The sequence below is a fragment of the Prionailurus bengalensis genome, chromosome X (genome assembly GCF_016509475.1).
Source record: "Prionailurus bengalensis isolate Pbe53 chromosome X, Fcat_Pben_1.1_paternal_pri, whole genome shotgun sequence".
Classification (NCBI taxonomy): Eukaryota; Metazoa; Chordata; class Mammalia; order Carnivora; family Felidae; genus Prionailurus; species Prionailurus bengalensis.
In genome coordinates, this window is record NC_057361.1 from 42804194 (window position 1) to 42942480 (window position 138287).

General features: G+C 48.9%; 10 protein-coding genes across 31 annotated transcripts in view; 3 read left to right on the forward strand and 7 right to left on the reverse strand.

Annotated features, from left to right (window-relative positions):
- Nucleotides 1–1976, forward strand: part of HDAC6 (histone deacetylase 6) — a 23226-nt gene extending 21250 nt beyond the window's left edge. For all 5 annotated transcript variants that reach the window (XM_043569699.1, XM_043569703.1, XM_043569700.1 and 2 more), the window contains exons 24-29: nucleotides 1–120; nucleotides 229–674; nucleotides 758–865; nucleotides 1000–1146; nucleotides 1244–1372; nucleotides 1579–1976. The exon at nucleotides 1–120 is cut by the window's left edge and continues 55 nt beyond it. In XM_043569699.1, the coding sequence (XP_043425634.1) occupies nucleotides 1–120; nucleotides 229–674; nucleotides 758–865; nucleotides 1000–1146; nucleotides 1244–1372; nucleotides 1579–1647 (1019 nt within the window). In that variant the 3' untranslated portion in view covers nucleotides 1648–1976. The remainder of the gene's footprint in view (nucleotides 121–228; nucleotides 675–757; nucleotides 866–999; nucleotides 1147–1243; nucleotides 1373–1578) is intronic.
- Nucleotides 1977–5520: 3544 nt separating this feature from the next.
- Nucleotides 5521–6789, forward strand: ERAS (ES cell expressed Ras). The gene has a single exon (XM_043569706.1). It carries the CDS (start codon nucleotides 5847–5849, stop codon nucleotides 6546–6548), a length of 702 nt encoding a protein of 233 aa, XP_043425641.1. The 5' UTR covers nucleotides 5521–5846; the 3' UTR covers nucleotides 6549–6789.
- An 898-nt stretch (nucleotides 6790–7687) lies between these two features.
- On the reverse strand, nucleotides 7688–12884 carry PCSK1N (proprotein convertase subtilisin/kexin type 1 inhibitor). Its single transcript, XM_043569704.1, has 3 exons — nucleotides 12683–12884; nucleotides 8500–8966; nucleotides 7688–8053 (listed from the first exon to the last, which is right to left on the reverse strand). The coding sequence occupies exons 1-3, from the start codon at nucleotides 12794–12796 to the stop codon at nucleotides 7858–7860; spliced, it is 777 nt and encodes a 258-aa protein (XP_043425639.1). The 5' UTR covers nucleotides 12797–12884; the 3' UTR covers nucleotides 7688–7857.
- A 15000-nt stretch (nucleotides 12885–27884) lies between these two features.
- Nucleotides 27885–32011, reverse strand: TIMM17B (translocase of inner mitochondrial membrane 17B). Of its 2 annotated transcripts, XM_043569726.1 has the most exons (6): nucleotides 31900–32011; nucleotides 30938–31037; nucleotides 29479–29542; nucleotides 28554–28682; nucleotides 28357–28467; nucleotides 27885–28260 (listed from the first exon to the last, which is right to left on the reverse strand). In XM_043569726.1, exons 1-6 carry the CDS (start codon nucleotides 31923–31925, stop codon nucleotides 28172–28174), a joined length of 519 nt encoding a protein of 172 aa, XP_043425661.1. In that variant the 5' UTR covers nucleotides 31926–32011; the 3' UTR covers nucleotides 27885–28171. The 2 variants fall into 2 exon arrangements, with proteins under 2 accessions (XP_043425661.1, XP_043425662.1); XM_043569727.1 differs by lacking the exon at nucleotides 29479–29542.
- A 100-nt stretch (nucleotides 32012–32111) lies between these two features.
- On the forward strand, nucleotides 32112–36133 carry PQBP1 (polyglutamine binding protein 1). Of its 2 annotated transcripts, none has more exons than XM_043569723.1 (7): nucleotides 32112–32258; nucleotides 32687–32771; nucleotides 34494–34605; nucleotides 34865–34977; nucleotides 35158–35442; nucleotides 35672–35735; nucleotides 35917–36133. In XM_043569723.1, exons 2-7 carry the CDS (start codon nucleotides 32705–32707, stop codon nucleotides 36071–36073), a joined length of 798 nt encoding a protein of 265 aa, XP_043425658.1. In that variant the 5' UTR covers nucleotides 32112–32258; nucleotides 32687–32704; the 3' UTR covers nucleotides 36074–36133. The 2 variants fall into 2 exon arrangements, with proteins under 2 accessions (XP_043425658.1, XP_043425659.1); XM_043569724.1 differs by having other exon boundaries at nucleotides 32126–32484.
- Nucleotides 36134–36191: 58 nt separating this feature from the next.
- On the reverse strand, nucleotides 36192–45208 carry SLC35A2 (solute carrier family 35 member A2). Of its 2 annotated transcripts, none has more exons than XM_043569722.1 (5): nucleotides 44665–45208; nucleotides 42926–43108; nucleotides 39421–39572; nucleotides 37818–37970; nucleotides 36192–36494 (listed from the first exon to the last, which is right to left on the reverse strand). In XM_043569722.1, the coding sequence occupies exons 1-5, from the start codon at nucleotides 44753–44755 to the stop codon at nucleotides 36399–36401; spliced, it is 675 nt and encodes a 224-aa protein (XP_043425657.1). In that variant the 5' UTR covers nucleotides 44756–45208; the 3' UTR covers nucleotides 36192–36398. The 2 variants fall into 2 exon arrangements, with proteins under 2 accessions (XP_043425657.1, XP_043425656.1); XM_043569721.1 differs by having other exon boundaries at nucleotides 37818–38560; nucleotides 44665–45198.
- A 1209-nt stretch (nucleotides 45209–46417) lies between these two features.
- Nucleotides 46418–51506, reverse strand: PIM2 (Pim-2 proto-oncogene, serine/threonine kinase). The gene is made up of 6 exons (XM_043569725.1): nucleotides 51245–51506; nucleotides 51000–51109; nucleotides 50218–50268; nucleotides 48378–48750; nucleotides 47706–47882; nucleotides 46418–47607 (listed from the first exon to the last, which is right to left on the reverse strand). Exons 1-6 carry the CDS (start codon nucleotides 51303–51305, stop codon nucleotides 47444–47446), a joined length of 936 nt encoding a protein of 311 aa, XP_043425660.1. The 5' UTR covers nucleotides 51306–51506; the 3' UTR covers nucleotides 46418–47443.
- A 2947-nt stretch (nucleotides 51507–54453) lies between these two features.
- On the reverse strand, nucleotides 54454–85287 carry OTUD5 (OTU deubiquitinase 5). Of its 13 annotated transcripts, none has more exons than XM_043569719.1 (9): nucleotides 81577–85287; nucleotides 70779–70869; nucleotides 63205–63269; nucleotides 62961–63117; nucleotides 62714–62862; nucleotides 57776–57961; nucleotides 56086–56287; nucleotides 55883–55996; nucleotides 54454–55577 (listed from the first exon to the last, which is right to left on the reverse strand). In XM_043569719.1, the coding sequence occupies exons 1-9, from the start codon at nucleotides 82168–82170 to the stop codon at nucleotides 55456–55458; spliced, it is 1680 nt and encodes a 559-aa protein (XP_043425654.1). In that variant the 5' UTR covers nucleotides 82171–85287; the 3' UTR covers nucleotides 54454–55455. The 13 variants fall into 13 exon arrangements, with proteins under 13 accessions (XP_043425654.1, XP_043425653.1, XP_043425649.1 ...); XM_043569718.1 differs by having other exon boundaries at nucleotides 54454–55580; XM_043569714.1 differs by having other exon boundaries at nucleotides 57758–57961.
- Nucleotides 85288–86056: 769 nt separating this feature from the next.
- KCND1 (potassium voltage-gated channel subfamily D member 1) lies at nucleotides 86057–94326 on the reverse strand. Its single transcript, XM_043570115.1, has 6 exons — nucleotides 91568–94326; nucleotides 89462–89624; nucleotides 89276–89359; nucleotides 89086–89184; nucleotides 88563–88813; nucleotides 86057–87476 (listed from the first exon to the last, which is right to left on the reverse strand). The coding sequence occupies exons 1-6, from the start codon at nucleotides 92686–92688 to the stop codon at nucleotides 87251–87253; spliced, it is 1944 nt and encodes a 647-aa protein (XP_043426050.1). The 5' UTR covers nucleotides 92689–94326; the 3' UTR covers nucleotides 86057–87250.
- Nucleotides 94327–96174: 1848 nt separating this feature from the next.
- GRIPAP1 (GRIP1 associated protein 1) lies at nucleotides 96175–118587 on the reverse strand. 3 transcript variants are annotated; one of them, XM_043571462.1, is made up of 26 exons: nucleotides 118483–118587; nucleotides 116352–116418; nucleotides 116149–116210; nucleotides 114361–114387; nucleotides 113461–113568; nucleotides 110484–110634; nucleotides 109322–109506; nucleotides 109079–109126; nucleotides 108359–108390; nucleotides 108207–108254; nucleotides 107976–108075; nucleotides 106372–106449; nucleotides 106077–106169; nucleotides 105224–105358; nucleotides 104315–104410; nucleotides 103845–104057; nucleotides 103596–103709; nucleotides 102493–102570; nucleotides 102293–102388; nucleotides 102112–102168; nucleotides 101927–102026; nucleotides 100028–100158; nucleotides 98534–98656; nucleotides 98310–98403; nucleotides 97409–97563; nucleotides 96175–96722 (listed from the first exon to the last, which is right to left on the reverse strand). In XM_043571462.1, the coding sequence occupies exons 1-26, from the start codon at nucleotides 118522–118524 to the stop codon at nucleotides 96630–96632; spliced, it is 2526 nt and encodes an 841-aa protein (XP_043427397.1). In that variant the 5' UTR covers nucleotides 118525–118587; the 3' UTR covers nucleotides 96175–96629. The 3 variants fall into 3 exon arrangements, with proteins under 3 accessions (XP_043427397.1, XP_043427398.1, XP_043427400.1); XM_043571463.1 differs by lacking the exon at nucleotides 109079–109126; XM_043571465.1 differs by lacking the exon at nucleotides 97409–97563.
- Between the last annotated feature and the right edge of the window lie 19700 nt (nucleotides 118588–138287).

Genomic DNA, 138287 nt, shown 5'->3' on the forward strand with positions numbered 1-138287 from the left:
TCCTTGGGGACCCACCACCACTGCTGACCTTGTCGCGGCCTCCACTATCAGGGGCCCTGGCCTCAATCACCGAGACCATCCAAGTCCATCGCAGATACTGGCGCAGCTTACGGGTCATGAGTGAGTAGGCGTGGGGAACTGGGGCAACGGGGGCTCAGGGGAGGTCAGGGATCAGAGGTAGGATAGGGATAGCACCCACACTCAAGGATCTCCCTCCCATGGTTCCAGAGGTGGAAGACAAGGAGGAACCCTCCCTTTCTAAGTCAGTCACCAACCCTGGGTCAGCTAAGAGGATGACCACACCAGAAGGGAACATTCTGGATGCAGGCACAGAGAAGGCTGTCTCAGCATCATCTGTGGAAGAGTCCACTCTAGGCCAACCTAAGTCAGAGACTGCTATGGTGGAGCTCAGTCAGGACCAGTCCTTGGAGGCTCCCACACAGAAAGCCATGCTGGACCAGACCACCTCACAGGCAGCCACAGTGGAGGCCACAGCAGGCCAGACCACCTCAGAGGAGGCTGTTGGGGGAGCTGAGATGATCCAAACCCCTCCAGCTTTATGTACTGACAACCAGACTCCCACAGCCTCACCTGAGCAAGGTGCCACATCCCAAATATCCCCCAGTGAGCTGATTGAGAATCTCAGGACCTTGGAACTAAACTGCAAGGCTCAGGTAAGACCCACCACACCCAGGTAGGGGGAAGAAGGGGCAAGAATCTGGCCTCTCAGATGCATCTCTTTCCTCTGTACATCCAGGAGGCACCAGAATCTCAGATCCCAGAAGAGGATAAGCTACTGGGAGAGGCAGCTGGAGGTCAGGACATGCTGATTCAGAGCTTTGGGGTCCATGCTAACACTGACCAGGTGAGCTCAGGGACCAGGGAGGAGACTGTGACTTCCTTCTCTTGCCCATTTGCACCTCCAGATAGGAGCATGTGGTGCAGGAACATGTAGTAGGGAGATGGAGTCCCTAGCTTACTCAGTTGCACCCATTCCAGGCCATCTTTTATGCCGTGACACCGCTGCCCTGGTGTCCCCATTTGGTGGCAGTATGTCCCACACCTGAATCAGGCCTGGACGTGACCCAACCTTGTCAGGACTGTGGAACACTCCAGGAGAACTGGGTGTGTCTGTCTTGCTATCAGGTAGGCAGCAGAGGAGGAAGGGGATGGAGTGGAGGTTGGCCCAGGAGCAAACTGAAGGTGAGTGCTGATCCCTGCCCCATACTCTCCCCAACCCCAGGTCTACTGTGGTCGTTATGTCAGTGCCCATATGCTGCAACACCACGAAGGGTCAGGACACCCGCTGGTCCTCAGCTACGCCGATCTGTCTACCTGGTGTTACAGCTGTGAGGCCTATGTCCACCACCAGGTGGGTCCTGGGCAGACCCTCTAACGCATGCGCACACATACACCCTCACACACATACCCTCTGCGATTGGGTAAGGGGAGAATGGAGACCCTTCTGCGTGTGAGATAGCCCAGAAGGGTGGTTGAAGGCTGGTGCAGGGGCAGCTCCTGGCTGAGGTAGAGGAGGGGTCCTCACTCTCTCTTACCTACCCTCTCTTGCCTCCTCAGGCTCTCCTAGAAGTGAAGAACATCGCCCACCAGAACAAGTTTGGGGAGGACATGCCCCACTCACACTGAATCCCAGGATGTGCTCCTCTTCTCTACCTTCTGAGGCCCTGGATGAAGGGCAGCCTCACTCCATCCCATCCTGAAGACTCTTTTCAACTCCCCAAGGGTGCTGATTTAAGCGTAAATACTTGTAAGATGATTGTGATGATCAATTGTAAATCTCCGTCTGCCCACTGCCTGCTTGAGGGACTCTATCTACTCTGCCCTGGAAGGAAAGGAGGGTAGCTCAGTGGTCCCAAGAGGGGCTGATAACACTAAGCTGATGCTTTGTTGAGAGGGGGATCAATTGGCAGATACAGCAGAGTTGCATATGTAATAAAGTACAAGCTGTTACAAAACCTGGAGAGAGCCTTTTAACCTTGAGTGGGTACAGAACCCCACACCCCTGGCCAACGGGTCTGATGAGTAACGAAGCAATGAGGGCATGGGTCTCTGGTCAACCCCCTGCCCATCCAGTATCCAAAGAACTAACTGGAAATAGGGCAGGTGGCTTGGCTAGTTGTACTATAGATTAAATGGTGGAATCCCTAGGAAAATATGTGCCTGCATCAGAAATAGCCTCACAGCCAGTCACAGCTACACCCTGGGCTGAGTGAGCAAGAAAACTATCAGGAAATGTCCTCACCAGGCCTCTCTCCCCATCTCTCTTTTTGTCCTGATTTGGGGGTGGGGAGTCTAGGTTTAACATACTTAGACTTGGTGGTCATGGGTAACTTCCTGGGGGGAAGGAGTTCCTACCATTGACCAGGGATGAGGAATTGGAGGATAGTTTGGACGTTTTATTTCTCCCATATAATGAGAATTGCTTTGGCAACTCAGAACAGAGTCTGGGCTGAAGTTTCTTAGACTTTTCTTCGTGGCCACCTTATGACTCCAAGATAACCACGACTAAAGAAGAAGGGGAAGGGGGCTGAGCCCCCAGCTCCGCCATCCCCCTTTAAAAAGCATTCTGGATGCCCTACCCCAACAAACCTCAGCATACATCTGATTGGTCAGAATGGTGTCACATGACTGCCATAGCTGCAAGGGAGTCTGGGAAATGCTTTGACAGCTGTCCACTTCAAATCGGATTCCTAAGGCCCTGACAGAATAATCCCTCCCCTGCAACACCTTCCCTTCAGAAATGGGCACAAGGGCACAACGCTCTCCCCCAAGTTACTTTGAAAAAGCCTGCTTGAGGCAGCCCAGGGTCGATGGCCTCAACGAGGCCCTCAATACATATCCCCAAGTCTGGCTGCTCAGGTGAAAACTCTGACACCCTCTGCACACTGAAAACTTGAGGTCACAACCCAGATGTGGACAAGGTAAGGGAGAGGTGCAGCAGGAGGCAGGGGTACACGAGGAGGTCCCGCAGCTCTCTAGCAGCGCACTCCCAAGACCGCTGCCTTTGCGCACGGTAAGCTGGGGCTGGATGCCTCCTCCCGCACTCAGCCCCCCACCCCAGGCGGGGGCGTGTCCACGAAGGCCCCCCCCCCAGGACTACTACGCATGCTTCTCCCTCTCCCCTCCAGCTCCCACCCCCACCCTCCCACTCCCCGCCCCCTCGCCAGGGTGGGGGGTGGGGGGGTGGGTTTGGAGCATCTCATCTGTCAGGCCTGTGAGAGCTGGGACGGCTTGCTTCCGAGCGCATCCCGAGTGCAACCATCTTTCTCAGGACTTGAGGTGAGTCGGACCACCAAGCCTCTAGCCCCGGCCCAGGGCAGGGAGGCCCTTTCCCGGTGGGTTGTGAGGGCGCAACAGAGGTGGGCTTTGAGGGGGAACCTTCCCCTATCGCCTCCCATTCTCAGGGGTCAGGAGCCACCTCCAGCCCCTCACTCAGCCGCCTTTGTGGAGACAGTCCTGGGTGCCAGTGTCCGCGCCGGGCGGGAAGTGGGCTGCTGTCCCGAGAGGCGGGAGTGGGGTGACTCCAGGAACTGGACGAGTGGGACTGGCCACAGTTAGGGGACAGTTTAGGGTAAAACTTGCGGGTCCCCCACCCACACCTCCCCAGCTTAGTCCAGGGGAGGGTGACCTGGCGCAGGTGTTGGCTTGTAGGGGCTCAAGTTCAGGTGCCCCCCGCCCCTCGACGCACACCCCTGGCAACTGGGCGAATCCACACACCATGGGCCAGCCGGCTCCGAGTGGGGCCACAGCGTCTCAAAGGCCCTATGGTGACACTCGTAGGTCTCGGCCCACCGCAAGTGACTTGGTATCACCCAGGGAGCGCGAGACCCCTCTGTGGTTGATCTCCCGTGGGCCCTGTGATCTCGGGCCGGTCACCGCCACCGCCAAATCGCTTGTCCCGGCATCGCTGTTCCTGCACTGACAAAGCAGCCATGGTGGTGATGGCCCAGCATCTCCAGGGTGGCGGGAAGAGTCGAGTGGGCCGTCATGCGGGTCCCCTGGCACCTGCTGAGCTCCCAGGAACTAATGCTGCTGCCTCTTATCGCTCCTGGTGCCCTTTGCCAACGGGGCAGAGCCCGTCTCATAGGTCCCTGGCCTCAGGCGAGAACACCCTCAGATTCCCAGCTGCCCGGACCCCAATCCTGATAGTTATCCTTGAACCACCGCCCCCCCTCCCGCCTTTTACTCAAGAGCAAATCCTCTCCATGAGTTCCACCGTCGGCACATACCAGAATCCGATCCGATCTCTCCCCTCAGTCTATCTTTGCTGCTACATTTCTCCCTTTCTGTCCCCCAAGCCTTCGGGTACCGCAGAGCTCCATCCTCAGTTTACCTTTTTATCATGCCCCCCCCTCCCCCCCGCTCTTCTTTATGAGCCAGCGTATCTACCGAGAACCCCACGGGTGGATCCCCATCTGGGATCTGCCCCGCCCCCCAACCCTGACCTCCAGAGCTCAAACTCAACAGAACCCCCCACTGATACCTCTAACCCACCCTCTGTCCCCAAACTGCCATCATCCCTGGGTTTCCAGAAAGACCCGAGATAGCAGCCATTATGATGCATTTCCTGAGGCCACACACTGAACCAAGACCAGAATGTGTATTGAATAAATTTAATCGCAATTTGCTATTAATAGCTAACACTAATTGAGCGCCTGCTGTGTGCCCATCCTCTCCTTAACTGCATGATAATTTACTTGCTTATCTTGTTGATCGGCTCCTTCTCACTTCCAGAATCTAATCCTCCCAAGGGCAGGGATTTTAGTCTATTTTGTTCGCTGCCACTTCCCCACCCCCACACCTCCCACCTTCCTTCCCCACACCCATCACAATGCCTGGCACGCCAGGAAAACTCTGGAAATAATGCACGAAAATTAAATAATAATAAGAATGCCTAACATTAACCAATCCCCTTCTGCATGTTTATCACCTATTGTTGAGATATATTTTGCTGATTCCCCTTTGTTGTCTGTTTTCCTGACTAGAATGACAAGTTCCTGGCAGCCAGGGTTTGGTAACAATTTTCCCAGTTGTTTGTCCTTGCCACACAGTAGGTTCTCAATAGCTGTATGCTGAATAGGTAATAAAGGCTAAATTCTAATGTTAATGGATAGCTGACCTCATAATTTGCTGATTTACTTGGTTTATTGTCTCCACCTTTTAGAATACAAACTCCCTGGGGGCAGGAATGTTGCTCAGCATATAATATGCGATGGGGCACTATGTGGGGCTTGGGGATCAATCAACAGTGATACAAAACCAAATAAAAACTGACCAAAATCCCTGCTCTCCTCCGGAACAGGGAGGGACTGCTAATGGGCAGGAGATTTCTTTTCCGGGTGATGGAAATATTTTAAAAGTAGATTATGGTGATGGTGGGGGCGCATGCGACTCCGGACCTCGAGGTTGTAGGTTCGAGTCGCGCGTTGGGTGTAGAGATTACTTAAAGGGTAAAAAAAAAAAAAAAAAAATTATGGTGATGGTTGCAGAACAGTTGAATATACTAAAAAACAGTGAATTGTGCACTTTAACTGGATTGGCTTTATGGTCTATCAGTTAAAAGTAAATAAAACTTTTTAAAATCACTGCCTTCACATAGAGGGAATGAGACAGAAAGAAATTAAGCAACATAAATAATGTATATAGTATATTAGAGGGTGATTCGCACACACCTAGGCCCTTAGGGAAAGTGATGCGATGCCACCCAACTGTCCCCTTGCCCCCAAATGGTCTTGCCTAACCTACCCCCGCCCCCATTGTCTTTTCTTCTCTTTCCCTCGTAGGGTCTGGTGTTCACATCCCTTCCCTGAGCTGCCCACGGGGTAATGGCACTGCCAAGAAAGCCTAACATGTTTGATCTGGGCCTGGGCACGTGGAGCCTTAGCTCCCAGGAGGAGAGCCAGAGGGCGCAGGGACCCCCCAAGGGTGTCAGCAAGCAGCTGCCTGAGTACAAGGCGGTAGTGGTGGGCGCGAGTGGCGTGGGCAAGAGTGCGCTCACCATCCAGCTGAACCACCAGTGCTTCGTGGAAGACCACGACCCCACGATCCAGGATTCCTACTGGAAGGAGGTGGCCCTGGGCCACGGGGGCTGCATTCTGAATGTCCTGGACACGGCAGGGCAGGCCACCCATAGGGCCCTGCGTGACCAGTGTGTGGCGATCGGAGATGGTGTTCTGGGGGTCTTCGCCCTGGATGACCCCTCGTCTTTAGCCCAGCTGCAGCAGATGCGGGCCACCTGGGGCCCTCACCACACCCAGCCCCTGGTCCTTGTGGGCAACAAGTGTGACCTTGTGACCACCACCGGAGACGCTCGTGCGGCCGCTGCAGCCCTTGCGAAGAGCTGGGGAGCCCCCTTCGTGGAGACCTCAGCCAAGACGCGGCAAGGTGTAGAAGAGGCCTTCACCCTGCTCATCCATGAGATCCAAAAGGTCCGGGAGGCCATGGCAAAAGAGGCCGTGGCAGGGCCAGGTGGGGAGAAGGGCCGGCACGAGAAGGCCATGTGCCGCTGCGGCTGCTCCGTGGCCTAAAGATCTTGGTCAAGAAAAGTGGCCCTCCCCCAGGCCAGGGTAGTGGTTCCTAGACATGCAGCCTCGGAAGCAGCTAGCTATGTGGGGACACTGTTGGTGTACTGGGGATAGATGAATCCCTCTCTCTCGGGGAGTTTTTTCTTTGGTGATGGGCATCTGATAATGTAGGGCATAGTACTGGTTACTGTTGAGCTAAGAGATTTTGTGCAAAAATAAATGGTGTTCTCAGGTTTCAAAGCTGCCTCTGTGCCAAGTGTTCTGTGGGTGGGAGTGAAACTGGGAGAATGTTACTTGTGAGATTTCTTTCATTCAATAAATGCTGGCAGGGGGAGCCCACTGTGTGCCAGGCCCTGCTTTGAATGCAAAGGATGGAGAGGCACACTTAAAAATCCCTGCCCTCCTAGATCTAACATAAGGCAGGTGTAGGAATAAAAAGTGGGGGAGGTCGAGGAAAGCCTTATCGAGTAGGTGACATTTGAGCAAAAATTTGCAGGTAACCTGGGGCAGAGGGAATAGCCAGTGCAAAGGGCAGGAGCATAAACCAGCTACCACCACACCAACTCCCAATAGTGCAGGGCTGGGTGAGAGTACAGGTAGAGCGAGCCTCTGTACTGTGTAACTCAGTATGTCAACATTAGAAATCAAGCTAACTCAAAATGCACCCTAGCTTTCTGCCCTGACAAAGACACTTTGTTAATGACCTGGAGCCCCAGGTTCTAATTTCTCAGACTTGGAGTTCCAAGCCAGGATAAGGCCTGCAGCTTGCTCCCTCTCTTCCCACTGGGAGCCCCTCCCTGCATCTGGAAGCGCTCACGTGTGCTTTTGGACACCCCCCCACCTCCGTACAGCCCAAACTCTGCTCCCACCTCACAGCCACCCCTTGGTCCTCAGAAGGATGGACCCTAGAAAGATGCTACTGCGTGCCCCTGAAAGAGTCCTCCAAGCCTTCCGGAGTGGGGCATGGGATCTGGGTGGTTACTACCATTGTCTTTATGGATGCCTCCTCCTGCGAGAAGAGGCTTTAGAGTGGGGGAGGGTGTTTTACCGCCCCAGGGCAGGGGTCCCTCTGCCTTTGTCTAAGGGCAGCCATCACCATACAGCCCACCAGCCCCCTAGAAACTGCCACTCAGACAAGCAAATAGCTGCTTTAGATCGCATTTATTGTGGGGGCAAGGGCGGCGATCTTGGGAGTCCAAGGGCAGCAACTGCAGCTGACGGGGTAAGCCGCTCTCAGTGTGCCGACGGGGAGCAGGTGGGGTGTTGGGGTGGGTGGTCCTGGGCCGGAGGGCGCGCAGGATTCAGGCGGTGCTCAGGGGGGCAGGAGGCGGCGCACCGGCGCCTGGGGCGAAGGGTTCTCCAGGCGCTTCACCCGCAGCAGGGCCCCCAGCACACCCTCAGGGGGCACCTCCGGGCTCAGATCCTGGTCCGCGGCGCGGCGGAGGCGGCGCGGGGCAGCCACAGCCTCGGGGTCCACGCTCCCCGCCAGGATCCGCCCCAGCAAGTACCTGCAGGAGAGCCGAGTGGAAGGCACGGAGAATATGCCCGCTCATCAACATTGCGGGCCTAGGTCCCAGATGACCCTGCAACCCCATACTGCCTGGGGACCCGGCAGTCACCAGCCTCCTCTCAACCCAGTCGTCCCCAGCCCACTGCTTTCCAGCTGTCCCTGCCTCCCATCCCAGAAACTATAGTTTCCCTGCCCCCCACTACTCCCCCCAGGAAGCAGACATTGGAGCCCCCTTCCCGGGACCGAGAGTCCCGTTCCCCCCACTTTCTCCCCAGCCAGACATCTCTGACCCTACACCCTGGGTCCAGCTCCTCACTCCCTCCTAGGGTCCCAGGGCCTAGGTGTTGGCACCACGCTGTGAGGCAGGCCCCAGCCGTCCCCACTCGCCTTCCTTCCCCCGGCAGGATGCAGGCACCGCCCCCTGCCCACCCCTTGCTGGGCTACCTCAGCAGCTCCGGGTCCACATCTGGCGTCTCCTCGCCGGCGTCCTCTGCATCCGGGCCCGTGGGGCCGTCGTCGTAGACTGGGGGCCGGGGTCTGAGAGCAGCGGCAGGGGCAGGGACAAGCTGGGCCGCGAGGGCTGCAGGGTCCAGACGGGCGCGGAGCAGGGCGCGGGCTAGCTGCGCGGCGGGCGCGTCGGGGTCGTCCTCCAGGCCCAGCGCGGGGTCGTTAGTGCGGGGTGCGCTCCAGGCGCGCAGCAGCTGTGCCAGGACGCGCGCCTGCTGATCCTCGGCCTCCTGCGCCTCTGCCCGCGCTCGCTCCTGCCTTTCGGCCTCTAGCAGGTGTGCCAGCGCCCGCGCCAGCTCCTGCATAGCCCCCGCCCCTTCGCCGCGGGGCACTGCTCGCCGGAAGCGGCGGGGAGCTCCAGCCTCCGCCATGGGCGACGAGGCTGCGCCCAGGCCGCGGGGTTCCTGCCAGAAGACGAGGACGAGGAGGTGGGGGAAGAGATGTCAGCGTCCGTCAGGCCAGGGACCCCCCCCCCCCCCCCAGGGGATCTCCATGGACCTCGAAAATCCCCAGATGCCACCAAAGGCACTGTGGCCCCGCAAATATACCCAGACACCCCTAAGGCCACTGGAGACCCCCAAATATCTCCAGACACACTTAAGACAACCAAAGCCTCCTATAGATCCTCAACCCCGCAATGGTTTCCTAGTGATTCAATTTGCCCCAGGGCTGCTGAAGAACAGTTTTTCTTTTTCTTTTTCTTTTTTTTAACAGGAGTGGTGATGGCAGACATGACAGCCATAGATTTTTCTATATTGATGTTATGGACTATAAGAACCATATCTGCATTTTATGGGTTCCTATTTATTGTTCACTTGTGTTACCCAAGAGATAGCAGACTGCTCTGCACCTTGAACTTTGGAATCTATATCTAGATCAGTACCTTTAAGTTCATCTTTTCCCTATCCCTTTTCTTTCTCCTCACTCCCTCCCTTCCTCTCTCTCTCTCCCTTCTCTTCCTCCCCTTCCTCTCTCTCTTCCTCCATCTCCCTCTCTCCTTCTCCCCCTCCTCTCTCCCTCTCCCTCTCCTTTTCTTTCCTCTGCATTGAATTGTTTTCCTGTGGATGTACATATTTTATTTAACTAGTCTTCAATTGATGGACATTTAGGGTGTTTCCAATCTTTTGCTATTCTTTTTTTTTAATATTTTATTTTTTAAGTAATCTTTACACCCAAAGTGGGGCTTGAACTCAGCCCCATCAAAAGCCTCACGCTTCACCCACTAGGCCAGCCAGGTGCCCCCAATCTTTTGCTGTTCTTATCATGTTGGGATAAATAACCTTGTTCATATATTATTTGGCTTGTGTGTACGTCTTTCTTTAGAATAAATTACCCAATGACTAATTTTCAATTTGGACAGTTTTAAAACAATTTCAAAAAGTTTAAAGAAATTTTAAAAAGGTATCAAAAGTGCGAGTAAGGAACAAAAGACCATAAAAATGACCGTGAAGAGTTGAAAAAGAAACACATCGAACATCTAGAAATATGTTTTGTTCTTTGTTTTTGTTTTTATTTAGGTAATCTCTACAGCCAACGTGGGGGGCTCGAACTTACAACCCCGAGATCAAGAGTCTCTTCTGACTGAGGTATCCAGGCGCCCCTAGAAATATGTTTTAAATGAAATTAAAAATTAAACAGGCAAGGGACGCCTGGCTGGCTCAGTCAGAAGAGCGTGGGACTCTTGATCTCGGGGTTGTAAGTTTGAGCCCCCCACGTTGGCTGTAGAGATTACTTGAAAATGAAATGCTAAAAAAAATTTAAAACAGGCCAGTTAAATAGCAGATTCAATAGAGCAGAAGGAAGTGATAAGATCGAACAGATCTTGACACTTGCTACACAATGGAAGGGACACTCAGAGCAGACAGGATCAACTCCTTCAAAGACTCATGCAGGGACAACAAATGATCCTAATGCGGGAGCAATGGAAAGGAAAAGATGAATACGTTTGACTCCATTCAAATTAAGGATTTCCTGTTATCCCAAGACACCACAAATAGAGTGAATGGGAGAAGATGCCTGCAACACAAATAAAATGAAGGATTGGCATCAGATACACAAATAATGCCTAAAAAGCAAAGAGGCAAACAAACTAAACCTAGGGAAAACTGATCAAATATTTCACAAAAAAGTGAACTCAAACAGTTACTAAATATATGAGTCATAGGGCACCTCATTAGTAATCAGGAAAATGCAAATTAAAATGCCAATGAGCTACTATGCACAGTGCGTCCAAAAGATTGCCAAAAATCAAACTAATAATGTCCAATGTTGGCATGGCTGTGGAAAAAATGGAAACTCTCATACACTGCTGGTGGGAATTCAATTGCCAGAATAACTTTGAAAAAACAATTTGGCAATGTCTAAAAAGACGCACAAATCCTGTGACCCACTCCTGGGGTGGTACACTGTTTGAAACAGCACAAAAGTGGAGAAGGGGAGGACAAAAGCCTGGAAACAACCCAGATGTCTACGGGCTTATTGAGAATGCATTTAAAAAACCATGATATACTCATATACTAGCAATGTACTCAGAAAATAAAATAATATGTAGCAATTGACTTTTGTAAATGAATTACAGCCACGCACTTCAATGTGGAAATGTGGATGGTGGACATATCTCACAACCGATGCACAGTCAAAACAAAAACAAAAACAAAAAGGAGGTTGGAATTCGATTTCAGGCAGCCTAAGACATCCTGATGACTTCCTAGTGACCCCTAGTGACAACTAGGAGCCAGATGCCTGGCATGATTCCATTTCTATGAGGAAAGGCTAAAACAACATATTGTTTAGACATATATACCTATATGAGGATTCCTTTAAAAAGTAAGGAATCAATGAACAGAAAATACAGGATAATGATTCTGGAGGAGAGGGCTGCTGTGCGCAGGGGCACCCAGGGGTTTCTAACTACTGATCATGCTCTATTTCTTAAACTGAGTGGTGGGTAGACATGGGGGTTATTTTATCATTATTCGCTACATCATACATGTATGTTAACTATATTACGCCATATGTAAAATATTTAATAATTCTTAAATCCCCCATCCTTGACGCCAACAGCGCTGAAGAGTTGGAGGATGTTGTGCTCCAAGCGCCCTGTGCGCCACAACCCCTTAGCCCCTGGGGAACCACACACTCACCAGCAATCACAACCTCACACACACTCACATGGACTAGCAGGCGTTGAGATGTCACATGTGCAACGCAACACTGCCACATCCACACACAAGGAACCGCACATGTTCACACACATGGCTGCTCATGCAGTTAGGATCGCCAAGCTACCCAGATGTGTGGACACGCACCATCCTTAAAGACACAATGCAGCACAGAGACATCATGGCTCCTCTCCCCACAATGACACAGCTCCACAAAGAGACAGAGAAACAGCCTCATGAACACCCATACAAAATCCTAGTCACTCGGTCCAACAGAACCCAAATGGGATGTGCACATGGGAATACAAAAAGTATTCCCTCTCAAAAGATGAAATCTTTCTCCCCCCGCCTCTCTCTCTCTCTCTCTCTCTCTCTCTCCCTCCCTCCCTCTCTCTGTCTCACACACACATAGACACGCCCAAAGGTCAGTCATCACCATAGGATTCACCAACACACGGTGTCACTGAGACAAGTCACACGCAGGAACACCACCGGCATCACACACGATGCAGACTCAGACCCACAACCGCACCTCCGTATGGACGCTTGGAAGCGCTGACATCAAAGGACACACACTTACAGGGCCATCACGTTCTCACGCCCCTGTCATCGCATCTCGTGCACACAGACCCGTGCGCGCACTCCCTTCCCGAATGCGCGCTAGTCCCATGGACAGCGCACAGGCGACGGCGGGGCGAGGCCCGGCCTGCGCCAAGTGCCAAGGATGGGCTGGGCGCGGCTGCCAGGCGAGCCCCGCACACCGCCACCCACACAGCCAGAGACCGAGTCCGGCATGGCCTGGGCGCCGACTGGCGGCTGCACCCCAGGCCACCCTGACCGACCTCCCCGCACGTCCGGGAACAAGGGCAAGCGTGGATGAAGGGCCAGCAGCCGAGCGCAGACCCTTGCCCGCAGAACCCTTCTCCCCACCCCCACCCCGAACCCGACTGGTGTCCCACCTTTCCCGGCCGTGCGCAGAACGCAGGGGGAGGCCGAAGTAAGCCCAACAGCAGCAGCACCAAAAGGCCGACGCCCCCGGCCCGCGGCCCGCCGAGCAGTGGCGACCACGCCATGCTGCCCCAGCGAGCCGGGCTCCGGACGGGCGGACTGGCTGGCAAATGCGCAGCACCTGGGCTAGCGGGCAAGGCTGCGGTGCTCTGCGGCTGCGCACACCAGGGAACCCGGCCCTCCCCTGCCCACCCCCTCTGCCGCCACTCCACGCAGGCGCAGCTTGGGATCACCAGCAGCCCCTCCATCCAGCCCATTGCCATGGAGATGCCCAAGGGGCAAGGCGGAAAGCTGGAGCCTGCGATGGCGGTTGCCATGGCAGTAGGAGGGCAGTTGCCGGGGCAACAGACCTTGCTGTCCCTTAGCAGACAGGCAAGAAAAATGGACTCAGTGGAGTGGAATGGGGGTCTGGTCCCCACCTCTCCCTCCCTGGGAGGAGATATATGACTTGTTCAGTGGATAAACAGTTAGTCGCTACTGTGGGCGAGGATAGATACATAGATACATAGATTTCACCCATATATTGCTCAAGAAAGGATTTCAAGTCACTTAAAATGATATATCAAAAGAAACAAAACTGGTAAAATTTGTGTATCCATTGGGCAAAAAATGTTGGGAAAGGAATGTTAGTAGTTATTTCGGGGTGAGGCAATAAATAATGGTTTCTGTCAGTTTCTCCTTCACACTTCTCTCTGCTGTCTGAAAAATGTTGCAATGGATATGTATTACTATTATAATTAGATAAAAAGATAAAGATTATTTTCATTTTGGAATTAAAACAAAGTATGCTAACACGGCATAAATTAAAAGTGAAGAAAAGAAAGACCCATTTATGTTGCTGTGAGTATATCTAATCCATTGATTCTGTCTCCATCTCTGCAGTATAACAATTTTACAATGAAAATCATTATACACATCCCTTTATGGACCTGAAGATGATATACCCAGCCACAGTGTGATGAACACATGTTTAAGGTGATTCCCATGATCCTTGCCTCCTGGTGTCCACAATCTTTTTCTCTTTCTTTAATGTTTAGTTAGTTTTGAGAGGGGGGAGGGACAGAGAGAGAGGGAGACAGATGATCCGAAGTAGGCTCCCGGCTGACAGCAGCCAGCCAGACGGGGGGGAGGGGGGGGGGTTGGGGGGGGCTTGAGCTGAAGTCGGATGCTCAACTGACTGAGCCACCCAGGCGCCCTCTGGTGTCCACAATGTTGTGTAATCCCCTTCCCTTTGAAATTGTGCATAATCAAAGGTGACCAGATATATGGGCTTATGTGTACATAATTATGTTAGAAATGAGGTTGACACTGTTACGGATGGGAGAGTCTGCATTTGTGTGAATGGAGGTCTGGGTTCTTGGATTCCCCAGGAAAGACTCATGTGAGGATCCTTGCTCAAAGAAAGACAGCCAGAAGGAAGGTAGCAACCACAAAGCAGTTTATTAAGGACAATACACTGTCAAGAAGGGAGGGTGGGCAAGCCCAGAGGCAACAACTGCTCCAGGGCTAGGGGTGTCTTTTCTTTTTATGTTTGCAGAGGTTATGGGTCATAGCTTGGGTGGTCTCCAACTGAGGTTTTTTCCATTCATCTAAGGGACTCCTCTTACCAGTTGGGAGGGGAAGTTTTTGGCCCTACAAGGTTCTTGATGGAACTGTCACAGCCATCTTTCCCCAGGGAGGAGGGGCTGTTGGTGTGAGGGTTGAAACCATAATGCAAATATATTTTAATGGAGCTATAGGTTACCCTGGGGCAGAGGTTGAAGAGAAAAGTGCATGTTCTGCACCTGAGGCTCTTGGTCTGTTAGCCCTGGGGTATTGGAAGCTGTAAGGCCAGGATGCTAAAAGCCACAAAGTCTGGGTGTTGTGCCCTCAGACTTCTTTTGAAGTTTATTTATTTATTTTGAGAGAGAGAGAGAGAGAGAGAGAGAGAGAGAGCGCACACACAAGTGAGGGAGGAGAAGAGAGAAGGAGAGACAGAATCCCAGGCAGGCTCCACACCATCAGCACAGATCCTGATGCAGGGCTCAAACTCACACTGTCAGATCATGACCTCAGCTGAGATCTAGAATTGGACATTTACCTGACTGAGCCACCCAGGCACCCCTGCCCTCAGGCTTCTAATGTGTCACCTATTTATCACTGTCTTTGCCTCCAGCTGATGTCTAACTAACTGCCTACTCTATTGAAATGACCACGTTGTGAGGTGATTCCCACTCCCTTACTTCTAGGTAGCCTCTAGGAACTGAAGGTGGCCACCAGCTGACAGCCAGCAAGAAATCAAAGCCCCCAGTCCTTCAACTGCAAGGAACTGAATTCTGCCAATGACCTGAGTGGGCTTGAATCCTTCCCCAGTCAAGTCTCAGATGAGGCTGCAGCCCTTCCCAACACCTTCATTTCAGCTTTGTGAGACCCTAAGCAGAGATCCCAGTTAAGGAACTGTGAGCTAATGTCCTTGTAAGTATGTTGTGTTAAGGTGGGAAGTAACATATCATCAACAAACAAGAAATAGAAGAGAACTTCTTCAGCCTGATAAAGGACAAAACCCCACAGCTAACATCATACTTAAGAGTAAAAGGCTGAAAATTTTTCCTGCAGGTATCGGGATCAAGACAAGGATGTTGCAGGGGTGCCTGGCTGGCTCAGTTGGTAGAGCATGTGACTCTTGATCTCAGGATGATGAGTTCAAGCCCCACATTGGGCGTAGAGCTTACTTAAAATAAGAAAAAAGATGAGGATGTTCCCTCACCACTTCTACCACTTCTATTTGACATTGTACTGAAGGTTCTAGCCAGGGCACTTAGGCAAGAAAAAAAGGCATCCGTAGTGGAAAGGCAGAAGTGAAATTATTTCCATTTGCAAATGACATGATCTGATACGTGGATAATCTTAAAGAATCCACAATAAACCCATTAGAGTTAATGAATGAGACCAGAAAGGTTGTGGGATATAAGATCAATATTATAAAACTCAATTGTATTTCTATACACTAGCAATGAACAATCCAAAAACTGAAATTAAGAAAACAATTCCAGTTGCAATAGCATCCAAAAGAATAAAAACACTAGAAACAAATTTAACAAAATTAGTGCAAGACTGTACCCTGAAAACTACAAAAGCCATCTAACATAAGCTCAAATCCCATAATCGCTCACTTCCAACACCCCTTTTTCAGATACTCCACAGTTCCCCATGGTGTGTGGGCTCCCTCATTGCAGCAAGCCAATAAACCCAATTTGGTTTGACTGCAGCTGTGTTCTGATGGTCTTTGACTGATGTGCATTAACATAAATGAAGGAGGTTCAGCAGAAACCCTCACTTCCCTGCTCTGTGACCTTCAACTCAGTAATAGTGTTCCTATCTGCAACCCCTTGTGTCTCCAGCTAATTAAGTCACCTCCCGCCCATGCTTGGAAGGAAGTTCACAGTGACTTGAATCTAGACATTTCAGTGAGGCCCTCTGCATTGGGTTTATTTGTTTTGTTTGTTTTCCTAGGAATAAGGATCCCTGGGACTGTGGTTATCTGATCAGATATGTATTGTTACTTGGGAAAATTGTTTTGTAGCTTTCTACCACCTGCTCCTATGGTCTGTCTAATTGTGTATAGTAAATATATAAGTGTTCTATTTAGTTACATAGTTGATTGTTACTACACAACAAAAAGAAAAGTCTATAGGAAGACAAAAAAAAATGGCCCTGACACATTTATTCTCAAGCTGGCCCTGGGAGGTTAAGGAGCTCAGGTTTCCTCAGAGCAGCATCCTTTGGACAAACAAGGCTTGGATCACCATTAGAAAATCTTATGTGGAAGCAGTCTCAAATAGGTATCTGTTCACACATGTTCATAGCAGCATTATTCACAACAGCTAAAGCATGGAAGCAACACAAATGTCCATCAGAGGATGAATGGATAAGCAAAATGTGATCTATACCTAAAATGGAATATTATTCAGCCTTTAAGAAAGGAAATTCTGGGCGCCTGGGTAGTTCAGTCAGTTGAGTGTCCACTTTCTGCTCAGGTCATGATCTCACAGTTCGTGAGTTCGAGCCCCACATCAGTCTCTGGGCTGACAGCTCAGAGCCGGGAGCCTACTTTGGATTCTGTGTCTCACTCTCTCTCTCTGCCCTTCCCCCCACCCAAGCTCTGTCTCTGTTTCTCTCCCAAAAATAAACATTAAAATATTTTTTTCTAAAGAAAGGAGATTCTGACACACACTACAACATGGATAAACACTGAGGACATTATGCTAAGTGAGTGAGATAAGCCAGTCCCCAAAAGAAGAATACTGTATGAGTCCACGTATATGAGGTACTTAGAATAGTCAAGATCACAGAGACAGAAAGTAGAATGGTGGGTTGTCAGGAAGAAGGGGAATAGGGAGTTAGTGTTCAATGAGTACAGAGTTTCCATTTTGTAAGATAAAAAAAGTTATGGAGATGGATGGTGGTGATAGTTGCACAATCTTATGAATGTATTTAATACTACTGAAATGTATACTTAAAAATGGTAAAGATGGTAGTTTGATGTTATGTGTATTTCACCACAATAAAACGAACAAAACTTACATGAATTTCTTCGTCAGTTTTGTCTTTGTGTCCCTGAGAATTGTTTTGTTTAGTTTCATCTGCCCAGAGTCAGGAGAGTTTTTATTCCTGGCCCATGATCAGTGACGATTGGCCTTTGGCCAAAATCTGGAGACACAGTTACACAAGCACCATCCTTATGGTGCATTGCAATTCTTGTGGGATCTCCTTAGTCTAAAACTGCCTCCTCCTGGCCACATACCTGCTTCCTTCATGTTTTCTCAGTGAAATGTCAACACCTATGTTTATCTCTCTAACTGGCATAATTTCACCAGGGAGATTTCAGAATTGCAGTAACCAAACTTTTGCTATGAAAAAGATAATTCATTTGATGGATACCTTAGAACCGAAAGGGCAGAAATCCATATGAAGAGATGGTTTGTTTCATTTATCTAAGAGAGAGATCATTTTGTTTAATAAAGGAGACGTCCTTCTCTTCATTTCTGTATTTGGGAATTACAAAGTGCTGACTTTCGAGGCACCTGGAAGGCTCAGTCAGTTAAACGTCCGACTCTTGATTTTGGCTCAGGGCATGATCTCATGGTTCGTGGGATTGAGCCCCACATCATGCTCTGTGCTGACAGTGTGAAGCCTGCTTGTGATTCTCTCTCTCCCTGTCTCTCTCTGCCCCTCCCCTGATCATGTGCACACACTCTGTCTCTCAAAATAAATAAATACATACATACATACATACATATTTTAAAATTCTTCTTTATTTTTTAAATGTTTATTTATTTTTGAGACATGGGGCTCAAACTCACAAACCATGAGATCATGCCCTGAGCCAAACTCACATGCTTAATTGACTGAACCACCCAGGTGCCCCTAAAAATTCCTCTTAAAAAAAAAGTGCTGACTTTTTAATAGTATGCCTCAGTGACATTGTCAAGGGCCTGATTTATTGTTTAAATCAGCTGTAATAACTCTCTTTGCAGTATGTTTATGTCAAATTGTATTTTCTTGCAGCCAAAAGTCTTCCCCTCTGCTTTCTGAGGGAACATGACTAGCTTTTTACAGTGTTCATTTCATGTTCATCTGAAGCCACTATGGGAACCCTTATCAAAATGGACAAACCAATGAAGGAAATTCTACATATCTTGCCATTATTTGAGATAACCATAAGAAGACTGGAGGTTGGCAAACATACTTCATGATATTAGCCACAGTAGCAGAGAGAAATTGGCCTTGACACTGAACTAACATTGATGGGGTAAATTTAAGGGTCTTGCTGAGATGGTCCCCTTGAATGTCATACTTCCAATGAGACAATCATGGCAAAGAATGTAAAGGTAGGACATGGATAGGAACCAAAGACTTGAGGCCCCTTTGAACACCTCCAAAGTGGCTATGAGCACATTCTGGCTGTGATTTATCTTCCAGGTGAACTGACCCTTTCATCGCCAGGGAGCTTTTGCTGTAAGGGTAGGAATTATCACCCATAATCTTCAGAAAAAGTAGAGAGACCTAATAGAATTCTAAAAATAAAAGTGGGGCGCCTGGGTGGCTCAGTCAATGAAGCATGACTTTGGCTCAGGTCATGATCTCAAGATTTGTGAGTTTGAGCCCCGGATTGGGCTCTCAGCTGTCAGCACACAGCTTGCTTCGAATCTTCTGTCCCACTTTCTCTCTCTGCCCCTTCCCCGCAGGGGCCAGCTAGCTCAGTCAGTGGAGCATGTGATTCTTCATCTACGTTGGAGTTGTGAGTTCAACCCCTATGTTGGGTGTAGAGATGACTTAAAAATAACAAAAAAAAAATCTTTAAAAGTAGAAGCAACAGAAAACAAACTGATGGTTGTATGGTTGCCAGAGGGGAAGAGGATGGGCAAAAAGGGGTGGAGGGGAGAGGGACATACAGGCTGACTGTTATGGAATGAAAAAGTCATGGGGATGCAAGGCACAGCATAGGGAATATAGTCAATGGTACTGCAATGGCATTGTATGGTGGCAGGTGTTCAGCATAGCATAACATATGGAGATGTTGAATCACCATGAATCACTATGTACACCTGAAACTAATATAACATTGTGTGCCAACTATACTTCAAAAAAAAAAATCTGGGGCACCTGGGTGGCAGAGTCAGTTAAACATCTGACTCTTGATCTCAGCTCAGGTCACCATCTCACGGTTCCTGAGTTTGAGCCCTGGGTCGGGCTCTGTGCTGATAATGAGGAGTCTGTTGGGATTCTCTCTCTCCTCTTTCTCTCTGCCCCTCCCCTGTTCACGTTCTCTCTCTCTCTCAAAAATAAATAAACATTAAAGAAAAAACCTCTGTGTTTCTTTAAAAAAAAAAAAAAAGTAACAGGGTGAGAATAAAGGAGATCATCCTGAGAGATACTTTAGTTGGATACTAGAGGGCGTCATGGTACAATAATAGTCAAGATCCACAGTGGAATAAAAAGAAAAAAAGGAGTGCTGTAGAAATCAGAAAGTTAATCTTGTTTCATCACCTTGGGGACAAGCTCTGCACCTCTGCAGTCATCAGCTTCTGGAGAATTCCTAAGAATCCTGTTTAATGCCTATTAATATGTCTTTTTCAACAAGTTTGAGGGAGATTTGCCCTCTGATTATGCCGGCTTTGTTCTGGTGGATATTTTGAATTTTTTTAAAAGCAATCTCTACACCTAATGTGGGGCTCAAACTCACAACTTTGAGATCAAGAGTTGCATGCTCTTCCGACTGAGCCAGCCACACGCCCCTACATGGATTTAAAAAAAAATTTTTTTTCCATTTATTTATTTTTGAGAAACAGAGTGAGACAAAGTGTGAGTGGGGGAGGGGCAGGCAGAGAGGGAGACACAGAATCTGAAGCAGGCTCCAGGCTCTGAGCTGTCAACACAGAGCCTGAAGCGGGGCTTGAACCCATAAACTGTGAGATCATGACCTGAGCTGAAGTCGGACGCTCAACGGACTGAGCCACCCAGGCGCCCCCCTACATGGATATTTTGTAAATGCAGCTCGAACCTGTTAGGGAGACATCTGGAGGCATCAAATGAATTTCTAGTGGTATGAAGTTAAATTGGCCTGTAATAGGGTAGAATCCAGAATTCCAAGTAAAATTACAAAACACATGGGCTGGTCTGTTATTAACTCAGAAATAATTAACAAGAGATGGTCCCCAGAGGGGATAGATAGATCTTATTGCCATCAGTTTTGAGGGGTTACAGAGAGGGAGGGAGGCAAACCATAAGAGATTCTTAAATACTGAGAACAAACTGAGGGTTGATGGGGGGTGGGGGAGAGCGGAAAGTGGGTGATGGGCATTGAGGAAGGCACCTGTTGGGATGAGCACTGTCAAACAAATTTATTTGACAATAAATTATATTTAATTTAAAAAAAGAAGCGTGTTGACTTTTTACATTTTTAAAAACTTCTTTTAAAAATAAAATTTTTTGAGAGAGAGTGGAGGAGGGGTAGAGAGAGAGAGGGAGAGAGAGAGAGAGAATCCCAAACAGGTTCCTCACTGTCAGTGCAGAGCCTGGCCCCGGGCTCTTGGTTGTTTTCTCAGACCATGGCTACTACTCTGAATGTGATTTCTCTCTCAGGCACACACACTCATCCACCTGACAAAAATTTCATAGCTATTGTGGTTTTTTTTTTTTTTATGTTTATTTTTGAAACAGAGAGACAGAATGCAAGCAGGAGAGGGGCAGAGAGGGAGGGAGACACAGAATCCAAAGCAGGCTCCAGGCTCTGAGCTGTCAGCACAGAGCCGGATGCGGGGTTCGAACTCACAAACTGCGAGATCATGACCTGAGCTGAAGTCCGACGCCCAACAGACTGAGCCTCCCAGGCGCTCCATTCATAGCTATTGTTTTAAATATCTCCAAAGTGGGGCACCCGGGTGGCTCAGTCGGTTTAGGATCCAACTTTGGCCTGGGTCATGTTCTCATAGTCTATGAGTTCAAGTCCCGTGTTGGGCTCTGGGCTGACAGCCCAGAGCCTGGAGCCTGCTTCAGATTCTGAGTCTCCCTCTCTCTCTCTGCCCCTCCCCTGCTGATGCTGTCTCTGTCTGTCTCTTAAAAATAAGTAAACATTAAAGAAATTTAAATACCTCTGAAGGTAGATTTCTTTCTTATAGGTCCCTTCTGGTACTAACATTTCCCTCAAAAAACTAATCTCAACCCCTGGTCCTGTAAAAATTGGACACTGACTTCACAGAATGCTTCTGCTGAGGTCATTATAACCCTATCAGCAAGACCTAGACCATCAGGAATGGGAACTAGCCTTGGGACATTTTGTTGTTTTCAGAGACTCCAGCCTGTTGGGCTGCTATGTTTAACTCCACTCAAGCAATCTTTTCCTCTTGGGGCGCCTGCATGGCTCAGTTGGTTAAGCATCTTGACTTGATTTTGGCTCGGGTCATGATCTCAAATTCTAGTGAGACTAAAAGTAAAAGTCTCTGGGGCGCCTGGGCGGCTCAGTCGGTTAAGTATCTGACTTGGGCTCAGGTCATGATCTCACAGTTCGTGAGCTTGAGCCCCACATCGATTGAGCCCCGTTTCTCTCTCCCTCTTTCTTTCTCTGCCCCTCGTGGGATTCTCTCTCGCTCTCTTCCGCTCCGTCTCTGCCCCTGGCTCACTTGCGCCCTCTCTCTCTCAAAAGAAAAGAAAAAGCCGCCTGGCTCCTTAGAGACCAGCTGGACTTTGGGACATGTTTCCATGGCTTGAGTTTGGTCATCTAGGCCCCTGTCTCCCAAGGTTTATTGTGAAGACTAATCATTATCTTGTTTCTGGTAACTGCTTGTGCATTTGGTGTATGTATCCTGTCCAGAGTGTTAAATGGCAACTGTGCAGCCCTTGTCACCTCAGGGGATCCGACACAAACACATCTAACACAAATCCAAATCCTGTAATGTCTTTCCTAACACCCTTAACTGAGATGCTCATGGTTCCCCATGGTGTGTGTATTCTCCCTTGTTGCAATGAGCTAATACACCCAGCTTTGTTTAATCATTGGTGTGCTCCTGGTGGTCTTTGGCTGAAGTCTAATAACATTATTTACTTAAAAAATCCAAGAGAATCATCTAAAAAAACTTCTAGACCTAATAAGAAAAGTAAGGTGACCAGAAATAAGATCAAATGTGAAACTGAATAGCCTTCCCTTATAGACATTAAAACATTTTTCAATGTAATAGAAAAGGACATTGTTCCTCATGATAAGAAAATCCATCAACTTCCTGGGAATGCCTTGAGCGAGAAAAGTAAGAACTCTACACATTTTTACAGAAGAAAAAAAAATGGTCTGAAAGAATGGAAAGAGATATCGTGTTCCAGGCATGAAGAATCAACACTGGAGAAATGGATCCCCGAATTAATCTATATATTCAATTTAACACCAGTAGAATCCCTTTTCATCTCCTAAATCATGAAATATTTTCAAATGGACAATAATCTGCAGAAGATATTGATACAATGGATGCCTGGGAACTCTCATCATTTTCTCATTTGCCTCAATTTTTTTTCTTTAAGAAACAAAATATTTTGGGGCACCTGGCTCAGTTGATTAAGCGTCCAACTCCTGATTTCGGGTCAGGTCATGATCTCACGGTTTATGAGATCTGCACTGACAGCAAGGAGCCTGCTTGGGATTCTCTCTCTGCCCCTCCCCTGTTTGCTCTCTCTCTCAAAATAAATAAGTAAACTTAAAAAGAAACAAACAAAATATTTCTGCTCCAGCTGAAACCTGTCCCTCCACCCAATTCTATCCTCCCCTCATCCTCTGAGGTAAGTGCAATTCTGAGTTTATTACAGATCATTTCCTTGCATCTTTTTATTCTTTTATTATATAATTAGGGATCCATGAACTGCATGTATTGTTTGCATGTGTTAAAACAAATATCATACTCTACATAGCAGTCTTTGACTTTCCTTCTTCTGTCTCATACTGTAAGCTTGAGAATGATCCATGTTGATACACATCTCTAGTTCGAATTTAACTCTTAGTGAGATATACATACATAAAAGTCAATGTTAGAAGAGTCCAATCTGATGAATATTTTTTTTTTGAGAGAGAGAGAGCACGCATGCAAGAGAGAGCAGGGTAGGGGCTCCTGGGTGGCTCAGTCAGTTGAGTGTCCGACTTTGGCTCAGGTCATGATCTCATGGTTTGTGGGTTCAAGCCCTGCGTTGGGCTCTGTGCTGACAGCTCAGAGCCTGGAACCTGCTTTGCATTTTGTGTCTCCCTCTCTCTCTGTCTGTTCCTCCTCTGCTCACACTCTCTCACTCAAAAATAAATAAACATTAAAAAATTTAAAAAAAAAAGAGAGAGAGGAAGAGAGAGAATCCCAAGCAGTCTCTTCAGTCAGCGCAGAGCCTGACTCGGGGCTTGAGCACACAAAACCGTGAGATCATGACATGAGCCAAGATCACGAGTCAGAGGCTTAACTGACTGAGCCACCCAGGTGCCCCATGAATGTTCTTAAACTGAATGCACATGATCATCTAAGATGACTGTGTGAATGCCCAAGATTGCTGCCAACTTCATCTCCACGGAGTCACTGAGATTACTGAGATTATTACTTTAACAAAGGGAGTTCAGAAATTGTTACGATGGCCTGTGAAAACCTTCAAATGACACCTGTCATGACTGATAATTATGTGTTGGAAATTAGGGTGCAAAACACATGTCGGAAACTCTAAGTGCTATAAATAAGGATATAAATAAATGCCAGCTTTGCCACTTTCAAGTCAGTGTGACCATGGATGAGTTGCTTTACCTCTTCGTGCGTTCGGTTTCTCCCTATGTATAATGAGGGTAACAAAAGGAAGGTTTCTCTGTCCCCTCAGAAGGGATTGTTGGCCCATCCTTCCTCTTCCACATGTTCGCAGGTAATCTGATGACACTGCAGATTCTTCTAGAGGTGGCTCCCATTGTCTGCTGCGGAGGTTGGCCCCAAATGGGCTCCTTGACACCATCTGAGCTTTGCTCTCTAAAGGTGTATCCGCAGGGGAAGCTGCCCTCCCACCCACTTCGATGACGTGGGGTGCTGGGGGCTGGGGCTGGTAGAGCTGCCCTGCCCAGTCAGGCCCTGTTCTCTGATTGCCACTAAGAAAACAAAGCAGGGGCACCTGGATGGCACAGTCGATTAAGCGTCTGACTTTGGCTCAGGTCATGATCTCGAGGTTCATGAGTTCAAGCCCCACGATTGGGCTCTATGCTGGTGGTACAGAGCCTGCTTCGGAGTCTCTCTCTCCCCCTCTGCCCCTTCCTCACTTGTACTCTCTCTCTCTCTCAAAATAAATAAGTAAACTTAAAAAAAAGAAAACAAAGGAAATAAGAACACTCAGACCAGCACCCCCAGACGCAGGATAAGGTGTATGTGTCCAACTCTCGTCTCTCTTGCTTTCTCTCTGCCTTTCTCTGCTCTCTCACTGCTTTGTTTTGTTCTCTCTCTGCCCATTTTCAACCCCTGCCCCCTGCACTGACTCTCCTAATCTTTATGTCTATCTCCCCACTTACACTCTTTTCCCATCGTTTTCACTTGTCATACTGTTTTTTCTTTCTTGATATCTCTCTCTGTATCTCTGTCTCTCTTTTGATGTCTCTGTAAATTCTGCCTTCTCTTTGTCTCACTGCCTTTCTCTGTGTCTGTCCTTTTCTATTTTCTTTGGGTCTAATTTCCCCATGTCTGTCTCCCCATCCTCTCAGGGTCTCTGCCTTAGACAGTGATTCCTTACCCCACTGTCATGGCTGGACCCCCTCGTACTTCCCTGATTCTGTCCATCTTTCTAACCCTTCTTGTCCACCAAGTATTTCCCCCCACCGCCTGCCCCATGCACATCAGTGGGTGGCAAAACCAGGGGCCACAGGGAGTGTGGGAGCCACCAGCCAGGGATGGTGGCAGAGAAATGGGGGAGGAGGACTGAGAGGCAGCTGAAAGCATATGGAGGGTGACTTGGGGCTAAGGGGGTGGGCGTGGGGGGATCAGGATAAGAAGATAGGAAGGAAGAACTTGAGGCATGAAATCCTCGTTGGAAGCAGATGGGATTAGAGATGAGAGTGAGAGACAGCCAGAGGGAGGAAGGGGTACCTTTCTGCTTCTCTGAGGCCCCTCAGCCAGAGGGTTATGGGAGGGGGACCTGATAGCCCTTCAGCGCAGCTCACAACTACAACGGCTGCCTCACCTTTCCTGCGGTTCCCTCCATCTAGTGCTGACGGTCTTCCCACATCCCTACCTGCATTTCTGACCCTCACATAGCATCTTACAGTTTGTCTCTGCCTTTTCTCCTCTCTTTTCCCATATCTTCTGTATGTCCCTCTCTGCCTCCATCTTTTTCTAACTCTCCATTGGTGTCTGTCTCCCTACGTGTATGTCTCTAGGCTTCTATTTCTCTCTGTTCATCTCTCCATCTGTTTGTCTGCCTCTCACCTTCTCCACCTATTGCCTTTTCTTGGTCTCTGTAGTCCCTCCCGATGGAAACCGCCCAGGATCTGAACCCGTATTCCCTTCTCTGGGAAAGAGAAGCTGTCTGTGGGCCCGGACCCGACCTGGCCATTGCCCCGTGGCCAGCTCCAGCTCCGGAGACCTGGGTGACTCTGGGCGCCCCGGGACCAGCTAGGAGTCCAGGGGCTCCGTGGACGCCAGGCCCCCATAGAGGCCTGATACCGCCCAGAGCCACTCTCACCCAAAGCCCTGAGCCTCGGTTGCTAAGCCCGGTCCTCCGCTACGAAAGACAGCACTGGCCTGGCCCCCGCAGCCAGCGGCCCAAGGAGCCAGAGCAGAAAGGCCTGCCTGAAGGTTGCCACAAACTGTGCTGAGGTCCCGCAAATCCAGCTGCCTTCCAGGTCCAGAGACAGTGAACAGAGTCCCGGGGTTGGGAGAGGAGGGCAGAGCGCCTAGGAGTTTGGAAGAACCTGAAAGGGAGGGATCTTAAGGAGGGGTGGGGCCTCAAGGTGGGAAGAGGTTCAGTCTAGAGGTTGAAGAACCTGCAGGTGTAAGGTGCCTATAGCAGCGGAACCCACTTGGAGGGAACCAAGGAGATACAGTAGAGACGGGGCCTCAGAGGAGCCAGAGCTGATACATAAGGCAGGTAGGTCCTGCACGAGCCTTAGAGGACAGGGATGAAAGATAAGGAGCCAGAGCCTGGAGGGACAGGTCTGTGGATACCACGGCCACATGAGTGGGGTGGACGGGAAAGGCTGGGAGGTGTTAGTGGGGCAGTATTTGATAGGGGCTGGATGGGGTCTGGTAATACGAGGCAGGGGGGTGGCACCTGGTGGTGAAGGAAGAAGGGTCTTGCGTGGAAGTGGCAAGACCAAAGAGGCCCAGAAAGGACCACAGCCTGGGATACCCTGGGCCTGATGGGCACCTGGGCCGTAAAGGTTGTGTGTGCCACTGCTGCTGATATGCCTGCTCGTGCAGCTTTGAGTTTGAGGCCAGGGCCCTGCGAGGGCTGTGTGCATAGTGCTGGTGGTCCACCCTCACCTTGCTTCCTGGGAGGTCTTCAGTCTGGTGGCTGCAAAATGTCTGCCACTGAGGCACTCAAGCAGGCAGTGTTGCAGTTCTGCTACCATTGAGGCCTTGAAGCCACTGGGAGGTCAGGGACTCTGTACTTCCGCCCCAAGGAAGCAATTTTGGATAAGAACATAACCTCTTTTTAATGGCTTGCACAGAAAAGACCGTTCTTAGGTCTCCCATGAGGCCATTGGTACCCCAGTGGTGACGATATTTGTCTCGTATGTAGGGGTCTGCATGGAAGAAACAGTGTTTGGGGCTAAAGTCCATCCAGAAAAATCTCTTTCCCGTAACCACCCCCCACCCCAATATGAAAACTTTCTGGTTATTTTATGGTTGCCCTTAAAAAAATTACAGGGGCACTGGGTGGCTCAGTCGGATAAGTTTCTGACTTTGGCCCAGGTCATGATCTCACAGTTCGTGAGCTGGAGCCCCACATCAGGCTCTGTGCTGACAGCTCAGAGCCTGGAGCCTGCTTCAGATTCTGTGTGTCCTCTTTGTTCCTCCCCCACTCACGCTCTGTCTCTCTCTCTCTCAAAAATAAACATTAAAAAAATTACAACACAGACCCCTCATGGAGCACAAGTATCTCTGTGATACAGAAGAGACTGACACAGGGCATCTTCCTCAAGAAAGCTGGGTCTCTCGGACACCTACTTCCATCCCAGGTTCACAGGCCACACAGAGGGAGACTACCTTCATAAATGGGTTGACTGGTATCCAGAAAGCCAGAATTTATTGTGAGGCCAGATTTTCCAGCCTTGGCAATGGGGGCATGGGAAGGAGGGGCCAGGGTATTGGTGTGCATGTGAGGGTAAGGGGTACAAGACGCAGTACTATACCCCGCCCCCCAGCAATCCTTCTGTTCACTCACTTCTTTCCCAAGCCTATTGCCCTGTTTGCTTATGATTCATCACCAGGCCCCCACATACCCTTATTCATGTACCTATTCATATCTTGATTCATTCCCCCTCCTGCTCATTCATCCCACAAATATTTAGTAGAGCGCCACTCTCTGTGGGATTCCAAATCCTACAGCTTCTGAGTCCCTGAAGAGGGCTCTGTCCCTTGTCCTTAAGGAGGGGCTCCCATGGGTGACCCAAGGAATACATACACAGGCATTTCAAAACTGGCTTTAAATACTCATCAGGGCGCCACGAAAAGGGGATGGGGTGAGAACTTGTTACATGTGAGTATGGGGTTGGGGTGCCCTGAGAGAGAAGGGGACCCATCCGTCAGGGCAGCTGGGGTGCCCCACCCCCACCCTGGGACAAGGAAGCAGAGTAGAAGCCCTCTCTGGAGGGTCCCAGGGCCAACTGGGAGCCAGCCCTCCCTTCGAGGTAGATCATCTGGGAGGGAACGGAGGAGGGGCTCCCATGGTGGTGATGAGAGGCAGTCACTTCCTCAGTGGTACTGCTGATAGCTGGGATAGCCTGGGGCTGGGGTACCCTCCTTAGGGGGCAGCTGGCTGGGGTCCTCCAGGAACGGGGGTGCTGGAGAGGATAGAATCAGGTAAGAGTGAGAAGCAGTGCACAGGCAGAGCAGAGCATTCTGCCCCTCTCCCTGATCAGCATGCACCAGGTACTCACCATTGCGGAACTGCTGGGCAGTGTAGCGAGTGAGGAGGATGCCAACACCCTCTATGAGGGCCAGCAGGATGCCCCCCATCATTGCTGAGCCCACCATGGCCAATGGGCCACCTGGGAGAGTGAAGAGGCAGGGAGAAAAAGGTGAGGGCAGGCGGAACAGGGCGGAAGGGGCTGGGGCCGGGGGCCGGGGCACTCACTGCGGGCAGCCAGCACAGCCCCAGTCAGTGCTCCACTGGTGATGGAGTTCCAGGGATCTTCCTTGCCCCGCAGCCGCACCAGGCCACAGTCGATGGTGGAGAACAGGCCCCCCCACACGGCAAAGCTACCTGCAGGGAGACCAAGGCCTGATTAATGTTCCTGAGGAATCCCAAGAATCCACAGCACAGGGTCTGGGGACCTCCAAGGCCTGAATGCTCTGGCAATGAAAGGGGAGAAAAACCCAAACACAAAGACAGATGAGTAAACTCCTACAGGATATTCCCCCTCTGCCATCATGACTGCTCCTTCTTCAAGTGACCCCTAATCGTCAGCAACATTCCCTTTTACATTTGTAGGGGTCTAAAGTGTTTGGAAGCAAATTTTTCTTCTCTATGACTTTTAAGAAAACCACTTTGATCTTCCTAACCATCACACAGAGTTGGGAATTCTGATCTTGGTTTAAGGGAGAAGAAAACAGGTTAGGAAAGCCAGTTAATATGATAGTTAAAGGCCTTACTATGTGCCAGGACCTGTTCTAGGCACAGCACGTTATTTGACTTCTGAAGTCTTAAATTCGTTCATATTATTCAAGTGCTTAGCAGAGCAACCGGCACTCAGCAAGTACTACGTAAACTACAGAAATTATGAAACAACTTAGGTGGTTATTGCTATCATCATCCCCATGTTACAGATGAGGTTTGGAGAGGTTAAGCCATGAGCCCAAAGTCATACATCAGGGAAAATCCAGGGACTGGATTTAAACTCCAGAATTCACATTCTCACCCCCTCCAAAACATCACTGACCCAGAAATCCCCAGGTAGAGTTGGGGCTGGAATCTGTACTCCAAATTTGCAGTCTAGACCCAAAGGAGCAACCACCCCCAACTTGGCATCACATCTCTTATGTCTCTCCAAGCCTCTCACCTCCAATCTGGGGGGCTCGGATCCTCACAGCGTTGACACTACCTCTCAATCGGTGCCGTATTCCCTGGGAAAAGTGAGGAGTTGGGGAGTCAGAATAGGGATGAGGTCCCTGGCACACAGGGTTTCTAGCTTTTAAGAGAGGGAGAGTGATGGATTAGGGGTATCAGGAGTAGAGATGTGGAGAAGTGGCCAAGAACTAGGAGGCTGGGGAGCACTCTAATATGGGTGTCCTCAGACCAGCGCTGGGAAGTTCTCATTTGTTCAATGATTACTAGCACCTGTGTGCCAGGCACCATGCTGTATGCAGGGATAGTGAATGAGACAGACCTTAGCCCCTGCCCCCTCAGAACTCACGTTATAGTGGGAGACAGATCCCTAGCAGAGGTACAGATAAACAAGATGCTTTAGACAGCAATACATACTCTAGAGGAAAGAGGATCAAGAAATATGATAGGGGTGCCTGGGTGGCTCAGTTGGTTGAGCACCCGACTTCAGTTCAGGTCATGATTTCATGGTTTGTGCGTTCGAGCCCCGCGTCAGGCTCTGTGCTGACAGCTCAGAGCCTGGAGCCTGCTTCGGACTCTGACTCCCTCTTTCTCTGCCCCTCTCCAGCTTGCACTCTGTCTCTCTCTCTCAAAAATAAATAAAACATTAAAATTTTTTTAAAAAAAGGAGATACGATGACAACTGAGGGGTTAGGAAAGGACTCCAAAGGAGGGGGCATTTGTGCTGAGGTTTTGAGGATGAGAACAGGAAACTTGGGCAAGGATCCAGGAAAGAGTCCCAGGAGTTGAGGGGAGGGATAGGACTAGATATGTAAATTGCAGGGACCTAGGCAAATGGATGGCCTTTAAAGCCATGAAATTTGAGAAGATCTTGGGAGAGGGTGGTCAGAGAACGAGAGAGAACTGATTAGGTTAAATTAAAAGCATTTTCAGGGTGCCTGGCTGGCTTGGTCAGTAGAGCACGCAGTGCTGGATCTGAGGGTGGGTCATGAGTTCGAGCCCCATGCTGGGCATTAAGCCTACTTAAAATAAATGAATGAATGAATGAATGAATAAATAAAAGCATTTTCTTAACTTTAAGGCTGTCCTTCTCCTGCCAGTTAAACTCCTGTCACTTCCCCGTACAGGTTTCTGACCCAGAATTCGCCTCTGGGTAAAATCTTTCTGGCTTTGCACAGTTGGGATTTGGTAATGATCGTTTTGACAGTGCAGCATTTCTACAGAGGAGCTCCAGTTGGGTTGCGGGGAGAAGGGGTGGTGTTGAGGGATATGGGGCCCTGTCTGCAGTTCTCCCCAAATCGCATATCCTGGAGCCAGGCAGGGCACACAGTAGGTGAGCAGGCACCATAACGAGTTAAGTGCATACGACTGGCAGCTCCAAGCAGTTTTCAGAGCAATATCACGTGTGGACAGGGAAGGACCCCCTGCACCACCCACGGAAGGCCACAACTCACGACAGGGGCGTTGCGGAAGCCCTTGATGGCCTGGAAAACTCCGCCGCCGATGACGCCCATAGTGAAGGCTCCACCGCAATCGTCCACAATTCGCCATGGGCTGCAAGCCAGAAGGGGAAGATGGGGTTAAGCGAGCCCCTCGACCCCCGCCAGGTCACATGGACTCTTTCCAACTGGGAGAAACCAAGTCACCCGAATGAGAAGCAGCACTTCGGATAATGAGATTATTTTCCCCCTCATTTATGCAAGAAATGGTGCAAAAGGGGAAAAGTATTAGTCTTTGCCCTGTCCGCACCTCCCCCTATAGCCAACTAAGGAATCTGCCAACTGCTTTACTACCATCAAAAGATTAAGTGAACTCATACAAGCAGAGTGGGCGCGTGTAAATCAGCGTTACGTGTTAATTTGCTAATGTTATTAAAGCAGGAAATGGCCTCACCCCCGTCTCCGACAATGAGCACGTCCAACCAAACCCCGCCTCCTTCCCTCCTTTTTTTAACCGGCTGCAGCTGGTAAAAACCAAGAGCGGACCGTGGGGAGGATCCAGCTTGTCCACAATAGGCTCACCCAGGCCCCGCCCCCAACAACTTAAGAGACGGGGGAAAAGCCACGCGTGGCAACCCTGGGGATTTCCGCTCGACACCGCGCCACCCCTCGGCCGGAATGGACTCGGCCCGCGTGTCTCTTTTAGTTAACAAAGAGGGACTGGGGAGATACGGAGTCGAGGGAAACGTGGAGTGGTTGGTCCTGCACGGCATCTTCTCCAGGCACATGCCTGTGGCTCCTCTTAACGGAGCCCGCGTGGGAGGAACGAAACTGGGGGAGCGGAAGGATACCACAAATGTCTCAGAGTCTCCCCAGCTGGGATGTGGCGCGGTGGGGCCAGCACCTCTCCCGCCCGCCTCCCCCAGCTGGCCGTGGCGCCGCGGCAACAGTCCCGAGGCCTGTGCCCATCGCCGTACCAAGGCTCCCGAGCGTACTCCTCCATGGCGCCGGCGTCTGGCCGCGCAGTCTGGCTAACACCTGGCCCGGCCACGCCCCCACTGTAAACGCACACAGGCGCCCGAGCTTGCCACCTATTCCAAGACAGCGATTGGGTCGCTTTGCCGCTCGTCACGACAGGGTCACACTGTCATTGGCCACCCAGGTTTGCGTCATCTGCACTGCAACCCGAGCGTCGTCCAGTTACTCCAAGGCTCGGGGAGAGACGAGCTCGTTCTGTGCTTTGGGAGAAGGCAGTCGTATGGCCCTGGCGGTCTTAGTGGCGACAAGAGAGAGGCGGCCGGTCTGACAGCCTTCCGCTACTCGCGTGACTGTATTGGTAATGTCGGGGTGGGCGTATTTTTTGGAGCTGGAGGAAGTGCTGCGCTTTGCTCCCCCATCCCCAGCGCTTTGGTTCCTCCTACCCAGCAGTCTTTGGGGGAAGTTGGGTGAGCCCATTTCTAGGGCGCGGGTGAACCGAGCTTGGCCCCTTCGGCGGTGGGCGGAGCCTGGGCCCGGGAGAGCTATACTGGGTCCTGGAACACCCAGCCTGGAGGGAAGGGTTGGTGAGTTTTGGTGGCATTGCCACCTATCTTCCATCTTTTAGCACGTAGATTCCATCCACCCAGCTATTGGTGCAGGTGGGTGTGAGCACATGCCGGGAGGAGGCGCTTGGTTTTAGGATTTGGATTTGAATCCTCATTTGAGCTGTTTTTTGGTTGGTTTTTTTTTTTTTTTTTTTTTTGCCTGCATGTCCGTCCATCCTAGGTCCATCTGCTATCCGCTATGCCGCTGCCTGTTGCACTGCAGACCCGACTGGCCAAGAGAGGCATCCTTAAACATCTGGAGCCTGGTGAGCGAACTAAGAGCAGATGGGCCTACCATGTGCCAGGCTTGACAGGCACTTTGTTGTTGATACTTCCACTTGATACCTAGCATGGGCCTACCGCGAACCAATCAGTAGGGTGGCAGGCATTTCACTGATAACAATATGGGTTCCTGGTGTCCATTCCTATTTCATCCTTAATACTGGCACCTAATGGCACGTGCAGTCCATCAAAAAATCCGTGGAAGTGATTACAAAGTATGTAACGCTAAGGGCAGCTGACAAGGGTAATAGGATAATAAGATACTGATACTTTGTTCTTTATCTTACTGGTCGATACCACTATCTCAGACCTATTGTGGCGCTAGTAGTGATCTATACCTTATTGGTCACCATATCAGTAGCTGACCTGTATTTGGGGCCTAAGTGTTTGGTATACACATTATGGTTAACAGTATAAAATAATGATAGGAACTATCATTTACACGCTTACTCTGCTGCTGCTAATGTTTACACCTCATTGTCAATAATAGTAAAAGCTGATATTTGTTTTGGGCTGCAGTGTGCTAGGCACTGGAAAGTACATCTTATTTTCATCTTACTGATAAATGACATCTGTCACCAGCGAATGTGTGCCAGGCATAGATCTTGTGGTTAACAATACTGATAATGATCATTGATCATCTATTTTAAGCCTATTGAGTACCAAGTCTTGTGCTGATGGTATATATATCTTACTAATAATACTGATGCTTACAGCTGACATCTTTGGGCCTATTGTGTGACAGGCAGTATGCTGTTGCTGACATATACATTTCATCGTTAGTTATATCCACAGCTGAAATGTGTGGTAGGCCTACTGAGGGTCACATACTGAGCTGACAACCTACACCTTTTTTTATTTTACTGATAGTGACAACTGTTGGCAGGCCTACTGTGTGTCAGGCCTAGGAACTGAATGGATTCAGAGCAGTGTTTGGACAGATCCCTTGCTATCCAGACCTGCTACTCAATATACAGAGTCCGAGGGGCGCCTGGGTGGCTTTGTCAGTTGGGTGTCTGACTTCAGCTCAGGTCATGATCTCATGGCCTGTGAGTTCGAGCCCCGCGTCAGGCTCTGTGCTGACACCTCAGAACCTGGAGCCTGCTTCAGATTCTGTGTCTCCCTCTCTCTCTGCCCTTCCCCTGCTCATGCGCTCTCACTCTTTCTCTCTCTCTCTCTCAAGAATAAACACTAAAAACATTTTTAAAAAAGGATTAAAAAAATACACACACACACACACACACACATACACACATACACACATACACACAGGGTCCGAAACTCTGTATTTGCCAAGCTTGGGAGCTGAATAAATTTGGACTATTTTCAGCTAAACCCCTTACTTTGCAAGCTCATTTTACCCAAATAGATTTGGATAGCATGGTGTCACGTGCTTCCTGAACTCAGGAACTAGAGGATACATTTGTTTTGATGAATCCCTATCTAAATTCTGAAACCAGATAGGTTTGGGTGACAGTATCAAATTTCAAATCTTATCTGAAGCCAGAAACAAAGGATTTAGGTAAACTTTTTTGCAAATCTTCAGATTTGGAATGTGAGTGACATCTGCCACAGCAGGTGAGATGCGGAACACACACGTGTGTGTGCACACACACACATGGTCCATGTGAATCTGAGTGTCTCACCAGGCTCTGACTGTAGGATGAGAATCCCTCTGGCCCTTACTGCTTTTTCTGTCCTGCCAGAACCAGAGGAAGAGATCATTGCTGAGGACTACGATGATGATCCTGTGGATTATGAGGCCACCCGCTTGGAGGGTCTGCCACCAAGCTGGTACAAGGTGTTTGACCCTTCCTGGTGAGCCTGGGGGACTCGTGGGGGGGGTGCTGACTTCTGACTTCACCCTTCCTGTGCTGTCCCTGGCCTTGGGGTAAATGGGGAACACAGGGAAGAGGTTTGGGGGTCCTCCCTCCGGGGTCCTGACATGGGGCAGGTCTAGGCAGAGATCGGGGAAGACAAGAGTTGAGGCTACAAGGAGAGGACATCTGTGCTCACTCCTTCCCTCCCTCTTTCCCTCCCCTCCTTCTCTCCTTCCTTCCTTCCCACTGCCCTGTAGTGGGCTCCCTTACTACTGGAACGTGGACACAGACCTCGTGTCCTGGCTCTCCCCACATGACCCCAACTCGGTCGTTACCAAATCTGCCAAGAAGCTCAGGAGCACTAATGCAGGTGAGTTGATAGATCCAAGGGTGCCTCACATGCTTCTGCAGCTCTCACAGAGGGGTCAGGTAAATGATTGTGGATCAAGAAGGGGCAGGTGAGGCAGGCAGGCCCAACCCCCGGCAGGGGAGGTTGTTGAAGGCAAAGGCTGCTGGGTCCCGAGTCATTTCAAGGATTTTGCGTTCCCAGACACTGAGGAGAAGTTGGATCGGGGCCACGAAAAACCAGAGCGGGGCCACGAAAAACCAGAGCGGGGCCACGAAAAACCAGAGCGGGGCCACGAAAAACCAGAGCGGGGCCACGAGAAGTCTGACAGAGATCGAGAGCGTGGTTATGACAAGGTGGAAAGAGAGAGAGAGCGCGACAGGGATCGGGATCGTGACCGCGGGTATGACAAAGTAGACCGGGAAGAGAGCAAAGAACGGCGCCATCATCGCCGAGAGGAGCTGGCTCCCTACCCCAAGAGCAAGAAAGGTAAGCAGAGCAGCAGGACCAGGAGTCGGGGAAGGCAAGTGAGGCACCACAGGTGAGCCGCGTAAAGGAAGTCCTCACTTTGCTCATGCGACTGCCTGAACCTGGGTCCTGCGCCAAGGTGCTGCCATGGCAGCCATATGCTCCATTCCTTCCTGGGATGAGGGAGCTTGGTGATCAGGCGCTCCTTCTGCCTCCACTGAAGATCTCACTCTTTCACCTATTTCCACAGTGGCGAGCCGGAAGGATGAAGAGTTAGACCCCATGGACCCCAGCTCATACTCGGATGCACCTCGGTAAGTGACAACGCCTCATGAGCCTTCCTTCTCTTTCCTCGTGACTTACTTGTGTCGATGACCATTCCTTTTCTCCTGTCTCCTTTCCCCATTTTTCAGTTGTTGGGAGTTGGGGAGAGTGCCTACCACAACCCACATTCCCAACCGCTGACCCATATTCCCTAACCCTTGTCACCCCCAGGGGCACATGGTCAACAGGACTCCCCAAGCGGAATGAGGCCAAGACGGGTGCAGACACAACAGCAGCTGGGCCCCTCTTCCAGCAGCGCCCCTACCCGTCACCAGGGGCTGTGCTCCGGGCCAATGCTGAGGCCTCCCGAACCAAGCAGCAGGACTGAGCCTCCCCGCCACCCTACCACCCTGGGGATTTTTAATAAAGGCTTTTCAATGGATTGTGACCATGAGACCTGAGTGCTTCCTTCCCGTGCACTTTTGAGGCTTCCCAACCCAAACTGGCAAGATGCAAAACACATTTTATTTGTAAAAACTCACCTAAGAAAGTGCGGGAGTGGCAGGGATAGGGGGGTGGGGATGGGGCCGGAGGCAGTGGTGGGTTCCTTCCGTGCCCTCATTACCAGAGTTTGGCCGTGTTAGCCTTGCGTGGGGGTGGGGGGTGGGGCCATGGAGGGTTCAGTGTCTACCTCCCCCCACCGCTAATACTGATCAGAGTTTGGTCCTGGCTGGGCCAGGGCAAGAAGGGAGAACGAGGCCAGCGTCTTCAATCCCAGCAGCTACGAACCCTTCACCTTGGTGAGCAACCTGTGGTGGGAACGGGGAGGAAAGAAAAACACAGAGAGCTGGGGTGGGCTGGCAGGCCGGTGTCCTGAGCAAGCGAGGGTGACAGTTGTGAGACTGGTAGTTCCTGGGGTTAGTAATAGAGCCCCCGCAGAGTCCCCTGGGTCAGAAAGCTACACGTGGACTAAATAAATACAACATCTTTATTTGGCATTGGGTATCCTGACATTGTTCATTACAGTTCCTTAGAAAACAACCAAAAAATCAGAACAAATTAATCAAAAATAAAGATCCAATGACCCTATTTACACATAACAAAGACAGCCCAGGCATCTCCCACGCGTGCATGTGCGCACGCAAATGCACGCACGCACGTGCACACACATCCTGGGAGACAGTTAAGGGGTTAATAAGCTTTGAGGAGTGCAGGGGCAGGTTCCACATTCCAGCCATTTTTAAGACACCCTTGGCCCTGTTACAAAGTAAGGGTGCCTCATACAGCCAGTGTGTATCAAGAGTGTGGTTGGCAGCTTAATTTTCCCTCTCAGAAAATAACCCTGCGTCCAGCAACTGACAGTGTCTTAGGTTCAGTGAGATTCAGTCACCCCAGTGACCTCGCCTGCCTGCTTTTCCCACACCCTGGATCATTAATTACCCGATTACACCACAAATTCCCAAACCTGTAAAAAACCGATGGCCCCCTGCTGCACCCTCCCCTGGACCAGGCAAAAAATCTCAGCTCCTACCCCTTCCTCCCCGGGGTGCTCACAACAGGCCCATTTTTCAAGGGTTTCCTGTCAGGAAAGCTGCCCCAAGGCCACACACAAAAAAAGACTGAGCGGCTAACACCATCCATTGTGGTTGTGAGGGAGGCAAGAAGGCCTCAAGCCATGGGACGCTGAGCCCCACAGATCAGCATCTGTCACTAAAGAGCTGTAGGATTTTTGTCCAATTTGTCCTTACAAAGGTGGAGGGATTGCTGGGAGGGACTCTCCCAGTCATGGAAGACAGGACGCCTCTGGCTAAGGGCAGGCAGACAAAAACAGGCCTTGAATGACAATACTGCCAACCTGGTCCCCAAGGGGTTAACTTGGGGCAAAGGAGGCAGCTCTTAAGAACCCCCTCCAGGGGAGGGGAAGGTCAGTCTACAAGGAAGGGTTCATGTGATACCCTGCCCAGTTCTACGCCCCTCCAGAAGTCTCCATGACCCGGGAGAAAAGACTCGTCCAACCCCAGAGGAGCCAGGCCCAGTGGCGACTCAGGTCCTGCAGATGCCCAACACCCTCCACCCGGTCCCCCTCCCTGTCTCCCCCCACCACCACCAGCCCTCACTTCACCAGCACTGACTTTGGCAGAAAGGGCTCCGTGCTGAGGTCTCCACGATGGGAAGACAGCTTCGGTGGCGGCGGCTGCCCTGGAGGCTGCTGGTGAGTGCAGGGCCCGGAGGTGGAAGTGGAGGCAGAGGTGGAAGCTATGGCTTTGGCTGCACCTCGGGGAAGGCTGTAGAGGTAGACGGCACCGATGACCAGCCCAGCGCCAAGGGCAAACAACGGGTCCACATGGAAGCCAAAAAGGCGGATGGAGGCAACAGTGGACAGCACGATGGACAGGGAGGTGGCAAAGCCCTTGAGGATGTTGTCGGCGTACTTGACGACAACAGCCACCAGCAGCCCGCCAAAGGCCTGGTTGAGCACCACGCCCCAGACAGCAGGTGTGTACCCGAAAAAGAAGCCACGGCGGGCCACGGCAGTGCCCTCAGCCCACCAGAGCCCCACCAGGCCCAGGGCTGTGCCGAAGAGGCCCAGCTGCAGGTTGCGCAGCCACACCGAGCCTGAGCTGCCCTTGAGGATCTTCTCGAAGTAGACACCTGCGAATCCCGAGGACAGACACGAGGCCACTACAGCTGCTAGGCCCGCCCCAGGGTTCTGATCCAGCGGCCGAGGGCCCCCACCACCGGCTTGCTGTGCCTGGACGATGGCGACGCCAGTGAAGAGGAGCAGCAGGGAGGCCCACTGTAGCCGGGAAAGGCTGCGGTTCAGCATGAGCACGGAGAACAGTGCTGTGGTCAGGATCTTCAGCTGGTACGTCACCTGCGAGCAGTATGTGGAAGGCACTAAGGGGTGTTCCCAACCCCCGACACGTGCACAATGGAGGGACGGGGTGGGACAGACAACAATAAAAATATCCAGCCACTGGCCACTGACTGGCATGCAGCATGACATGCCTCCCAGAAAGTCCACAGCTGTGGAAGTCCCGGGCCACACCCAGGTCGACATCCCAACCCCATTTTCTGGCTGTGTGATGAGGAACAAAGCACTTGCCCTGTCTTGGCCCAGACATGATCTATAAAACACAGCTGTTGTATGTGAACCACTTCCCACGGTAGGTAAAGAATGGGCAACAGGCTCTTTGACGAGGGCGTTCATGATAAATATGTGCTGAAACAAACAAATCCACCACAATGACATCAGCAAACGTTTTGTGTGCCAGTGTGGGTCTAAGTACTTTGCATGAATCCATTCACTTAATGCTCATGTATGAAGTGGGCACTATCGTAACGTCCAACAGAAAGAGGAGAAAACTAATTAAGGCACAGAGAGGTTAAGTGATTTTCCCAAGATCACACAGCTGGAAAGTAGCAGAGCTGGCATTTGAACCCAGGCAGCCTGGCCCCAGAATCCAGGCTCTTCAACCATTTTCCAAGGCCGAAAGCTCACCTATTGCCAACCAAGGGCACTTCCTGGGCATCATTTCTTTTAGCTGTCCCAGCCTCCTGGCGAGGCAGCATTCCCATTCTCAGTTCTCACAGATGAAGAAACTGAGGTTGAGGGAGAGCCAAGGCCATTTCAAAGGTGACACGGCTCCTGCTCTCTGCAGCCCTCCCTTGCCAGCAGCACACATCCCCCACCCTGGCCAGTTCATCCGAGGCCATGCTGGGCATGGGGCTCACCTGGAAAGTGGCAGCTGGCAGGTTGGAGATGGCAACATACTGGAGGTTATTCTGCAAGGTGTAGATGAGAGACGGCACTGCGAGCTTGAGTGTGTCCACATACTGCACCAGGACAGCCTCGTGGAGGAAGAGAGCCAGGTGCTTCACGTTACCTGGGTGGGGTGAAACACAGCCCCTTTTAGCACTGACTACACCAAAGAAGAAGATCCTCTGAGGGCCAGGACTGGGCCTTGGCCTGTGTCTCCCAGCCCCCTGCTGACTCCCTGAGGGCCATTATGAGGTCTGTGTTATCAGTTTCCTGACAGTACAACCATGTCCCTAGCGGGTGTCTCAGGTACCAGTTTGATGGACACAAAACAATCATCCTTAACACTGCGCCTGAGAATCAGAGACCATATTCACTCAGCTTACAGCCTACCTCTGTGGCAGAGTCCCATTCAGGGCAATCTCAGTAAATGTCTGTACAAGGAAATAATGAGCATGAACTAGCTTGTGAAGCAGAAACCTTAGGAGTATGAAAGCAAGACTGTTTACCAGAGGGGAAGTTTTAGACTCGACTTTTACACTTATCCTAGCTCCTCACTGGCTGGCGAACTGCCTGAGGGCAGGGGCCACCTCCCAGTTAGACACTTCTGTCAGCCCCACACACAATCATGTGGTTGCCCTTGCCCCAGGGAAGAGTGGAAGCTTGACTATTAAGCAGAAAGTCTGTTTGGGATCTGCTCCCACCAATACATGAGAACACCTTCCTGTGTCATAAGGCCTTTGCAAAGCTCACCCCATTTTTTTTCAGTTCATCTTTAAAAAAATAAAAGATTTTAGGGGTGCCTGGGTGGCTCAGTTGGGTGCCTTCAGCCGAAGGGTCCAACTTCGGCTCAAGTCATGTTCTCATGGCTCGTGGGTTCGAGCCCTGCGTCGGGCTCTGTGCTGACAGCTCAGAGCCTGGAGCCTGCTTCGGATTCTGTGTCTCCACCTCTCTCTGCCCCTCCCCCACTTGCAGTCTGTCTCTCTCTCAAAAATAAACATTAAAAAAAATTTTTGGGGGGGGCGCCTGGGTGGCGCAGTCGGTTAGGCGTCCGACTTCAGCCAGGTCACGATCTCGCGGTCCGGGAGTTCGAGCCCCGCGTCAGGCTCTGGGCTGATGGCTCGGAGCCTGGAGCCTGTTTCTGATTCTGTGTCTCCCTCTCTCTCTGCCCCTCCCCCATTCATGCTCTGTCTCTCTCTGTCCCCAAAATAAATAAAAAACGTTGAAAAAAAAATTTTTTTTTAATACCAGCCCTATGAGGGCAAGATGCAGACTGCATTGCTAACGCATCCACCTCCACAGCTGGAGCAGGGCCTGCTGCAGTGAGCACTTGAACTGTCTCAGAGTCAATCAAAAACAGAGCAGATGGCCTGGCAGGGCATTATGTTAAGGGAAAGAAGTTAGACCAAGAAAGAGAAATACTGTATGATTTCATTTATTCGTGGAATGTAAAAAAAAAAAACAAACAAAAAAACAGACAACAAAAACAGCCTCAGGGAACTGGTGGTTGTCAGGGCAATGGCGGGGCGGATGGGCGGAATAGGTGAAGGGGATTAAGAGGTACAAACTCCCAGCTATAAAATAAATAAGTCACGGGATGAAAAGTACAGCATAAGGAATGTAGTCAATAATATTATAACAACATTGTATGGTGACAGATGGTAACTACACTTACCACAGTGAACACCGTGTAATATACAGAATTGTTGAATCACTATGTTGTACACCTGAAACTAATAGAATATTACAGTTGCCCCTTGAGCAACCAACAGGAGGTTGGGGCACCAACCTCGTGCAGTCAAAAATCCATGTATAGAGGGGCCTGGATGGCTGTCTGTTGGGCATACAACTTCGGCTCAGGTCATGATCTCACAGTTCCTGGGTTCGAGCTCTGTGTCTGCCTCTGTGCTGACAGCTCAGAGTCTGGGGCCTGCTTCAGATTCTGTCTCCCTTTCTCTCTGCCCCTCCCACTTGTGCTCTCTCTCTCTCTCAAAAAAAAAAACATTAAATGTTTTTTAAATCCACGTATAACTTTTGATTTCCCCCAAACTTAACTCCAATAGCCTACTGTTGACTGGAAGCCTTATCGATAACATAGTCAATTGATACGTATTTTGTATGTTAATATGTATTATATGCTGTATTCTTACAATAAAGTAAGCTAGAAAAAAAATAATAAGGAAAATGCATTTTCAATACTGTAGTGTATTTATAAGAAAAAAAACTTGGGGCACCTAGGTGGTTCAGTCGGTTAAGCATCTGACTTCGGCTCAGGTCAAGTTCTCATGGTTCCTGAGTCCCGCCCGCATTTAGCTCTGTGCTGACAGCACGGAGCCTGCTTGGGATTCTCTCTCCCTCCTTCCGCCCCTCCCCAACTCGTGTGCTCTGTTTCTCTCTCTCAAAATAAATAAATAAACTTAATTTAAAAAATATACTGAGGGCAGAGCTAGATCATACATCTATATCCTTTACACACGCAAGGCCTTTATAGAGAAATGATTGGTAACGTTTTAAAGGAGGGCTTTAAATTAGTAGATAAATCCACCTTACAGGAAATACAGAGGATAAAAGAACATGTTAAATGATACACAGGGAGGCAGCCAGCAAAATCCAGGCCACCCAAAATCTACAAGACATACAACCTGCTCTCTTCAACAAATTAACTGCATATCAAAAAGAGCTGGAGGGGAGCCCTGAGGTTGACAGATCTAGAAGCCATCAACCAACTACAAGATACTGACCATATATAAACCTGACTGAGACAAATTCTTAAGACCTGTTAGGATATTTGAGAAACCATTATAAATGTGAACACTTGACTGGATATGTGATTATTTTATTAACTTTAAAAATTATTGATTTTCTGGTGTATGATTTTTAGATATCACAGTAATTTTTTTAATGTACAAAAATATTTATTCAGGACTGTAAGGGGGGATTTACTGCAAAATAATACTTACTTCATGTGTGACATACTGTAGTATAATAAGGCAGGGGGTGGGTACGTGGGCAGACATGTAGACTGGCAGTGAGTGGATAATCACTGATGCTGTTTAATGGTAGAGTGGTCATGGGTTGATAATTGATGAATCTGGGTGATGGGTACATGGACATTTTATTACTACCTCGGATTTTGTGTATGTTTAACATTATCCATAATGTAAAGTTAAAGGGAAATAACTGAATCACTATGTAATGGTCACCTGATACCTTATGGGCACAGATGGTCTCACTCCTACAGTCCACACAGGCCAGCTCCCAGGGGATTAGGGATATAAAAGTGTGGGTGCAGCTACTCATACCTGGAGGGACAAGGCAGCTTAGCTACACATATATATTCTCCAGGCAATTTCACGGACACAGTGATACTCCTCCAGCAAACCCGAAACTCCCCCAGCAAACCCTCCATGTGGGGATGGGTACACACCCACACAGTCCCACCCGCCAACTCCAGTGCAGCACCCCCTTTCTGGTTCATACCCCTCTTCTGTGCGAAGAGCAGCAGCAGGCAGGTGAGACCTTTGAGCACTTCGGCCATGACCACAGCAGTGGTGGCAAAGAAGCGGTCCCCAGGCAGTGTGCGGGCATAACGGATGCTGAGGATGAGGGAGGCATTCTGGACCACCAGCACAGCTAGGGATATGTATTTGAGGCGCCGGTGAGCTGTGGGGAATGGAATGAGCGAGGGGGAAGAAGGGATCAGAAGCTGCTGGGGCACAGCCACACCACCACCTTCCCCCTCACTCCTTTCTCAACCAGGATCTTCCTAGCCACTTGCCACTTCCTCCCTCTGCCTCCTTCTCCTAACCCAATGAGGGTATGACTCCCATATACTTCTACTGCCTCAACAGGCAGGAAGGGCCACAAAGGGAGAAATGGGCCTCACCCTGTCCAGCCCATACTTGGAATCCTTGGTGACGTATCAGGAAATGGCTGGGGCAGGTTCTGGACACACTCTGGCCCCCTCTCCCCCTCTTCTGTGTGAGAAGCAACTCACGCCCAGACAGAATACCAACTACATTCTCAACATTTGAGTGCTGACTGTCTGCCTATCACTGGGCTAAAGGATTTTATATGCATTACCTCAACAGACCTCTATATTGCTCTGATCTCTGAACGAGCTACAAGGATTCCATTCTATGGATGAGCAAACCAAAGACTTATATGAAATGATGCTTCTATTTAATGAGAGGCTGTCCTATGTAAAGAATGATACCTCGATACAGGGATCACTGTATAAGGCATGTCCACCCCCTAGTAACAGTCTTTCTCCCATCTAAAATATCATTTCATCCCCTTCAACTATGAATGGTCTCTCCAACTCCTACCTTATATGACCACCAGAGTCCACCTGACCCAGAATGGTTTCATAAACATAAGAAATAATTCCTCCACAGTCCCTAGGATTGAACCCCATATAATAAATGGTTATTGCACCAAGAATGGTCTGGTTCCCTCTAGACATAAAGAAATATTTTTCTATACTCCACATGGTCCAGTCATCCTCCAACCACCGCACCACCCCTACCTCCAGCCAAGGAATCATTCCTGTTCTACTCACACTCATAACGAACTCTCCCCGCTATAAAGAAGGGCCCTGCACCCTTAGAAAGTCTTTTCTCTGCCATATAAGGAAGGACCCTCCCACTCCAACCTGCAATAAACTCTACCTCCACTAGGAAGGGCCCCCCCGCAATGGTCCTCTCCCCTTATGACAGACATACCAATCCTCAAAATGGACCCTCTTAAGTTGTGTAAGGAAGGACCCGCCCCACCCTAACTCACAATAGCCCCTATCCCTTTATAAGGAAGAAATCACCACTCTCAGAATAGCTTTTCTCTTCTATAAGGAAGAACTTCCCCACCCTCAGAATGCTCTCTCCCTTCTATAAGGACGGACCCCACCCCCCCCCCCCACACACACTCAGAATGGTCTTAATGATCTTAGCCTCCACCAAAGGGAATAACCCCCCAGGCTCAGAATGATTTCTGCTCTCCATATGCGGAAGGAACCCTCCATCACCTTCAGAATGGTCTCTTCCCCGCCTTCCAACACACTCACGACAGTCCGTTCCGTCCTCCATCCCCCACCCCCCCCCCAACACACATAGGTCGGTCCATATGGGATGCTCCCTCTAGCTTCAGTGAGGAACCTTCCTGACCCCCCAGCGATCTCGACTCTCGCCCCGCCGCCCCTGCTCGGTCACAACCTATCTCACCCGCACTCGCTGTCCCAGGCTCCAACGCCCCCGCGGAGACCGCCCCAGGTCCTGCCGCCGCGGTGGAACCGCCAGACCCAACCGCTGCCATGTTGGCATCTGCCTGGTCCGTCCCCTCGGCAACAGCAGGCCACTTCCGTGTCCCTCACTTCCGCTTCCGGGTCTCTTGGGTGGAGCTGGGACAAGCGAGGGGCTGGCCGGAGCCGGAGGGTTCCTCGTCCGCTCCCGAACAGTGAATCTAAGACCGCGGCCTTGGGATTTCCAGATTTAGTCGGGAACAGGCGGCTGGATCAGTCTCTTGATGGCTCTACAGAGCCTCATTGGCTTATTCCCGTTACCAGACCCGCCCTCATCTTCATTGATCCTGCTTTCCAGATCACCCGCCCATCCTATGTCCTCGTCTCATTGGTTCAGCTGACCCTCTTCTATCTCGGCTCTTTATTGGCACCTTCTACAAGAGGATACCGCCCTTTCCGCATCAAAACTCCTGGGTCCTTTCTGGTTGGACTGAAGTTCCCCTTTCCCCCACCTCCAGCGAGGTCCCGCTTCCTGGAGAGCCCGCGGGCATCTGGGAGGAAAATGAGACTGAAGGGGCGGGGCGGATGTGCGTCAAGTTTCATCAAGCGGATGAAAGCAGAGCGGTAGAGGCCACACAAGTGACAGGGCATAGGAGAATTGAGACTGGAGGATAAATGAGCCCCTATTGAGGGTGCGAAGGAGACCTGTAAGCCAGCAGGTGAGGCGGTGTTCAGGTTAGCTTTTGAAAGAGGGGGAGGGGGCGCACCTGGGTGGCTCAGTCAGTTAAACCAAGCGTCCCACTTCGGCTCAGGTCATGATCTATCTCATGGCTCCTGAGTTCGGGCCCCGCGTCAGCTGGGGAGCCTAGAGCCTGCTTCAGATTCTGTGTCTCCCTCTCTCTCTCAAAAAAGAAAAAAAAAAAAGAGGGGCAAGAGAGGGGTTCAGCTGAGGTCAGGACAAGTGAAACCAAGACAGAACAGGGCAGGTATGTCAAAAAGTGAGGACTGAGGGGCGCCTGGGTGCCTCAGTCAGTTAAGCGTTGGGCTTTGGCTCAGGTCACGATCTCCAGGTTCGTGAATTTGTGCCCCGCAACTGGCTCTGTGTTGACAGCCTGGAGCCTGCTTCAGATTCTGTGTCTCCCTCTCTGAACTCTACCCGTTTGCACACTTTGTCTCTCTCAAAAATAAACAATTTTAAAAAATTAAAAAAATAGAAGTGAGGAATGAGAGAGGAGAGGGATGAACAAGTTAAGACTGCAAGGGAGACATGAGAATGTAGGGGCAAAACATGTGACTTACACCCTGAATGTTACAAGGAAACAAGGAAAGGCTGGGAAGGTTTTTGTCTGTGCCCAACCCTGGCCCCTCCCTCATCAGTGCCCTGAAAGGCATTTTCTCTTGTGGGAGGATTTTATCTCCTCCCCTGGGGGTGAGGAAAGCAGTTTTCTCTGCCTGAGCAAGCCCATTTTTGATTCGGGAAGTGTCCCAAACATCTTCAGTGTCTGGTATCTCTAATGGAGCCCTTCTGCACATGCTGGGAGCTATATAAGAGCTGAAGAGGGGGAAATCAAGTTTTTCTTTGTGGTCCTGCTTAAATGAACCCTAAAGGAGCTTTAGGATGGTACCACAAGGCTAAGAATCCCCAAGAGCTGAGGAGAGCTCCAGCCCACCTCCCTCTTGGCTCAGCATACAGATGCTCCATAATTGCCTCACTGTATCTACAAATGGCCAGTCGCTTCTGATTCTATAACATTTATTAAGTAGTGGGTTTCCTTGCTGCACCTACAGTGGCCAGTCGCTTCTGATTCTATAACATTTATTAAATAGTGGGTTTCCACACATGGCTTTTTAAATAATCCAGGCAGGGGGAGAAGGAAAAGGAGGACACAGTTGGAGTTCCCCTCCCACCAATACATAAGTATTTACATTTCAGCAACTGGACAATCCTGGCTCAGAAGGAGGCAGCAAGAATCCGAAAAAGATGGGGGGGGGCCCCAGGAGAACAAACAAGACTTATTTCCCCCACCCCATCCCCCAAAAAACTATCCACCCCATCCTAGCGGACTCTGGTGGTGTCCATCTTCCATTCCTTCCCCAAATCATGGAAGAAGGGTTCTCCTCACCAGAATAAGAGCACTTGGGATAACAGAGTAGGGTCCCCTCACCAAAAAAAAAAAAATAATAATAATAATAAAATAAAATAATAATAAAAAAATTTTTTTAAAAGTCCTGGAATAACAATAGGGCATTACCTCCCCCAGAATTAACAACCCTGGGCTGAGGTAGGCAAGCAGCTTGACTGAATATAGACCCTGGGCTAAGGGAAAGGGTCCTTTTGCTAAAATAAGAGCTGCTGGGGCATTGGAAGGAAAGCACCCTTGCCCAAGTGAGAGCATTTAAACTAAGTGTGTGTGGTGGTAGCAGGAGGTGCCAGTGTAGGGGTTACAGCTTATCAGAATAAGAGTCCTGGGGCTCAGAATGGAAGTAACTTCAAACCAAATAAACATCCTTAGCAAAATGAGAAATATGGAAGTCCCCCCCTCCAGAATAAGAGACCGTAAGTTCTGGGAGGAAGGCTCCTTAGCAGGATTGGGATGGGGACTGGGCAGACTTGGCTTATGTCTCCTGATCCCTGATCCCCAATCTCTGACCCTAGTAACACTGGATTTTTACTGACCTGTATAACCAGGTCAACAGATGTCCATCTATCCCTGTGGCATGCCATGGGACGGGTATTTAAACTAGTGGGGGCCTGGCCAGGACTAGGGCAGCAGGGACCAGGCCAAAGGGGTGGGACCCCCCGTGGGGGCATTGAGGGATGCATCCTCAGCTGGTGTCTGCATCCAGGGGTCCAGCAGTATCTCCTCCAGTGAGGGTCGGGCAGAGGGTTTGGGGGCCAGGCACCGGCGGATTAGGGCACAGCAGTCTGCAGATCAGAAGTACACAGAAGATTAGCAGTCAGTTGGGGGCACTAGTCCCTGGGAAGGATGCAGTCCACTGGGATGGGACCAGTGAAGGCCTCACCTGGGGAGACATGGGCAGGGAAGTGGAGCTCAGCCTCCAGAATCTCCTGGTCCCTCTCAAAGGGAATGTCCCCACACACCATGTCATAGAGGAGGATGCCCAGTGACCAGACAGTGGCTGGGAGCGCGTGGTACTGGTGACGAGAGATCCACTCTGGGGGGCTGTACACCCTTGTTCCTGCACACAAGCCAGAGATTAGACCACTCTCTGATAATGCCCTTCCCCCACCTCACCCTCCCCAGGAAGTGTGGTCCCCTCACCAGAATTAAGAGAACTCAGTACACGAGCAGGGTTCCCTCACCAGAATAGGAGCTCTTTAAAAATAACAGCAGAGTCTCATCATTAGAAAAAGGTAATAGCAGAGTGCCCTCAACAGAACAAAAGCACTTAAAAGTAACAGTAGGATCCCTTTACCAGATAGAAAAGGAATATTCAGGATAACACAATCCCCTTACCAGAATAAGAACCCTGAACAAGGTCTAGGCATTGTCAGAAGATGGACTTTATCAGAGGACAAGGCTTGAGCATTGCCAGTATTAAAGATCAAGAACCTTACAAAGGTGCAATACAGATCAAGGATTACAGGACACCCCAGCACTAGGGGCCAATGATCAAGAGACCACAAAGATAAAAGGTAAAAAATCCCCCCACTGAGATTTAGGGAACACTTACCATCAAAATCAGTATAGGGTTCATCATGAAGTAGGGCACCGGAACCAAAATCAATGAGTTTGGCACAGCCCCGGCGAAGGTCCATCAAGATGTTCTCATCCTTGATGTCACGATGGACAACTCCACGAGCATGGCAATGCCGAACAGCTGCCACTACCTGGGCAAAGAGGCAGCGGCTTCGGCCTTCACCTAATGGGCCCTGCTCTGTGATATAGTCAAAGAGATCCTGGGCAGGCAAAGGTCGCTCGAGGACCAGCATGAAGCCTTCTGGTGTTTCAAACCAGTCAAGCAGGCGGATCACACCAGGGTGCCCACCACCTGCACCCACCTTCCATAGCAGTGCCACTTCCAGTGGGCATGTGACTGAGTCTGACTGTGAGGGGAAGAGGAGAAAAGAGAGAACACAGATGTCAGGGCAGCAGCTGTGAGGCGGACTTCTTGCCTGAACTTAATTCATAGCCCCTCAGCCTCCTGACTTTGTGGTCTTCAGCAACCCACTTCCCTCCCTGAGCCTCAGTTCCCTAGCCTTAAGGGCCACTGCAAAGGTGGTTTGAGCCAAAATCCTATGAACATCTGGCTCAGTAACTATTTGAATAAATGAAAGTGGTTCTTAAAAAAAAAATCCTTCTGCAGAAGGAGCAACTGATGAACACTACTATGTAATAGGGTATCTTTTGTTCACTGGCATCTCAGAAAAGATTACAACAGTACCTTACATACAGTAGATGCTCAATAAATAGCTGTTAAATAGCTGAAAGTACTCTATAGCATAGAGTCTAACACAGAGTTAGCACTCAATAAATACTATTATTGTGTAATAGTTGTAATGTTTTGTTCACTGACATAGCTCAAACACTAGAACAGGGTCTGGTAACAGGGCAGGGCTTAATACATGTTTGTTAAACAGGTAAAAGCAATTAGTAGAAAGGACCTAGCACAAAATTAGCTCTCAATAAATGTAATATCTTGCCAAATGCCTAAAACTGTGCCTGGCACATAGTAGGTGCTCAATATACATTTGTTAAATAGCTGAAGCTGATTAAGTACAAAGGAACAAAGTAAGAACTCAACATCATGTGATGTTTTGTCACTGACACCAAACATCTACAGAACTGTGTTGCAAGTACTCAGTGGGACTTGGAACACAGTAAGCTTTGATGATGAAGCAAAACCTGAGACATACAGTCAGTGCTCAATAAAAGGCATAAATGCTAGGCCATAAAAGCCGCCCCACGCTAGAAGCCCAACGCGGGCACAAGGGCTGCCAGAAGCAGCCTCCCAGCCTGAGGTGGGGCCCTCTCCCGGCCAGTCCACTGACTTGCACAGCCGCAGACAGGTTTTCTCACGGTGGTGAAAATTCCGCTACTGCGCAGGCGCACCTTCTCCCTCCGGGTCCCACAACCTGCGCGGGCGCACTCTCCCCTAGAGTCCGCCAGGGGGCGCCCGCACTCCTACAACTAGCCCAGACCCGCCCAGTTGTCCGTTAGCGTTCTAACGGCCGGAGTGAAGCAGCCACTGTCACCATGACAACCAGTGACCTCTGCCCCTCTTTCCCCACCAGCATGCCCCGCGGGCAGCCCCCGAGGCAATGTTCGGAGGGAGAAGGAGAAAGGCGGTTTGGAGGGGAGAATCCAAGGCCAGGGGGGTAGCTGGGGTGAGAACTGTTTGGAGGTGTGGATGTCACCACAGGGGAGTAAACACGGGCTGGTAAGAGTGTTCTCACCATTACAGGGCCCAGGAAATCATACAAGCCCTAGAAAGGCAAGGGGGTGAGTCCCTCGCCAGGGCCCATCATCAGAGATGGCGTCGCCAGGTCAGGCAGGACTCCAAAGATACTCACCAAGGGGGACCAGCCCAACACACGATTCCGGGGGATCACTTTGATGGCCACCTGGAGAAGGGGGCTGAGGTGAGGGGACCAGCAGACGACCCCCAGGTCCCTCCTAGTCTTGACCCTCACCCCAGTCTTTCTGGTCCCAACCTCGCCACGCCACAACCCAAAATGAGCTGGAGCTTCTCCCCTGCTCTCCAAGTCCCCAGAACCAAGTTCACCTCTCCCATCATCCTTAGCCCTGGGTTCTCCCTTCTCAGGCTTCAGGCCCCTCGCTCCAGCTCCTCAGCTCTGAATTTCCTAATACCCCAAGCCCTCGATCTTTCCATCCAGCTCCAAGACACCCCAACTCTCTACCGGGGTCCTGGTCCTCAGGACTCCACGCTGGACATCTGCCCTCAAAATCCCCCAAATCTCAGCTCTGAGTCTCCACCTTCCCACACAGATACATATCCCCTGGATCCCAGGATCTAGAGTCCTCACGACCTCCCAGTCTTCAGTCTCACCCCCCTGGACTTCCAGAATCTCTGCCCTGAAACCCCCCTCCCCCCACATACCCACCTGGATAGCCACACACACAAACAAGCGCGCGCACGTGCGCGCGCTCGGGCACCCCCACCAACCTGGATCCTGGTCCTCATGACCCTACCATGCACACATTGTTGGCTCATCCCCTGGTCAGTCAGCATCCCAGCCCCGGGACTCCGAGTCCCCGAGACTCCCTCCCCCGCCGCGCACACACACGCGCACACGCACACCCCTGACCCTCCCAGGACCCTCGTAGTGGATACCTGGAGTCGGTCTGTGACGCGATGTCCTGCGAAGACGGTACCAAAGCCCCCCTTACCAAGGAGAGGGCCAAGTCGGTACTCGGCCTCGAACGCTTCCCGATCCTTGCCTCCTACGCAGGCGGGGGCGAGGAAGTCAGGGTGGCTGCGTGCTGAGCCCGGCTGCGACCCTCTCCTCCCCTCCTCCCGCGCCGCCCTCAATCACTTCAGCCCGCCCGGCCTAGTCGCGGTAGGGGAGCCTCGCTCACCTGGCGGCGGCGTGGGGGTCACCGGGGCCACGGAGAGCCCTTGCAGAGGCTTAGTCAACATGGAGGAGGTGCTGCGCAGATTGAGCCCGCTGAGCCCGCAGGGCGTGGACGCCCGGGGCAGCGAGGCTGGTGAGCCAGGACTTGGGGGCGCCAGGGTGGAAGGCAGAGAAGCTGGTGGCCCAGAAGGGCCCTCAAACAGTGCAACGTTCGGATTCGACGCGCGCGCCAGCCCTAACGCTACTGAGCCGGGGCACGCGCCTCCCGAGAGAGTCGCCCCGGGCGACAGCCCCGCCCACTTGGCTTTGATCAATCCGAACGCGGCACCTGCTGTACCCCAGCCAATCGGAGCCAGTCCTTATTTGCATACCACCCTCAACGTTTCAAGTACCCCCTTATGCAAATACATGCCCGGATCTTCCGCGGGGGCCGGGCCCGCATGCAAATGTGGGGGGGCGCGCGCGAAGAGGAAACCGGTTCTGGGAATCCCTTTGCAGCGACCGCATTTGTTTTGGTTGTTGCGCGGGGTTGTTTTTATATATATGCGTATGTGTATGTGTATAGATATAAACTTAAAAAAATAACTGCACCGCCTCCTTTCCTAGGAAGTTGGTTTGCAGCCGCTGCTTCGAGATTAGCGCGGAGATAATGCCAGGCCCGGCTTCTAAGAATGCGAGCCTGTGGCTACCCTGGACCCGGTCTCCGAAGAGTGCTCAACACCCAGGACCAGAGCCCTCAAGGCGACCGGCGGCTTCTCCCCCCAAACTGAAGCCGGGGATCCTGGAAGAATCTGCTCAGCTTCCAGGGAGGGGTAGCCCTCCTGACCACCACTGCGGGGGACGCGCTGGTCAAAGACAGCGTTCCCAAGCCCTGAGGCGGAGGCCTATGGTGTGTTTTTAGAGCCCTTAACCTGGCCAGACCTGGCTAGGTTTGGCCACCGAGCCCAGTCAGCACGTCTAGAATCTGGAATGGCAGGGGGAAGTGGATCTTGGGCGGGGGTGAGGAGCAAGCCAGAGTGATGGTGGCTTGGGGGTATGCTTCCAAATGGCAGAGACGGACGGGGAGAACTCAGACAGGTGGCAAAATATCCTCAGCCACAAATTTGTGAAAAATAAGTACAGTGTCATGCCACAAGAAGATATGCACTCAAGGCACTCACAAAAGTACCATATGATATACACAAAACCCATACTGTCAGACACATTCATGTAAACTTACATAACACAGATGCAGACACGTACTGTCACAGAGACTGACATCCACTGTCAGGCAGGCATGCTGCCAGTTATGTCCCAGAATGACACCCAGAGAAACACTGTTATAGAAAGACAGGCACTCCAGAGAGACTCACATGGATCTACGTTGCCATGTGACAATGACACAAAAATGTCAGACTCACCACCACCAGAACTTGTCATGATACTGGCACCATCAGACACACACTATCACAGGAAACCTTGTACTGTCCCAGAAATGAGAGACCTCGTGGCTGTCACAGGAAGACACACAGATGCTCCAGACACACACAAGTACTGCTCCAAAGGCAGACATAAATACTTATGCAACAGAGCCACATGGATAGGCAGTGTCACAAAAACAGATGTGGAGAGACCCAGTCAGACACACAACCAGCAAACATGCAGCGTTGTCACTGAAATTGTCCAGAAATAGCTACCTAGAATCTGTCAAAGGAATACAAACGGACATCCACCACATCAGAATGAAACCACAGATGCACTGTCACAGACAGACCCACGCAGACATGCACTTGTCTCAGAAACAGGCATAAACTGTCAGAGACAGAGTCCCACACTCAGTCACCATCTGACACACCTGGAAACAAGCCCTTGTCACACACACTGGAGACACTGTGAGAGGCATGTAAAGACTTGGACTCACCAAAGTCACACACAGACAACACTCAAAAAGCAAATACACACATGTATTCTCCCTTATTCATCCAGTATTTATTAGGGGTCTACCGTAAGCCTGCCAGGCCCTGGCAGGGGTGCAGATATTAAGAGATACACAGATTAAGTCAGGCATCACAGCCCTTGCACAGTTATTGGGGAAGGAGTAAAGACACATTTGTGGATAGAAGTGAGAATGTGGAGTCACACAGGGCTTCTCAGAAGGTGACCTTCTACCCATCTTGAAGGACAAAGTTGAGGGCTCAGGACAGGGGAAGGGCAAATTCCAGGCAGAGGCCAATGAAACTGGACAGAGCAGCAAGAGGTAGGCAGGGGCCAAATGGTGCAGAAACTTCAGTATTAGGATAATAAATACTATCTGCTAACATCTGAGCTCTCAGAACGTGCCAGGCACCATGCTATCATACATTATATTGACCACATGCATTCTCTCTCTGTGCTCACAACCAGAGAGTGTGAGGTAGTAGACATTAATCACTCCTGTTGGACACGTGGTAGGACCCTTGAAACTCACAGAGCCTGTGATTTGACCAAGGCCACACATCTAGAAAAAGCCAGGTAGGTTTCAAACCAACTCTCCAACATCTGCATGCATGACCAGTGAATTCCACAGACACCCCACAGGTGGCCACCTGGCCAGCCATGCCCTCACCGGCAGACCTGGACATGCACCCTTCCACATGGGCCCCATTAGTGAGGCACAGCAAACAAACCAACCAACCCCATTCTTGACAAAACATGGGGACCAGCCATCCTTCTCTGCCTTGACTTTACCCCAAGGAAAGGCAGACAGGGGTGTTAGAAGACTGGGGACATCAATAAGAAAGGACTTAACCATTCCTTAAACCCAGGAGGCCCACCAGTCAATTCCACTAAACTTACGTTGATATGAGGCCTCTGTTGTGCCTTTCCAAAGCATTCCTCATCAAAGATCACAAGGAAAGAGCAAACGTATGCAGGCAAGGAGGCAGGCAGAGAAATTGTAAGTTCAGTACCAGCCCTCAAGCTCATAGTCCTCTGCTCCCATCATACCCCAGGACACAAGGTGGGCAGGCTACACGTGCCAGTATTGAGGCAGGGGCAGCAGGCAAAGATGGAACTTTCTTGTTAGGAACAGGTCCAGAAGTTGGTGAGCAGTGAATCAAATATGAGCAAACCCCGGGCCCGGGGAAATACCGTACTGGAGAGCATGCAGCCCTCAGTGGTCAAGCCAAGGCCTATGCCATCACCGCCTCTGCCCAAAGCCCCACCCATCCCATGCCCCACACAGAACAGAGGCGCTCAGGGGAAACTGACATTTGGTTTTATTGTGCCAAGGACATTACAGATGGTGGATCTTGTCAACACCTGAAGGGCACAGGTGCCTCATCTGTTGAGGCTGCTCCCACTCCCCACTCAAATCCTGGGCAGGCAGTGGCTGCCATGATCCTCAAAGGTGCCTCCCACCCCAAGATTCCAAAGAGACCAGTGGTGGTGGTGGTAGTGGTGGTGGTGGTGTGGAAGCAATAGGAATGCAGCGAGGTCAGAGTCTCAGTGTCCAAAGCCCATATGACACCTGCCCCCCTGCCCCCCACCCTGCCCCGGCTTGCACTCTAGACACTGCCCACCTCCACAGAGCTGGAGGCTAGAGACAGCAACCACATCTTTGTGCTCCCTCTGTGGCCCATGGCCTGCCTGCTCCCAAACCAGAGATGCCGCCTTCACAGAGCCAATGCTGTTGTCTACATCATTTTGGATTGATTGATTTTATACGATAAAAGTACATTTTAATAAAGAAAAAATTCAACATTGAAGGCTCAGACATTCTTGGGGTACTGGGAAGGGGAATTCCCACTTCTTCCTCGAACCTTCCCAGCATCATTGTGGAGGTGGGGGTAACAAGTTTTTCTGAAGTTGGAAGAAACAGGGCAGGGAGTGAGGGGGGCAGGGAGACTTTCCTCTGTCTGAATGTTTCTCCTCGGGGACTGCCTGGCTGCCAGTTGGTTTGTCTCTGTGTGCCTCTCGCCTATGTTCGGCACCCTTGCCCAAGTCCCCTGTGGAGTGCAGGGATGGTGCTGTGCAGGGGGCAACAGGGCACGTCAGCTGGCGAAGAGACGGGTGATGGTGGTGGTGGCAGCGATGAAAGAGGGTGCAGTGGTGGGTCAGCCAGAGGGAAGTGGGGAAGAGGGAAACAAAAGGAGAGAGGGAAGAAGGCAAGAGGGAAGAAAGCCAAAGAAGGTGGGTCGGCACCGGAGGGCAGGAGTGGTGGGGGTTGGGAGATGGTCTCCAGTCTCTGGGTCTCCATCAACTCTTGTCTGGGGGTGGATCTCTGTGCACTTTGTTTTTCTTCATACTGTCTAGGTATTCCTGTTGGGACACTGCCAGCACCGATGCTAGGATCTCATCATCATCCCAGTCATTCAGACCTGCTGGGCCAAGAGGAAGGGGAAAAGGATGATGGAATACTTCCAGCCCTCCTTCTCTTCACCCTTTGCTGATCCCTGGCTCTAGAGATCCTATCCAGGCCCCTCTACATTTCTATGGAGAAGGCTCCTCCGGGCCTATGGAATCCCATTCAGATCCCCCCTGGACACATCCCTTGGGTTTGAAAAATTCCCTTTTCTTGGGTAGATGGCCAGAGGTCTGGAAGGCCCCCCTCATGGGGTCTGTTGGTTCTTCTCTCTCCCCAATTCCCAGCTGGCCTCTGGGCCCCTAGACAGAGGAGGCTTACCAAATGCAGAGGGGGACATCTGCTGAATGAGGGCCCGGCACTCCAGAGCAGGGTAGAGGGACACGAGGGGGGGAGTAGCCCGGTCAGCCCCTGCCGAGAACTGGCTGCTTGTACCTGGGGCAGAGGGATAGTCAGAGGCAGGGCCCAGGACCTAGGCAGCACCTCCTAACCCCGGCATGCTTCCCTGTCACCAACTCACTGACCTGGTGCACAGGGTGAAGGAGGTTTGGCAAGAGCTAAGACAGTGCCTGGGGAAGGGGGCTTGATGCCCAACTCGGTGTGCAGCTCAGGGTGCTCGGGTGAAGAGGCTGAACTCCGCTGCCGCGGGGACCTATTGGTCCACTCCTCTAGGCCACTGGAGGCTGCTGCTGTGGCAGAACTGCATGTGGCGCTGGCTTTCCGGGGCTGCAGTGGGAAGGAGGAGGAGGAGGGAAGGACCAACGCCAGTCATGACCCTCCTATGCCCCATCCCTAAGGGCTGGCTCCCTCCCGGAATCCTGGCTATGATACAGTTTCTACATAGGCCACCATCATTCCTGGGCACACAGCAGACCACAGGACAAAGGTAAGCTCCTTAATCCTCCCTCACACCCTTACAGCCAATTTGACAGGGAACCTATACTTCCACCTTCAAAATCCATTCAGACTCCATCCCCTTTTCTCCTTCCTTCCTAGCCAGCTCCGCCATCAGTTACCACTGGGACTATTCTAGTAGCCTCTGCCTCACAGGCCCCTGCTTCTACCCCTGCCCCCTAGATTCTATGCTGCACTCAGCAATCAGGGGGATCCTGTCCCTCCTCTGCTCACAACCCTCCAAATGGCTTCTGCCTCACTCACAGTAAAAGCCAAAGTCCTTACCACAGCCCACAACCCCCTTCTCAATCTGGCCCCACCACCTCTGATTTCATTTACTACTACATTCTGCTCAGCCACACTAGCCTCCTGACCACACCCAAATCACACCAGGTGTGCCCTACCTCAGGGCCTTTGCTGGCCTTCTGCCTTGCCTGGCACATGCACTTAGCTAACTGCTTCACCTTCTGCAAGCTTTTGCTCACATCTCACCTGCTCTCAGGCCTACCCTGACCACGTTATTTAATACTGTGACCTCTCAGCACCCTTAGCCCTACTCATTCCCTTTACCCTGCTCTACATGTTTCATCTGTCCCACCTCTCAACTAGTGTACTCATTATGTTTACTGTTTATTTTGTTCCACTCTGCAAAAATGTAAGCATCACAAGCACAGGGATCTGGGTCTGCCTGGCTCACCAATGTACCCCCGTACACTGAGAACAATGCCCGGCACAGACCTGCGATCAATCTTTGTTAAGTAAATGACTCAACTCTTTCCAGCATCTACAGTCACTCTAAACTCCTTGTGATTCCTCAAATGCCTGCCTGCTCTGCCTCCTCTCTGCCCTAAACATTCAACCTTCCTGTGTGAAGACTGATCAGAGCCCCCACAACTACTGGTCTCCTAGACAGGGTCAAGGGCTTCACTGATATATGTCTCTCTCAGTAGACAGGGGATCTCTGAGAGTGGAGCAGGCCAGACCTGATTTTACATCCTCAGCACAGAGCCTGACGCACAAGGACCTTCAGCAAAAGCCTGTCCCTCTGGAACTACCCGTCAATCCCACGTGTCACCACCAGTGGCTGGCCTCCCTCACTCTTTTAGAGAGCTTGTTCTGCAAAGGTGTTGAGAGTTCTAAGGCACAATGCCAAGACTCAGGCCAAGATGAGGTACAGAATGGGCTGGGAGCTTCCTTTTCTCCCAGATGTCAAAACTGCTTAATTTTTTTCTGCCAGTATGGGAGCAGAGCATGGGAAGTAAGGGGTTCTTGGCCAGGCCAGTGACAGAGCCCAGGACACACCTGGCTGGGGCCGCGGACCTGGCGGGCCTGTTTCTCTTGATCCCGTAGCCACTGCAGGTAGGATTCCCGAGCCACCTGCTCCTCAATGGCCTCGTTTGTGGCCTCCCAGTCTGTGGCCCGCTTCTTGTCTTCCAGCATCTGCTGTTCAATCCATGACTCCTCTGATGTTTTTATGGCATTCTTCATCAGGGACTGCTCTGCAAACTGCAAGGCACGGAGGACAGGGATGTAGGGTGACACTCTGAACTCCAGCCAAGAGACAGAACTGGCTCAGGATTATGAGTCTGTAGGCTCAGAAGACAGGGGATAGGAAGGCAGGTACTCCTACTAAGCACCCCCCTGAGCAGGCTGTCTATTCATCAGGTATCGGGGGAAGGCAGGCTGGGGTAGTGGGATTTGTCACTCCAAACTCCTACACTCAGAAGCCCTGCTCCCAACCCCAAGACACTTTGACTGAAGTACTATGTCTGGGGCAGCCAGGTACTGGAATTTAAAGACGCCTTACCCAGAGATGACTCAGTTTCATAATGCTGAGGCCTTCCTCACCTATGCCCACATGGGACAAGGAGAAAAGATCACCTGACCTGAAAAGTTAGCTGTGTGTACACAGGGCGAAGGGAGTATTTGGACATTTAAGGGGACAAGAGGACAGTACTGTCATGGTATAGGGTATTATGAGTTGTGGGACACCGTAGGAAAGTGCTTTTCGTCAGGCTATGAGATATGAAATAATGAGAAAAATATCAGAGCATATTCCAGGCATTAGGTGTAATTATTGCTCAACAAAATTCTAACATTATTTTAATGCAGATATACACACTACACACCAATGTGTGTGTGCACTAAGTTATGATGTAAAGCGTAGTTTTTTACCCATGTGTAATAGTCCAAAAAGTATGTAAAATTGTTAGAACAAGTCAATTAAAAAGTGGGCAAAAAAAGTCTAAATACACAACCTCCTCAAAGAAGATATACAGATGGCAAATAAGCACATGAAAAGATGCTCAACACCATTTGTCATCAGGGAATTGCAAATTAAAACAATGAGGTACCTTATCTGTTGGAGGTATCAGTAAGAACTGCAGCTTCATATAGATACAGATGGTTACATAAAAAAATATTTCTAGGGGCGCCTGGGTGGCGCAGTCGGTTAAGCGTCCGACTTCAGCCAGGTCACGATCTCGCGGTCCGTGAGTTCGAGCCCCGCGTCAGGCTCTGGGCTGATGGCTCGGAGCCTGGAGCCTGTTTCTGATTCTGTGTCTCCCTCTCTCTGCCCCTCCCCTGTTCATGCTCTGTCTCTCTCTGTCCCAAAATAAATAAAAAACGTTGAAAAAAAATTAAAAAAAAAATATTTCTAGATAAGAGTATACATAGAAATATTTCTAGGTAAGTGTATACATATGGGTTAGTATACACAGATATATTTCCTTGCTCTGTCAGCTGAAGGAGCCTAGAAGCAAGGACACCCCAGTAACAAGGAGCATACTCAGCATCCAGATCTTGATTTTTCTTTTTTAAAAATTTTTTAATGTTTATTTTTGAGAGAGTGAGCAAGCAGGGGAGGGGGAGGGGAGGGGGAAGGGAGGGGGAGGGGAGGGGGAGAGGGAGGGAGTCACACAATCTGAAGCAGGCTCCAGGCTCTGAACTGTTAGCACAGAGCCTGTCGTGGGGCTCGAACTCATGAACCACAAGATCATGACCTGAGCTGAAGTTGGATGCTTAACCGACTGAGCTACCCAGGCACCTGCAGATCTTGGTTTCTAATAACACACTCCAATAAAGGGAACGAGGGATCTTTGGAGAAATGGCTGGTTCTAGAATTGGGGCAAGAAATACACAAGATGAACCTGGAGCACCTCATAGTGCCAGAAGCTACGAAAGTGCTACAAAATGAAACAAAATAAACAAACAAAACCCAAAATTTAAAACAGCCCACCACCACAATGATAGGGGGATGTCAACAAGATGTAGGAACCAACTAAGAGAGCTCTTAATAGCCAAAACTGGAACAATGTGAGCATCAAAATCAATAAAAATAGTACTGGGTTACAATCCAGTATAAAAGAAATACCCTTGAGTCCACAGTGATATAAATAAATGGAGGACAAGAGACCAATCTCCCTTGCAGAATTCTACAGTTTATATAGATACTACGCCCTCAAGAAGATAGAGCATAACCTCCAATTCTCAAGTGTGGGCTCTACATAATGGTTTCCTTCTAAACCGGACAGTATGAAAAAGGGAATGGGGAAAGAGAGTAATTTTACAGTGGAGAAAATCTGACAAACACTACTTCCACTATCAATCAAGGTCAACATCAACAGTCATAAATCATGTTCACAGTATATACTACTGACATGATGTGATGAGAATGGCACTTTTACCACTGTGATCTTTCTCCCTAAAACCCATAGCCCCAGTCTAATCATAAGAAAAACATTAGACCAATTCCAAAAGAGAAACATCCTACGATATACATGACCAGTACTCTTCATAACTGTGAAGGTCATCAAAAACATGAAAACATGAGAAACTGTCACAAATAAGGGAACCTAAAGAGACACCATGATTTTAGTTAATAACAATGTATCAGTATTAGTACAAATATTATAACAAATGTCAATTCCAAAAGAGAAACATCCTACAATAAGTGACCTGTACTCCTCAAAGCTGTCAAGGTCATCAAAAACATGAAAATGTGAGAAATTGTCACAAATAAGGGAACCTAAAAAGACATCATGATTTCAGTTAATAATAATGTACCAATACTGCTTCAAATATTATAACAAATGTATCATAGTCATCTAATGTTAATGATAGCGAAACTATTGGGCTTGGGCGGGAGAAGCAGAGGGAAGAATACATGGGAACTCTATACTATCTTCTTAATTTTCTGGTAGATCTAAAACTTCTAAACCATTAAGTCTAGGCGCGCCTGGGTGCCTCAGTTGGTTGGGCGTCTGACTCTTGATTTTGGCTCAGGTCATGATCTCCTGGTTCTTGGGATCGAGCCCAGCTTTGGGCTCTGTGCAGAACCTGCTTGGGATTCTCTCCCTCCCACTGCCCCCTCCCCTTCTGGCATGCATGCATATGTGCTCTCTCTCTAAATAAGTAAATAAACATAAAAAAAAAAAAACCCAAGCCTACAAATAAAAAAAAAAAACTTAAGGCATTCACATTTTTTTTAAAAAAAAGGAAAAAGAGGGGCGCCTGGGTGGCGCAGTCGGTTAAGCGTCCGACTTCAGCCAGGTCACGATCTCGCGGTCCGTGAGTTCGAGCCCCGCGTCGGGCTCTGGGCTGATGGCTCGGAGCCTGGAGCCTGTTTCTGATTCTGTGTCTCCCTCTCTCTCTGCCCCTCCCCCGTTCATGCTCTGTCTCTCTCTGTCCCAAAAATAAATAAACGTTGAAAAAAAAAATTTATAAAAAAAAGGAAAAAGAGGGGTGCCTGGGTGGCTCCCCAATTGAGTGTCTGCAGCTCAGGTCATGATCTCAAGGTTCATGAATTCGAGCCCCACATTGGGCTCTGTGCTCACAGCTCAGAGACTGGAGGATGCTTCGAATTCTTTGTCTACCTCTCTCTCTGCCCCTCCCATGCTCATGCTCTCTCTTTCAAAACATAAATAAACATTAAAAAAATAATTTTTAAGGGGCACCTGGGTAGCTCAGTCAGTTAAGCATCCAATTTCGGCTCAGGTCATCATCTCACGGTTTGTGAGTTCAAGCCCCATGTCGGGCTCTGTGCTGACGGCCTGGAGCCTGCTTCAGATTCTGTGTCTCCCTTTCTCTGCCTCTCTCCCTCAAAGGTAAATAAACATTAAAAAACAATTTTTATGTAATTTTTTAAAAATAATAAATAAGGAAAAAGAAAAATGAGTGATCAGACCACAGAAAGTCACGGATGAATCTTAAATTTAAATACGTAGTGTTATGTGTGAGAAGCCACTCTGAAATACTGTAGGATTCCAATTCCATGACATTCTAGAAAAGGCAAAACTAGATCTGTAAACAGATCAAAGACAAAAACAAGGAAACTCAGAGAAACTGTCAGAGCCAAGAGGAGCCAAGACAACTAAATGTAGTATGGTGTCCTGGACCAGATAAGATCCTAAGGGAAAGACTGAGGTCATTTAAATAAAGTACAGTCTTTAGTTAATTATCAATATTGCCTTTTGATTGTGACAAATGTTCTATGCTGACATGCTAATCAGAGTGGGGAACATGGAAATTCTCTAATTTCAGTAATTCTGCCAATCTAAAACTATTCTAAAATTAAAAGTTTGCTTAAAAAAACAAAACAAAAAAACCCTCCATTGGAGGGTGTGTTGGTGTTAGGGTGTGCATTTCCTAAAATGAGGCAGGGGCACTTTCTGCTTATAGGAAGTGAAACCTGAATAGAAGATAGCAAAATCCCCAGAAGATGACTGTTTATGAGAGAGAATGAGAATGTCAGCGTGTGCTGGAAAACATACTGCCACCTTCTGAGCACCTACTAGGCACCAGGCTCAGTGTTAGGCACTTACTGTATAGGCTGAGCTACCAGCCCAGATTACTTGGGTAATCTACCCTAGGTCCCACAGCCAGTAAGTAGTACAGCCAGGCCCGCACTTTAAGTCTCTGAACACAGCTGTCTATAACTGCTGAGTTTCAGAAGAGGATCCATGTGGGTGCCAAGATACCCATACCAAGCCTTGGTTCACAGTTCTCAGATGTGCCTCCATATCACAAAATGTTAACCATCAACAGGCATGAAAGATGGGTAAGCCAGCTGGGACAGGCAAATGGAGACCACAGACTGAGCCCTGAGATCCCCTAACTCCCTATTTTTATAAAGGTGAGACCTCAGGGGCAACTCAGAGGGGACAGGACATTTTTGTGGACTAGGGCATAACTGAGACCCCAACAGAGGTTTTTGGCCTCTGTATCTAGCAGTCATCCTGAGCAGGGGGACCCACTTACCCCTGGTTTGAATGACGGCAGGCCTAGCCCCACACCAATGGTGGCCTTGTTGGGATTCACCACTGAATTGTAGTGGATATTCCGATGGTAGCTGACGCGGATGGGTTCATCCTCATTTTGATGGATCCCATGGAATGTGTTGATGGGTTCTGCAGAGAAATAGAAGGAAGGAGCATCCACAATGGGCCAGGCAGGGCAGGCTCGGACCAGGTGCAGTCGGTCGCTCACCTACCCACCACAGAAGTACCTGTGCTGTACTGGTACACCTCCACGGGCCGGTTGTACATCTCTGCCATGGCCTGCATCTCAATGTGGTTGCCATGGCAGTTGTTTTTCCGCTTCCTGTTGATGTAGGTGGTGAAGTCCTCTGTGACATAGTTGGAGAAGTAGTCTGCATTCTTCATCTGCAGAACAGATTGGAGAGTCAAGGTCTGCGGCGGGAGGAGATGCACCCATACTGCCCCCACCCCAAGGCCTCCACAGGGTCTCACCAGGTAGTCCATGCAATGCTTTCGTACAACCTCATGCATGTCCTGGTCTCCATATACCTGGTCAGCTGTGGGGAGAGGAGAAAGGAGAGGCTGGGGTTAAGAGCTGCCACCAGAAGAGTTTGGAGTCATGGAACATCCTTGGCGGTGGAGGGCTGGGGGCCAGAAAAACTCCTTTTCCTACACTAAAGGCCTGGAGAGTGCTAGGCTTTGTGGGCTGGAATGGGGTCATGGAAAAAGAGGCAGGCAGGGACAGTCTTTAGGAACAAGAGTATAGGCGAGAGGAACACAACCACAGTCCTCTCAGGCAGATGAATTTGTCCAGGGCTTGCCAAGCCACTCAGACAAGTCAATAAACATTTTAAGTCCCCTAAGTGGTCTTGAGCACCAGCAATTCCACACTCCCCCTTCACTCTTCACACGAGGAAGCCAAGGTTCAGGGAGAGTTTGTGGCTTCATCAAGGTCACACAGCAAGTGAGTCTGACGGATTCAACTCTAGAATCCAGTTTTCCTGACTCCTGGGAGCCAGCATGGCCTCTGTAGGTTAAAAAAATGAAAAAAGAAGAGACAAGAAAAACAACTGGGCTCCAAGCCTAGTTCTGCCAGGTCCTAGTGAGCTAAGCGACTAGAAGAAAGCAACCCAAGTGTTCCGAGCCTCATGTGCCTCGCACACAAAACAGGAACAAGTAGGATGATTCCCTAGCAGGCCTCTTGTGGGATCAATGAGATAAAGGGTATAAGGTGACTAGCACTGGGCTTGGGACAGACCAGCCACTCAGCAAATCAAGAGTTCCCTACCCATAGTGGGGCCTGAATGTGGGGTACTGTGAAGGTGAGAGAGGTGAGTAAAATCCTGCCCCTGCCTGCAAGAAGCACGTAATCTAAGCAAGAGAAGTAAGACACATATGAACATAACTTAAACTTAATTCACGAAAGGCAGCCTATGGCCCAAATGGTCTAGGCATCATGGGGTTTTGGTCAAAATAAGAACCAGGCTCCTCCTGCCTCACTGTGAGGATCTTCACACATGCCATTTCCTCTTTTCAGGGCATTCTTTCCATTCTCCTTGGCTGCCTACCTGTCAAATACCCATGTGTTCTTTATACAGTTCCCCATCTCTCCCACCCTCCAAAGCACTTCTATCACCAGATTTATCAAAGATGTATGCAGACTTCCTCTGCCTGAGCACTCTGACTTCCACTGAGGGCTGAGAGCAGTTCACATCCAAGTCCACCCCAGCTCAGAGGCCAATACAGTACAGGAAATCGGGAAGAGCTTGCTGACTGGATGGATAGGCTGGGGTTGGGGGAGGCCGGGAGTCTTGTCCCTGGGAAATTAAAGTGGGCTTGAAGACGAGGCCCACCTGGTGTCCACTGGCTAAGACAAAGAGGGAATTTCCCTTTGTCTCCCCAAAGGACCAGGACCACTGCTCTGATGGGATCACCCGGGGCACTGGGGCAGGGTCAAGTCCCTCAGGGGACACCACAGAGTTCTTCCATGAGAGCCAGTCTGCCTTGGAAGAATCACCGGAAGAACGCCTTTGCCACCCTCCCCCTTCCCTCCCTGGAGGATTCTGTGAGATAAGGAGAAAAATGCTACTTCTGAGATAGAAAACGGGGCCAATGCCTGTCTCATGTCCTCTTCGGAGGTGCACAGGACTGAGGGGGAGGGGAGCTGTGAAGGCGGGAAGGGGTAGCCCCTTCACCGATGTAAACAAGGATGTGGGTTCTGTGGCCACACTCTTCCCCACCCCCCAGCAGCACTTCCAGCAAGTCACGTGCCCTGCGCACAGGCTGGGGGCCCCCTGCTGCCGCCTTTCTTAGAAGCCAGGACCACAGAGCCCTCTGTGGCTGCCGAGAGCTATTTATGTAGAATGAGCTTGGGGTGCTGAGGAGGCAGTGCTGCCAGCAGCTGCAGTAAACAGGAACTGAGATGGCGGCAAAGGGGTTAAATAGGGGCCGGACTGCGAAGCTCAAGGAGGTGGCTGAGATGTTCCTAGGGAAGGATCAACAGGCATTTGCAGGCCTGGGAGATGGATCTACCTGAGCTAGATGCCAGATGCAAGAAAATGGAGGAAAGGGGAGACTGGGACAGGGAAGGAAACTGAGGGAACCTCATGAAGGTCCCCCTGCTCCATTCCCCTGCCACTGTCTCCTTTGCCTTAGCAGAAAGGCTCTGCTGCCTCCTAGCTGTGTGGCGCTGGACAAGACCATCAAGCTCTCTGGGCCACAATGTCTTCTTCCGAAGTGGGGAGAGTAACTCCTCTTCCTTTCACAGGGAGCTGTCAAGACTAGGGGTAGGGTTTGTGAACACCTAAGGTATACTAGGTGTTCAAGAAATGGGGTTCCATTTATTACGAGTAGACGCTGACTCTTTCAGATGGCCAACCACTCACAAGTCAGAATGTCACCGGAACCACTTATTTAAGCCCTTCCTCATTTCTGTCACTTCCTCAGCCAGAGGAATGCCCCAAACTTAGGAGTCTAGGCTATCCCTCCTCACACAGGCAGGACTGGGTCTCAACCTTTACTGAATTCAAAGGTCCACAGGTCTACCTTCTGTATCCATAGTTCAAATCTTTAGCAACCAAATTAACATCAAATCAATAACACAAGCTTCACAAACCAGGGCCCTTAAGTGTGGGCAAGGTATAACTTTACCTTCCTACCTACCTCCCTGTAAAATATCCCTTTCTCTCTTCAATTCTAAGATGCACTGGTAGGTGGTACCACACATGCATTTAAATCGCAGCTTTTGTTAGGGGTGGTAGTGGCACGGCACGACCCACCTACCTGATTATATAAGATATACCCCAGTTTGGGGAATCATACACATGGAAGAAAATATGTTATCTGAACCAGCAAAACGGAACAATAATACCTCCCCAAAGAGGGAGAGGAGAAGGGTCTTTACAGTGATCTAAGGCAGGGAAAAGCATCCAGGGCAGGGCAGAAACACAGGCAGCCCTCACTGAGGCGGTGCTTGCCTGACTTTGCTAGCTCCACCTCTGTCCTCCAGAAAGCCCTCCTCCTCTGAGAGGGTAGCCATATGGGACCAGGGGCTAGGCTGGGCTGGATTTCCCTGTGGGGGCCAAGGTGGGGGAAAGGGCCAATGGACCTGCAGAGGTAGGGGAATTCAGAGAACTTGTTTTGATAGAAACTGAAACTCCTCTTCTTGCTGACGCTGCACTTGTGGGCAACGTGCACCTGCTCTCCCTTCCCAGAGTCCAGCTGAAGGGGGTCCCCACTACTCACCTCTGTCCCCAACCCAAAGAACGCTCAGAAATCCTCAGGACAGTACTACAATTGGTTCCACTAAGGTCTTTTCACATTCCAACTTCTTCCATCTTCACCCCAAAAAAGCCCTACTTTACACAGGAGGGATACTGAGGTACAAAAATACAGCACAGCTGGCCCAAGGCCACACATCTGGGAGGGTGAAGGTGAGGCCAAGCTCTCAAGAAATAACCAGTGACTTCAAACACTCATGCTCCAGGTGATGTTACCACCACTCCCAATCCACCTATCACCTTAGCCACCTGACTGCCTAGGCAAGGCCTGATTCTGTCTGCCTCAGTTTCTCCACCAGCACAAACAGGAATCAGCTGGAACCCAGGAAAGGCCTGGGAGTGAGCAGAGATTACAGAGAGGTCAGTATCCCACACCGGTCCTTTCTCTGAGCATGCTGAGACACCAGCACAAAAATGCATGTGCACACATGCACACAGCCAGCAGATCCTGCCAAAGACATTCCCTGAGGCCAAATACCCATACCACCCTGACAACTACAGAGACCTATTGTATTCCACAAGTAGTTGCCCTTGCTGCTAACCAAGAAAGACTAAAGGTTGCACATGAGGCAAGGCTGTACAAACTGAGGACCCCCACCTCCTTCCTACCCTTTGCCAGGGGATTAATGGGAGGGAGGAATACCCAATAGCTCTAACAGACTTGCCTCAACCTCCTTCCCCTATTGCCTGAGGGAAGGTCCCCCAAACCTCTGTAATCCTTCCTCCTTAGTCTCCCTAAAATAAAGTCACTATTTGCCAAAGAGTTATGTGCAGAAGCAAGACAGGAGAGCCTGGATAATCTAAAGGAGTTTAATAAAGTACAGGGCTCTACCATTTGTTTTAGAGGCACCTGGGAACTGCCTCCCCACCAGGCTGCTGCCTGCCTGCCTGCTAGAAGAGCCACAGCAAGTTCTGCTGAGGACAGAAAAGGAAGCTTGGTGTCTGCAGGGAATCTAAAAACAAACCACACAAATGTGTGTACACACAGCAGCAGGGGGAGACAGGAACCTGATCTGTTCCCCACTTGCCTCCTGGCCCACTGTGAATGCCAGCCCCACCAAGAAGAAGAGCCAGAAAGAAAGGCCTCACCTGCCTATCAAGCAGCTGTTGTGTGCACCTGGCCCATGGCCCCAAATGGCACACCCTCAGTGGGGGAGACATCCTCAATTAGGGGGAGACAAAACTCAGTCCTCTTAACAGCCTGTCTCTGAGATGCCTGCTCCTCTACTTAAGGATTCCCATGGCAAAGATGGGAAAACTGAAGGAGGCAGGGCAGAAAGAGCCCAGTGGAAACTGGTATCATGGTGGCCCATGGGAATTTTCTCCTCTGGCCTAGTTCAACCTCAAACACCATGTTCTGACACTGGCTATGTGACCTAGATAATAACGTCCTGGCTTTCTCATAAGGCCTCAGTTTTCCCATTAACAAAACAGTCAAAATTAATCAAAGATACATCCCTCCAATGCTGATGGTCCAGGCTAATGTTTCTGGGCCCCACCATTGCAACATGTACAACTCCAGCTGTTTCCTCATGGCCCATGCAGACAGATGTACGTGTGGCCTCCACTTTGCCCACAGAGGCCAGGGCCAGAGGTTTTTGCTGAGTCAAAGCCATGTGGGGAGAGGGAAGAAGGAGAGAGGCAGACTCATGTTTCCAGGAGGAGGTTATCTGAACATAGCAGGGGCAGGGTGGGCCACCAGACACCTCAGGAACTCAGACTTGTACTTCTACTCCACCCAAGCCTTCACTGATGCTCACAAGTCCCCAACAGGGGGTAGTGGGAGAGAGCAGTGAATACTGGTTTACAGTACGGACACCTGGACTGCAGAGGTAAAACAGAGGGTAGAGAAGCAAAGCTGAGAAGGCAGGGCTTTCCCAGGGTCATAGAAAGAATGTGTCCTTGGGATACCTCTGGGTCCCCATGCCAGCTCTACCACTAATGACCCTTTCCTGAGCCTCAACCTTCTCACCTGTCTCATGTGATAATGATCCCAATTTTGCAGGTGAATCTGAAGCACCAAGCTGAGTGCCAGCGAACAAAACAGTCAGGGTCAACAAACAACAGAGTGGTCTCTGTGTGTGCAATCCCCCTCCAACTCCAACCTTCAGTGATGTGCTCCTTCCACTATTCAATGCATAGCAGGAAATCAGAAGCTATAGGCCTTCTCACCAGAGCTCAGGGCAACTACCACCTGTCCCTGTACAAGCCAGGCTGGAAGCAGAGGGGCAGCAGAAAGCTGGAGGACAAAGTCCCTTTCTCGGGCACATGTCCTGTGCACTCTGCTGCAGAGAAACTTCCAGATGAGGCCTGGAGACCCAGGGGCCATGTACTTCTAGAGAGAGGCCATGGGGCTTCTGAGGTTTTACAGAGAAAAGCCAAGGGCAGCTCAGTTGGGGGAAATGGGTAGCCATAGTGCTGATAGGGAAAGGCCTTCAACCTGCCACGGTCAGCTCTTCCTATAAGCTCAGGCCCTTTACTGGAAGGCCTGGGGTGGGGGCAGGGGGAGTGTGGTGTGGTGTCAGAGGGTGTTTGGGGAGGTCAGCTAGATGGACATACGTGAAAATATTGCTGTTGATATGGGTTACTACATAAACCAGGTCGTTACTAGCCCCAAGATCTGCCTCAAAGACTGCCTGAGACCAAGTATACCCAGCTACATTCTCTTACATTCACTCCACTAGTAGCCCTGTTTATCCCACATCTCGCCTGAGGTTTCAGCACAGGGCCTAGCACCTAAAAGGCCCCCACCTATTCTTTCTTTGCCTTCCTTGGTCCAAGATGCCCCCAAACCCAGCACTTTCTCTAGGAAACATTCCAGGAGAACACAGACTTGAGCCACAGGGGGAGGAGGACTGGGATTTTCCCAGGCCAGCACAGACCACTGCCTGGACCTCTTCCCCTTGGTAGAACTGGCAGGCAAGCACTCACCCCATGTAAACTTCTTCCACCCATTCAACAAACATTTGTGGCTCTGAGACACCACCAAAAACAGCATTCAGGCTTTACCAATGCTACTGTTCCGAGGGCCTACTGTCAGGCACTAAAGGGATTTACTGAAGTAATCTCGTTTATCTGTTGTAACACTGGGTCTCTCAGCCTCCTGTTACAGCCTTGGAAGTAGGCTCAAGCAAAAAGAACTGGTTGCCTAAGTTCACACCAAGAATCAGTGGCAAAGCCAAAAGTGGAGCCTGAGTCAGTCCAGCCCACCAGTACTCATGGGGGCTAGCCACAGAGAGGATAGCAGACCTTGTAGGGATTCAAGGAGTCCTTCAGAATCAGTACCATTTAACAGATGGGGAAATATAAGTTTTTGAATCAGGGCCAGAACTAGAAGATAAAGCTTCTGACTCCTAGCTGAAAGCTGCTATCAGAGAGCCCTTCTTCCTGGTAGATTATCAGAGCCCCAATGGAAGGGTCAGATCACATTCCCCAATTTCCCCGGACACTAGCACAGGGCCTTACAACTGCCTATTGGGTCACAGGTTCAGAGCCAGAGGGAGCTCAAAGATACTGCTCAGACTGGACAGTTGATGGCATTAAGGAATTATGAATGTTGTTAGGTAGGATAACAACACTTTGGTTATGTTAGGAAAAAACAGAAAGAAAGAACCCTTATCTGCCAGAGAAACATACTTAAGTATTTAACATATGAAATGATCCAATGTTGGGGTTTTGCTTTAAAAATACTCTTGCTTCAGGACAGTGAAAAAAAAGTGGGCAAGATAGTGATAAAACAAGGCTGGCCATGTGTTGATGACTATTTTAAAGATGAATGATGGGTACATGAGAATTCACTATTCTACTTCTGTGTAAGTTTAAAAAAATTCCATGGTCCCAGGGTGACAGCAGTGTGCTGTGGTTAAGAGCATGGGCCTCAGACTAACCTGACCCAGAGACCCCTGACTCTACTATGTACTACCTGATCCTGGGCAGGTCACTCCCCTGCTTTAAGCTGCTTTTCTCACCTGACAAATGGAAACCACGACAGTCCCTACACTTACCTAGCCTGGGGGAGAATTAAAAAGGGTTTCCTTTAGTGGCTGACAGTGCAATCTGTCACCAAGTATTGTTATTTTCTTTATCACTATTACTGTTATTACTTCCGTGCCACCACACTGCCTCATGACCAAAGGCTAGAGGCCAGATACTAATTTGAAGCTGGGGCCTGGAGTCCTGAAAAGACCAGTAAACTCTACCCTCAACCCTATCTTAGGGATTACTCCTAAAAATTAGAAGTAGCTCAGGGGCATTTCTAGGTCCTTGAAGGCTGAGGCAGAGACTCACCTACAGCCCGGAAGAGACAGGCGCCGTCCTCCTTCATCTGCTTGATGATGAAGCCCTTCTTGTCCCTCAGGGCCTTTTCAAACCAGTGCTCCTGCTGGAGGGAAGAGGTGGGGGTCAGCAACAGGAAAGACCTGTACCCTCTCCCCATGGCCCTGCCCTCCAATTCCCGAAGGGCCTAGCTAAATGGCAGGGTCAAACTCCCAGCCCTGTTTGACACTCCATGCATGCAAAGGAAGAGGAGACCCTTTCTTTTAGGGAACTGGTCATTGTGTAAGCAGAAGACTTGCTCCCAGAAGGGCCTCCTCTGCTTTCTGACGGACCCCTGCTGACCATGTTGGGAATCCAATGCTTGGCCTTCCCATAGGCAGCCGGAGGCCCTGACCCAGAAAGTACCTGGAGGTAGGGGGCAGCAGAGAACCTGGCTTTACCTCAAGGAGTTTCACCTGGGGATCCTCTAGTCACTTAGGGTAGGGATGATATGGAGGAGGGAGTAAATGGCAAGAGCCTAGATCCCATTTTGCCTTTGTATAAGGCAAAATACGTGCAAGGTATGATTTCACTTACAATTGAACAAGTTTAACATACATACATGTGACTACACATGTAAGTATACAAACATGTAAAAGTTGGGAAGACCATCCAACAAAATACCCCTAAAAGTTGGCATTACAGGTGATTTTGACCGTCTTCAAGAAAAGTATGCAATCCCTTGTCCAAAATTCCAAAACTCAAAAAGCTTTGAAAACCAGAAGTCTTCCTCTAACTCATCTGCCATCATAACCTGACCTGAGCTGGCGAGAATGTATTTATCCCCCACTTGGAGGTGAATATTCAAACACTGCCATGCAGAAACATTCAGGTGTTCATGAGGTACTGCCACAGACTCCACCAGAGGTGTTACCAAACACACAGTATATACATCAGTTGATTTTTCTAAATTCTGAAATTTCTCTAAATTCCAAAGCACATCTGACCCCAAAGGTTCAGGTTTAGTGTGCCTAGACAAATGTGTATTTTCAGACTTAAAAAATAATAATGGATGAGCACCTGGGTGGCTCAGTTGGTTAAACATCTGACTCTTGGTTTTGGCTCAGGTCATGATCTCAGTTTGTGGGATCGAGCCCTGTGCTTACAGCATGGAGCCTGCTTGGGATTCTATCTCCCTCTCTCTCTGCCCCTCCCCTGTTCACTCTCTGTGTCTCAAGAAATAAATAAACTTAACCCTCTGTTTGTCCCTCTCCCTGTTTTTATATTATTTTTGCTTCCCTTCCCTTATATTCATCTATTTTGCATCTTAAAGTCCTCATATGGGTAAGGGGCATTAAGGAATCTACTCCTGAAATCGTTGTTGCACTATATGCTAACTAACTTAGATGTAAATTTAAAAAATAAGTTAAATAAAAATTAAAAAAAAACTTAAAAAACAAATCTCTCTCTCCTTCTGCCCCTCTCCCTTGCTCACATAAGCACACCCTCTCTAAAAAAAAAAAAGTAGATGAATAGGCAGAAAAGAGGGTATTTAGGGCAGTGAAACTACTCTGTATGGTACTTTGTAAGTGGGTATGTGTCAGGGCACCTGGGTGGCTCAGTCGGTTAAGCATCTGACTTTGGCCCAGGTCATAATCTCATGGTTCGTGAGTTCAAGGCCTGCAACAGGCTCCATGCCAACAGTGTGGAGCCTGCTTGGGATGATTTCTCTCTCCCTCTCTCTCTGCCCCTCCCTGGCTTATGCTCTCTCTCCCTCTCAAATAAAATATAACTTAAAAAAAAGTGGTTATGTATCATTATCCATTTGTCCAAATCCATAGAATGTACACCAAGGGTGAAACCTAATGTAAACTGTGGACTTTGAGTGTTTATGATGTGTCCTACATGGACACTGATTGTAACAAATGCACCACTCTGGTGGGGGATGTTAATAATGGGGGAGGCTATGCATGTGTGAGGGCAGGGGATATATGGGAACTGCTTGTTCAATATGAGAACTCTTTTGTTCAGTTTTTTTTAAATTTTTTTTCAATGTTTATTTATTTTGAGAGAGAGACAGAGAGACAGAGAATGAGCAGGGGAGAGGCAGAAAGGGAGACACAGAATCTGAAGCAGACTCCAGGCTCTGAGCTGTCAGCACAGAGCCCAACACGGGGCTCGAACTCACGAACCGTGAGATCATGACCTGAGCCGAAGTTAGACATTTAACCCCCTTTTGTTCAGTTTTTCTGTGAACCTGAAAATGCTCTAAAATATTAAGTCTATTAAAAAAATAGGGGGGCCTGGTGGCTTAGTCGGTTAAGCGTCCAACTTTGGTTCAGGTCATGATCTCGCAGTCCATGAGTTCAAGCCCCACGTCAGGCTCTGTGCTGACAGCTCAGAGCCTGGAGCCTGCTTCAAATTCTGTGCCTCCCTTTCTCTCTCTGCCCCTCCCCCACTCATGCTTTGTCTCTCTTGCAAGAATAAACAAACATTAAAAAAAATAAAAAATAATAATGTCCATGGGTCACTTAGAACATATTTTCCATTTCAAAACAAAACTAGAAGCAGCAGACCTTTCCCAGGCCTCTTACGCCCTCTGGTGGCCACCAGAAGAAACCAGCCTTACCTATCATCCAGGCTAGGGACCAGAAGTACCAAGCCTGCTCCTTTGGGACACCACCCCGACCAGGGATTTATAGTATATAGCTAATGATCACTAGACAGAGGGGATCACTACTCTACGGGACACTTTTCCCCAGCTCAAGTGAGCAAAATTCCCGGCAGAGTAGGAAGTACGAAGTCTGGAAGCCAAAAGCTCTGCATTCCAATCCCAGCTCTGCCACTCACTCGCTGCATGATTTCAGGTAAGCTACCTGAACTCACCAAGCCTCAGTTTCCTATCAAACAGGGGATATGTGATCTACCTGATGGAGCTGTCAAGAAGCTCAGAGGAGCTTCAAGACCTGAAAAGGCTTTGTAAATAACCTAAGTCACCAGTCACAGAAGAGTGGACACTGGCCCAGAGACGATGCACAACTGAGGCCCTCAGAGAGTACCAGGTGAGTGGCTGGACAGTAAGGGATGAAGATGGGGGTGACAAAGGAATGCCCAGCAGCCCCACCATTAGGGCCCACACCCCGGGAAGGTGTTACCGGCTTTCCAGAGATGACAAAGGTACCTGGAAGCCCTTAACGGGTTCCCATAGACAGCACAAAGACTTTTATTTGAGCACAACACTCCAACAACCAGGTGCCTGTCCACAACCAAGAGACTGTGGACTAGTACACTCCAGCCAGTTCCCCCAAGTCCATCCCTGTCCTGCAGGGACAGTCATATCCCAACACCATGGTGCCTGCTCTAGCCAGGGGTCACCAGCAGGGAAGCTACAACTATGACTAAAGGCGCAGACTGGACAGAAAGAAAAGTTCTTAAAAAGAAGGGCACACAGAAACCTCCTGCCCTCAAGTGTGTGTGGGGAGGGAGTGGGGGAGGTGAGATCAAGGTGATCAAAGAGGATAAGAGGGGCCCCTACTTATTCATCCAACAAAAGTTTACCAGGCAGCTGCTAAGTCAGACCCTGTCTGTATTAAGGCTGGCAATGAGGACAGAGAAATGAATCAGACTTGGTCTCTACCTTCGATAAATTCACAAATTGCTAGGGGGGTGGGGAAACAGGGAATGACCACACACAGTGTGAGCAGGGCAGTGAAAGAATTGAACACACAGTGCTATGAAACACAGAGGAAGGGACCTGGCCAATCATTAAGGCTGGCACTTGAATAGAGGTGCCAGCTGACCAAAGGATCAAAACATAAAGACCTCCAGAAATGCTTGTTAACTGGATAAGAAATCACTTCTGGGGACACCTGGCTGGCTCTGTTGGAGAAGAATGTGACTCTTGGGTCTTGGGATTGTGAGTCTGAGCCCCATGTTGCGTGTTGAGATTACTTAAACTAATTAAAAAAAAATCACTTCTGCCACAGAACACTAGGGATGCCAAAGGCCCAGCAATGACTCCAGCACAGCTCAAGTCCTGGGTAGGACTATGCAGGTAAGCAGAGCGGGGCCAGGAAGAAAGATGAACTCATATTAGCCAAATGCCTGCCCCTCACCAGGTGCCTGATGCAAAAGTTAACTTCACTTAATTGTTCTTATCACAGTCCAGCTGCCAGTGAGCATTAACCTTATTTGACAGAGGCAAAAGAGCTGGGGTTTGGGCACCAGCAAAGGCTAGTATAGAGGTAACAGGGGAGGCCTCATGAGCCACAGTGTAGAGACATACCTGGCAGCCTATCCTAGGAAAATCCTGGTTTGTCCCTAAAATTGAAGGAGGCCTGAATCTGGAGGCCAGACCACTACCTACCCATTGGCTTTAGCATCAGCAGCCTTAAGGGCTTAGGCTCTGGCTGAAACCGTGCCTTTCCCTTTGGGGAGAGGAAATAGGACATCATTGTCCTGGGCTCCAGAAAGAGATGAAGAGTCCCAGGAGCCTCTAGCATAGTCTCCTCCTTCCCACAGCTGGACAGGAGCCTCTGAGAAAGATGCCAACTTGGGAACTGTTTAGGAAAGTGGCCCAAGAAAAAAATGCTGGTGGGGGAGAGGTGCGGGGGCTAGTCCTGCCATTGGTAAGTTTAAGTTACAATGCTCTAGCCTGAGAAAGTCAAGTCCAGACCATGAATCTTATAAGGCCACTGCTGAGCCTGTCGGTGAGTCCCTCCCACATCTCTGAGCCTCCATAAGGGGACTGGACAAAGTTCTCTGACATCAGGGGATCCCAGGAGCAAGACTCTGCAACCTACTGGTCCAAAGGCCCAAAAGAAGTTAAAGCAGGGGCGCCTGGGTGGCTCAGTCAGTTAAGCGTCCGACTTCGGCTCAGGTCATGATCTCACAGTTTCTGAGTTCGAGCCCCACATCGGGCTCTGTGCTGACAGCTTAGAGGCTGGAGCCTGCTTCAAATTCTATGGCTCCCTCTCTCTCTGCTCCTCCCCCTCTCATGCTCTCTCTCTCCTTCAAAAATAAATAAAAACATTAAAAAATTTTTTTTAAAAAGTTGAAGCAGACTGTGGGACCCAAGTAATTTAGGTTCCAATCCAGCTCCACCAATTACCTAGCCATGTGATGAACCACTCTAAAAACTCCACAGTATTCCAATCTGTGAAATAGGATAACAAGCTTCCCAATAATAGGGTTACTGGGAAGACTCCAATATTACATGACTTTACCCAGCAGAGTATCATTTAATGGGTTTCCTTCTTCCCCTGGAATACCCCTATAGTAACCTGAATGATGACCACCCACAGATATCAGAGGCCCTAAACCTGAAACCTGTAAATGGTACTTTGTAAGGAAAAAGGGTCTTTGGGGTGTGATTAAGTTAAGGGTCTTGAGATGGGGAGATTACCTTGGGAGTATTCAGGTAGGACCTAAATGCAATCACAAGTGTGAGAAAGACCTGACACAGAAGAGGAGACCACACATAAACAGAGAGGACAGTATGAACTCAGGCAGAGGCTGGAGTGATGTGATCACAAACCAAAGAACACCGGCAGCCACCAGAAGCTGGAAGAATACTGGATTCTCCTTAGAGCCTCTGCAGCAAGTGTGGTCCTGCCAACACTTAGATTTTGGCCCAGTGAAACTGGTTTTGGACTTCTGGCTTCCAGAACTGTGAGAGAATACATTTCTGTTGTTCTAAACCACTCAGTTTGTGGTAATTTGTCACAGCAGCCACAGGAAACTAATACAACCCATTTGTAGCACTCCCTAGTGTGAGCCATGAGGCTATATGGCATGGTTCCCGTCCTGCAGGATCTACCTCTCTAGCATTCCCCCAGGGAGAGGATTAGAATGAAGGCAGCAGGGGCTTGGAACTCCCCCTCCCAGTCTGGGAAGCTACTGACCCTGCCTATCAATGAATGAGCTGCCACTGAAGACAGACGGGGCAGGGGAAGATGGCAGCAGCAGTGGCAGCTCTTGAGCAGATGTCTTCCCAGAGCCCGTGGCCAAGAGGTGTTTAGTATTCTGGCCTTCACAGCTCTGTCCCAGCAAGTCTGATGCCAAGACCACCCTTCTCTCCCCCCAAATCACCCAGGAACACTGGCTCAACTCCATGGGCAAAACACAGGCAACCCATCCAATGAAAAACAGAGGCACACTGCTCTCTAAGGAGCAACACAAGCTCTCCAGGGTGAAGGAATGGGAAAGGAGCAAGGCCCCAAACCTACTGCTGGGCCACTGAGGGGGCAAGGGGAGAGGGGCTGGGTTAAAAAAATGAAGATTCTATCATTCTTCAACAAAAAGAAATGAAGTATTGCTGCATACTACAACACGGATGAGCCTTGAAAAGAATATGCTAAGAGAAAAAACCCAGATACAAAGAATTTCACATTGTAGGATTCCATTTGTAGGAACTGTTCAGAATAGAAGAATCAATCAAAATGAAAAGTAGATTAGTAGTTGCTGGGGCTGGGAGGCGATGGGGGATTGGGAGATGGGGATGGTGCAAAGTTTCATTTGCAAGTGATGAAAATGTTCTAAAATTGATCGATCGTGGTGATGGGTGCACAACTCTGAATACACTAAAAGCTACTGAATTGTACACTTTAAATTGGTGAATTCTATGTTGTGTGAATTATCTCCATAAAGCCGTTAAAATTAAACAAACCCAAGGACTGACAACAATGGCAGAGGAGAAGGAAGCCAAACATTGTATGAGACTTCATAACACACCCCCATAAGCCAACGGGCCTTACCCAAAACTTTCAAAATGGGGAGGGGGAGTGGGGAGCAGGGAATTAAGAGATTACAACCAGCTTCTCAGAAATGAGTCCAACCTCCCTCCTCATTATTACCCATTTCAAGGCTGGAGAAACTGAGGCCCAGAAAAGGGAACCGCCTGAAGATACAGAACTCAAACCCAGAAAGCCCAGGCAGGGACCACTTCCTGCTATAAGATTCTGTCTCCCCGCCAAAGGAATCCACCGGTTCCTGGATGCCAAAGGGTCTTTGTTAACAAAGCTCGATTGTTAACAAAGCCTCCCAGGGAGAACCTAGATTGTCCTGGGGAAACTGCAAGAGAAATCAGCCAAGCTCCGAGGTGGACAGGCACTCCTACACTCAATAACCCCAAGCATGGGTGGACTCTTGGGGGTGGGGGGAAGGAAGCTGAGAGTTTGCCTGAAGCCATAAAACAGCCAAGTAGGAGACCCTAGGGTTTGAACTCAGGCCTGCCCAGCTCCAAAGCCCCCAATTTTTCCACACACAAACCTACCTCTACACCATCCAATAGGCCCCTTGACGGGCAACCCCCAAGCCTATTCACCATAACACAGTTGGACATAAAACATCACTGCCTGCAAACCCCAAACCTCACACTGAACAGACACTTGTCCTGCCCACCAAGCTTGGGCAAGGGAAAGAGGAAGAGGAACCCAGTTTTTCCTCAAAAGACACTCACCATTCTCTGTCACCTCTAGGTCCCGAGGGCTTCAGTATGAGTTCCCTAAAATCCCAAAGCTAAACGACCCTTCACCAGCTCCTTACCTGACCCATGAAGAAACTGAGACCCAGAGAACACAGACCTAACTATTCTGGTTCATCCAGCAAAGCTCCAGCAGAGTCAGAGTAGGAACCCAGGTACTCTGGCTACAGTGCCAGGTCCAGTACCTCTGACAACCTCCGTATTGCACACCCCATTCTTAAAATGCTCTGAGGGGTCCTCAAGCTCTTTTCACAGTGTAGACTCGGTAAGGCAGCCATGCCTGGAAAAGAAACCCCCAACATCACCCCCTCCCTAGCACCAGGACCCCAGGGTGCCAAAAGGGCTCCTAAAATCAGCGGAGGTAGTCACAGCATCCAAACAGACAGGAAGTCTGAGTAGTCGGAACAAGGATCCACCATCTGGGTTTCCTCTCACCAACTTCTCTCTTTTCCACGGGATCTAATGGGCCTCAAAGGCTATAAATGCCCCCAGGTGATAGTTCAGGACAAAGACTGGAACCGCAGGAAGAATCTCTGCTCTTCTCATCCCCAGAAAGCCCCAAGTTGGACCAGGTGAGGCAGGGAGAAGCATCTTATTCTCCTTTTGTCCCAAGAAGTGTGAAGACAGGAAAAGCCTTCCCCCTGTCATTGGGAAGGCATCATGCAACCACAGAGTTTTACTTCCACACATATTCTTATGGGAACAAGTATGGGGGAGGGACTCCCAGCCTAGAAGATGCAAAGGGGGTGTAAGGAGATGTCTTTCTAGTCACCATGTCAGCACGCAACTTTCTTCCTTTATGTCCCTGGGACCAGGGATGTAGCATTCTCTAGTTCTGTGGAGGAAAGGCAGCCTACTACAATCAGGGAGAGAAACAATTCCTGGCCCTGACCCTGTAGACTCAGACAATTTATTCTACCTGTAGGAGTAAAGAGTAGAAAGGTATCAAGGACAGGGGGCTCAAGACAAGGCCCTGGCCCCTGTGAAGTGCAGAAAGATTTATCTGAATCAAGGGGAATAGGAATATGGGTAGAGAATTTCCCTGGAGTGGGAATGTCTCCAGGAAGAAAAAAGCTTGTTGAAAGCAATTCAGAAAGCTCAGGATATTTCCAATCCTGGAAACGAGAAGCAAACAGAGCTGGGTCAGGGAGAGACTCAGAGTTATCTCCTAGTTCTTGAGGGGAGGCTTCAGCCCCAAGTCCCCAGTACCTGGCAACCTTCTCATAGAAAGTAGAAAGATCTTCTTGGCCTGTGAGAGTTCAGGTAAGGGGTTCTTAGGACTATATAGCACCCAGGTCCTTCTGTTCAATGGCAGAGGCCTCAGGCCACACTGGAGAGGACCTCATGTCCCTCTCCCTGGTAAGAAAGGATTGCCTGGTTGTGGGGAGGGGGAGAGCGCCTCATACCCAAGGGGGACTCAGGTCTCTCCTTAAGATAAATGATCTCTTGTCCCTAAGGAGAATCTTAGGCCCCTAGGAAGAGGCTCAGCCTCTTCCTCAGAATCCTGTCCTATCCATGTCCCCAAGGGGAGTAGAAAGTTCTTGGAATTTAGTTCATAAATGGCCTGAAGTCCAAGTCCCCAAAGCAAAAAAAATGCCTCAAAGGCCCCTTTAACGGGTATACCTATGCTATCTAAAGTGAGGTGACAATTGGTACTTTCAGGACAGACTCAGGTCTCAGGTCCTAAGGTGGGTAAGGTGTCTCACGCACCTGAAAGAAAGTTTAAACTGTTAGAGGGAGACTCGGGACCCTATTTTCCAGGGACTCCCTATCCACGCCCCTAAGAAAAGGGTCTTAGGGCTCAATTCCGAGTCCTAAGGTAGAAGGAGTCCTCCTGTTCCTGAAGAGATCCTTGAATTCCTTGAAGAGAGAAGCCCAGACCACATTTCTAGAGACACACCAGTCACTGGGGTATTCATGGGTCTCTTGTCCTTGAGGACAAGCTCAAGTGTCCTTGGCTCAATGAGTCTCAGGCCCTTGATCCATGGGAAGACCTCAGGTCCATCTCTAGGACTCCATGCTGCTCATGTCCCCTGAAGACTGGTATCAGGCTACAGTTCCCAAAGCAGGGATCTTACATCCCTTACAAACAGCTCAGGCACTTGGAGCAGGGGGTGCTCAGATCCATGTTTCAGGGGGAGAAGGGGCGTTTTTGGACCCAAAGTATGTTTCAGTCTTTCATAATTAGGGTAGAAGAACCTCATATCCCTGTATTTGTGTGTGTGTGGGGGGGGTGTCTCAGACCCCCAAGAATACTCAGACACCAATACCTGAGGAGAAAGGACTTCTGTGGATGGGGGGTAATCCATCTCCTGAAGAGGCTTCAGACCCAGTCTCTGTAAGCCCCAGTTCATAAGCAGGAGGATCTTAGGCTCAAGTACCCAAAACAGTGAGGCTTATTTTCTTGAAGAAAGGCTCAGGCTGGGGAGGTGGGGGAAGAGAAGAGCTGAAGGTCTATCACTTAAAAAAAGCTTAAGCTCCTAGAGAGAAATTCAGACTCTTGTCCCCAAAGAGGTCTCAGACCACTGAAAGGAAGCACAGACTCTTGTCACCTGGAAAAGGGATCAATCTCATGTACCTTAGTAGTTTCTGGTCCATGAGTGTTAGTTTTGGCGCTTGTCCCCAAGGGGAAGGGAATCTTATCTCCATGAAAGTCATTTTATTTCCCTGAAGAAAAGCTAGAAGATCCCTTTCCCTAAAGGGAATGTATCTGTGTGTGTCAGATACTTGATTCTAGGAGACGGAATCTTAGGCCCTTGAAAAAAAGGCTTAAACCTTTAAGGAAGTCGCTGGAATCCATTGGAATGGTCCTGTGTTTTGTTCCCCCTGAAAAGTAAAGGGAGGGGTTGTCCTGTATGTACTGTCTCAAACTCCCGAAAATGGTTTAGATATCTTGGGGGCACTCAAAAATGTATAAGGTTTCCATCCTATTTGTGTTCCCCTGAGGAGAAATCTCAGACCCTATTCCAAGAGGAAAGAAAATCTCAAGACACAGAACACAAACCAAGGTCCCCTGGAGTCATGAGACTCCCCTCTCAGGTGGCATTCCTACCTACTGGCCCTACACGAGGACGTCTCAGGGCCCAGAATAATGGCTATGGGTCCCAGAAGAGACCACGGACTCCATCGTTAAGTCCGCCATCTTATCTGGGGCTTCTAACCCTCAAGTCCTTGTTGGTGGGGGGCAGGGAAGAGGGTGTCCTAGGTCCCTACCACCAGAGAATGAATGCCAGGCCCCGGGAGAAGACGTAGGTCCCTTGGGGGGACCTCAAAAAGCCTTCCTTGGGTCCCTATCCAGTCTGGGGATCCCACCCACCACATCCACTCACCTATCACCCCGAGCCATACCTGCTCAACGGTTGCGGGGTCCATAGCCTCGATGCGAGCTGCAGCCGCTTCGTATTCGTCCTCACTGTTGTAACCCGCGCCGACCTCCTCACGCTCCGGACTGCCCCCGCCAACCGCTCCGACCCCGGGAGCTTGACGTCGCCGCTTGCTGTGACCCGGCCCGGAGCAGCAACCTCCCACGCCTACGGTTCCGCCCACGCCCACCACCACGCCCGCCGCGCCCACACCCGCCGCCGCTGAGCCCAGCGCGTCGCCGGGACCGCCGCCGGGACCGACAGGGCCCCCGCAAGGAGGAGGAGAGGCCTGCTGTGGTCGCGGACCCGCCACGGCGCCAGGCGGCACGGCCAGCGCCCAGCGGTGAAGCGCTCCCGGCGGCCCCGGTAGCGGGCCCTGAGGCGGTGGTGAGGCCCGGGAACGGGGCCCCACGACTCCCGAGTCACGGTCGCGGTCGCCACCGCCCACACCCGTGCCGCCGCCGCCCACGCCCACACCCCCGCCGCGACGCGGCGCCGGGGGCAGCGGCCCGGGCGGCGGCGGTTCGTTGGCGGGGTCGGCGTCGGGAGGCGGCGGCTTCTTTTTGGGGAGAATAGTCATGGCGGCACCGCCAAGTACCCCCCAGCAAACCCGGCGCGAGGCACGCTGGGATAGAACCCGGATGAGGGGGCTACTGTGGTGCGCGAAGCACGACGGGATCGGCGGGACCCGGATAAAGAGATTGAGGCACCGGTTCGAGAACCGTCGGTGGCGCGCAGGTCACGGGGCAGGAGAACCCGGATGTGAAGTCCTAGATGATGGCACCGCGGCGAGTTTGTCGTGGCCTTTTCTCCAAGTCCAACAAGTTTACTGCTATGCTCGCTCGTTCCGGCCTGCCGCTTCAAGGGAAACAGAACCAAAACAAGCACCTCTTCGCCCCGCCCCCTCGCAGGTTCTTGAACTACCGGGTGGGGCCCCGGGGCGCTGCGCACGCGCGCCAGGGCACAGTCCCGCCTCTCGTTCGGAAGTACGTGGGCAAAATCTTCGCCGCCGCCAAAACAATTGCAGACACCAACCAATCGAGGCAGTTGCGTGGGTCTACGATGATGCCCACGGGCCAATCAGAAGGTAGCGATCGCCCTCCCGTGCCCTCCGTCTCAGATTTCAGTCAAAGTCTGCACTCTTGTTCCTTGCCTTTCTTCTCTCGACCGTCCTGTCGCGCTCTTCTTTCCCTGAGGCTCTGACTCACAGGCGGGGGTACTATGACAGCACAGTGCGGCCGGCCCGAGGCGCGACAATTTGAAAACGACTCCCTGCCAGGCTTCCAACCTGGCCGCAGACAGCCGGACTGACTGGAAAATGTCAACACTCCCAGAGCATAGCAATCCCCTGAAGCGTCAGTTCCGGTCCCACCCACCTGCAAATCCCTGTCCTGCCGAGAGGCGGGCTCCGCTTCACCCTGGCAACAGGCCGAGTTCTGCGGTAATTGGTTAAGAGAAGCCGTCACTAACGTCGGATTGGCCAACCCCGGGACAGACCTGCATCGTGGGGACCTTGGGTATTTGGGAGGCAAACACGCCCTCTTTGGCACCACTGCGCTCCCGCCCTCGAGTTGACCTCCCCGCCTCGGTGGCTAGTGCGCAAACGCGGCACAACCTTCCCACCGTACACCGCTCCCCCCCAAACTGAGTGTACCTGGATTGAGCAGAAGTTTAGGAACCAGCACTGTCCACCAGCCAGCGTCCCGCAATGGGGTTGGTAAAATTCCTGGTAAAGAGCGGCTGGAGATCTACAGGCTAATCGTAGCTCTGCTCCTCCTGTCTGAGTGATCCCTGACAAGTCATTTAACATCCACCCCATCCGCAATTCAAAAAATTATTTATTTTTTTAGTAGTCTCTGTACCCAAGGTGGAGCTCAAACTCACAACCTTCGAGATCGAGTCGCATGCTCTTCCCACTGAGCCAGCCAGGGCCCCGATCTGCAATTTCTACTTCTCTGTAACATGGCAATGATAATTCCAATTTAAGGATCAAAGATTAATGCCTGTAAAGGGCCTAGTGCTGTGCTTGGCACAGAGTTAAGTGCTCAATAAATTAGTCTGAATGGCAGTGCAACGAAAATGATCCCAGGCTTTGGAGTCAGGAAGACATCAGTTCCAGCCCTCCATGGACTGTTACCAACTGTATAACTTTGAACAAGTCATTGTCTCAAATTTGAGATTACCCATGCAAAACGGGAATGATAATGCCTGCCCAGACTACCTCAGGGAGCAGTTATGGGGTTCAGATAAGCTTATGAGCCGAGAAGTTGTTGCGAGAGGTGATGGCTTGCTGCCAGTCTCAGGAGTCAAACTGTACAACATGTTGACTGAAAGAGAGATGATCAGAAATCTCTTCTGAGTGCCACCTAACCTTCTTCCTTCAGATGCCGACCTTGGTTCAGTTCTTCCTTCAGGAATAATATTCAGGAATACTCCTGAAGAAATGACTACAAAAAGAGTGTTGTGTTTTCTGCTCTGGAGACTTAATGGGAGAGGACTCACGTTTACTAGGCTTATTGTGTTCAGGGCACTGTGCCAAATGCCTGTGCATGTTATCACATTGAATCTTCTCCTGAACCTCTCACGTGACCTATATATCCCATTTCCTACTGGATATTTGTCTAGCACTACACACCTAAACATGAACTTAGGATAATCATTGTAGCTAATCTTCACCAAGTACTTAACTATGTGCCTGGCACTGTGTGTGAACAACTTTGATGTTCCTTTTGACAGGGAATGGTGCCCCCATTCAGCCTTTGCCCAAGCCAGAACTTTTGAGTCAACCCTGCCTGCTCCCTTTTCCTCAACTCCCACATGCCTGTCAATCCCAAGTCTTGCCAACTCTACCTCTCAAATCTCTTGACTCTCCAACTGTTACCACCACTACGTGGTCCAAGCCACCATCACCTACCAATACTGCAAAAGCCTCCTCACCGCTCTTCCTCCCACCAGGACTGTTTCTTTAGAATCCACTCTCCACAGCCAGAACCATCCTTCTGAAATGCAAACCTCATGACAACTTTCCTATTTAAAAACCTGCAGAGGTCTCCATTATCCTTAGGATGAAGTCCGCAATCTGTATCATAACTTCAAAGGCTTTTTGTGAGCTGGAGTGATCTCTTGCTCTCATCACAACCTCACACTCTCCTCCCCAGCTGTACTGAACTCATTTAAGTTCCCCAAGGGCCTTGGGCTTGCTCTCTAACCTCTAGGTCATTGTACATGCTGTACAATGCCTGAAACGTTTTTATCCTTTTGCCTGGCCAACTCCACCTCATTCTTTGGGTGTTGGCCGGCTTAGGTCCTCCTGCCATCTGCATGCTTCTGCAATCCCATCGATTTTAGTCCTACAACACTACATTGTAATTGCTTAACTATCTGCCTTCCATGCTCACCTCGGGAGATCAGAGACAATGTCTTCTTTACCCATCTTTGTGTCACTAGGGCTAGCATGTGATATGCAGTTAATAAATATTTAGTGGGGGCACCTGGGTGGCTCAGTCCGTTAAGCATCCGACTTTGGCTCAGATCATGATCTCGCGGTTCACGAGTTCGAGCCTCATGTTGGGCTCTGTGCTGACAGCTCAGAGCCTGGAGCCTGGTTTGGATTCTATGTCTCCCTCTCTCTCTGCCCTTCCCCCACTGGTACTCTGTCTGTCTCCCTCTCAAAAATAAATAAAACATGAAAAAAAATTTTAAATATTTGGTGAATTACTGTATTATGTTATTATACATGTATTATATTTGGTAATTATTATTTCATAGATTAGCAACCTGAGGCAAGAGAAGTTTTAAGTTTTAAGGATTGGAACCCAGGTTAAACCAAATGCGAGGTCTGTCTTAGTGCTCCACAGAGCTCAGTCACACACTAGTCTAGTGTACCCAGTAGCCCAGAATGTAGGGGATGTCCACAAGGAAGGGAAACTTACCAAACTGAGAAATACTTTTTACTTCTTTTTCTTTTTCACTCTTGAGTTATTTTTCCTTTTATTAAGTAGGCTCTAGGCCCAATGTGGGGCTCGAACCCACGACCCCAAGATAAAGAGACTCATGTTCTACTGGCTGAGCCAGCCAGGTGCTCCCAAGAGATGCTTTCAATTAGGGTTCAATTCAGAGCCGTTTGCTGTTGGGAAGTCTGGGTTTAAGTCTCCTCTAACCTAGCATGTGCTGCTCTGGGTCTCAGTTTCCCCATCTGTGAGTAAGAAAGCTGGAGCAGATGATGTCCTAGGGGCATGTCTCAAGACATCCTGGCCTGCCTTGCTGGATGTAGATTCAACTCTTCAAGCCACTGTCTTTAATTTCTCCTAGATCCCCATTTTCCACAACGTGTCACCAACCACTGACCTCCCATACCTGTGCCCACACCAGTCCTTCTAGTTGAAAGGAATTGAAACCAGAGTACTTTCAACCCCCCAGCCCAACCCAGCCTCCGAACCCACAGAGCCAGGAGGTGCTCATCCTCATCTCTCCTCTCAGGTTTTATTGACTGATGGAAACTACATCTTTGTCAGCCACCAGCTCCACAGGGACAGTGCTGGGGACAGGGAACCTGAGATGATGCCAGATTTCATCCCAAGAGCAGACACAGAGTTCCTGAAGGTGACCCAAGAGGGAAAAGAGAGAGGAATATGTGAAAAGGCGTTGTGAGGGAGGAGGAGGAGGAAATCAAGAGTTCCTCCTGCCTCCTACAACTCCCAGAGTTCAGGAACAACCCAGGCCTCAGCCCCTGACGCTTCTGGACTTCTGCCCAAGAACATGGAATCAACCTATGATCTCCAAACACAGCCCAGCTCTCACTGGCTGCTAGGCTCTTATCTCAGCCAGTCCAGGCTCCAGCCCAACCCAGGAAGGAAACAAACCAGAGAAGAGAGGAGGAGTACTTAGAGGTGGCCCCTCTGATTAGGGCAGATGTAAACGCTGCAGCAAACTGGGCAGAGGCTTTGCATAATGTCACGGCAGCAACTGCTATTGCTAGAGATTGCTGGGGGCCCAGCGGAGGACGGGGTTGCAGGGACCCATTTCCAGCAGCCAGGAAAGGGGAATGGCATTTGTGCTATCTGTGTGTATTGGGAGAGGCAGCCTGACCCCTGAGCCAAGGCGAGGGCAGGGGGTGGCAGGTCACTGCTGAGGCCACAGCCCATGAAGCCTGTGGTTGCATTCCGAGCTTCAGAATCGGGGAGTTGTTGGGCTTGGTGGAGGGTGGGGACCTCCCCTAGAGGCCAGAACAGAGGTGAAGGTTCTCTTCTCTGAACCCCCAAACCTCCACAGCCCAGCCAGAGAGAAGAGGGGGTCTCACCTCTTCTCATCAGGCCAGAGCTCAGAAGTCAGGTGGGAGCCTGGGACACAAGAAGAGGAGCATGCAGGAGGCCAGCTAGGAGACGGAGGCCAGTCCCAGTGTGCTGGGGCAAGGAGGCCGGGGGCCTGAGGAAGCCCAGCACCTCAGTGCCCACTGGAACAGCTGTCTGGGGTGGGGAAAGTTGCCCCCTTCCCTGGCCACTTCCCCACCAGATGAGCCATTCCATGAAACTCCATTGCATAGTTCTCAGTGGGGGGCAGAAGGGGTCCCCAGGCATGCCCCTCCCCACCTCCCCAAAATATGGCTTTGGAAAGGAGTCCCCAAGAATCGAGAGGGCCCTCTGGATGGGCGGGCCCACTGCTCACAGGGAAGAGATCTTGACAGTCTCCGGGAGGAGGCAAGGGGTACCCAGGCTGGAGTTCCTGAGGGTGCTGCTGGCCCCACCGCCATCACCAGGGGAGGAAGGCTGGCTCTCATCTGGGGTGTTGGCAGGAGGGGTAGGGATACTGATAATGGCAGCCACGAAGTCCCGGCTGTCGCAGTTCAGGTCAAGGCAGTCATGGGGCTTGGCATTGAGGCTTGAGCGGCTGTGGATAAGGGTGAGGAGACAGAAGGCTCTTAAAAGGTCATCTTAATACTTGCCACAGTGATCATGACATTTAATGAGCACTGACTGAAAAGCTAGCACTGTGCTAAATGCTTCGTCTGCATCCTCAATTATGGTGGTGCCCAGTGAGGGCTCTGGGGTCAGATGGTCCTGGGTTCAAATCCTGGTCTCATTTTAGCATCTCTAAACCTCTCTTCTCTTTCTTTCATGTGTAGCACGGGAATAACAGCATTTTCTACCTCATAAGGTCATTGTGGAGATTACATGAGATGGTAAGTGATACAAAGTGCTCAGAGCAGTGCCCGGAACAGAATGAGCACACATTCAAAAATGTTCTCCGTTTCAGTTACTCCTTACGATGCCAAAATTCTCACAACAATCCATAGTCAGATCTATACAACCCTGTCCCTGTTCCTTTCTGGTTTTACTTCCTACCACTCTCCCCCTCACTCACTCTACTCCACTCACAGTAGCTTCCTGGCTACATCTCTAACATGCAGACCCTTTTCAGCCTCAGGGCCTTTGCACAGGCTATTTGTTCTGTCTAGACAGCTCTTCCTCTAGACATCCACATGGCTCCCTCCCTCACCTCCTTCAGGTGTTACCTCAGCAAAGCCTTCCCTGACCACACTATTTAAACTGCATCACACCCTCTTCTGTGTTCTCTGTCCCCGATCCCCGATTTATTTTTCTTCTTGGCATTTAACATACTATATCATCTCTGTGTTTCTTTGTTTATTAATTGTCTCATCCCACTAAAATATAAATTCCAGAAGGTCAAGGATTTCTATCTGTTCTCTTCACTGCCTAAAGTGAACTCAACTCCTAAACTCCTGAAGTGAACTCCAAAGTTCCTAAAATTATGCCTGGCATGTAATAGGTGCTCAATAAATGTTTGTTGAAAGAACCAATGAAGAACAAGTTCCAGACAAGATAATCCCAAGCTCCCAGCATACAGGAGTTTGGGTTTGAACTTGGCTTGCTAGGCCCCAAGTCATGAAACCTCAGAGGCCCTGGTGCAAGGTCTGAGCTTCCCCAGGGGTAGCCAACAGGTGGGGGCGCTTACCTCTGAGGGGCAGGACTCCTCCGCAGCCCTGCCAGTGTGTCCAGCTCCTGCATGCTGCCACGACTGACCGAGGCAGTGGAGTTGGCAAGGCGAATGGCACGGCGCTTGGCCCTGCGGGGGCAGCAGGAGGACAGCAGGCTGCCAGGTCCCGCAGGCTGGGAGGACACAGAGGTGCTGCGGCTGGTGCGGCCCCCCAGTGAGTCGGCACCCACGGCCTCGCTGAAGGTCAGCTCATCTGTGAACTCGTGGCACTGTGGGCAGAAGGAAGGCACAGTCACAAGGCACCACACAGGAACTGACCCCACCCCTAGGCCTCTGCTTAGGCCATTTCTTTCTTTCCAGAAGTCACTCTTGATTCCCTTCCCTTGCCCATCCTTCAAGGCTCAGCTGTACCGGGCCCTCTTCCAGGAAGCCCTGTGTGATTTCCACAATTAGTAGTGAGCCTCCCATCCCAGGGTGGGAACTGGCTTGCCCACAGAGGAAATCCCCTCATTCCACCATGCCACCTCTCATTAGGTCTCACCGTTGTCTTCTCCAGACAGTGCAGGAGGTGGTGATGTTGTTGCTCAAAAGCAGAACGGTTCCTGATACACAGCGCCTGTTCGTCCACACTGCTACTGTCCTGGAGTGGACGGAGCAGGGGGATGAGGTCAGGACCCTCTCCTCCTCCCATCACTGCTCACCCCCCAACCCCAATTCAGGCCCCTCCCCACCTCAAGGCCCCCGTTCTGCTTGTACTGCAGGAAGGCATTGGTGGTACCACTCTTTGCCAACCGGATCCTTGCCAAGCGCACCTTCTACAGAGAGAGGAGGAGATAGAGGGTCAGGTGTGTAAACACAAGAGTAGACTGGCTTTGGGTATGGGGAACAGGAGGTACTCAGATGGAAGGGGCAGTTACCTGCTGTGCTCGGCGCTTGTCAGCACGCTGGTTCTGGTGGTAGATGCGGCTAAAGTTGGACACGATGACTGGCACAGGCAGTGCAATGACCAGGACACCACTGAGGGAGCAGATGGATCCGAAAATCTTGCCAGCAATGGTGCTGGGCACCATGTCTCCATAGCTGGGGCCGGGGGAGGTAAGCCAAGGTCAAGAAAAATGTTCAAGCACCTCTCAGTCTCCCCCTCCGTTCCATCCAGCCTGACGCACTTTGCCACCCTGGCCAGGCACTGAAACTCTCTGAGCCTCAGTTTCTCACTCTGCAAAATGTGGGGAAAGACCTCTGTGGCCACCAGTGGGGGGTGGGGGTCAAATGAGAAACTGGCCCTCGGGCCCCTACCATCTGCTGCTCCCATCTGAGCTGCACACCGAACATCTGAGTCAGCTGGAAATCTATTAATACCAAGCAGAGGGGAGAAGGAGGAAGTGACAGGCAGTAAATATAGTTTCCTGGGGAGAGAGTCCCAGCACCACTAGCCAGCTGAGGGGCTCTGAGTCCCGGGAGAAGTGCTCTGTTGTATTTGCTTACATCTGTCTTATCTTCTGTAGGTAGGACCCCTTCTTATCTTCCAGAAAAAAAGTCTTGAAACCGTCCTCATATGAAAAAATAGGGGAGGGGGGAGCCTTGAAACTCCGTCCTCCTTGTCTCCATGCCACCTCCTCTCCCATGGAGCTGGAGCAGTGCCAGTCTAACCAACTTGTTTCACAGGGTGGGGGTGGGGGGACCAAAGCCCAGGGAGGTTCTGTAACTGACTGGCTCAAGATCACACAGCACACTTTTGTTCTGATCACGGGACCAATTAGATCCCCTCCCCTCTGCGGTCCCAGCCTCTAGGCCTTAGCTCAGTCCATGTCCCTCTTCCCCCCAAGGATGGCTGTTGCTTATTTCTTTGTTTTGACTCATTTAAAAGTCTCTCCAACTTGGCCATTTCTGGTCTGTGATGTGTCATCTCAGACTGTGTCCTCAACTATGAGATGCAGGCAGCTGTCCACCCTCCCGGGGTTGTTGTGAGGACTCAGTAGGGTAAAAGGCACCCAAATACCCAGTTCCAACCCGCTCTCAGGACTCAGCATTTGTTTGTCGATCCAATTGTGAACCTCCAACCAGAATTACTTTCTACTCCATACAAACCTCAAATCAATTTTTCTGTACCTCTGTTAAAGCACTGATCAAGCCCAATCCAGCCATTCAATAGATATTGAGCAGCAACTGTATACCTAATCCCAGTGATGGAGATTTAGAGGAACATGGTACCTGCCCTAGACAATGTCTTTAAGAAGAACACGAGTTTGGTGATTCCGTGTGATACTTTTATCCCAACTGTTTCCTCTCATGGATTGGCACTTAAAAAATAATGTCGAAAATACATTGTCCTGGAGAACATCAAAGAATCACAAAGCCACAGGGGTAGTACCCCCATACAGCAGATGATTCTAGAGGTTTGGGAGACATGGGTCCTCAAGATGGGAAAAGGGGGTGATAGAAAGCCAGTACCTATGTATCCTACACCAGAAACTTTCAGAGAAGTTTCACAACTGTGATGTCACTGAATCCCCTCTAGATGAAGGGATAATCATGCCTCATTTGACACAGGAGATAACAGGCCCAGAGAAAACAAGGTCAACAGAAAAAGTGCTGCTAAAACAATCCTTGAACCCAAGTCTCCTGACCTGGAAAGTGAAGGCATTGTCAGAGCTGTGAGGGATTTGGAGATTAGTCCAGCTCCCTTCGTTTTGACAGATGAGCAAACTGAAGTGCACATTGAGAAAAAGAAATCATTTATCTAATCTTCCCAATCTTTTTTTTTTTTTTGAGAAAGAGAGAGAGAGGGAGAGAGAGAGAGTTTATGTGCATGAGCACACAAGTGGGGGAGGGGCAGAAAGGGAGAGAGAGAATCCCTGTGAGGAGCTCCATGTGGGGCTCAAACCCATGAACCATGGGATCATGACCTGAGCTGAAGTCGGACGCTTAACCGACTGAGCCACCCAGGCAGCCCTCTAACCCTAACCTTCAGAAAGGGTGAGTGTAATTGATCGGGCAGCTCCCAACACAGGGTCTGCACTCACCCAAGCGTAGTCATGGTGACAATGGTATACCAGAAGGCCGCAGGGATGCTAGTAAAGTTGGTCTTGTTTGTGCCCTTCTCGGCATAAAACATGACAGTGGCGAAGATGATGATGGCCATGGTAAGGGAAAAGAGGAGAAAGCCCAGCTCAGAGGCACAGCTCTTGAGTGTGTAGCCCAGAATCCTCAAGCCCTGTGAGTGCCTGGAGAACTTGAAGATGCGGAATACCCGGAACACACGCAGGGTGACAAAGGCGCCTGAGACATCCTCGTTCTTGGGCACGAAAAGCCCAATGTAGTAGGGCAAGATGGCCACGACGTCGATAAGGCTCATTACGCTCCGCAGGAAGCGGCAACGGCTGGGGGCGGCGAATAGCCGCAGGAGGTATTCACCCGTGAATATGAGCACACAGGCCGTGTCCATACAGAAAAAGGCCAGTGGGAAGCGGTCGCCACAGGGCTGCTCCCTCGGGGGCCGCCGCGCGGGGCCGCGGCACGGGATGGTCTCGACCACATTGGCGATGACCGACACGGCAATGAAAAAGCCGGTCACATAGTAGAAAACGAGGGCCGCCGTGCTCGTGTGGGGGTTCTCGAAGGCCCGCCAGAGCCGCTGCCGCAAGGAGCTGCCGGCAGGCAGGGCTGGGCCATCCCCGGCCTGCTCAGCTTCCTCGTCCTCCGCCAGGCGCTCGGCGTTCTCCTTCTTGCGGTCCCGGTACTCTTCGAGGCAGCAGTCGCCCACGAGCTCAGGCACCAGACCATAGAAAGCCAGCTCTTCGTCGAAGGCCTGGATGCACTCCTGCCGCGGGCAGTGCAGCCGACCCGTGCGGTAGAAGTTCAGAACATGCCGGAACATGTCGGGGTCGCGATCGAAGAAGTACTCGCCGGAATCAGCATCATAGAAGAATTCCTTTTCTGAACTGCCCAGGAGGGTGTCAGGGTAACGGTCCAGAGTGTTCTTCCAGGTCTCAAAGCGCCGTCCGCTCACGTTCACCACCAGAACCTCATCCCCTCGAGATGCCTTCACCCCGGGCGCAGGGGGCAGGGGCTGCTGGGCCAGGGGCAGCCAGCCCACCGCGGCCGCCCTCGCAAACGGCAGCCACGTGGCCACGCCTGCAGCCATCCTGCCGCGCCCCAGGCCCACGGAGACGGGGGGGGGGGGGGGGTGGCCTTTAGGAGAGAGTGGCTGTCTCCAGGATGGTGGGAACTTGGGGAGGCCCTGGGCCACTCGCACAAGCAAACTGGGGGTGTCTACAGAGGCCAAGAGGAACCAGGAGGAGGAACTAGAGAGATGGGCAGGGGCTTGGGGAGCATTTAGAGGGTCTGGGAAGGACCTGGGGCATGTCTTGAGGGAACTACGGAGAAGGGGCTAGGGGGACATGGAGAGTAGCAGAAAAGGGGAGCCTAGAGGGACCAACGAGGATCTCAGGGAGTGTTTAGAAACGCTGAGATGGTTCTAGAGAGATCAGCAGGTGCCTGTGAGATGTCTGGGGTGTCTAGGAGGGGCAAGAAACGCTGGGGACCTGTCCACACTCTCAAGAGTTCTGAGGGAAAATGGGGCTGGGACCCCTTAGTGGGCTTGGAGAGGGGATTGGTGCATCCAGAAGGCTAGAAATGGGACCAGAGGTGTTTGAAAGAGGCCAAGAGTGGCTGGAGCGGGGTTCTGGAGGGACTGAGAAAAGTGAGGTGGGTTGTCCACACCCTCAAGACTTCTGGGGAAAAGATTAGGGGATTGGAGCTCCCTCGTGGATCTAGGAAAGGGGTTGGTGAATGTAAGAGGTGGCTATAGAACCAGGAGGTTGTAAAGAGGCTGAGAGATGTCTTGGGAGTGCCTAGAGCTGCCAAGAATAGCCTGGGGGGGGGTGTCTATACTCTACAGGAGTTCTGGGGAAGGAAGACGAGGTGGGGCCCCCTAGAGGGGCTAGGGAAGGCAATGGGGTATCTAAAGGGGTAGATATGGGGCTAGGTTATCTTTCAGAGACTGAGAGGTGTCTGGGAGAGAGGGGTATGGGGGGTGCTGAGAAAGTCTGGTCTACCCTCTCCAGTGTTCCAGGGGGAGGAAAGGGGCCCGAGGAAGCCCCCTGGTGCTCAGTTGGAAGTTGGGAACAGCCCCAGCGCACCCAGATGTTAAAAGACTAAGAGGAGAGGGGTCCCCCCAAAATGGGTTGGAGAATGGGATGAGGTGTTGAAAGGGTGTTGGGTGTGTCTCTAGGGAGGGGGGCTGGTGGGCCTTGCAGGAGGTGGATGGGGGAGGCCTGGATAAAGCTGTGTCCCACCGTTGGGGGCTGGTCTGGGGAAACCACACCCCGATGGGCTGTCGGTGTGTGCCGGACAGCGGCAGTAGCAGCAGCGGCAGCAGGAGGAGGAAGAGGAGAAGCAGCCACAGCCAGGCCTAGGAGAGGAGAAGGCAGCACAGGCAGGGGGAGGGGGCTGGGTCCCTGGAAGGACAAGGTCCAGCAGAACCCCTGGGGACTATCCCAGGATGGGTTAGGGTGTGGGGGCTGGACCAGGGAAGGACAAGGACAGCGCTGTTGGTGGCCCCCTCCCCCTCCCCAAAGGGCCGTCCTCACCTGTGTCCCCGCTGCAGCAGCAGCAACAGCGGTGGGGCTGGGGGTACCAAACACCGGAGCTCCTACCCCCCTCTGCAGAGCTGCCCGAGTTCTCCTCCTCCTCTGGCTCTCTCTCCCCGCCCCTCTGAGCTTGCCGGGAGATGGAGAGAGAGACAGGGAGGGGCCTCGTGGCTCCCAGAGCCCCCTCCCCTAGGACAGCCTGAGAGGGACCCTGGGGAGACTCCGCCTCCTACAAAGCTGGTTGGGCCTCAGTCGCGTCATCTGGAAAATGGGGGTGGCAGGGAGCTTTGCCAGTTCTCCCCACCTCCTTCCTGGACTCCCCCCCTCTTCCTGCCCAGCTCCTACCCCCTCTGCCCCCAGGGGCCCCCACCCCCACCCGTCTGAATCAGCAGCACTTAGCAGATCCGATCGATGGGGAGGCGTCTGTTAATGGCCCCAGAGCGGAGTGCCATGGGGAATGATGCAGCGCTGTGTCCCCTCCCTGCCCCCATGCTGTAGAAGGGCTGGAGAAGGGGGTGGATGGAGGGACCGGTGGGGGGCATTTCTCTAGATGGCAAGGCCCCCAAAGCTGCTCCCTGGGGGGGGGCGTGCGTGGGTTAGAGCCCAGCTCTGACCAAAGCTGTTGCTGTGGGATTGGAGCACCATCCTGTTTTCAGATGTGAAGTGGGGGGTAAGGGGAGTGCAGATGGGACAAGCAGGTCCCACCCCCATACCAGCTTCTCTCTCAGGCGGGCCCCATGCTGAGGGGCAGTCTCCCTCATCCGTCCATGTCCAGGAGCCTTCTGAATTCATGCCTTCTCCCCAGAGGACTCTGCTCCTGGATGGCATAGAGCACTGGGTACCAAGTGTACCAGGCATGGATGGGTTCAAACTCCAGCTTTGCTACTGACTTATGTCCTTGAGCAAGTGACTTGCAATGTATCTTCAGTTGTCAGATGTCACGTTACCTATATAGTGTCGTTGGGCACATTAGGAGTGACGTGAAAGGGGATGGCACAGGGCAGGGCACACAGGGGAGGCCTCCGTTTTAGTAATTAAAGGTGTGGTGGGAGCACCTGGGTGGCTCAGTCAGTAGAGCATCTGACTCTTGGTTTTGGCTCAGGTCATAATCTCAGGGTTTGTGGGATCGAGCCCTGACAGGGCTCCACGCTGGTGGTGCAGAGCCTGCTTGGGATTCTCTCGCTCCCTCTCTGCCCCTCCCCCGCTCAGGCACTTGTGTGTGCTCTCTCTAAATATAAATAAACATTAAAAAAAATAAAGGTGTGGTGCAGGGGGGCAATAAATCCAGGCCAATTTTCCACTTTTCAATCAATCTAACCCATGCACATAATCCTCAGTTTGCCCACTCATCACACTCCCGATCTGTCCATTTCTCCATCCCTGCACCCACTCACCACACACCTATCCATTCATTCTCCCACCCACACAACCAAATGCTCTACCTATCCCTCCACCCACCCACTTGCTCACCCATTTGTATATTCACCCTATCCACCCATTTGCCAACCTATCCTTATGTACCCCCCGGACCCATCTACTTGTCTATCCATAGCCCTGCCCGTCATTTATTTACCTACTCTTTACTCTTCCTCATCCATCCATCAATCCATTCCCCTAGCCATCCATCTTTCCACTTACATCCCTGACCTATCCATCTATCCATTTATTCATGCAATCACCCATCCATCCATCTGTCCATTTATTTCTCAACCTATCACTGATCCATGCAACCTTCCACTTATTTATCCATCAGTCCATCTAACCACTTATCTATCCTCTCATCTGCCCACTCATCCACACCCACACCCCATACATATCCACCCACATACATATCTGCCCATGTTTCTGTTCCATTCAGTTTGAGGGGCGGGCCCATGGTGACTGGAGACAGCTGGGTGAAGGTAGGGGAAGGGGGATAAAATTGTAGCCAGAGACCACCCTCCTCATGCCACCAGAGACCTCCCTTCCCATTCCAATGGTGTGACCTCCCCATCACCAGCACATCCCTCCTGGTTGGAAAGAATGAGAGTAGACAGTCAGTGGGTGGGCCCATCTGGCCAGATGGTATTTTGGCTGCAGCCTTTACACACACACACACGTTGCTAGAACGCTGAACATGGACCGTGCCCCACCCAACATCCCCAATCCCAAATGCAGAGTAGCCAGGCTTCCAGACATAAATTAAAAAATAAAATAAAATAAAAAAGAGTTGGTCTCTGGGGAGGGAGAGCTCATGCAGAGATGAAGGCAAAGGCCCCTGGGAGCCAGGGCCAAGAAGGAGGAGAAATCCCTGACCCTCCCCTCAGGATCCCCACTCCCCAGGGGCTTCTGCCCTAAAACAGGGTCATTAACACCAGCCATCAGGCCTCCAACCCCTTTAATGTCCAGTCTCCCAACCTATTTGATTTTGGCGGTCCCATTTTCCCACCGCAGCCCAAGGGAATGGTTTCCTGGTGGGTGGGGAGGGGAAGGAGTAGGTGCAGCTCGCAGGTCTTTAGCTGGCTTCTCGAGGTTCTACGTCTGGGTCAGGGGACCCCACGCACTCCTTGCTGAGCCGCACAATTTCCTGGGAGAGAACTTCGATGTCCTAAGAAACAAACGAGCCATCAGGGGCCAGAGGAAGCAGCAGGGGAAGCTCCCTCACCAAGCTTGGGGTGTCATCCATCTCACCTCATTAATCAATGCCCAGCTATGTCTAGCCTGGCACAGGAAGGTATTTTGAGAGGCTCACAGAACCCCAGCAGTGGGCTGGGCTTGGAAAAGATAAGTGTGGGGGGGAGGGGGGGGGAGCCTCCCAGGGATATGGATATAGGCATGGATCACCAGCTGTGCATGGTGAGGGCTGGAGGATACAACCCTCACCTCACGACCATCTTTTCCACTAAATGGTGAGCTCACTTCTCAGAGGCAGGGGCTGGGTCTGCATAATTTCTGACTCTCCCAGAAAAGGGGGAATATCTGGGGGGCAGGATGAGCAAGTAGACGTGTGGGTGGATGCATGGGGGATCCATGGTAGCCAAACAGGTGGGCAACAACAGGTAGGCAGGTTGGCAGGTTGCTGGGCAGGTGGGTAAAAGGTAAGACAAGGGGCTACTGATGAGTAGGTAAGAGGGAGAGAGGGGTATGTCAGGAAATGGGTGGAAAGACATGTGGCAGATGATTAGATGGGTAGGGGGCATATGACCTGGGGGCTGTGTGGTGGGGGGATCAGGTGGGTGTGGAGGGAGGAGGTGGCTAGATGGACAGATGGGTAGGCTGGTAGGCCACACTCGCCTTGTGCAAGTGCATATTCTTGGTGAGCTGCTCTTCCAGCATGTTCTGTAGCTTCTTGTTCATCTCCCGAAGGTTCTCGTCGCCTGGCTTCACTAGGTCTCTCAAAACGCTGCCCAGCCCGCTGCGGTCTGTGTGGCCTGCTGCCACAGACACATCTGCAAGGGGCCAGGCTGAGAACAACCCCTTCGGCAGAGCCGGAGGAGAGATGACAGAGATGGGGCAGAAGAGAGGGAAACAGAGAGGGGGGGCGAAAAGTGGGGGGAGAAGCCATGTGATGCAGGGGGCAGAGGCCTTGCCATGTGAAACCTGGCTGTCACTTACTATCTGTGCAGCTCTGAGAAATGGGGCTAATAAACAATTCGTGGAGCTGGAAAAGTAGCTGCACGCAAAGCGCAGAGCACACAGTCAGCTCTCAGCACATATCAGTCCATGTTATTCTGATCGATACGGGGAAAACAGGGATTGGAGAAGGTGTGAAAGAAAGGAGCAAAAGAAACCAAGATGGGAGAGGGGGGCAAAAGAGGAGAGAAAGTGGGAGAGGGGAGAAGAACAGATAAGGAGCCCCAAAGGGGTATACATGCAGAGGATGAAAACGTCCAGAGGAGGCACAGGACAGACAGGTAGCAGGAGCAGTGAGACAAGATGAGGAGGCAGGGCAGATAGAAGGGGTGGGGGGAAGAGAGAAGGACAGAGAGACACACTGGGGAAAGGAGAGACCCTGGCAGAAGGGAAGAGCCGAGGTGAAAGACAGACACAGTGATGGGCCTGGCCTGCTCTCCCCTCTGGCAGCTGTGGTCCTTGTCAGTAACTCTGCTGAGTTGCAAGACGAGAGGAAACAGTGGGGCAGGAGGGGGCAGGTCAGAGCCTGGATGGTGGGTGAGGCTAGGGATGGAGCACTGACCGATCCGGCTGTCCATGACGTAGGTCTCAATGATGGCACTCTTCCGGCAAAGGTCCTCTGCCATGGAGGCGCTGCTCACCTCCAGGTGCTTCACCTGCAGGGTGGCCCAGCATGTTCATGCACAATAAGGGGCCCAGCCAGGCAGCCCCCCGCCACACACACACACAACGCCCCAGCCTCCTCTCCAAGGGAGTGCCAAGTGGGGATAGGCAGGCAGGCAGCACCTTCTCCTCCAGCATCCATTTCTCCTGCTGTGTCTCTGCCAGGCGCTGAAAGAGCTCGGCCACTTCCTCGTCTGACAGCTCTGCTGGCCGCGGAGGCTGGGCCTGAGGGCTGCTGGATAAGGACTGCAGGGAAGAGGAGGGGAGAGGCCAGCCCTGTCTCAGCGCTGCCACCTGCCCCAGATAGGATCAGGGGCTGGGAGGGAGCCAGGGGGATGAGGATGGGCTCTGTGACGGGGGCTATAGACAAGTCTCAGCACCTGCGAAGGCTCTGGGTCTCCCTTTGCCTAAAGAGGGACATAGGAGCCACCAAGTCATTTCCTTCCTGAGAAGATGAACAAAGGGCCTATAACAAATGAGATCTCATTTCCAGTTGACAGGAAAACTAGGGGACAGAGGAACAAGAAATATGACACCACTAGGAAGCCAGCAGGAAAACCAAAAAGGTGGGATGCTTTCTGCAGGTTAACTGGGTGGTTTCCTCTGTGGGTTGGTGCCATGAAAAAAAAAAGGGGGGGACCACACTAGACTCAAGACACTTAACGGACATAAAGCAGCCAGATGTGACATGAGCCCTGAAACTGAATGCCAGTTTTCGCAAAACCAGCAATCAAGGACATTTTGGGGCCAACCAGAGAGATGTGATTAAGGCTAAAGTACCAGATGAGATGAAAATTTACAAAACTGGGAGGGTAAAGATCAGCTGAACAAAAATGGGTTACTTATGATCTCATTTAGGTTCAAGAAAGACCAAGATTCAAGGGACCTAGGTGGCTCAGTCAGTTAAGCATCTGACTTCAGCTCAGGTCATGGTCTCGCAGTTTGTGGGTTCGAGCCCCACATCAGGCTCTGTGCTGACAGCTCAGAGACTGGAACTTACTTCAGATTCTGTGTCTCCCTCTCTCTCCGCCCCTCCGGGGCTCACTTTCTGTCTCTCTCTCAAAAAAAACCAAACATTAAAAAAAAAAAAAAAAGAGCAAGATCTAGAAGGGTGTGAACCAAGGCTTTATAGTGGTGATCTCTGGATCTCTGGATGGTGAAGATGTGGTTTCTTTGGATTTAAAAGTCTTTGCTTGTGGGTGCTTTTCAAATCTTTCTATACAGCACACATACTACTTACAGATTGATAACAAATCATTTCCAAAGAAAAGTGGCCAGCCCAGGAAGCTGACATTATAGACGACAGTCACAAGTGATAATTATGAGTTGGAAAAAAGGACCTCCAATAGAGATGATGCACCTTCTATGAGCTACATATTTTATGACACCAGGAAAGGTGGAATTAGTTCACAGATGAGGGAACAGAAGGTCAGAGAGAATAACTTGCCCATCCCTGATTTGGCAATCTGAATCCAAGTTGGCAAGCATGGACAACAGTTGACAGGAAAATGTGTGTGCTGGGCCTAGAGCAGTAGATGTTTGCAGGGGAGGAGAAAAGGTGGACCCCCAGAATCTGGGTAGGAGAGGCTGGGCTGTCGACTCTTCCTAGCCCCTTACCCTGGCAGGAACAGTCGAGCTTTCCTTCTCCCGCAAGATCTCCCGGTAGCTGAAGGAGGAGACACTACTGCTGTCTCCAGTCTGGGTCCGGCTTGGTGAGTTCATCTCTGACAGAACCAGCTCCTCGAGGCCTGGGCAGAGAGAGATGAGAAACCTGAGCCCCAATCCCCCAGGGTCCCAGGGCAGCGACTGGCAGGAAGAGGCAGAAATAGATTTGATGGAGATGGACGGAGGCGATGTGACACTCGGGCAGAGGCAAGGTGGAAGCAGACAGTACGACAGGGAGAGGCAGAAACAGAGAAAGTGGCTGCCTCTCCAGGCAAACACACACGCCAGAAGAGAAACAAAGGTGAAGCAGCTGGGAGAAAGTTGGCAATGTGGACCCGTACGGGCATAAAGGGCCATATGCACTCACTCAGACGTAGGTTATGCAGAAAGGAAGACCGACAGTTGGAGAGAGCACAGGGGCACACCCACACGCAGAGGGGAAATCCAAGAGAGACAGTAAGCCACAGCAGATGAGAGGCAAATAGAGACATGGGTCAGAGCAGAGACCAGAGGGGGAAAAAAAAAAAGAGACGGACATGTAGCCATGAACCTAAATCCGGATTTCATCTAATGGACAAGGACGATGTATGGCAAGTCACTGGAATCTGCTTGTTGATTCATACACTGATCGGTTAGCAAAACAGAAACAAAACTCCTTTACAAAGAGAGGTCACTTCAGGAGACCCAGTGTCTCTGAGAGACACAGATAGGGTGAGCGATACATCCATTTTTGCCATGTCACTTAAAACAGGGTCACCGAGCTCGGGCCTCTACTCTTGCAGCTGCTTCTGGGTATCAGGGAAGGGGGCTGTCATCCCACTCCGAGGGTCTCCAGCAGGAGCCGATGGCTGCAGGGGGACAGGGGAGCAATTTTCTCTGAGCCTGTGATGTGGGAGATGCACCAGAGCTATCATCACTGTGTCTTATCTATTTATTTAAGTGTATTTATAGGCCATTTCCTTCTTAAAAAATAAAGTCCAAAGCAACTCAAGGGTTTTTGTTGTATCTTCTGCCCTAAGCGGGAGAAATAACATGGATTTTAGCTGCGTGGTGATAATGCTGCACTGCTGTGTGTCTCTCTAGCTCAACCGGGAGCTCCCTGAGGACAGAGTTTCGGGGGGTTTCCTATCAAAGACCCTGGATGTGAGCACGGGGGCTCAGTCCCTATTCATAGAATGAGAGAATGGCTACAAGAAATTTAGAGACACCAGGTGAGGTGTGGGAATATGTATGAGTTGGGGGGATCCAGAGACAGAGACAAAGACAGAGAAGAGAGAGAGAGGGAAGATAGAGACAGAGAAGGAAAAAGCAGCAAGGGGAAAAGAGAGCAGAGAGAAAGAAAGCAGGGAGAGAGAGAAAAGGAGAGACAGAGAGATGGCACAAGGCGGCACAGAGAGACCAAAACAGAGGAGAGACACAGAAAGAGGTAATGCAGAGGGGCGCCCGGGGGGGCTCAGTCAAGTTAAGCATTCGACTCTTGGTTTTGGCTCAGGTCGTGATGTCATGGTTTTGTGAGTTCCAGCCCCACATCAGGCTCTGTGCTGATGGTGTGGAGCCTGCTTGGGATTCTCTCCCTCTCCCTCTCCCTCTGCCCCTCCCCAGCTCACGCTGTCTCTGTCTCTCTCAAAATAAATAAACACACATAAAAAATTTTTTAAAAAATGAAAAAGAAAGAGGTAATGCAGAGAGCAGGAGAAACAGAGGAGAGCCAGACAGATGCACCAAGTTCAAGAGGGACAGAAAGCGCAGGACAGCCCAGTGGAATGAGGTACAGGAAATACCTCTGGCCTTTGGGCCCCAGCCTGGCCTCCTCCCCTGCACCCCAGCCCCCCCTGCCATTTGGTCCCTCACCAGAGCGGCTCTTGCTGTTGGTAAGGATGTCCTGCAGTCGCTCCTGCAGCTTATCAGCCCGTTTCCGCTCCAGGTGCAGCTGGCGCTTGAGGTCCTTGAGCTGTGGGGAACAGGGGGAAAGGGGAGGGCTGAGGCCCAGTGGACCCAGAGGTGGGGGGCCGTGCTTGGACACCTCCCCATCATACCGCAGCACTGCCCTTCTTCTCCAGGATTCGCTGCCCATCCACTGTGTCCTTCACTTCCTGTGGGATAGAGAAGGTGTGGCTGGTGGCTGCCACAACGGCCATGTGCAGTGCGTTCCCTCCCTGCCCTGTTACTATGTGCTGAGGCCCAGGCTGTATCTGGACTGGCGGAGGGACAAGTGACCTGTTTCAGGTTGCTGATGGTCTTCAGGTGGCAGTCCCGCTCCTCCTGGGCCTGCTGGAGCTGATCCTGCACACCCTGTAGCTCCTCTTCCTTGCTCTGCAAACCAGAGGGCAGCTCAGGCCCCTACTTGGGCAACTTCTGTCCTCCCTCTAGGGCCTGGCCCTCCCGGGAGAGAAGGATGCCATCATGCAGGGGGGCACCTTCAGCTCATCAGCGTGCTGCTCCCGACATCGCTTGAGGGCTTCCTCCTGCTCTTGCTGCTGCTGCTGCAGAGATTCCTATGAGACAAGTGGTGGGTCTGGCCATGGCCTCCCAGAGGACGTCACGCCCAGTGAGGGATGTGATGGCGGCAGGGGCCTGCGGGCATGTAGGAGATACTCCTGCAGGGAACACTGTGTGCCCTTAGGCAGTACACAGAAGTGTCACATCCAGGGCTGTGCTGTTTGCATCACAGACTGACATCTGCAGTTTATTCTATTTAACAAAATATAACACAGCACTTACTGCACGCCAGGAATGTTGTAGGGATTTGACATATATTGACTCATTTTATACAATCCTCCCATAATACCTAGATGACAGGTATTATTATTATCCCTTTTTTACGGGTGAAGAGAACAGGCCACAGGTCAGGTAACTTGCCCAGAATTAGCAAGGGGCCCAGTCAGGATGGAAACTCATGCAAATGACTACTTCCAGTGTCTGTGCTCTTCACTACTACGTGACACTTCCTCTGAGGTATTATTATGAGTCTTCAAAAAAAGTGGCAGTAAAAATCCTTGTTTGAACAAAATCAGTATATTATTACAGGGGCGCCTGGGTGGCTGTTGGTTAAGCATCTGGCTTTGGCTCAGGTCACGGTCTCACGGCTCTTGAGTTCAAGCCCCGCATTGGGTGAGCTCAAGCCCCTGCTTCAAGATTCTCTCTTTTCCTCTCTCTCTGCCCCTCGCTCACTCATGTTCTCTCCCTCTCTCAAAAATAAAAAAATAATAATTTAAAAAATAAAATAAAAATAAAAGAATAAACAGATGTTATAAACACAAACAGTATATTACAATAATTTCCTGACAGAAACAGGTTCAGAAGGAAGAGATGCCTTTTCAAATTTGCATATCTGACATCCTGCCTTACTGATGGCCATCCCCTGACTCCCCTCTGGATGGCTGCCGTGGAGCTGGTGGGGCTGCAGGGATGTCCAAGTCCAGAGTATCTTAGGAAATTCCAGGGCCTGACTGCTCCCAGTCCCCTGGTTTGGCATGGATGTGCCCCAGTAGCCTCTGTGCCTCATCAGGCACCAACTCACCTCGGCCTCCTTCAAGCGCCGTTCAAACCAGCCTTTGGCTCCATCCATGGAGTGTACCTGAGCTTGAAGTTCTTCCACCGTTTGCTGGAGATTCTCCAGCTCCCGTGTTCGGGCCTGGGAGAGGGGAGACCGTCATGGATGGGGCAGGCGGAGGAGCGGACACCTCACCCACACCATTCCCTGGCCCACGGGTGATGCTGTGCTCTCCCACTTTTAGAGACAGAAAGATATCGCCATCCACCCACCCACCTTCTCCTCACGGATCTGCCCACGGAGATCCTCCTCCTGCCGCTTCTTGTCTTCGTGCAGCTCTCGGAGCTCCCGCTCGTAGCGGGCACGCACCCCCAGCACTTCCTTCTCATGCCGCAGTCGGACCACTCCCAGCTCTTCCTTGTGCTGGGACTTCTCCTGCAGGGTCTCCATTGCCAGCTCATCCAGCATGGCCTTCCGCTTTTCGGCACTCTGGGGGGCAGGAGCATGCCAGTCAATCTCCTCTCTCAACGCCAGACACGGCCTACCACCTTCTCCCCAAGGAACAAGCCCAATTCTGCCTCCTCCCCATTCCCACAGAACCAGCGAAGTCACTCGTCTATCCTCATGGAACTGGTCACTTTCCATCCTTTCCTGTTGCCATGCGTTTGCCCACATCACCTGCTCCCTCCCTACAGACCAGGGCCAATCCCTCCCCTTGCAGCCTCTGGGCTTCCAGAGCTGCCCACCTTCCGAGCCTCCTGTAGTTCCTGGGTCAATTGCTCCTTCTCCTGCCCGATTTCTTGAAGTTGTTCCAGGAGCCGACTATTGGCACGTAATGACTCCTAATGAGGGGACAAAGGAGATGAGTTTCATAAAGAACCTCCGGGAGGTGATGGTCACCCAGGACGCTTCTGGTAGACCGGTCTCCCCTAACCCTGGTAAAGTTGGTGCTATTCTCTACATTTCTAGATGAGAACCATGGCAGAGACTGGCAGCAGCTCCCCAGTGTTCTATGTGTCCTCCCCTCTGTCCCTAGCAATAGATTTTGTAGTTGGACACATGGTTGTCGAACTGATTTTTCCCTGCCTCCCTCTCAGTTAGGTGTGGCCCTATGATTAATTTCTGTATGAAGAAGTAGTGAGTGTAACTCAGGTTATACTCATAAAGGAAAGGGGCATGCTGGGCCCTTCCCTTTTTCCTCCTTCCTTCCAGACAGAATACAAACATGATGGTAGGGGAGCCTGAGCAAGCATCTTGGCTGCCAAGATAGAAGTCTTATGTTGGAGGTGGCAGAACTGCAATGTGGAAGGAATCTGGGTCACTGGTAATTGCAAAGCCATTGTTCCATCCCTAGACAGCCCACCTGGATTCTTACGTGAGAGAGAACGAAGCTTCTATCTTATTTAATCCACTATGGTTCTGGTTTCTACTATAGACTCAAAATGGCTATCCTGTCTAACTGAAGAGGTTCAGTCTCAGCGAAGGAAGACAACCTGGTCACAAGGACCTAGGACACAAGGTGCTAATAAGTCAGGAAACCAGACTGGAACCTGGGTCCTCCTGACTCCATAGTCTTCTCCCTGCACCTCATGTAGGACTCCATGGAGCCAGCACTAGGTAACCGGGAGAAGACAGGTCATAGCCAGAGATATCACCTGCAGCTGTGAGTTGAGGTCATCTTTCTGCCCCATGAGGTCTTCATACTCAGTCTGCCGCTGCCGCAATTCAGCTGCCAGCCCAGTATTCTCTTCTCGGAGCATATTGAGTTCTTGGGTCTTTGCTGTTTGGATCTGAAATAAACGGAGGTGATGGGAATTGGAGGGAAAAGGGCCCCAGGGGCCAGCCATAGGGTGTGAGCTTCCCAGTTCTGGGCAGACAAGGAGAGAGGTGGAAAGAGAGCCAGGAGAGTAAGAGAATTTCAAAGGAAAAACGAATGAGATAAAGAGATCAACAGGGGAATGGATGAATGTAGTATGGTCATACAGTGGAATAGTAAACAGAGATAAAAGAACAGACCAATGCTACGTATGGATGAGCCTCACAGGAAAGAAGCCAGGCACAAAAATGGGTGTCTGATTCCACTACATGAAGCTAATGAACAAGTAAAACTAATCTATGTCACTAGAGGTCGGAGGAGTGGTTATTTCTGGGGAAGTACTGATTGGGAAGGGGTAAAAGGGACTTTCCAAGGTGCTGAAAATGCTTTACATCTTGATCTGGGTGGTGGCCCCATGGAGACAGACAGACAGACATGATTCACTGAGTGTACACCACGATTGGTACACTTCTTGTACTTCACTGGAGAGAAACTAGAAAATGCAAGAGAAGCAGGGATGGATGGCCAGAGAGAAGGGTGGAAGCCATCAGAGAGGAGAGGCTGAGAATCAAACAGAAACAGAGGCAGGACAACAGCAGGAGGTCCAGACTGCTCTGCCCTGATGTGGATCAGAAGCAGAAGGAGACGGGAAACTGGGGAGGGATGAGCGAGGGCTCCCGGGTATCCTGTACCTGCTCCAGGGCTGCCAGGCTAGTCCTCAAGGCATTGTTCTCAGCCAAAAGTCCTTCCACTTGTTCCTGTGCGTCTGCACTCTGGATGGACACCTGGCCCCACCCCCACAATAGGTGAGAGTGGGTCCAGAACAGGGGGACAGGACCTACCCACAGCCAAGAAAGAAAACACACGGGTGCGCACCCACGGCTAGGGGAGACAGGACCCCTGGGGCCTTGCCTGCCTGTACGATACCTGCTGAGGCTGCCCTCTACTCATCCCCTTACCTCCCAGAAGCTTCCCATTACCATGTACCTGATCTTGTAGGGCTCGCAGAGCTGCTGCATGCTCCAGGCGCTCCCCTTGCCGTTGATCTCTTAGTTCCGCCAAGCTCTGTAGGGACCAGATCAGGGGAGCCCATTCTAGACCTCAGTCTCCCTTTTGGGGTACATATAACCATACAGGATCCCTCTCTGACCCCCCAGCAGAATGTTCCCAGCACTTGAGGGCCTTGGACTACCCAGCCATCAGACTCAGACTCACCCAAATTCTAGGTCATTACCCCCAGGGGCCTCAGACCCCATATGCTAACTCCAAGAATCTCAGAAAACATCTAGGTTTTTAAGGATTTCAAACTCACTCCACTCCCATCCAAAAGAGGTCTCACACTCACCCAGATGCTAGCTTGGAGGCCCCAGGATTCTCAGACACACTTAGCCCTCAGGGACTACAGTGTCACTCAGACTCCTGACCCCAATTCCCATGGGTTTCAGGCACACTCAGTCTATGTCGCTAGCTCCCGAGAGTCTTAGGGTCCACCCAAACTCATAGTTCCAAACCTTAGAGGTCTCAAACCCCTACAGTCTCCTAGATTCCAGCTCCTGGTGATATCTGACTGACTACCCCCCCCTCCACCTGCCACTCCTATCCCCAGTCTCTGGGGATCTTCAGACCTAAGTAACTGAAGACCCAGCTTTACCCAGACTTCTGTCGCCAACCTTAGACCCCCAAACCACAATATCCCTAATCCAAGGGATCTCAGACTCACCTGCTCTAGGGGGAAGCCTGGAGGCTTTAAAGTCCCCTAGCCTCTAACTCTCAGACTTTTGCTCCAGTCTCTGGATGTCTTCAACTAACCAGTTTTTGTTTTGTTTTGTTTTGTTTTGCTTTGTTTTTATTCACAGCCTCCAGAGGTCTCAGAACCACTTAGCCTAAGTAATCCAACTTATTAATTGTCTCAGCTCCCCAAACCAGCCCCCATACCCTGAGGGCCTCAAACACACTCAGCCTCCAGGCGCACCTGTCTTAAACCCTTGAAAGTCTTGTATCTAGAGGGTGCCCCTGGGTGGCTCAGTTGGTTAAGTGACTGACTCTTGATTTTGGCTTAGATCATGATCTCACAGTTCATGAGTTTGAGCCCCACATCAGGCTCTGTGTACTGACAATGTGGAGCCTGCTTGGGATGCCCTCTCCCCCCTCTGCCCCTCCCCCCCCAAAATAAATTAACTAATTAAAAAAAAAAGAAAGTCTTATATCTATGCAGTCCCCAAAAGTCTCAAAATCACCAAACCTCCAGGGAGTTCAGGCTCACTCCAGCTCTCGCTCCCAGCCCCCAGTGACTCTAGACTCCTATCTCTAAACTCCCAGAGTTTGAGATTCATCCAACCTTGTGGCACACAGCTCCCAAGTCCTCAGCCCCCTGAGATCTTTGATTCATGCATACTCAGGCCAATTCCTAGGACTCTCGGGGCTCCCTAATTCCCACTGTCTTAGCTCCAAGGGGGTCCAGTACCCATCCAGTCCCTATATTTCCAACACAAGAACTATTAGCCTCCCCAGCCAGTCTCTATAGACCTCAGGGTTCCCTGGACTCCCAGCCCTGGTCTCTATCCCAGCAATCCCAGAATCCAGCCCCTCACCTGATTGGCAGCCTCAAGTTCCTGCTGCAGCTTCTGAGTGCGAGCCAACTGAGCTTTGAGATCCGCTTCTTTCCGCTGCTGTAACTCCTCAATCTTATTCCTGGGGGCGATGGGGGGGCACGTGGACCATGGCCTCAGGACCCGTCTCCCACCTCTGCCCTTGTGGTCTTCAGGCAATTCTGCTGGGTACTGTCCCTATTGTCCACCAATACACCCACCCCTGGTAGTTACCGGCTATCATTGAATAGTGTCTCCTTTTCTGTCTGCAGACGGCAAAAACTGGGCACAGAAAGACAGACATAGATGGGTCAGTTCCACAAGTCAGTCCCCTCTCCAGTCCCTCAAAATTCATTTCCCCACCTTGGGAAAAAAAAGAAATTTACCTTTCTTGCTTCTTTTTCAGTTTCTCAGAGAGCTGGGGTGGGGTGAGGGAGGGGGGTGCAGACAAATGATTGCATATTAATAAAGACAAAAAAATAAATTTAATATTTATAGACACTTCTTACTAAGTCCTTTTTGGGAGCTGGAATTTACTTATGTTATCTCATGGGATCCTCAGAGCAGTCCTGAGAAGTGAGTACTACTGGTTTTACAAATGGGGAAACTGAGTCTCAGAAGAGTTAAGTAATTTGGTTGCCCAGGTGGTCAGGAGAAACAACATGACCTCAACCCAGCTCCCTCAGGCTCCAAAGGCCAGCATTTATGCCCCCAACATATTGCTTGACAGCCACATCATAGAATGGCTAGGGGAGGAGGCCTGGAAGGCAAGATCATGATTGCCTGCCTCATCACTGGGTCTCCAGCTCCTAAGATAAGAGCCAGCAGTCTACACAATGGATGGATGGATGGATGGATGGATGAACAAGCAGAACTGAGAGGACACATAAGAGAAAGATGTGGCCTGCCAGCCACAAGACAGAGGAAGCACATTAGCCTATTCCATATTGAATGCAACTCTGAGACATAAATGTGAGTCTCTCATTTCACAGATGGTGACATTGAGGCTTTGAGGGGGGCACTCCGCTCCTCCTGCCCTGCCAGGGGAAGCATGGCAGGTGGGGAGTGGGGTGGAACAAAGTCCAGGGAAAACTCAGCAGCCCCACCTTAGCAAGTTCCTCCTGCAGTCTGGATGTTTCAGCCTGCTTCGAGCTCTGCAGGGAAGGATGAGGGAGGGAGCTATCTTCAGCAAAGGGGGAGGTGAGGCCTGTGCCTTCCCTTACCCTCCTGCCTTCCTAATCCATTAGCCCACAAGATGGAGATGTCACAGACATTTCCGTGGGACCACAGACTGAGCTAGGGCACCTGCCTGCCTCCTGACACTCCAGCCCCAACAGACCCAGATTCACCTCCAAGCCTTGCAGTTGCTCCCAGAGCAATCTCTTTTCTTCCTTCTCCATTTCCCATTTCAGCTCCACTTCTGCCAATGGCATGGGGGCTGGGACAGTAGGGGCTGGGCCCCCTGGGGGGTCCCCTTGGCCCTCACTGGCAGCTTGGGATCTCCCGGCCTCTTTCCCATAGCGCTCTTGCAGGGCTGGTGGGTAGAACAGAAATATATGATGGATGAGGTGGTCTCCAAAGACCCTTGCCATGCCTCAAATAGATGGGAGAATTGGCCTTGCATCCCTCAGGTAGAAGAGACCCTGCCCAAAATGACCAAAAGCTTACAAAACAAAGGCTCAGCCCCATCCACACCTCTCACAAATATTTTTTTCAAGTTTATTTATTTATCTTGAGAGAGAGAGAATCCCAAGCAGGCTCCGTGCTGTCAGCACAGAGCCCCACTCGGGGCTCGAACTCACAAACCATGAGATCATGACCTGAGCCGGAACCAAGAGTCAGACACTTAGCCAACTGAGCCATCTGGGCACCTCCCTTCACAAATCTTTTAAGCCCTACCATCCACTGAAATCCTGTCTACAATAAGACCAGCCCAAGCCGGTTTCCCTGAGCCCCACCCCTCCACCCCCCAGGCTCCACCATCCTCTACCCACTACTTACAGCTGAATCCTCCTATAACCTCATCTTCAACCAAATTCTACAAAGTCTCCCTCCGGATCACCAAACTACCACCCACCATGCCACAAGCCCCCAAACATCCCCACGTTGGGACCCACACTCTACCAGCCTTTATCCCAGACCCCACTGACAATCTGGGCTCAGAATCTCCCCTAAGCTCCTTCGTTCACTTTCTCCGTTTAGCAAACAGCTCCTTTCTGATGTTCAATCTGCTAACCTAACGTTTGCTAGGTACCAGGCACTGAACTAAACTAAGAAAGCTACCACCTCTTAGCTCAGCTCTACTGCAATCTTCCGGGGAGTGTACATCCCTACAAGCTCTCTGTAGATGAGGAAGCTTTGACTCAGAGAGGTGAAATGGCTTGTCCAAAGTTATACACTGGTTCATAGCAGGGCCAAGCCTAATTCTGAAGCCTTTCCCCTGCCCCCAGGGGGAAGACACCCTACTCAGTCCCCAAGGTCTCTGCATCTCCAAGGAGGGCCTCCTTGTACCTGCCACATTTTTCTGCAAGGCTGTGTTCTCGGCCTGCAGCCTCAGCAGCTCACCATCCACAAGACTCCCAGCTTGGGCAGTGCCTGCCCTGGAAGCTCCATCCTTCAGTTGCTGGTTCTCCCGCTCCAGCTGCTCCATCTGGCTGCAGAGCTGAACAGGGGAGGAGGGAGGGAGCAGAAAAGTGGAGAATCAAAACAAAATTTGCTGAAATATACATGGTGCTTGGCTGATGTACTTTATAGTTCACTGAATTCTCATAATATCTCTGTGATGTAGGTGCTGTCATTCCTCATTATCCACCCCCCCCCCCACTTCACAGATAAGGATGCTGAGCCACAAATGTTAAATGACCTCAAATTCCACATCTGGTAAGTGGCAGAGTCACAGAGGATTGAGGATACCAAGAACACTTTTCTGCTTGCCCAATCCCAACCTCATAGTCATAATCCAAGACCTCAGGCTCCTCTGGAAGTTGCTGGTCCCAGATGTCAACATCACAAATAGCCCTGCTGCCACACCTCTTCTGTGAAGGGTCTGTGTCTGGGAGCCTAGGCACCACAGCTTTCAGGGCATTTCCAAAGCCAGTGCTACCCACACCCACCTCCCCTCCCCCTGCCTTCCACCATCATCAGCGCTCGGCCTTGGAGCGAGGTACAATGCAAATAAAACTAGGCCAGCCCCTTGCTCGACTCCTGGCCAAAACACAGTTTGCAGAGCATTCCTGATAAGTGACGCTAAAACCCCATTTCCAGATGAGAATACTGAGACCTACAGAGAATTTTTATTTTTTTGCCTGGAATTACTTTCTACCCAGAACACTATTCCTTTCATCCAGTTCTTCACATGACTGGCTCCTTTGCATCCTACAGCGCTTTGTTCAGATGTATTCCTTGAAGTAGTAATCCCCCAACACAGAAATCCCAATACTCTCTGTCACAGCACTCTGTTAATTTCTTTTTTTACCTAGTACTAATCACAATTAAATTTACCTAGTACGCTAATTTCCTAAAGCTCTGCACATTTTTGGATTATAAATTGTGATCAACAATTAAACTTTATTTTGTAACATAAGGTCACAAGCACAGATTCTGAAACCAGACTGCTTGGATGTGAACTTCTACTCTGCTATTTATTAGCTATGTGACTTTGAGACAAATTACTTTACTTCTCTGGGGCTCAGTTTTCCTCATGTGCTTAGTAGGGATACTACTAATATCTCATTGGCCTGTTGTAAGAATAAATGAGTGAATAATGTAAAACACATCAAACAGGACCTGGCACACAGTAAACACTATGTAACTGTCAGCTATCTGTACTATTATTATTTTTTAATATCTTATCTTTCTCCCCACCCCATAAGCAGAATATAAGCTACTTAAGAGTGGGGGCTGTTCTGTGCTGCTCACAACTATGTCCAGAACACAGAGCATGAAGGAGGTGCTCAATAACTATTTGTTGAAGGAAAAATTGAGCTGAAATATCTTGGCAAATAAGTGGTAGAGGTAGGCCTTGAATCCAGGTCTCTCTGTTAGCACTTCCAGTTCCCAGGAGGAGGAGGAGGGGGAGTGTGAAGGAGGTTCTATACCTGGTCCAGTGCCTAGCCCAGGACAGGTGCTGGAAAACACAAGCTGTATTTATGGAGGAATCCCTGTCCCTGCCTCATCCTAAAAGAACCATGATACCATTGAGGCTGGAGGCAGGATGCAGTGAGAAGTGAGGCGATGAGGTCAGCTATTACATGAGCACCATGGGGTCTGAACAGTCAGGGTCAGGGACCCACTCGGAGTTGTTGCTTAAAGGAGTGATGTGGTAAGGCCTGCAGGTCAGGACAACCTCTAGGGCACAGACTGGTAGGACAAACTAGAAGTAAGGAGACCAGCAAGAAGGCTGCGGGAATAAAGCAGGTAAGAGGCAGTAAGGCCTGAGGCAGAGCAGGGCCACAGGATGGATTCAAAACTTTTAAATAGTCAAAAAATATTTTAGAGGAAAAATGAATCAGTAATAACAAAAAGATAGTAGCTAACACCTACATAGCTGATACTATGTGCAAAGCTCCGTTATAAGTGGTGTACAGACATTAATCCATTCAATCTTCACAAAATCCCTGCAAAGCAGGTACTGTCATTATCATTTCCAATTTAAACATCTGGGAACCAAGGAACAGGCAGGTCAAGTGACTTGCTCAAGATTACAGTTAGTAAAAGGCAGAGCCAAGAGTTTAATCTAGGCCTTATGGTTCTTAACTTAGACTTGTTAAATCACCTCTCCCGATATTGTAACTGTTTAAAGGTTGTTTTCGTATTTTCTTATTTAAGGTCTTAAGTACTACATTCTCACATGCAGTCCTGGAAATACCATTTTTGCTGTCGTGATAATTTTTTCCTCAAAACACACTAAAACTTTAGAGACTTATTGATCATGGATACAGAAGATAAATAAAGAAACAAAAGATAATATCTCTAACTCCCTAGTAGATTCAGAAACAGCCAGGACACTAAAACCAGTGAGGAGATAGAATGATCCAATCCAGCACGAATTATCTAGAAGAACTAGAACTCCAGGCTCATGTCAGATGAAGGGAAGGAAGAGTAAAGGGAAGCAGCTAGAACATCTTTCCATCTCATGCTAAGCATAAGAACTTTACCTAAGACCCTCCAGACCCTCCAATGCCCTGGAGCTTCATAGCATCAGCTGTCAAATATACACAAGGGAACTTGAAGCTCAAAGAAAAGGAGTGCCTTGGTCTGGAACCAGCTGTCCTCAGGGCTCGCAGCCTTCTAACCGCAGCACAGTCGGCAGCCCCATTTGTCAAACCACTGCCCCCCAGCACATAGCAAGGGTGTTTCAGCACCATGGACAGTGATCCATGGCCAGCCTCTGTCCAACCACTTTCAGCTGCCCTCAGACTTTAGCCCAGGTGGCCCCTCCCCTCGGATCCCCCCTTGGATCCCCCTCGGCAATCCCAGGCACCAGCACCTTGCTGAACTCCGCCATAAGTGTGCTGTTCTGCAAGCGGAAATCCTCTTCTTGGCTATGCAGCTTTGCCTGCAGCATCTCATTTTCGCTTAGCAACCCTTCGACTTCCTGCAATGGCAGACAAGGGCAGGGTATCCAACAAGGGCAGAAAGGATGGAGAGGTAGGACAACGAAACAGGGAGAAAATGATGGGGGGGGGGGGAACATAGGGTACAGAGAATGGGATGGGTGAAATCAGGAGATAAAAGGAAGGAAAGAGACAGACATGGAAGGGTAGAGAGAAGGGAAGATGGACATGGCAGGGGAGAGAGTGGGAAGAAAGAGAGGGGTAGACAGAAATAGGTGAGAGGAGGTAGAGAGAGATGAGGGAAGGGGGATATATAGGGATGGAGAGGGAGAGAAAAAAAGAAAAGGCAGAAAGAAAGATAGGAACAGAGAGATCAAAGGAGGGAGAACAGAACAGAGGCAAGAGAGAGGGGGTCAGGGAAAGAAATGAGTCAAGAAGAGATAGAGGAACAGGGGGAGAGAGAAACAAGGAGTCAGAGGGAGAGATAAAGAAAGGGAGAGAAGAGAAATGATGGCAGACAGGAACAGGCGGGGGAGAGAAAAAGGGAAGGTTGGATGGGGAGAGAAGCAAGAGTCAGAGAGGAACAGGAAAAGAGGCATAGAGAGACTCAGAAAGAAGGATGGGGAGAAAGGGAGAAGGAAAGACACAGAAAGCAGCACAGAGTGAGACAAACACAGGAAAGTAAAGACAGACATAGAAACAGGTGACAGTGAGGTAGTCACAGATGTGAGTGCACACACAGAGAAAGAAAGGCCAGTACTAGGAGATCCCAGCATACAGAAATATCGCCCCTCAGTCTCCCAGACACATTCACCCACCATGGGTCCCCTTACCTGAGCTTTCTTGCTCTTGCTCAGTGCCTAAGGGTGAGGGGGTGGGAAGAGAGATAAGGTGAACAGAGATGGACTCCCTCACTAGGGTATGGAAACATTGTGGCAAGTGTCAAGGGGGTGGGTAATGACGACAGGTTCAAGGGATGGGAGTGTCTTTAACCACAGAACTTGAATGAAATCTGTAGTCCACAGGAATGATGAAGCAAGTGAGTGAACAACATCCTGTTTACATGTTTTCTTCTAAGCTCTGGAGACTGTTCATGAGTTTTAGTATTTAACCCTTCATGGGCTGGGTCTCTGGGGTCAGAAATTATGGCTTCATTTCTACATCAGTCCAAACACGTCTATGTGGATCCCTCCCATGCACCATGAAAACTGCTGCTCCCTTGTTGGGTAGCTGAGGGCACTGCCAGGTTGGGCAATCAGCACCCTACCAAAGAGAAGCTCACCTTCAGGACTACCAGACTTTCCGCATTCTGTATTCCTTCATCTAACAAATATTTATAGAGCACATAACATTGAATTATGCATGGGGACAGGAAGAAAGAGATAAAGGAGGGCCTTGAATGCCTTGAGGGGCCATAATAGGTTACATGCAATTCATCTTCAGATGATCTGAGAGGTAGGTTTAGTCTCAATTTACCAACAGGGCCAGGACAGGGATGGGAAGTGGGAGCACAAGGCAGGAGTGTGAGTAGAGGATAGAAGGCAGATTCAAGGGGGGAACCTGGATGGCTCAGTCAGTTAAGTGTCTGACTCTTGATTTCAGCTCTGGTCATGATCCCAGGTTCATGGGATCAAGTCCCATATCAGGCTCTGCGCTGAGCATGGAACCTGCTTAATATTCTCTCTCTCTCCCTCTGCCCCTCTACCCTGCTTGTACACTCTTTTTCCCTCTCTCTCTCTCTCTCTCTCTCTCTCTCTCTCTCTCTCAAAAAAAATTTTTATTTTTATTTTTAATTTTTTTTCAACGTTTATTTATTTTTGGGACAGAGAGAGACAGAGCATGAACGGGGGAGGGGCAGAGAGAGAGGGAGACACAGAATCAGAAACAGGCTCCAGGCTCTGAGCCATCAGCCCAGAGCCCGACGCGGGGCTCGAACTCACGGACCGCGAGATCGTGACCTGGCTGAAGTCGGACGCTTAACCGACTGCGCCACCCAGGCGCCCCTCAAAAAATTTTTTTAAAAATACAATTTAAAAAGGCAGATTCAAAACAGATTCACCCATGGATGTGACTATTTTTTAAAAGATTTTTAAAAATGTATTTATTTTGAAAGAGAGAAAGAGAGAGGGAGTGTGAGCAGGGGAGGGGCAGAGAGAGAATACCAAGGGCAGAGCCTCACAAACCATGAGATCATGACCTGAGCCAAAATCAAGAGTCCAACGCTTAATCGACTGAGCCACCTAGGCGGCCCAAGAATTTTTTTGTTTTTAAGTAATCTTTACACCCAACGTGGGGCTTGAACTCACAACCCTGAGATTAAGAGTTGCATCCTCCACTGACTGAGCCAGCCAGATGCCCCTGGATGTGACTATTTAGTTAGAAGGTAGTGAATGAGAATAAGTAATTGAAATTGAAAATGAATTAAGAGTAAACTAAAAATCAGTAATTAAGCAGGATTAGATAAAATTAGCAAACTAAAGAGACTTCTGTGAGAGTTTTTTTGAATGACTGATGACAGCATGTAACATTAGGTCTGGTTCCCTGTAGGTGCTCACTGGCTAGGTGAATGAGTCAGAGGGCTATAGGGAAGAATGGGTGGGTGATTGGGTGGAGGGAGGTACCTTCTGAGCTTTGTTGAATTCCTTATCCAGGTAGGCGACCTTCTGTCGAAGACTGGTGAGTTCTAGTGTGGGGAAAGCAGGGAATCTCAGCCTCAGTCAGTGGTAGGAAGCTGAAAGGTCTTCCTGCCAGGCCTCTGAGGTTTTTTCCCTTGGCCTCTTATCTCCAAAAGCCACCCCCATCTAATGAGACCCTCTTGGCTCACCAACACCATTCTTGCGTAGTTCATCTGAAAGCTGGTAGTTATTTGTCCGGAGTTCCAGGAGCTGAGCCTTGGGGGAGGCAGGGAAGGGAAATGACTTGGTCAGGAATGTGTCCCTACTCTCACAGTGAGGGCACCAATCCCCTGAGCCCCACGGATCCTGCTGCCTTCCACATGACTCTTTAGCCACTCCTTAAGACCTATGTACCCTGCATCCTAAATGAGCCCCCAGTCCCTCAGCCCATGTCCTACCTTCTCTAGCTCTACTTATAACCACAGCCAGCATCACTCTTCTTTCTAACCTCTTCCAATTCACTCAGCACTCAGGCCATGACAGAGCACTGCTCCAGCAGGTTCTTGCTCATATGCATGTTCCATGGTTCTCCACGCCCACAGGATAAAGTTCTTCCTCCTCATCCTCAATGGCCTCATCAGACACTAAACATTGTTCTTTCTGTCATAGAAGAGTATTGTCTATACTCTTGGCCAGACTTGGAGGCCCCTGAGTATAGGGGACAAGGGCCTGCATTCTTCCTTTTTCAAGGGAAGAGGGCCCAGTATACTCCTGTCCAACTTACACTAAGTTGGGGGCTGCCTGGATCCTCTTTACCCCCAAGACTCTCAAAACACATCCAAACCACTTTCAAGAATTAAGGGAGAGTGAGGTATGGGCCACTCCAAATAGCATACCCTTCCTAACAGCCCTGTAAGGCACTGAGGCCAGTTCTTCCCAGACCTACTGTCCCTTACCCCACCAAGTTCTTTCCCTCCTCCCATGGCACCAGCCCCCACCCTGGTGGTCGGCTTAAGGTCAGAGGGCTTGGCCCTGTTCTTCTACCAGACCCAGTGATCTACCTGTCATGACCCAATTTGTACACCCTTGTAACACATGGAGAAGCCCTATCTATCAGAACCAAATGGTTTTTCCTTCACTTATGGCCCAGTGAAATCAATCTTCCTCACCCAAGGGTCCCCCACATCCCTCAAGAACTCCCCAGTCATGATCCAATGTGATGGTCCTACATCCTTCAGGGTCTCTCCTCCACAAAACCTTGGGTGGGCCAGTTGAGTGAGTTCTCTTACTTGGAATCTCCCCACACAAGTTACAAGTTTTAACTTCCCCTTTCATGGTCCAGTGATCTTACCCTCTTACTCTAAGCCTCCATCACACAGGGACAACTGGTTTCTCTCATTCAAGGATCAAAGGACTACCTATACTCACTTGGAGTTCTTCCTCTCCTCCCACAGAATCCCACTCAGGGCTTCCCCCTTTCAGAGTCTCCTCCCACACAAAATCCAATGGTCTTCCCCGGTAAGGAACTCTCTCAACAAGGGCCTACTCTGGCCTTTCATCCGATCTCAGAGTCGTCCCAGAAAGAATCAAGTGGTCAGGATACCCAATTAGGGTACCTCCCTAAAGCCCAGTGATTTCCCCTCCATGTGGTCCGAGGTAACACTCTTTAACCTCTTTTGGTCTTCTCTCCAACAGGAGTTAACGGTATTACCCAGTCAGGGTCCTCTTCACCCCAGACCTAATAGGATCACCTGTAATCACCCAATGGTACCACCACCTCTTAGAATCCAGTACCAGCACTCACGCAGGATCTCCACCTCTCAGGAACAATGACAGCATGTGGGTTCTTTCCCCAATTCCTCGGCATAGTGGTATCTCCCACAAACATTTCCACCTTCCACCGGGTAATGGTATTGCCCATTCAAGGGCTCCCCCCACCATGACGCAAATGGCCCAACGTCTGCTTCCTTCCTCTCCAGACAAAATGGTTTCGCCCTCTCAGGATTTCCTTCCCTCAAAACCCAATGTTATCATCACCGACCCATGGTGTCCCCCGCACGGGCCCAAAAGTCTCGTCCCCTCCAGGTCTGAGTAAGGTATCACCTACTCTAGGACTCTCTCCTCCGCCCACAAAGCTAATAGAATCCAACCCCTCAGAGCCCAATAGTATCTCGGAATCCAACAGTCTCACCACTCAGAGCCTCAGTTTCCCTTCTCCAGACCAACCCCTTAGACTCAAGGTCCATCCCAACCAACCCCTTCTCAGAGCCGGTGGCCCGACCTCTCTCTACCCCGCCCCCCGTCGGTTAACGCGGTGGTCTTTTCCCCGGTGAGCAGCACCTGCATCCGCTGAAACTCCTCCTCAGACAGAGCTTGCGCCATGTTCCTCCCCCCACCCCCCCGACAGCCTTCTGCGCAGACGCAGTTCGTCCCTCCTGTCAGTATTCTGGCCGGATCAAACCACCGGCCAGGAATGGAGGGGGAGGAGTCTACCCCGGAAGTTCAGTATTTTAGAGACAGAAGAGAATGAAACTGACAGGTCAAGTGAATTGCAATTTAATGTTTTACCACAAACTAGGTCATCTGATCTGGCTTTTGAGCTCTCACAAAGTACCCATTGTGATGCGACCCTGTGGTATCCCTGTGTCATGGTTGGACTCGTCGCTAGGGAAATGTTCGCCGACAGAAAATCACCCTTCCGTCGTACTCCTTTAATGAGAATGGTTGACTTATGATGTTAGAAATGAAAGCGGAAGCTTTGCGCTGGTCTTGTTCCCGCCCTCCTCCGTGTGACCCCGGAGGGGAATCCCGCCTCCTGTGAAGCCCTTGGCTTTTTTTTTTTTTTTTTGGTAAGATTTGACGCTAATTTTCTTGATATGATGCTGTAAATCATGTTAGGTAAAGGACCTAGGCACAAATAAATTTAAAATACCTGAGAGGAAAGAATGGCAGTGAATCAAACGAAAAACTTCGTTTAAAAAACAAAACAAAACAAAAACAGGATGGCGAAACACCAGGAACATCCAAATAAGTAGTAAAATGCTCTATAATCCTCTCTTGTGCTTTCTGGCCCCCTCTGCAACGCCCGCCACCCAAGCAGTAGTTTTCATCTGGGAAAGAAAAACATTAGAAAGCCTGTTTAGAAACATATAAATACTAGCATGCTATTTTTAAAAATATTTCGTTGGCGGGGGGTGGTAACTTAACTTTGATATTTTAAATGTACACAGAAACAAGAATGGTACAAGGAAATTCTATGAAGCCTTTACCCAAATTCATAAATTGTTTACGTTTTACCACGTTTTCTTTATCATTCTTTCTATATAAAATTTCTGAACCATTGGCTTCTGTATTTATTGATGATTTTCTAACACCAACTCCTTTGGTATTTATTAGTTGCTGTTCTACTGTAAGGAAGAGCTTTCTCTTCCATTTATGTATGTATAGCTGTACAGACTTATTTTATTCAATGAATTATAATCACTATCATTATTTTCTTTGCCGCTCAAACTGTTCCGGATTTGGCCAGTGGGAGTTCCTTCAAGTTGACTTCTGTGTCCCTTTGGCATGCTGCCATCACAGTTTTTTTTTCTTATTTCTTTTTTTTTTTTTTTTTTTGTAGCACTTTCTTGTTGGCACTACAAGATGCTACAGACTCACCTTATTCTTTTTCAGCCCCAGTTGACAAAGTGTTCATTGCTACTAGGGTCTAATTGTTTCTAGGCCCTCTTAGTGTACACAGTTAGGAAATATATGTATGTATTCTAATCCAGCTAGTCATACATATCTATATATTTTGCTATAGGTATCTATATTTTGAAAACATAAGTTCATTACTAATACCTTACATTTCAGCCCAACAACACAAGGTTCATTTTAGTTTTCTCACTTTCCATATTTGTAAATCCCTTCTCCAACAGAAAGAAACCTGGTTCTCATTATCCACAATAAATTTACTTATTTGTGTAATCATACACATTAAATAACCAAAATTGCTAAACCATAAGACTACTTCAAAAAACAAACCTACCAACTAGAGGTCAATAGTTGTATTACAGTCTTTTGTCTTTAGGGTCATGACAGTCTATAGTCAAAATACTGGGTTTTACAATCTTCAATATTTGACACAGTTCCTTTTGTCTTTAATATGATAGTAGTCAAAATACTGTGTTCAAAAACTACTTGAATTAGTTCTCCTCCTCAAACCCCTTCAATTAGGCTGTGTTATTCATTTGAAATGCAGTCAGATTCCTTTGTTTCTGTTTGAATTACATTTTGCCCCTCCCACCCTTGCTAAGGTAACCACTCTACTTTCTGGTTTAGCCCTTCTGTGTTTCTTTTCACTCAGATAAACAGGCATATGTATATTATCTTATTTATCCTACATGAAGTATAGCATGCTTTGCATTTTTCATTTGATAATATCTCCTTTCTCACAGCCACACAGTACCCCATTATGTAGACACAATTTAACCACTCTCCTATGTTTTCCCATGTAGGTTGTTTCCAATATTAATTATAAACAATGCCAAAAAGAATACCCTTGTACATATATGTATTTTTGTATTATCTGAGGTATATCTTTAGGGTAAATACATAGGACTAGGACTGCTGCATCAAAAAGTGCATATATAGTTTTGTTAGGTATGTACAAATTTCCTACCAAAAGGGCTGTTCCAATTTTATTTCCACTAGCACTGTATTTGACAGCCTTTCCAACAGACTATGTTGTATTTAAAACTTTTCCCTGATCTGAGAGACAAGAGATGGTAGCTCATTGAAGCGTTTGTGGGTTTTTCTGCCCTCATTTCATAGGGATAAATAATTTTCCTGCTGTGGGAAAATGTTTTCAGCCAAGGCTCCTCTTTCCCTTTTGTAATTTCATGAACCTTATTGAGATGCTCTCCCTCTCTCTCCCACCCCCCCAAAAGATAAACCGAGGCTTATTAAAAATTTTAAGAGTTTATTTAAGCAAAAATCTATTTGAATTAGGCAATGTGGTAGGGTCCCCTCCCTAAGAAAAAAAAAAAAAACACCTCAAGGCAACCTGGCTATACACATACGCGACAACAGCCCTCAAGACCTTGTAACATGAGACCACTTAATCAGACTACATGTTTATGTGTTACCATATATGGGAAACAAAAAAGTAAAAATATATTTAAAAAAAACTACTCCATGTGGCATTCAGTGCTCAGTTCTTGGGGTAAAAACCCAACTGAGCCATGCTGGCACAAATAAAGTTGTTCCTAAAAACAAAACAAAAAACAAAAACAAAAAAACCACATCGGCGTCGTGACTCTATGTGAGAATCCTGCTACAGCAGCATCTAATCTAGTAGATGGAAAGGAGCCCTGAGAAGCTGTACAAAAATAAAAGATTTTTATGGCCGGAAGGGAGCGGAAATAAGGAAATTTTCTAAGCAAAAAACCCAGATTGGTTATTGCAAGGTTACTTTCCTTTAGGGATGGCAGGAGTCTGTCAGGCAGACTACCAAACTAGTGCTGATCAGGTGATTCCTGATTGACTGTGTACGATTCCATTTCTGGGAGAGCCAAAACTGTAATTAAGTCTTGGTTTGGTGAAGTGGGGCTTAGCATAAGCAACTCCATTTTGGGCCGGTTGTCTTGTTTGTTTATTTTAACAATACATATACTTATCTTAAGGCTACAGTTCAGTGAGCTTTGACAATGTATACAACCTTGTAACCACTACCACAATCAATATATAAAACATTTTCATTGCCCCACGAAAATTTCCTTTGTGCCCCATCCTGACCGCCCCCCACATCAGACAACTACTGATGTGCTTTCTGTCACTGTAGATTGTATTTGTCTTTTTTAGAGTTTCACACAAATAGAATCAGTTTGCACTCTTCTGTGTCTTGCTTCTTTCCATCAGCATCGTGCTTTTGAGATTCATCCAACTTGTTGTGCATATCAGAATTTCCCCCTTCTTACTGATGAATAGAATTCTGTGGTATAGATATTTCACCATCCATTTATCCATTCTCGTTGTTGTTGTGTTTTCTTTTTTTAAGGAGGCTCCATGCCCAGAGTGGAGCCCAACACAGGGCTTGAACTCACGACCCTGAGATCAAGACCTGAGCTGAGATCGAGAGTCAGACGCTTAACCGACCGAACCACCCAGGTGCCCCTCTCTCAGTGTAGTTTTCATTTCTGTTTCTCTAATTATGAGAGAGATTACACTTTTCATAGGCTTAAGGGCCATTTTAATATCCCCCTTTAATGTGTGAATTATCTGTTCACATATCTTTCCCATTTTTCTGTTGGCTCTTTTGACCTTTTTCCCTTAAATTTTTTTAAATGTTTATTTAATTTTGAGAGAGAGAGAGAGTGAGCAGGGGAGGGACACAGAGAGAGACACACACACAGAATCCAAAGCAGGCTCCAGGCCCTGAGCTATCAGCACAGAGCCCAACAGGGGGCTCAAACCCACAAACCATGAGATCATGACCAGAGCCGAATTTGGATGCTCAACCAACTGAGCCACCCAGGCACCCAATTTTTCCCTTAATTTTTTTTTTGCCATTAGAAAACAAAATAAAATCTTTTTTAATCTTGTTTTATTTTTTTTTTATTTACATCCAAATTAGTTAGCATATAGTGCAACAATGATTTCAGGAGTAGATTCCTTAGTGCCCCTTACCCATTTAGCCCATCCCCCCTCCCACACCCCCTCCAGTAACCCTCAGTTTGTTCTCCATATTTATGAGTCTCTTCTGTTTTGTCCCCCTCCCTGTTTTTATATTATTTTTGTTTCCCTTCCCTTATGTTCATCTGTTTTGTCTCTTAAAGTCTTCATATGAGTGAAGTCATGATTTTTGTCTTTCTCTGACTTACTAATTTCACTTAGCATCATACCCTCTGGTTCCATCCACATAGTTGCAAATGACAAGATTTCATTCTTTTTGATTGCTGAGTAATACTCCATTGTGTGTGTGTGTGTGTGTGTGTGTGTGTGTGTGTGTATACCACATCTTTATCCATTCATCCATCGATGGACATTTGGGCTCTTTCCATACTTTGGCTATTGTTGATAGTGCTGCTATAAACATGGGGGTGCATGTGTCCCTTCGAAACAGCACACCTGTATCCCTTGGATAAATGCCTAGTAGTACAATTGCTGGGTCATAGAGTAGTTCTATTTTTAATTTTTTAGGAACCTCCATACTGTTTTCCAGAGTGGCTGCACCAGCTTACATTCCCATCCCTTAATTTTTAAGAGTTCTTTATATATTAAGGATATGAACACTTTACTGCAATAGATGTTACATGTATTTTCTCCCAGATTGTCAGTTGTCTTTTGGTCATGTTTATGATAATAGTATCTTGGAAATAGAGGTATGTATATACTAATCCATGTATACACACCTATCTATATTTCTGTATCTATCAATCTGTATGTATTTTAAGGAAAACATGAATCCATACTGATATTCCAGTACAACATGGTTCATTCTATCTCTTCTTGCTTATCTGTGTCCTCCCACTCCGACTATGAGAAACCTGGCTCCAACCATCCACCACCTATTTACTTAATTCAATTGCAGTACACATGTATAGTGATATCAGAATTGTTAACTTGTAGCCCTATGGGAAATAAATTTGCCAACATTGAGTTAAATGCTTTTCTATGGTCCCTTTTATCTTTAGCATTGGAGTTTCCAGTCAAAATGCCACTTTCTGGGGCACCTGGGTGTTTTAGTCGGTTGAACATCTGACACTTATGAGCTTAGGTCATAGTCTCATAGTTATGAGATCGAGCCCCATGTCTGGCTCTGCACTGACAACATGGAGCCTGCTTGGGATTCTCTCTCTCCCTCTCTCTCTACTCCCCCTCCCTCAAAATAATTAAATCAACATTTTAAAAAAATACCATTTCAAAGATTACCTAGTTCAGCATGTCTTCTTCCTCTCCCTTCAGCGACGTCATGTTATTTATTTGTCATACAGTTAGATTATGTTGTCATAGTCTGCATTCCATCCTGGGATTACCTGATCTCCTGGTTGGCTTTTTAAAATTTTCATACATTAAAATTTATTTTTTGTGTTGTAATGATCTATAGGTTTTGACAAACACATTTTTTAAATGTTTGTTTATTTATTTTGAGAGAGAGAGAGAGTGTGTGGGGAGAGGCAGAGAGAGAGGGAGACAGAGAATCCCAAGCAGGCCTGACAAGGGACTCGATCTCATGAACCGTGAGATCATGACCTGAGTTGAAATCAAGAGTTGGACGCTTAACCGACTGAGCCACCCAGGTGCCCCCGACAAACACATTTTAAAGTTTTCCTCACATAGATTTTTTTTCACATTTCTTCTTAGGTTCCTTCTTAAGGTATACTATCTTCTTTGTTGCTATTTTAAGTGGAGTTTTCACATTATAATCCTCTAACTGGTTATTATTTGTATATATAAAAGCAATTGATGACTTTAAAAAAATATTTTATTTTTGAGTAATCTCTACACCCAATGTGGGGCTCAAACTCACAACCCTAAGATCAAGAGTCACGTGCTCTACAGACTGAGCCAGCCAGGCACCCCACGAAGGCCATTGACTCCTTTATGTTAATTTCACATCCTTCCACTTTGCTGAATACTTGTATTGTTGGAGTTAGTTTTATCATTGATTCTCTAGAGTTTGCCAGGTACAAAATCATATCGTCTGAAAATAAAGGTATCTTTATTTCTTCTTTTCCAATTCATGTACCTCTAATTGATTTCCCTTATCTACTTACCACTTTCTACAACAGGAACCAGGGCTTCTTGTTGAAATGGTTGATTCCAGGGCTGAGACAGGACAGTACAAGATGAACCTGGGGCATCTTGTTTTACCTGCCATTAAATGAATTTGAACTTAAAAAGAATCTCTGGGGATGGCTGTCTGTCTGTCTGTAGAGCTTGCAACTCTTGATCTCAGGGTTGTGAGTTTGAGCCTCATGTTTGGCGTAGAGATTACTTAAAATTTAATTTTTTAACGTTTATTTATTTTTGAGAGAGAGAGAGAACGGGGGAGGGGCAGAGAGAGGGGGAGACACAGATGTCGAAACAGGCTCCAGGCTCTGAGCTGTCAGCAGAGTCCAACTCGAGGCTCTAACTCCTGAACTGCGAGATCATGACCTGAGCCACCCAGGCGCCCCGAGATTACTTAAAATTAAATCTTTGGGGTGCCTGGGCGACTCAGTCTGTTAAGTGTCTGACTTTGGCTCAGGTCATGATCTCATGGTTTGTGGGTTTGAGGCCTGCTTCAGGCTCTACACTGACAGTGCAGAGCCTGCTTGGGATTCTCTCTCTCTGCCTCTCTCTCTTCCCCTATCCCATTTGTGCCTTTTCTCTCTCTCAAAATAAATTAAAAAAAAAAAAAGTCCTTGGGGTGCCCGAGTGACTCAGTCATTTAAGCGTCTGACTTTGGCTCAGGTCACCATCTCAAGGTTTGTGGGTTTGAGCCCCGCGTTGGCTCTGTACTGACAGCTCATACTCGTGAACCTCGAGATCATGACCTGAGCTGAAGTCAGACGCTTAAACAACTGAGCCACCCTGTCGCTCCCATCCTCACAAATTACTTCTATCTATCTATCTATCTATCTATCTACTATTTTTAATGTTTATTTAATTTTGAGAGAGACAGACAGATAATGAGCAGGGGAGGTTCAGAGAGAGAGAGGGAGACACAGAATCCGAAACAGGCTCCAGGCTCTGAGCTGTCAGCACAGAGCCCCACGCGGGGCTCGAACTCATGGACCATGAGATCATGACCTGAGCTGAAGTCGGACGCTTAACCGACTGAGCCACCCAGGCGCCCCCCCCCCCCCCCGCCACCGCACACACACAAATTACTTCTTAATTATAATGAAGAAAGGGGTAACTTTACAGTGGAGAAACCTGGTGGACACCACCTTAACCAAGTGGATGACATTAACATCAAAGAGATGGGGACAAACTGGTATTTCTTGCCCCCTGATGTGATGTACTGAGAAAGACACTTCACTTCTGTGGTGTTTCTGCCAAAAATTCAAATCTGAATCTGATCATGAGAAAATACCAAGCAAACCCCAATTGAGGGACATTCTACTAAATAACAGTTTGCACTCTTCAAAAACATCAAGGTCATAAAAAAAAAAGAAAAACTGAGGAAATGATCCACATTTAAAAAGATTAAAGAAACATGACAACTGTATGCAATCGTGATTCTGGATTGAATCCCTGTACCAGAAAAAAGGTTTTTATTTTACTATAAAGGATATCAGTGGGACAATGGGCAAACTTTGAATAATGTCTGTAAAATAGATAACAAGATTATATCAGTATTGACTTCCTGATTTCGATAATGATACTATGGTTATATAGGGGAATAGCTTTCTCTTAGAGATCTTTGTAAAGGAAAGAGGCCTGAGATTGGCTATCCTCACAAGGACTTGATTGCAAGGTTAGCCCCTGACTAGCATCTGGAAACTTGGCTGATAAACTTTTCCCTACAGTGATATAAAACTTTTTCTAAATGATAAGAATGGTTCACTGTGCCAAACCGTTTGTACAATTTATGCTGAGCACCTGCATTCCTTTAGGAAGTCTAGAATTTTGCTCCATGCCAGGTAGAGGGTGACTTGTAGCCATCCCCCAGTGAAAACCTTAGGCACTGAGTCTCTAATGAGCTTCCCTGGAAGACAAGATGTCACATGTGTTTTCACAATTCATTGCTGGAGAGGTTACATGCATCCTGTGTGACTCTGCTGGGAGAGGACTCTTAGAGGCTTGTGCCTGGTTTCCTCTGGACTTCAGCCCATGTCCCTTTTCCCTTTGCTCTGGGGAGGTGGGCAGCCTAAGGAGGTCTGTGCAAGGATTTCTCCAGATTCCACCTGTGTCTTTTGTTCTTAATGATCCTATCATGGACCTATCCTTTAACTGTAATAAATCTTAGCTAGGAGTACCACTACATGCTAAATCTTGTAAGTCCTTCTACTGAATCACCAAACTGGGGGATGGTCTTGAGGACCCCTCACACACACACACACACACACACACACACACACACAGAAAGAAGGAATGATAAACGGAAGTGGCAAAAATGTTAACATAGGAACATCCCAATTAAAGGGTATACAACTTCTCTGTAAATCTGAAATTATTTCAAAATAAATTTTTTAATGGAAAACGAAACCAAATCTGTATCCTAAGTGGATACATTGCATACTGCTAAAGGTGTATCTACTTCCAGGCCCTCTTCAAGAACATACGTGGGAAATATACATACACAGTTCTCTTTCTCTGACTATCTTATCTAAAATCTTGAGATCATCTTGTTACCTCCAATTCCAAATCAATACTTCAGGGTACATTCTTGTCTCCTCCATCCATCTTTATTTATTTATTTTTTAACTTTTAAAAATGTTTATTTATTTTTGAGAGGGAGAGAGAGAGAGTACGAGCAGCGGAGGGGCAGAGAGTGAGGAAGACACAGAATTTGAAGTAGGCTCCAGGCTCTGAACTGTCAGCCCAGAGCCCGACGCGGGGCTCTAACTCATGAACCATGAGATCATGACCTGAGCTGAAGTCAGATGTTTAACCGACTGAGCCACCCAGACACTCCCCCCCATCCATATTTATACCTTCCTTCTTATAGCTATAACTCTGTTTGCAAGTAACCTAGCTCCTATTATTCCTGATATATTTTACTTGTTTCCTGAAGCCTAGATCACACAAAAGGGATTTGGGGAATTGTCAACCCATACCTCTACAAGAGCAAATCTATTTACTAGAGTCCAACATTTATTTATAGGCATTTTAAAGGTAAAATTTCCGGGGCGCCTGGGTGGCGCAGTCGGTTAAGCGTCCCACTTCAGCCAGGTCACGATCTCGCGGTCCGTGAGTTCGAGCCCCGCGTCAGGCTCTGGGCTGATGGCTCAGAGCCTGGAGCCTGTTTCCGATTCTGTGTCTCCCTCTCTCTCTGCCCCTCCCCCGTTCATGCTCTGTCTCTCTCTGTCCCAAAAATAAATAAATTAAAAAAAAACGTTGAAAGGTAAAATTTCCATACAGAAAGATTTACAAATCAAAATTTATAGCATCTCAGGGCGCCAGGGTGGCTCAGTCGGTCGAGCGTCTGACTTTGGCTCAGGACATGGTCTCTTGGTTTGTGAGTTCGAGCCCTGCGTCGGGCTCTGTGCTGACAGCTCAGAAGCTGGAGCCTGCTTCGGATTCTGTGTCTCATTCTCTTTCTGCCCCTCCCCCACTTGTGCTCTGTCTCTCAAAATTTATAGCATCCTGGCAAATGATGAATTTATTCAAGTAGCCCATACCCTTATCAAGTTATAGACTATTTACCAGAACTTTCCCTCCTCCCTCTTTCCAGTCAATCCCTTCCCCCATGGGGCAATTATTGTTCTGAGTTGGGTTTTTTTGGGGGGGGGGCATGTGGATATTCTATTGTTCCATCATTTGTTGAAAATATTGCCCATTCTGCACTGCCTTTGCACCTTTTTCAAAAGTCAATTGACCATATATGTGTGGGTCTATCTCTGGAGTTTCTATTCTCTTTCATTGATATATGTTGCTGTCTTGACACCAGTACCACAATGTCTTGATTAATATAGCTTTGCAATAAATCTTGAAGTCAGGAAGTCCTACAAATTTGTTCTTGCTTTTCTAAGTTGTTGTGGGTTTTTTCTAGAAATAGCTACCATTTTGTTTGTTTGTTTGTTTGTTTGTTTGTTTTGAGAGTGAGAGAGCACAAGTGAGTGAGAGGCAGAGAGAGAGGGAGAGAGAGTGCCAAACTTAAAGCAGGGCTCCAGATCACCCAATGCTAGCTCACTGGCCAGACCGTGACATCATGACCTGAGTCGAAATCAGATGCTTAATTGACTGAGTCACCCAGGAGCCACATGAATGACATTTTAAAATTTCAATTCCCTAAGGGTCATTGCTGGTATATAGAAATACAGTTAAGTGTAGTATATTGATCTTGTATCCTACAATCTTGCTAAAATCACTTATTAGTTCTAGTGGTTTTTTGTAGATTCCACATGATTTTTTACATAGATGAATACATACATACATACATACATACATATTATCTCCAAATAAAGACAGCTTTGTTCTTCCTTTCCAATCTGTATACATTTTCTTTCTTTCTTGCCTTATTACATTGGCTAGAACCTCCAGTACCATGTTGAACTGAAGTGATGAGAGTGGAGATCCTCACTTTGTTCCTGATCTTAGGGAGAAAGACATTCAGTCTTACACTGTTTAGTTTGATGTTACTAACCATTTGCAACGACATGGATGGAACTAGAGAGTATGATGCTAGGTGAACTAAGTTAGCCAGAGAAAGACAAATACCATATGATTTCATTTCTATGTGGAATTTAAGAAACAAAACAAATGAGCAAAGGGGGAAAAAGGGAGAGGGAGAGGCAAACCAAGAAACAAACTGATGATTGCTGGAAGTGAGGTGGGTGGAAGATGAGTGAAATAGGTGATGGAGATTGAGGAGTGCATTTGAAGTGATGACCACTAGATGATGTATAGAAGTGTTGAATCACTATATTGTACTACACCTGAAACTAATAAGACACTGTGTTAACTAAATGGAATCAAAATTAAAACTTAAAAAAAATTGAGGTGAGACAGCTGGGTGGCTCACTTGTTGGGCGTCTGACTTTGGCTTAAGTCATGATCTTGCGGTTTGTGTGTTTGAGCCCCATGTCGGGCTCTCTGCTGACAGCTCAGAGCCTGGAGCCTACTTTGGATTCCGTGTCTCCCTGTCCCTCTGCCCCACCCCTGCTCATGCTCTGTCTGTCTGTCTCTCTCTCAAATAAATAAATAAATATCAAAATGTTTTTTAAAGTTTGAGGTTACTATAGATTTTTTGTAAATGCTCTATATCATGTTGAGGAGATATTATTTTTAATTTCTAGTTTTCTGAGAGTTTTTTTTTTAAGTCAGGAATGGATGGTGGAGTTTGTCAAATGCTTTTTCTGCATTTGTCAGATAATCATATGGTTTTGCTTGCATTCTTAGAGTAAATTCAACTTTGTGCTGATGTATTCAGTTTTGTATATATTGCTGGATTTGATTTACTAAAATATTGCTAAAAACTTTTGCATCTCTGTGAAGGATAGCTGTGTATACAGTTGACTCCTTTTTTTTTTTTTAACATTTTACTTATTTTTTTAAGTAAGCTCTATGCTCAACATGGGGCTTGAACTCACGACCCTGAGATCAAGAGTCACAGTCTCCACCCACTGAGCCAACCAGGCGTCCCTACAATTGACAACATGGGGGCTGGGGCACTGACCCCCTGCACAGTTGAAGTCCACATATAAATTTTGACTCCTCAGTGCTGATGCATAGGGGCACTTGTACCCAATGTTATAGCAGCACTTTCAACAATAGCCAAATTATGGAAAGAGCCTAAATGTCCATCAACTGACGAATGGATAAAGAAGATGTGGTTTATATATACAATGGAATACTACTTGGCGATGAGGAAGAATGAAATCTGGCCATTTGTAGCAATGTGGATGGAACTGGAGAGTGTTATGCGAAGTGAAATAAGTCAGGAAGAGAAAGACAGATACCATATGTTTTCACTCATATGTGGATCCTGAGAAACTCAACAGAAGACCACGGGGGAGGAGAAGGGGGAAAAAGTTACAGAGAGGGAAGGAGGCAAAGCATAACAGACTCTTAAATACTGAAAACAAACTGAGGGTTGATGGGGTGGTGGAGGGGAGAGGAAAGTGGGTGATGGGCATTGAGGAGGGCACCTGTTGGGATGAGCACTGGGTGTTGTATGGAAACCAATTTGACAATAAATTTCATATAAAACAAAGAAAGAAAGAATTAAGGAAAGAAAGAAAGAAAGAAAGAAAGAAAGAAAGAAAGAAAGACTAGAAGGCAATGTGAAAAATATGACACTTACTTGTGTTCGGGGAGAAGGATTAAGATGTTTATTTTTCTACTTTAAAAGTTATTTTAGGGGCGCCTGGGTGGCTCAGTCGGTTAAGCCTCCGACTTCAGCTCAGGTCATGATCTCACGGTCCGTGAGTTCGAGCCCCGCGTCGGGCTCTGGGCTGATGGCTCAGAGCCTGGAGCCTGCTTCCGATTCTGTGTCTCCCTCTCTCTCTGCCCCTCCCCCATTCACGCTCTGTCTCTGTCTGTCTCAAAAATAAATAAACGTTAAAAAAATTTTTTTTAAGTTATTTTAATGGTATTATATCAATTTTTATAAAGCCAAAAAAAGAAAAATAAATAAATTTTGACTCCTCAAAACCTTAACTGCTAATAGCCTATTGTTGACCACGAGCCTTACTGATAATATAAACAATTGATTAACACATATTATGTATGCTATATTTATTATATATCATATCCTTATAATAAAGTAAGGTAGAGAAAATAAGGTGTTATTAGGAAATTCATAAGGAAGAGAAAATACATATACAGTACTGTACTATGTTTATCTTAAAAAATCCATGTATAGGGGCTTAGTTTGTTAAGCGTCTGACTCTTGATATCAGCTCAGGTCATGCTCTCACTCCTGACATGGAGCCCCAAGTCAGGCTCTGAGCTGAGCTTGGGATTCTCTCTCTCCCTATCTCTGCCCCCTTCCTCATTTGCACTCTCTCTCTCTCTCTCTCTCTGAAAATAAAGAACAATCTTAAAAAAAAAAATCCACAGCGCTGGGTCAGGCTCTATGCTGACAGCTCAGAGCCTGGAGCCTGCTTCTGATTCTGTGTCTCCCTCTCTACCCCTCCCCCACACATGCTCTGTCTCTCTCTCTCATAAATACACATTTTTAAAAAATTAAAAAAAATCCACATACAGGGGCGCCTGTGTGGCTCAGTTGATTAAGTGTCTGACTCTTGGTTTCAGCTCAGGTTATGATCTAGCAGTTCATGAGTTTGAGCCCCCAGTTGGGCTCTTTGCTGCCAACTCGGAGCCTGCTTGGGATTCTCTCTCCCTTTCTCTCTGCTCCTCCCAGGCTTGCTTGCTCTCTCTCTCTCTTGCAAAATAAAAAAAAATCCACATATAAATGGACCCACGCAATTCAAACCCATGCTGTTCAAGGGTCCACTGTAGGTTTCTTATAATAACATTCTCTGGTCTAGTATCAGAGTAATGCTAGTCTCATAGAATGAGATGGGGAGTATTCCCTCCTCTTAAATCATCTGGAAGAATTTGTGTAGAATTGACATTATTGCTTCCTTAACTATTTGGCAGAATTACCCAAAAAAACCATCTGGGCCTAGAATTTCCTGTGTGGGAAGATGTCGTATTACAAATTCAATTTTTTTTTAATTTTTTAAATGTTTATTTATTTTTGAAAGAGACAGAGACAGAGTGTGAGCAGGGGAGGGGCAGAGAGCGAGGGAGACACAGAATCTGAAACAGGCTCCAGGATCTGAGCTGTCAGCACAGAGCCCAATGTGGGGCTCAAACCCACGAGCCATGAGATCATTACCTGAGTTGAGTCAGATGCTTAACTGACTGAGCCATCCAGGTGCCCCACAAATTCAATTTCTTTACTAGATACAGGGCTATTCAAGTTATCTATTTCTTCCTGAGTGAGCCTTGGTATTTTATGTCTTTCAAGGAACTTGTTGCAAGTTATTGCGACAAAGATGTTCATAATATTCCCCTATTATTCTTTTTTTAAATTGTGATAAAATATGCATAACATAAAACTTACCATTTTAACTATTTTTAAGTGTACAATTCAGTAGCACTAAATAAATTTATAATGTTGTGTAATTATCACCACTGTGTATTTCCAGAACTTTTTCGTCATTCCAAACAGAAACTCTGTACCCATTAAGCAATAACTCCCCATTCTCTCCCAACCCCCAACCCCTGGTAACCTCTATTCTACTTTCTGTCTCTGGGAATTTGCCTACCCTAGATACCTCATAAAAGTGGGATTATACAATACATATAATCTTTTTGTGTCTGGCTTATTTTACTTAGCATAGTGTCCTCAAGATTCATCCATGTTGTAGCATGTGTCAGAACTTTATTTCTTTTTATGGACAAAAACTATTCCACTATATGTATCTACCACATTTTGCTTATCTATGCATCTGTTTTTGGACACTTGGGTTATTTCCACCTTTTGGCTGTTGTGAATAATGCTGCTAAGAATGTTGGTGTACAAGCAACCCTTATTATACCTTTAATATCTGTAGAAACTGTGGGGATGTTACCTCTCATTTTTTTAATACTTTTTAAAAATTTACAACCAAGTTACTTAGCATATACTACAACAATTATTTCAGGAGTAGATTCCTTGATGCCCCTTACCCATTTAGCCTACCCACCTCCCACAACCTCTCCATCAACCCTCTGTTTGTTCTCTATATTTAAGAGTCTCTTATGTTTTGTCTCCTTCCCTGTTTTTATATCACTTTTCCTTCCCTTCCTTTATGTTCATCTGTTTTGTCTCTTAAAGACCTCATATGAGTGAAGTCATATGATTTTTGTCTTTCTCTGACTGACTAATTTCACTCAGCATAATACCCTCCAGTTCCATCCACATAGTTGCAAATGGCAAGATTTCATTCTTTTTGATTGCTGAGTAATACTCCATTGTATAGATATACCACATCTTCTTTATCCATTCATCCATCAATGGACATTTTGGCTCTTTCCATACTTTGGTTTTGTTGATAGCACTGCTATTAACATGGGGGTGCATGTGTCCCTTTGAAACAGCACACCTGTATCCCGTGGATAAATGCCTAGTAGTGCAATTGGTGGGTCATAGGGTAGTTCTATTTTTAGTTTTTTGAGGAACCTCCAAACTGTTTTCCAGAGTGGCTGCACCAGTTTGCATTCCCAGCCTCTCTAATTCTTGATATTGGTCACTTGTGTCTTCTTTTCCTGATCAGTCTAGCTAGAAGTTTATCACCTTTACCAATATTCTCAGTAAATTGGTTTCATTGATTTCCTTTGTTGTTTTTCTGTCTTCCATATCACTGATTTCCACTCTCACCCTTATTATTTTGTTTCTTTTGCTTATTTTTCTAGTTCCTTAAGGTGGAAGTAGGGTAGTTGATTTTAAACTTTCTTAGAATTGCTTTTGCTGAATCCCATTAGTTCTGGTATATTGTTTTCATTTATTCAGTTCATTTTACAACTTCCCACTATAATTCACTTTATAATTTGCCTGTTGATTTCCTCTTTGACCCATAGGTTATAAAAGATGAATTAAAAGATGAATTTAGTTTCCAAGTATTTGGGGGACTTTCCAGATCTACTTCTGTTACTGGTTTCCAATTTAAATCAATTTTTGTTAAAGAACATAGTATGACCTGAATCCTTTAAAATTTCTTCAAACTTGTTTTATGGTCCAGAAAATGGTCTGCCTTTGAAAATATTTTATATGCAGCTGAAGGAAATGTGTATTCTGCATTTGCTGGGTAAAATCTTTCATAAATGTCAGTCAGGTCAAGTTGATTGATAGATTCTGGTATATTCTACATCCTTACTGATTTTCTATTTACTTGATTTTCTGTCTGATTATTCTATTAATTGTTGAGAGTGGAGGGCTGAAATCTGATTTTATTCATGGATTTGTCTATTTCTCATTGCAATCCAACCAACTTTTGTTTCATTTATTTTGAAACTCTGTTATTATCCACATGGTTGGGTTTAAATCCGCTATTTGTTTTCTATTAGTCCTATTTGTTCTTTGCTTCTTCTCTCTTTCTCTCTCGACTTCTTCTGGATTTACTATTTTTTAAAATTTATTTGTTTAAGTAATCTCTACACCCAATGTGGGGCTCAAACTCACAACCCTGAAGTCAATAGTTGCGTGGTCTTCTGACTGAGACAGCCAGGCATCCCTTACTGAGTATTTTCTTATGATACTCTCTTATCTCGTTTGTTGATTCATTACAACTCTTTGTTTTATTTTAGTAGTTGCTTTAGCATTTATTTTTAACTTCTTATTAATCTTTATTATATAATGTTTACCATCCAATGATAGTGTACTACTTCATGTATAGTATAAGAAACTAAAAACCATATATTACCATTTCTCCCTTCCCAACATTTGTGTTATTGTTCGCCATATATTTTATTTCTATGCGTTTATTTCATGTGTTTCTCCCAATACCATGTTCTTCCCCTGCCTCTCTCTCTTGCCTTAAACAAGTATGTTGCTGGGGCTCTTGGGTGGTTCAGTTGGTTAAGCGTCTGATTTCAGCTCAGGTCATGATCTCACGATTGGTGAAATGGAGCCCCACATCTCTCTGTGCTGATAGCGAGTAGCCTGCTTGGGATTCTCTCTCTCCCTCTCGCTCTCTGCCCATCTCCCACTCATGTTCTCTCTAAATAAATAAATAAACAAACAAACACTAAACAGTTTTGTTGCCTTTTATAAGTATTTAAATTATACGAAAAAAAAGCCTCTCTTTTACTCATGTAGTTATCAATTCTGGTCCTCCTCATTCCTTTGTGTAGATGTAGATTTCCACATGGTATCATTTTCTTTCTGTCTGCAGGTCTTCTGGTGATGAATTCCTTCAGATTTTCCTTTTTTTCCCTTCCATATTTAGGTATCTCTTATTTTGAACTTTTATCATCAGAATTATATGCTAACCCCTTTTCAAGTTTTGTTTCAATACTTTTTTTTAGCTTATCTATTTATTTATTTTTAAGTAATCTCTACCCCCAATGTGGAACTAGAACTCATGACCCTAAGATCAAGAGTCACATGCTCTTCTGATGAGGTTAGCCAGGTGCCCCTTTTTGTTTTAAATTTTAAATGTTAGTCTTTTTTAACTGCTTTATTGAGATGTAAATCACATCCCATACAATTCCCTTATTTATTTATTTATTTATTTAATTTTATTTATTTATTTTTTTAAATTTTTTTTAACGTTTATTTATTTTTGAGACAGGGAGAGACAGAGCATGAACAGGGGAGGGTCAGAGAGAGGGAGACACAGAATATGAAGCAGGCTCCAGGCTCCGAGCTGTCAGCACAGAGCCCGATGCGGGGCTAGAACTCACGGACTGCGAGATCATGACCTGAGCCGAAGTCGGCCACCCAACCGACTGAGCCACCCAGGCGCCCCATACAATTCCCTTATTTAAAGTGTATGATTCAATGATTTTTTTAGGATATTCACAGAGTTGTGCAATCATCAGCACAAGTTCAGAACATTTTCATCATCTCAAAAAGAAACTCTTTACCCATTAGCAACTGTTCCCCATTCCCCTCCAACTCTAGGCAACCACTAATCTACTTTCCATTTCTATAGATTTGCTATGTCAGATAGATGGAATCACACAACATGTGGTCTTTTGTGACTGGCTTCATTCACTAGACATAATGTTTCAAGGTTTATCTGTTATAGCATGTACCAGGACTTCATTCCTTTTTATTGCTGAATAATATTCCATTGTATGGGTATACCACATTTTGTTTATTCATTCATCAGTTGATTGGCATTTGGATTATTTTCACTTTTTGCCTATTATAAATAATCATTTAAAATTATTTATTTGTTTATTTTTTTTTAATTTTTTTTTCAACATTTATTTATTTTTGGGACAGAGAGAGACAGAGCATGAACGAGGGAGGGGCAGAGAGAGAGGGAGACACAGAATCGGAAACAGGCTGCAGGCTCCGAGCCATCAGCCCAGAGCCCGACGCAGGGCTCAAACTCAGGGACCGCGAGATCGTGACCTGGCTGAAGTTGGACGCTTAACCGACTGCGCCACCCAGGCGCCCCTTATTTGTTTATTTTGAGAGAGAGAACATGAGGGAGGGTCAGAGAGAGAGAATCTCAATCAGGCTCCACTGTCAGCACAGAACCTGACTTGGGGCTTGAACTCACAAACCATTAGATCATGACCTGAGCTGAAACCAGGAATGGGATATTCAACCAACCGAGCCACACACACCGCACTCCCCTCCCCCATCCAGTGTACTTTTAAAATCGTATGTTGTTTTCAGTTCTAGAAATTGAATTTGGGTCTTTTATATATTTTCCACAGTTTGTTTATTTATTTTAAGATTTTATTTTTAAGTAATCTCTACATCCAACGTGGGGCTTGAACTCACAACCCTGAGATCAAGAGTTGCTTGCTTAACTGGCTGAGCTAGCACCTGGCTAGCTCATTTCTCCACATTTCTACTTAACATGTCTAATCTTTCCTTTAGCTTCCAGAACATATGAAATACAGTTACAATAACTCTTTTAAGTCCTTGTCTACTAATTCTGTCGTCTGTATCACTTCTGGGTCTGTTTCTACTGAGTTTTCTCTTCATTATGAATTGTATATTCCTTTTTTTTTTTTTTTTTTTTGCATACCTGGTGATTTTGTATTCAATGCCAGATGTTGTGACTTTTATCTTGTTGAGTACTGGATATTTTTGTATTCCTCTAACTATTCTTGAGTTTTACTTGGGGATGTGATCAAGTTACTTGGAAACATTTTGTTACTTTTAAGTATAGATTTTAAGCTTTGTTAGACCAGGGCAGTGTTGAGACTTGGGTTAATTGCCGCCACTACCAAGGCGAGACCCTTCTTAGTATTTTACCCAATAATCCATTAATTATCAGGTTTTCCTTTCTGGCTTTTGGGAAAAGGTATTATTTCCTGCTCTGTGTGAATTCCAGCTATTGTTCTTTTTAATCTTTTCGTGTATTTTTCCCTGGCCTTGTGTAGTTTCCTCACAAGCCTGTGCTGATTAACACTCGACTGAATACCACTGGAAACCCCTGGTTGTCTCTGGAATTGCCTCTCAGTGAATCCCTCTCACACTTTGATACTCTGACCTGCTAAATGCCTTGGCTTCCACCAGACTCTCAGATTTCTCCTCAAAACAAGCAGACATCTAGGTTTGTTTTTTTTTTTAAGAAATGTTTTCTTACCAAGTAAACTTTAGGGGCTCATGGGTGGTTCAGTCGATTGAGCATCTGACTCTTGATTTCGGCTCAGGTCATGATCCCAAGGTCATGGGATTGAGCCCCACATCGGGCTCTGTGCTCAGCACAGAGCCTGCTTAAAGATCTTTCTCTCTCCCTCTGGCCCTCTCCCCAGCTTGTGCTCTCTCTCTCTCTCTCAAAAAACAAAAGTGTGTGTGTGTGTGTATGTGTGTGTACACACACACATGT

Coding starts and splice junctions, on each gene's coding strand:
- ERAS (XM_043569706.1), top strand. CDS start 5,847: ATGGCACTGCCAAGAAAGCCTAACATGTTTGATCTGGGCCTGGGCACG.
- PCSK1N (XM_043569704.1), bottom strand. CDS start 12,796: ATGGCGTGGTCGCCACTGCTCGGCGGGCCGCGGGCCGGGGGCGTCGGC. Junction 8,967..12,682: donor TCTGCGCACGGCCGGGAAAG/GTGGGACACCAG, acceptor GTCTTCTGGCAG/GAACCCCGCGGCCTGGGCGC. Junction 8,054..8,499: donor GTGGACCCGGAGCTGCTGAG/GTAGCCCAGCAA, acceptor GCTCTCCTGCAG/GTACTTGCTGGGGCGGATCC.
- TIMM17B (XM_043569726.1), bottom strand. CDS start 31,925: ATGGAGGAGTACGCTCGGGAGCCTTG. Junction 29,543..30,937: donor GCTTCCGCAACGCCCCTGTC/GTGAGTTGTGGC, acceptor CACTTTTCCCAG/GGAATACGGCACCGATTGAG. Junction 28,683..29,478: donor CCGAGCCCCCCAGATTGGAG/GTGAGAGGCTTG, acceptor GTCTCCCTGCAG/GTAGCTTTGCCGTGTGGGGG.
- PQBP1 (XM_043569723.1), top strand. CDS start 32,705: ATGCCGCTGCCTGTTGCACTGCAGACCCGACTGGCCAAGAGAGGCATC. Junction 34,606..34,864: donor AAGGTGTTTGACCCTTCCTG/GTGAGCCTGGGG, acceptor ACTGCCCTGTAG/TGGGCTCCCTTACTACTGGA. Junction 35,736..35,916: donor TCATACTCGGATGCACCTCG/GTAAGTGACAAC, acceptor TGTCACCCCCAG/GGGCACATGGTCAACAGGAC.
- SLC35A2 (XM_043569721.1), bottom strand. CDS start 44,755: ATGGCAGCGGTTGGGTCTGGCGGTTCCACCGCGGCGGCAGGACCTGGG. Junction 39,573..42,925: donor GCTCTTCGCACAGAAGAGGG/GTATGAACCAGA, acceptor CACCCCACCCAG/GTAACGTGAAGCACCTGGCT. Junction 38,561..39,420: donor TGCCAGCTGCCACTTTCCAG/GTGAGCCCCATG, acceptor TACTGCTCGCAG/GTGACGTACCAGCTGAAGAT.
- PIM2 (XM_043569725.1), bottom strand. CDS start 51,305: ATGTTGACTAAGCCTCTGCAAGGGCTCTCCGTGGCCCCGGTGACCCCC. Junction 50,269..50,999: donor GCGTCACAGACCGACTCCAG/GTATCCACTACG, acceptor CCCCTTCTCCAG/GTGGCCATCAAAGTGATCCC. Junction 48,751..50,217: donor TGTTGGGCTGGTCCCCCTTG/GTGAGTATCTTT, acceptor TTCCCCTCACAG/TCAGACTCAGTCACATGCCC.
- OTUD5 (XM_043569707.1), bottom strand. CDS start 82,170: ATGACTATTCTCCCCAAAAAGAAGCCGCCGCCTCCCGACGCCGACCCC. Junction 63,270..70,778: donor CTGTCTCTTCCGGGCTGTAG/GTGAGTCTCTGC, acceptor CTCTCCCCACAG/CTGACCAGGTATATGGAGAC. Junction 55,997..56,085: donor TCCTTCACCCTGTGCACCAG/GTCAGTGAGTTG, acceptor CCTCTGCCCCAG/GTACAAGCAGCCAGTTCTCG.
- KCND1 (XM_043570115.1), bottom strand. CDS start 92,688: ATGGCTGCAGGCGTGGCCACGTGGCTGCCGTTTGCGAGGGCGGCCGCG. Junction 89,360..89,461: donor ACAAGCGCCGAGCACAGCAG/GTAACTGCCCCT, acceptor CTCTCTCTGTAG/AAGGTGCGCTTGGCAAGGAT. Junction 89,185..89,275: donor AGCAGAACGGGGGCCTTGAG/GTGGGGAGGGGC, acceptor CGTCCACTCCAG/GACAGTAGCAGTGTGGACGA.
- GRIPAP1 (XM_043571462.1), bottom strand. CDS start 118,524: ATGGCGCAAGCTCTGTCTGAGGAGGAGTTTCAGCGGATGCAG. Junction 97,564..98,309: donor CGTCATGGACAGCCGGATCG/GTCAGTGCTCCA, acceptor GGCCCCTTGCAG/ATGTGTCTGTGGCAGCAGGC. Junction 96,723..97,408: donor AGAATATGCACTTGCACAAG/GCGAGTGTGGCC, acceptor TTTGTTTCTTAG/GACATCGAAGTTCTCTCCCA.